The sequence below is a fragment of the Natator depressus genome, chromosome 1, assembly GCF_965152275.1.
Source record: "Natator depressus isolate rNatDep1 chromosome 1, rNatDep2.hap1, whole genome shotgun sequence".
NCBI classification, from domain to species: domain Eukaryota; kingdom Metazoa; phylum Chordata; order Testudines; family Cheloniidae; genus Natator; species Natator depressus.
This window is the reverse complement of record NC_134234.1, coordinates 341,783,955-341,928,133: the sequence shown is the minus strand read 5'-3', so window position 1 is coordinate 341,928,133 and position 144,179 is coordinate 341,783,955. Positions and strand designations below refer to the sequence as shown.

The following is a 144,179-nucleotide window of genomic DNA, read 5'->3' as shown; positions in this document are numbered from 1 at the left end:
TCAGAGAACATGTCATCGCGCGTGCGTTTTTTTTCGCCGCCTTATCTGAGATAGCCTCTGGGATGGAGGAGGGAGGCTTGAAACATTTGCAGCTGCTGGAGGAAAAAAAGGGAGTGAAGTATTTTAAAAGATACATTTTACAGAACAATGGCTATACTATTTCTCCGTGAACAACACTATTCACATTACGTAGCACATGTGATTTTGGTACAAGGTCACATTTTGCATCTTATATTGAGTGCCTGCGGCTTTGGTGTTAGAGATCACTCACGCAGGGCCGGGCAACAGAATTCGGCTTGCAGGCAGCCGTGGTAAGCCATAGTCTTTCGGCTTCTGCAAGCTTCATAACAGCAGCCCCCTCCTTTCCCATACCAAGCAAAGCCCGTTGAGTTGGCCATTTACTGCTGCAGTTTTCCTGTTAACATGCAGCAGCAGAAATCAAACTAACCGCCTCCCCCCATCCAATTCTCTGGGATGATTGCTTTTCCCCTCCTCCCACCACCTGGCTGGTATCAGGGAAGAACCCTGCTAGCCAAACGCGAACAGCTCAGCGCCAATGGCCCCCCCTCCCACCGCGTGGCTAACTGCGGGGAGGATTTATTTTCAGCCACAGGCAAACAGCCCAGTAGGAACGGCCACCTCTGAATGTCCTCTTAATCAAATTCCCCTATTTCAGCCAGGTTACCGTGAATGATATCACTCTCCTGAGGATATCACAGAGAGATAAAGAACGGATGTTGCTTGAATGCCAGCAAACACCAGGACCATACGCTGCCAGGCTTTGTCATGCAATGATACCAGATTACTTGCTACTAACATGGCGTGGTAAAGTTATGGAGGACGGAATAAGGCTGCTCTCCCCAGAAACCTTCTGCAAAGGCTTTTAGAGTACCTTCAGGAGAGCTTCATGGAGATGTCCCTGGAGGATTTCCGCTCCATCCCCAGACACTTTAACAGACTTTTCTAGTAGCAGTACTGGCCACGAATTCATCCCAAGTCCTCAGGGCTACTTAATCATTAAAAAATGCTTGCTTTTATAACAGAATTGCATGCAGCTCAGCATAGAAGCGGCATGTCTGGGGCTCTGTCCCGGAGCGTCCGTTTGATTCTTTGGTTTTCTGGTATGCTTGTCTGAGCTCCTTAAGTTTCACGTGGCACTGTGTTGCGTCCCTGATGTAGCCTCTGTCCCTCATGGCCTCTGAGATTTTTTGAAATGTTTTGGCATTTCGTCTTTTGGAACGTAGTTCTGATAGCACGGATTCCTCTCCCCATGCAGCGATCAGATCCCGTGCCTCCCGTTCGGTCCATGCTGGAGCTCTTTTTCAATTCTGGGACTGCATGGTCACCTGTGCTGATGAGCTTTGCATGGTCACCTGTGCTGATGAGCTTTGCATGGTCACCTGTGCTGATGAGCTCGCCTGGCCAAACAGGAAATGAGATTCAAAAGTTCCCGGGGCTTTTCCTGTACACCTGGCCAGTGCATCCGAGTTCAGAGCGCTGTCCAGAGCGGTCACAATGGTGCACTGTGGGATAGCTCCCAGAGGCCAATACCTTCGAATTGCAACCCACACTAACTAACTAATTCGAAACGGTGATGTCGATTTCAGCGCTAATCCCCTCGTTGGGGAGAAGTACAGAAATCGGTTTTAAGAGCCCTTTATGTCGAAAAAAATGTCTTCGTTGCAGGGTTAATTCGGATTTAATGCTGCTAAATCCGACATCAACGCATAGTGTAGACCAGGCCTTAGAGAGTTAAGCAGCTTTGCACTAAGTGCTCCTGTAGCACAGGCATCATCCATAGATGTTTTCTAGGGGAACAAATGCAGTGTATATTCTCGACCTCCTGAGCACGACTGGCCTGTTTTCGGCAGCAGAGACAGGCTGCCGTGAGCATTCCATACGTGTCAGCATGAGAGTGCTTAGCTCCGTGGCCTTAAAACTCATGCATTTCTGCAGTGCAACATTCTACCCAACGCATCTGTAGCGAATCCTGCTCCTGTCGAATGGATCGTTACAGCCCACAGGGATCGTACAGACAGCCACAAAGAGTTACTTTATTCTGTTAAAACGCAGTGATGTCTAAGCGGTTCAAATTACAGGCCTGTAACACTCAGTGATATCAAATGTCCCTGAGGCTTTCATGGCAAAGGCCAGGTGGGGGTTGATAAATGGGAGACAGGCAGCAGACAGCAGTAGGGACTGTGGCCTGGCCAGATGCGACAATCAATGGATGTCAGCAAGGCTTGACAGGAGCAAATGGAGGTTTTGTATTTGAAGCATTAAGGAAATTCAATCTGGAAGCGAATTTCTTCAAACAGAGTGGAATCCTCCCTGCCAGCAGGGCGGTGAGTCACAGCTGCTCTCAGCAGCACCCAGTGATACCATATGACTTCTATGGGCTATTTTAGACCCAATCTGACTCTCATTAAAGACACTGGGAATCTTTCCATTGACTTTAATACGGATTGGATCAGGTGCTCACTCAGGAAAACACTTAAGCCCATACATACAGCTAAGCACCTACTTAAATCCCAAGGACAGAAATAAGATTTCAGCACATGCTTAAAATTAAGCACGTACTTAAGAGCATTATTGAACTGGGACCTTAGGTAAAATAAAAATGAAGCCAGGATACTTGGGATTATATCCGTGCTCTTGAAAAACCTGTCTTGTGATTTATCATCATTACAGTAGCCCCCAGAGCCCCTGATCAAATTGGGTCCCACTTTGCCAGTTACCTTAATTATGCATCTGATCAGAGAGATGGCACCTCCATTAGCACCTCACTGGATTTTGGTTTGGGACACACTCGGAGAGAACAGTGGATCACCACCACAGGATCCAGAACACTGCATCTTCTTGTGACGTCTCTTATCCCACGGGGCCCATCTCGTATAGCTTGATAGCTATCAACCAGTACTCCTCTTGAGGGTATAATGCTTGCAGATAGATGTAAGCACGTGAAGGGACAAGACAAGGGTTCTCCCCTTGTTGCTGCTACATTTCTTTATTTTCTTGGCTCAAATAAAAGTCAAGATATAGAGAATCTTGGGGCTGTTCAGTCTGGAAATGCTCATCCCCATAAATACTGATCGTCGCTTTGCAGACAATGTAGTGTGGGCAGTTATCAAACTGATAATCTCATTGCAGGGTATTCAGGGACGGAACGCTGGAGTCTGCCAAAAGACCTTCCCTGTGAGATCTTCCAGAGAATTTGTTACCTTTTCTGATGGCTGCGCGCATACATATGATGGCTGCGCGCATACAGCTTGGAACATATGTCAGAGCAGTGGTTGGGAGACTTGTGGGGAATCTGACACAGGCAAGAAAACAAAGGTTGGAGAATTATACAGTTTGGCTCACATTCATAGGCTATGAAACTAGAACAATGGACACCTTCTTTTATTTGCTCTGGGTCCAAATCTGTCACTCTTACTCTGATTAGTAACGTACTACACAAATGGTCCCACTGAAGACAATACCTAGCCCTCGTCTAGGGCTTTTCATGTCAGTCTCAAAGCACTTTCCAAGGGAAGGCAGTATCATTATCCCCATTTTACAGATGGAGAAATGGAGGCAGTGAGGGGACATGATACGCCCAGGGTCACTGTGACAGGATTTGCCATTTTAGAGCGCCCCCTCACAGAAAGACCCAGCCCTGCAACACTTCCACCTCAGCTTCCTTACAACCATAGGTGCTGAGTTTTTCTTTTCCCCGGGAGGTGCTTCACCCTGCTCTGCCCTGAGGCCCTGCCCCCACTCCACCCCCTACCCTGGGGCCCCTGCCTGCTTGCTGCTCTCTGCCCTCCCCCACCCCCCTCCTTCAGTCACCAAACAGCTATTTGGCGGCGCCACCAATCAGCTAATCGGGGGTGCTGCCAAACAGTTGTGACTGGGGGGTGCTGAGCACCCACTATTATTTTTCCATGGGTGCTCCAGGGCTGGAGCATCCACGGAGTTGGCACCTCTGCTCACAATGATCTTCAGCCTCTTCCTGCAATAGATGGACTTGGCCCTCTGGCCAAGCCACTTTACAGCATTCAGCCCCTTCTAGAGCACAGGGGTCCTGTAGTCCAAGCCCAAAAATAGTCTCACCAGGAAGATCTCCAACCTCACTGGGCTCAACCTTCAGTCCCCTTCTCGCAGCCCGGCTCGCTCACACTCTAACCAGCAGCGCCTGGCCTCCAGTCAGCCCAACGATCCGTGTCAGATCTACCCTCCTACCAAGGGTGTCTGGCCAGCCATAGCAGTCAGCCAGCTCCTCACTCAAGCCCAGCTTCTTGCCTCACATCGGAGCTCCTGTCTGCTCTCACCCCACTAACACTTAATTGCCAGGCTTTCTTCCTCAGTCCCCCAGTGCTAGTCCAGTCCACAAGCCTCTGGCTCCTCTTGGGCTCAGTCTTTACATACCACCCCAGCTTCCTCCTGACCCAAGCATCCCCAGCTCTCATGTCCCAACCTCCCAACTCAAACCCAACATCCTGTCCACTCTGCTCCCCAGCCAGTACTTGACTGTGGGGTTCTTCCCTCCTTGTAACTTCCACACTTTGCACAGGGGTAGCCAGGCTAGGCAAACTGAACAGGGCTATGCTGCCCCAGGCATCCTGGCTTCAAAGTTAGTCACCCAGCAAACCAGTAGCAGAACGCAGGTCTGTCGAATCCCAGTCTGCTGCTCTATTCGCTAGGCCACACTGCCTGGAGACAGTTAGGTGCTTCTCGACACAAGTAACAGGATCAGAAACTGGCTGAGAGCAAAGTACTGCTCAGTGCAAATGTGGGTGGCAGAAGTGAGGACTAAATGAACACAGCGCAAACATTAACTCTTAAAACACCGTTGAAACTGAAATGATTGGCACCATGGGAAGATATATTTGTAGTCGTGTGCACACAGATCACTGACCCCAAGTGTTCAAAAAATCCCCAGTCAGGCCCCCCAAAATGATGAGATTGGTTTTACCATCATGAGCTTTCCAACCATAATAATAAATTTGGGGTACTTTTTATCTGCCTTCCGTTTTTTGAGCCTTTAAGGTTCATGTTTTCAAACTTTTCTCAGTAGCCATGAGCACTAGAAAGTTCCTTTAATAAATGCTGAGAGTCTCCCATAATCACATGACTCCAAGAATTCAGTCTTTAGGAGACTGTCATATGTTGAGACTTGTGATAAAATCGTGAGAGTGATCACCAGGGCAAATGAAAGGTGGGCTGGATAGCTCAGGGCCTTGGTCCTGGGTTAACTAGCCCTTTTGGGTCTGCATTGCCTGTTTGAATCTAACCCACATTAGTGGTATCAGGAACAGTTACCTTCTCCAGCAGGGCCAGGACCGAAGCAGCTGGAGTGAAGGTTTACCAGGTGATCACCAGACCATAACTTTTTTTCTCATTCTATATTTAAAATATAGATTGTGCCTCATTGAAAGGAAGGGACGGAGCTTCCGGCATGAACAGGAACAGAAATGCCATCCTTACATTTTGATTCACGTTCGTTGCAGACTTGTATGCTTATTTTTGTATGTAAGCATTCCTCTCCATGGCTGCAAAGCCAAATCCGGTGGGCCTACTCCTTAGCTCCTTACTCAGTGAAACTCTGCCAGTTTCCACCAGCTGGGGATCTGGTCCCTGGTGTAGTGCATAAGAAAGTGAAATTGACTAAAACAGAAAGTGAAAGTGGTGCCACTATTCAAACTGAGTGAAATACTGGAAGTAAAGAAACAGATGAATGTTGAAAAAGTACATTTATTATTTATATTAAAGAAGCACCCAGTGGCCCCAACTGAAATTAGAGCACCATTGTACTAGCCACTGAACAGACACATAGGAAGAGACAGTCCCTGCCTCAAAAGCTTACAGTACAAATAGACAAAGGATGGGAGGGGAAACTGAGGCACAGAGGGGTGGTGTGATTTGCCCAGGGTCACCCAGCAGGCTCGTGGCAATGCTGGGAATAGAACCCAGGTGTCCTCAGTCCCAGTCCAGTGCTCTCTCCAAGAGATCACACAATGTTGCTGAATTTTAAAATATCTTTTCACTTTCAATCACCCTGTGGCTTCTTTGTAACACACGCCCACCACTTAAACACACACACACACACACACACACACACACACACACACACAGGCCATGACTTTCAAAGAGGAGTGCCTGAAATTAAGCACCTGTCTCCATAGTTAGATATCTAAATCGTCATCTACAGTACTTAATTCTCCCCCCTTACTGTTGTACCTGAGCGCTTCACAGTGTTTAATATATTCACCCTCATAACCCCAATGGGAGGGAGGGCATTGCTGTCAGCCCCATTGTACCATTCGGGAACTGAGACACAAAGGGGATGTCTTCACTGTACACTGAGCCTGGGCTCTGACTCGGGTTTGAGCCTGAGCCACGCCCTGCCTTCTGTGAGACATAAATCAGTCTGACTCAGGTAAGCAAGGCCTAGGTAGTGGCGTGAGTCAGAGCCCAAGTCCTGTCATTTTGCAATGTGAACAAGCCACAGGCCTGAGTCAGAAGGCCCGTGTAGTGCAGTATAGAGACATTAGCCCAGCTGCGAGACCCAGGTCCAGCAACTGCAAGCCCAGTTTATCATGTAGTGTGGACACTCAAGGGTGAGCTTGGAAACACTAGGTATGTCTGCACTGCAATTAGACACCTGCAGCTGGCCTGTGCCAGCTGCCTCAAGCTCGCAGGGTTTGGGCTTAGGGGCTGTTTCATTGCTGTGTAGACTTCCGGGCTCAGACCGGAGCCCGGGCTCTAGGACCCTGCAATTAAACAGCCCCTTAGCCCGAGCCCCGCGATCCCGAGTTAGCTGGCACAGGCCAGCTGCAGGTGTCTAACTGCAGTGTAGATCTATCCACTGAGTCCACGCACCCAGGTCCCACAGACCCAGGTCCACAATACAGTGTAGACATACCCAGAGAGACTAGCCCCAGGTCACAGAGAGCAAGACACTGAACCCAGGTCTCCCAAGTCCAAGGCTCGTACCCTAACCACTGGGCCACCCTCCCTCTCCACTCATTTTAAAAAAAGCGGTCGGCACCTTTCAATCAGACCAAATATTTAGCTATCTCAGTATGGACGTAGGCACCTCATTTTAGGCCTCTGTTTTTGAAAATCATGGCTTGCTCCTTCATGCTGATGTTGCCTTTCTAACCACATCCTGGCTGTCACGCACAGAGCTGAACGGAAGAGCACAGTTTGCTGCTTTTATGTGGGGTTTATTGGATCAGAGGTTCCCTGGAGTAAAACAAATTGAAAAGCAGCTCAAAGGCTATATCAGCACATGCATTTAGGCCCACGCGGAAACAATCCTCAGCATTACGAGAAAGGGACCGAGGGGAGGCTCAAGTTTGGGTGGCTTTAACCGTGTCTGAAAGCATGGGTGGGTTTCTTGGCGTTGAGAATTTTTCTGTGTGACCCGTAATCCTTTCTTCAGCTTTCAGACGGCTGTGGCCAAGGGGAGGGAAACACTGCACTGACCTTTTCTCTTTGCATTCGTCCTCGGCTCAGCCTCTCCGTGCCTGCTGGGCAAACGCCCCCACAGTCCTTTCTCCCCAGCTCAGGCACACAGCTGCACGCATTTCTGACCACACTTGCCAGTCAGATGTGCCCGATCCCCGAATTTGTTGAAACCAATAACACATAATCAAATAAGCTGAGCCACATTTTCCGTTGCTTTGTCTTTTGTCTTAGCACTGACAGGCCATGGGAGCCTGCTCTTGATGGTTCTTCAGACGCGTGTACATCAGAATCCTGACAGTTACAATGGCATGGTGATGGGGTGTCACGTTTTATTCAGATCAATTTATCTTCATTGTTTCTCTGCTGTCGGCAGAGAAAGCTGCTCCTGGGACTGGAAAGTGCAATTCATTCAGCTGTGACTGCTACAGCCTTCCTGGCTCTCCTGGCCCTTGCATTTATGATCGAACGTACAGCTGAGGATCTCAAAGCACTTCACCAATACGCAAGCCTCGATTACCCCCTCCTCTGAGGGTGGAACCTCCCAGGATGGGGTTTAGGGGTGAGGAATCTCCATCCCCTCAGGATCCCTGCAGGTACTAGGGGATCCACTTGTAGCAAAGACCTTCCATGTGGAGGTCCTGTGCCTCCATACAAGCTCTGGGCTCCCCTGAACCTCCCTCAGCTCCCTGACAGTGTGGCTGCTTGGCATCGTCAAAGCAGTGCACCCAACTCCCCCAAGAGGCAGAACAGGGCTACGGAAAAGTGACTGTAGCCTCAAGTCTCCTGCATCAGCTGCAGGCATTCGCTGGGCTTTGCTCTTGGTCCAACCAGCAGTAACCTCCAGGTGAATGTCCCCTGGGGACTCCTTTTGGACATGTGGTAGCATGCCTCACTGCACAGCATGCTCCTTACTCCTCCCACTCTAATCTTGCACCCCAGGGCCACTGAGCCCCAACTCCATGGAGCGCCTGCAGAGAGGCCTCCACAAGGTCCAAGGAAGTGAGGAGAAAAATACTGGGGAGCCAGTCCACCCCTCTTATTTGGCACCACCAGCCTCTGCCCAAGCTGGGCCCCCTCCATATTCCCAGAAGCAGAGAGGGTCACAGTTCAGAGCACCTGCACCTGTATTCCCCCTCCATGGTCCAGCCAGGGCACGCACTCTTAGGTTTCGGCTCCCCAGCTGTCACCCCTTTTGGGGAGAGCCCCACCTCTCTCCCCTTTCTGACTGGGGACTTTCCAGGCTGCACAGTTCCCTGCCTACACGGTATTATTCTCAGCAAGCCAGACTGGCTAGGCTGGCCTGCACTGGTGCAAATGCTTACTCTTCGAAAGCTACGAACAGCGTAATGCCCACAGCTGCAAGCTGCCATATAGACTTTTCTAAGCAAGCACATTTATTCTTAAAGTGAAAGCATTACAGAGAAAACATATTAAAAACAATAAGAAAACCTACCTGGATGATAAGACGCTTACCAGAAATCTCCCCCAACTCCAACAAGGGCTTTGAGAAGATCCAGTCCTTCAAACCCCACAAAGGGTTTTCATGTGGTTACAAGTTCATAACAGCTTTTAGCTCAGAACATGCACCCCAGTGCATAGGTTAGCCTTCTCTTTCTACAGCTTAGGTCGTCGATCTCCTGAGACCGTGAACAGGTAATCAGCAGAAAATGGTTCTCTCCTCAGGGCATAGCTTCAAAAGGTTGGGTCTGGAGATGGGAATTTGCATTTACTTCCCCCCAGGTATTTACTAGGAAACCGTCTTAACTTTGTTTCTCCCAGAAGTTCCTTCTTGTCTGGCATATCGTCCTCTGAAGCTTGTAACACTTCCCAATGTTTACATAGACCATGTCTCTCCCCTCGAGAAGTTACACACAATCCCACAATAAAGCATAACCTTTGCATTTATAATACAACGGACTCCAAAGCTATTTAAACTTAATTCAATAAGATCTCCGAGAGATATTCCCGAAAACTAATGTTTCGAGAAAGAACAATCAGGCTCTTGGCACAGAATTAATGTAATTCTGGAGCTGAGTAATGAGAGACCCACCACTTCTCTGAGACTACTTAGATTATGACCTTTCTGGGCCAGGGACTGTCTTCTCTGTGACTTGTTGGTCGCACCATGAGGCCCTGATAATTGACTGGAGTGCCTTGGGCAGCAGTCCCCATACTTTTGAGGGTCACCCCCCCCTTACCCCGTCCACGCCCCTCCACCCCCCCAGAGCCGGAGCTGGGAGTCGAGACGCAGCCCCGGGGAGAACGTGGACAAGGGTAAGGGGGCCGAGGCTGGGGCTGCAACTGGGGGTGAATCTGGGGCCAGGAGCGGGGCAGCGGCCAGGGGTTGAGGCTGGGGGAGGGGACGGGAGCGGAGCCACAACCCGGCAGCCATGGGGGCCAGCAGCCAGGCCTGTGGCCAGGTGTGGCTCTGCTCCTGGCCTCGCCCTCAGCCTCGGTCCTCAGCCAGGAGCAGAGCCGTGGCCAACAGCTGAGGCTGGGGGCTGGTGTGCAGCTGGGAGCGGAGCCACACCGAGGCTTGAGACAGGGCCAGGCATGGGGCTGAGAGCTGGGGGCATGGCTGGGGGCGGGACCAGAGCAGAGCTGGGGGTGGGGCAGGGCTGGGTGGCACTCCCTCCCTGCCCCCCATGGGGGCTTTCCTGTGCCCTGCCACGCCCCCCCCCATGGATGTTCCTCTAGGCCCCCCTAGAGGGGCATGCCCCACAGTTTGGGGACCTCTGGCCTAGGCACTAACCTAGTAGAAATCAATAATAATTGTGATACACTTTTTCTGTTAGTCACCATCTTAGTGCATTCTCTGTTTATCCCCAATGGACTGGAAATGCCATCCTCATCCTAGGAATTGGTGGTGGAAACTCCTCCACACAAAAATATGTTGCCTGACCCAAAAAACTCCCCCTCTTCTATCTCAAGGGCCAAATCTTGGTTTTATTGGCATCAGGGGGATTTTTGCCATCAGCTACAATGGGATCTGCATTTGGCTCCAAACTATTAGACATGGTTTGTACAAAAAAACCCCAACGCTGAAAAATATTTTCTAGACGCGTTTGACAAGGTTCAGTGTAAACGGGAGACAAGTGGAGGTGACAACCGAGAAAGTAGACGTGAGTGGGAAGTGAAAGCGGCACTTGAAAAGGGAAGTACAAATAATCTATTATTATAATAGCCGCATTGCTCTGATTAAGACTGAGCTGCTGTGCTGTTTCCATTATAAATCTCTTTTTTCAAGGCTTGGAAACCCAGCTCGTCAGAGTTTGAGCTGAGCTGAAATGTGGCAGGAAAAAAAAAAATCTCACTACAGGAATAAATCTGTCATTTGGTGTGCTGATCTTTCTAGGCGTTATTTAAGGGCAAACAAAGGAAATTAACATTTTTATGATCTTTTATATGGTAGGAAGGGCAACTTAGTGAATAAGGTTCTGGATTCAGACACAGTTTTACAGTGTGACCTTGCGCAAGTCATTTACTCTACCTGTGCCTGCGTTTCCCATCTGTAAAATGGGGATAATACTTCTCTATCTCTCAAGGCTGTTGTAAGGATAAAATCCATGGATGACTGAGAGGCGCTCAGGTACTCCAGGGATGAGGGCCACATGTGCAAACAGAGCCAACCTGCTAGTCCACGTCTTAACACTCAAGAGATGTGTTTGGCATATGTGTTCTACTGCCGATCTATCATAAAAGAGAGTGTTGTCCTGTGGTTTGAGCAGGGGTCTTGGTGTCTGGATTCCTTCATTCGAGTGCTAGCTCTGCCATTGGCTCACATCTAGCTAAGGTACTTACATGACTCCACCACCATAGGATATGATCGCTGTCTTTAATGTATTTATCCTCACAATTCCTCTGGGAAATAAGGAAGTGCTATTATCTGCATTTTACAGATGGGGATCAGAGGCATAAGGAGACAAAGGCCCAGATCCGCAGAGCTGCATAATAACTTCTATTGAGTTCCATGGGAGTTAGGTGCCTAACAACTTTTGAGGATCTGGGCCTAAGTGAGTTAGCCAAGATTATATAGGAAAGCTGTGGCAGAGGAGGGATTTGAATCCAGATCTCCTAAGTCTTAGGCTACTGTTCTAAACCAGTGAACCATCTACCTCAGTTTTCCCATTTCGAAAATGGGTATAAATGTTATCTACTTCACAGGAGGTTTGTGAAGGGTAATTTAGCAATATGGGAAGGGCTGGGTGGTTATGACTTCCAGGCTGAGACACTTGTTCGAAAGTTTTCTCTGTTCTCATTTTATATGGTATCCATCTGTGGCCACCTAGAAACTTCAAAGTTGTCACTATTCTGCACACATTATGGTCATCGTGAACTTCATGATAGCAGTGGAGAGCTAATGGAGATGCTCCTACTCCGTACACAGGATCCCCTCTTGGGATAAATGCCAGCACTATAGGGCAGATGACACAATGGAGCAGTTAGGTTCCACTCCATAGTGGGCATACACACACTTTCAGTACACTGCACTCTGGGATGCAAACAGACCTTTAGTATTGGAGAAAAACTGATTAATCTTTTATGCATGTCACAGGATCCAAAGAGTTAATTTTTTCTTCTTCAGATTAATTCCTCAGACAATAAAAATCTCACAGCAGCGTCACGTGACAATACCTCACTCAACACCTGGCTGGATTTAAACATGGCCAGTGAAATGCAAGGATTAACAGACAAAGAGACAGACTGCATGGCAGGGTGATGTTTACCGCCTTTGAATACAAGTGACTTTTAAATCATGTGTGTTTTTCCATCCAGTTCTTGCTAGACAAGGTTTATTTGTGGATCGTTGTTATAGGAAACAGGTCTGGATACTGCTGTTTTTAAGAAGTATTTCAATATTGTTTGAAGGTTTAAATGTCTCCCCCAATATAAAAGACACTATTCAATTGCTGATCTCCCAGTATAACTGACACTGTTATATAATTGATCCTCCAGTGTAACCAACATCATCATACAGTTGATGTCTTGTCCCACTATCCTAAGAATCCCCTCTCATTGGCTGTTGGGTAAATCATAACAAGGCTGCTGCTGTCCTGTGCTGTCACTTCCCCCGGAAATAAAACTGCTTCATACCCCAGCAATTTAACTTCCCCAGGGACTCAGCTTCTTTTTCTGTTCTCCGTCTGCCATGGCTGAAGCCCAGATAGAGAAGTCAGCTGCATTTGTAAGCAGAAAGGAAAAAGGGAACCTAACGTTGCTTCCGCAGAGACAGGAGGGGAAGCTGTTTGATATTCTGAAGTCACCATGGGACATAAGGTTAAACACAATTCAGACACTTATGGAATGTTGAAGTGTCCTGACATTCTGTGGGAATCAAGATCTCCTCTCTGGTCTCAGGAACCTTTAAGCATGTGAATGGTCTCACAGACTGCAAGGGAATTGTGCCTGTGCCAAAAATGTGGTATTAGCACTGGGAAAACATGCCAATTACTTTTCTTTTTTATTCAAAATTTCCTTCCAAAATGCTTCAGGCAGCTTTTTGGAAGAAGGGGGCAGGGGGAAAAACAACAACCACCACCACCACCAACTCCTCGCCACCCCCGCGCCCCAAACACACACACACTTTCAGCTTCTGAAAGCCATTTTTGGTAAAAGAAAAGTTGGCTTTTGGTTAAAAAACAAAGTTTACGAAGCCAGAAACTGAATATTTTTGCCCCCCCCCCCCAATTCCGTTTCTTTTTTCATTGAAAAGCCAGAAAAATCCAACCACAATGAAAATTGTCTTTCCAGAAAAGCCATTTTTCATAGCAAAATCGATTGAACAAAAAATATATTCAACTGGCTCGATCCAGTAAAAGTCTGCTCCTGCTCCCATGCAATTCAATGGGGGAACCTCCACTGACTTCGAAGGGGCAGGACTGACTTCTGTTTTCTTAAGTGCTGGTTAAGGGACTTAAAACAGAAGGCAGACAGGGCTCCTTGGTTCTGTTCGCAGCTCTGCACAGAACTGCTGTGTGACCTCGACTATAAGTAAGGCCATGATTTAGTCACGGGTATTTTTAGTAAAAGTCACAGACAGGTCACAGGCAATAACCAAAAAATCAGGGCCAGTGACCTGTCCATGACTTTTACTAAAAATACCCGTAACTAAATCTTACCTGCTGGGGTGGCGGTGGGGGGGCGGTGCTCCAGGGGACGCTGTGTGTGGGGGGTGGCCTGGGGCCCTGCTGCCACTGCTGCTTCGGGGGGGGAGCAGCCTGGGGATCCCACCACTGCTGCTCCAGGAGTGGAAGGGTGGCCTGGGGCTCCACCGCCGCTGCTCTTCCGGGCAGGGGGTGGCCCCACTGCCACCACTCCAAGCTGGGGGGCAGCCCAGGACCCCGCTGCCGCCACTACTCTGGGCGGAGGGCAGCCCGGGGCCCCACTACAACTGCTGCTCCTCCGGACGGGGGCGGCCTGTGGTGCTGCTTCTTCTCCCAGACTGCTGCTGTGGGGCGGCGCCTGGGACCAGTTGCCTGGGGCTGCTGGAGCAGCGGCCGGCCCCAAGGCCGCCCCAGCTGCTCAGGTGGGCAGCCCTGGGGTCAGCTGCACCAGCCGCTGCAGTTGCGGAAGTCACGGAGGCCTGGAAAGTCATGGAGTCCGTGACTTACATGATGTCCGTGAAAGATTTGCAGCCTTAACTATAAGCATGCAAGTACTCCCATTGACTTAACTGGTATTCACACGTGTAAAGTTAAGCACGTTTAGGTGCTTTTCTGGATGTTGGCCACCATGAGATCACATACTACTAAGAGTTCCCTTTTTTTTTTTAAACTTTGTTGCAATGCATTTGTTGGGTGAGTGTAGAAATACATATAAGTAAACTAAAGATGTTGTTTCAGAGTAACAGCCGTGTTAGTCTGTATTCGCAAAAAGAAAAGAAGGACTTGTGGCACCTTAGAGACTAACCAATTTATTTGAGCATGAGCTTTCGTGAGCTACAGCTCACTTCATCGGATGAAGTGAGCTGTAGCTCACGAAAGCTCATGCTCAAATAAATTGGTTAGTCTCTAAGGTGCCACAAGTCCTTCTTTTCTTTTTAAAGATGTTGTGATGCCATATCCTTGACACTAATTTGCAAATCACTGTAACCTGCAATGAGTTCCCCCAGCGGTCAGTGTGAACTGATGAGGTTCTGTTCCATTATTTTATAGGTGTGTAAATTCCCATAGCAGAACAGAATATGGAAAACAAACGAAGTTGTTGTTTTTTACATATTGGCTTGCTTCGTTTTGCACTTCGGCCCATACCCAGAAATGCAGATCTTGGAAAACTTGGCTTGGAGAGTGTGCGTTGAACCTTGCGTGTCCTTCTCTGGGACCAGTGTTATTGACTGCATAGAAATAACCTTGTGAACTGGGTGAGCAGGATTAGCCCCATGTTTGATGTTAATGAAGAATAAAGAGGAATGAGTCTTTCTCTGACTCACACTTCCAGCTGCTATACGTTTCCTCATGTTTCCTCCTTAATCTCTTGATTCAGTGTCTCTCACCTGTTACTGAATTTTAACTATTTTTACTCGTTTATCCAAACAATAACAAGAGGCAGTGCAGCAACATCCGATCATAACAGGCTGATACCTGAGCATGCAGGAAAAAAGCCAACAAGGCAATGAGACTGGGCTGGGAGCCTGGGTCCAGTTCCCACCTCTGTCACGGTCTTCCCATGTGATGCTGGGTGCATCACTTCATGTCTTTGTGCCTTAATTCCCCATCTGCCACATGTGGTTAGAAATAACAATGCTTCCTTTCTTCCAGCCCTTTATCTGGGTTGGCTATTTAGATTGTAAATTCTTAGAGGCAGAGACTGTCTTTTGTTAAGGCCTGCTCTACACTAGAAAATTAGGTCGGTTTACCTACATAGGTCAGGGGTGTGAAAAATCCACACCCTGGAACAGCATAGTTAAGCCGACCTAAGGGCTTGTCTATGCTACAAAATTAAGTCGACTTTATCTCATTCGACTTCAAGCCTCCAAATTAATTAATTCAATTGTGCGTGGCCACTCCATGCTCATTGTCTGGATGGTGTGTGTCCTCACTAGCAGTGCCTGCATTGATGCACAAAGCAGTGCATCATGGGTAGCTATCCCAAAGTGAAGCTTCCCGCCGTGTGTTTTGGGAAGTTTGTGCAATGCCTCATGGGACCAAAACATTGTTGCAGGGGAGAATGGGAGCATTGCGTCAGCATCCCATGATGCACTGTGTTCAACGGCAAACAACCCGTTTTTGTGGTTTTTGTGGGTTTTGTGCTTAAAACTGCTGCGTGTACGCCATAACCCCAGAAGCATGGAGCCTGCTCAGTTGTGCACTCTTGCTGTGAGCATCTCAAACACCTCGCGCCTTCTCCTGCAGTATTTCCAGAGCCGAAGTAGGGCCCGCCGCGAGGAACACAGTGATGTCCTGCAAGCAGCCTGGCTGCAAGCCATTGAAAAAAACAATTCACAGTTGCTGCTGGCAGTCACAGAGCAGCTCCACTCTGTTGAGTGCTGTTTCTGGTCCCGGGAAACAAGCACTGACTGGTGGGACTGCATCGTTTTGCAGGTGTGAGATGACGAGCAGTGGCTGCAGAACCTTTGAATGTGGAAGCCACCTTCCAGGAACGTTGTGCAGCGCTTTCCCCTGCGCTGCAGTTCAGCAACACAAAAAGAAGAGCTGCTCTGACAGCGGAGAAGCGAGTGGCGATCGCTATTTGGAAGCTTGCAATGCCAGATAGTTACCGGTCAGTGGGAAATCAATTTGGAGTAGGTAAATCAACCGTTGGAGCTGCTGTGCTCTGAGTGTGCAGGGCCATTAATCAACTTCTGCTATGAAGGGTAGTGAGTCTGGGAAATGTGCAGGACATAGTGGATGGTTTTGCCGCAATAGGGGTTCCTAATTGCAGTAAGGCAATAGATGGCATGCATATCCCCATCTTGGCACCAGACCACCTTGCCAAAGAGTACATAACCAAAAGGGATACTTTTCAATGGTGTTGCAAGCGCTGGTGGATCACAGGGGGCATTTCACCGACATCAATGTAGGATGGCTGGGAAAGGTTCATGACACGCGCATCTTTAGGAACTCAGGTCTGTTCAAAAAGCTGCAATACGGGACTTTCTTTCCAAACCACAGAATGAACATTGATGACATTAAGAGGCCTATCGTTATCCTGGGGGACTCAGCCTACCCCTTGCTCCCATGGCTCATGAAGCCATATACCGACCATCTGGACAGCAGTAAGGAACAGTTCAGCTATAGGCTCAGCAAATGCAGAATGGTGGTTGAATGTGCGTTTGGCTGTTTGAAGGGGCGCTGGAGAAGTTTACTAACAAGGTTGGACCTAAGTGAAGAGAACATCCCCATGGTTATAGCTGCCTGCTGTGTGCTCCATAATATCTGTGAAAAAAGGGGGAAAATTTTCCGCAGGTCTGGGCAGTTGAGACAGATCACATGGCAGCCATTTTTGAGCAGCCAGAACCAGGCCAATAAGAAGAGCACAGCCAGGGGCGCTGCGTATCTGCGAGGCTTTGAAAAGCTGTTTCAATATTGAATCACAGTAATGTGAGCTGCTTGTCTACTTTGTGTTTTCCAAAACCTTCACCTGCCCTGCATCACTGTCCCTGTAAAGCCAAGCCCACTGCTTCTACTCAATAAAGAACATTTATTTCTCAAATCCATTTACTTTATTTAACAAACATAAGTAAAGAGGGAGAACAGAAAAAAAAGGTAACCTTAGGGAAAAGGGGCTGTAAAGTTGGAACAGGAGAAACATTTTCAGCTCTGTAACATAATACCGCACTCCAGACCATCAAAGGTCCATGAATAGCTCCTTCTGTTCCTTATACCCGCCCCCCAAGTTAAGTGAAAGGGATAATGGACTTCTTACCCATGCCTCAGGGAATGCTTGGCGGAGGGTGATGCTGGCTGGCTGTCCTCCAGGGTCTGCATAGGGATTCTACCCTCCTGCTTCTGTTCCTGCAGTTCAACCAGACGCCTCAACATGTCCGTTTGGTCCCTCATAATCTGAAGCATCTCATCCTGCACTGCATGCTCTTGCTCATTGGAAGCTTTCCTGCTCTCCATGTCCATGTCTAACTTCTCGGACAGTGAAATCCTCCACACTCTCAGCTCTGTGTCAGCTGTCCTGGAGTCGTTCATTCTCTCGGTGAACATGTCCTCCCACGTTCTCTTTCTCTTTCTTCTAATCAGCGAAAGTCTGCTTTCAGGTGTTGATGACCCAACGAAGGACACATTTCCCGCTGTCAGCCATGGGAAAAAATAAAGGAGCCATTTTACATGAATAAAATGTTTCCATAGCAAGGCCATTTTCATTAAAAAAAAAAACCCTTATTACACTAGGTGCAGCCATAACATCATCAGAATCCATAACTGTTCACTGTGCCATTTTGCTGCTCCAGCCATAGTGAGTAGGCTCCCCCCGGGTCATGGGTGACCCCACTTCTAATGAAGTTTATGGCAGGCCCATGTCGGGAGCAGAGGTAGCTAGTTGAACAATGGCCCTTCCCCATAGCACCATGGGAAGTTGAATTACACAACACTGCACCTGCACTTCCTCACAGCCAACCCATGAAAATCGAATTAAGTGCTATGCCTCTCGCAGAGGTGGATTACAGAAGTCGACATTAGTGGCGACTTAGGTTGGCATAAAGGACCCGGTAGTGTAGACACGTACATTAACAGGTTGACTTAAGGCGGCTTCCTTCAACCTAACTTTTTAGTGTAGACCAGGCCTAAGTCCCTGTGTAAACTGTGCTAGGTCAATGGAAGAATTCTTCCATCACCCTAGCTACTGTCTCTTGGGGAGGTGGATTACCTATGCCAATGGGAGAATCCCTCCCGTTGATGTCGGTAGTGTCTATGCTGAAGCACTACAGTAGCACAGTGGTGCCGCTGCAGCATGTTAAGTGCAGAAAAGCCCTAAGAGCTTGGAGGGAGAGAGAGTATAGCCTAGTGGTTAAAGTACGTTGGTGAAAATCAAGCGGTCTGGATTCTATTTCCAGCTTGCCTCAGCCTCCCTACGTGACTTTAGGCAAATCACTTAGCACCAGTTTTTCTAGAGTTTAGGGTCTAATTGCCAGTTTTGCTGAGCAGCCGCATCTCCCGTTGATTTCTACAGGAGTTGGTGGTATGTGGCAGTTGTGAAAAATCAAGCCCTCAGTGTCTCGTATTGGACACCCAAAAGGAGTGGGCACTTTGGAAAATGTGGCCTTTAACCTCTCTGTGTCTGAGTTCCCCATTGGCCAAACGGGGATAACAACACTTATTAAATACCAGGGACGTTGTGCAGATAAGGGTCACCATTCAACAAAGCCCTGGTACACATGCTGAACTTTAACTTTTAATTCAGTGGGTCTTCCGCACATGCTTAAAATTAAGCACATGCCACAGTGCTCAAGGAATCCTAGCAAGTGGCTCACAGAAATAGTCTTTTGGGAACAAAGCTTCTTGTAGATCTGTTGGTTTCCAGGCATGTGTATTTTCCATAAATAGCCTTAGCAGATACTTCAGGTTGTTTCATTAGCATAATAACACTAATAGCGGGGTTTTAAAAAACACTCAGCTTTGGCCTCACTCTGTTCCCGTTGAAGTCAGAAAGGCCCATTGACTTCGGGGGGGGGAGGAAAGTCAGGCCGAAAGCTGAGCACTTTTGAAAAATCCCACCCGTGGCTCTTGTTTATTGCTTTGCATCCAAGGATTCCAAAGTGCTTTGCAAAAGCGGGTAAGTGTCATTATCTCCCATTGAGCAGAACGAGAAATTGAGGCACTTGGGAGGAATTAAACTAATAACACAAAGCCAGCCTGTTGCAGAGCCAGAAGTAGAAGTCAGGTCTCCTGCCATATGCTCCTATACTCTATGCATGGGACTTTGCCATTGCATCTAAAGCTGAAAAGTTCTGGTGCTTTTATATAAAGCTAAAACTGTCCGCAAGCCTCTTTAATGGCAGGGAAAGGCTGGGCTTGTCATGGAGGCTACATGCCTAACCCCTAGAGATGTCGGGGGAGACCACGCATTCCCTTGGATGACTGTGGGTATCAGGTTTCAGAGTAACAGCCGTGTTAGTCTGTATTCGCAAAAAGAAAAGGAGGACTTGTGGCACCTTAGAGACTAACCAATTTATTTGAGCATGAGCTTTCGTGAGCTACAGCTCAGGGACTCTGATCTAATCTCTCAGCTGGAAGAATAGCATCTATGACTTGGGGGACCAGTCAGGCTAGGGGAAGGGGTCTGACAGGGATGCGAAAGACTCTTGCTGGGGAAAAGAATTTGAGGCAGTTGCTAAAACTGGGAATAAAATGTGTACTGGGATGTGCATAGGGACCATTTCCTGATCAGGGCTACCATGCACATATATATGCACTACGTACCCTTTATCCATGGGCCATACCATGTTATACCCCGTCCGTGACTCATGTGGCTTGGAGGTGCAGGCTCCCCACAACTTGTCTAGGAAGCCTGGAGAGGGGCATCTTGCTTCCATCATGCAACTGAATAGTTATCCCGTGGGTTTCCTGGTCCTCTCATCCAAAACGGCTCCAGGAAAATACAAATCTTACACGGTGTGCAGTTTATCCTCCTCCTCCTCCTTTTTCTTCTATTGTGGTAACACCTAAAGGCCAATTAGGTTAGGCCCCATTATGCTCAGCGTTGTATAAAATATCAAAAACGACAGTCCCTGCCCCAAAGAGCTGACAATCTCAAAGACAAGGTGGATGAGACAAACAAGGGCGTGAGAAGGAGAGCAGGGACAAAAATAATCGAAGGTGCTCAAGTCTTAGCCAGTCAGGAGCTGTAATGGCCACAGAGAGAGAGGTTTAAACTCATTCGACAAAGCAAGGGGGGAGGGAAATTTACATTGCACTATAGTATTATTAGGTAACAATACACCTAGAGGCTCTAACCAAGATCGGACTCCATCATGCTAGGCACTGTACACACATAGTAAGAGACAGCCCCTGCCCTGAAAAGCTTACCAGCTAAATAGACAAAGGAAGACTGAATAACTTACTGAGAGTCACACTGGCTGATCGACCCTATATCTTCTGAGGGCCAGTCAAGTGCCTTTCACCACAAGACCTTACTGTTGCATGTCTTATAGCAGAAACCTTCTTTTTATTTTAGTGCCAACCACAACCAATCATCGGAACATTCTCAGAATGATTCCCTAAGAACATATATCACTTTGAAGTGAAACTCCTCTTTGGCTTATTCTGTGGAGAGATCAGTTAATACATCAAACAAAATCCAGGCCCAATATTCCCATTCATTTTTTTTGGTCCAGAATTTGCTTCTCCACTATCCCCGCCTCAGTGAGACATAAAGCAGTGATGAGCCTTGCCACCATTTTCCATTCTTCTAGGATATTGATTGTTGAATTTATATGGGCTGCCTTTCTGTCGTATTTTCTAGTGTCCGGGTTTGCCGCTGTTTATACTGTAAAGTTAAAAAAAGGGGGAGTCTTAAATTACAAAAAACGTAAGACTTTCCTGGATCTGCATGGGATGACTCATGATAGTAGAAACTATTTCTCTAATTTAAGGTCCGTCTTTAGAGGAAACTGTTGCAACAGCTTCTCACAACTGGCTAACTTTTGCAGAACAAAAAGAAAAGAAGGACCCGTGGCACCTTAGAGACTAACAAATTTATTTGAGCATAAGCTTTTGTGAGCTACAGCTCACTTCATCGGATGCATTCAGTGGAAAATACAGTGGGGAGATTTATATATATAGAGAACATGAAACAATGGGTGTTATCATACACACTGTAACAAGAGTGATCACTTAAGGTGAGATATTACCAGCAGGAGAGCGGGGGGGCCGGGGGGAGGAAAACCTTTTGTAGTGATAATTAAGGTCGGCCATTTCCAGCAGTTGACAAGAACATCTGAGGAACAGTGGGGGGTGGGGAGGGAAAATAAACATGGGGAAATAGTTTTACTTTGTGTAATGACACATCCACTCCCAGTCTCTATTCAAGCCTAAGTTAATTGTATCCAGTTTGCAAATTAATTCCAATTCAGCGGTCTCTCCTTGGAGTCTGTTTTTGAAGTTTTTTTGTTGAAGAATTGCAACTTTTAGGTCTGTAATCGAGTGACCAAAGAGATTGAAGTGTTCTCCGACTGGTTTTTGAATGTTATAATTCTTGACGTCTGATTTGGGTCGATTTATTATTTTACGTAGAGACTGTCCAGTTTGACCAATGTACATGGCAGAGGGGCATTGCTGGCACATGATGGCATATATCACATTGGTGGATGTGCAGGTGAACGAGCCTCTGATAGTGTGGCTGATGTGATTAGGCCCTATGATGGTGTCCCCTGAATAGATATGTGGACACAGTTGGCAACGGGCTTTGTTGCAAGGATAGGTTCCTGGGTTAGCGGTTCTGTTGTGTGGTGTGTGGTTGCTGGTGAGTATTTGCTTCAGGTTGGGGGGCTGTCTGTAAGCAAGGACTGGCCTGTCTCCCAAGATCTGTGCGAGTGATGGGTCGTCCTTCAGGATAGGTTGTAGATCCTTGATGATGCATTGGAGAGGTTTTAGTTGGGGGCTGAAGGTGATGGCTAGTGGTGTTCTGTTATTTTCTTTGTTGGGCCTGTCCTGTAGTAGGTGACTTCTGGGTACTCTTCTGGCTCTGTCAATCTGTTTCTTCACTTCAGCAGGTGGGTACTGTAGTTGTAAGAATGCTTGATAGAGATCTTGTAGGTGTTTATCTCTGTCTGAGGGGTTGGAGCAAATGTGGTTGTATCGTAGAGCTTGGCCGTAGACAATGGATCGTGTGGTGTGGTCTGGATGAAAGCTGGAGGCATGTAGGTAAGCATAGCGGTCAGTAGGTTTCCGGTATAGGGTGGCGTTTATGTGACCATCGCTTATTAGCACCATAGTGTCCAGGAAGTGGATCTCTTGTGTGGACTGGTCCAGGCTGAGGTTGATGGTGGGATGGAAACTGTTGAAATCATGGTGGAATTCCTCAAGGGCTTCTTTTCCATGGGTCCAGATGATGAAGATGTCATCAGTGTAGCGCAAGTAGAGTAGGGGCATTAGGGGACGAGAGCTGAAGAAGCGTTGTTCTAAGTCAGCCATAAAAATGTTGGCATACTGTGGGGCCATGTGGGTACCCATAGCAGTGCCGCAGATTTGAAGCTATACATTGTCTCCAAATGTGAAATAGTTATGGGTGAGGACAAAATCACAAAGTTCAGCCACCAGGTTTGCCGTGACATTATCATGGATACTGTTCCTGACGGCTTGTAGTCCATCTTTGTGTGGAATGTTGGTGTAGAGTGCTTCTACATCCATAGTGGCCAGGATGGTGTTATCAGGAAGATCACCGATGGATTGTAGTTTCCTCAGGAAGTCAGTGGTGTCTCGAAGATAGCTGGGAGTGCTGGGAGCATAGGGCCTGAGGAGGGAGTCTACATAGCCAGACAATCCTGCTGTCAGGGTGCCAATGCCTGAGATGATGGGGCATCCAGGATTTCCAGGTTCATGGATCTTGGGTAGCAGATAGAATACCCCAGGTCAGGGTTCCAGGGGTGTGTCTGTGCAGATTTGTTCTTGTGCTTTTTCAGGGAGTTTCTTGAGCAAATGGTGTAGTTTCTTTTGGTAACCCTCAGTGGGATCAGAGGGTAATGGCTTGTAGAAAGTGGTACTGGAGAGCTGCCTAGCAGCCTCTTGTTCATATTCCGACCTATTCATGATGATGACAGCACCTCCTTTGTCAGCCTTTTTGATTATGAAGTCAGAGTTGTTTCTGAGGCTGTGGATGGCGTTGTGTTCCGCACGGCTGAGGTTATGGGGCAAGTGATGCTGCTTTTCCACAATTTCAGCCCGTGCACATCGGCAGAACTATAAGCACAATAAGCTAACTTTTGCATCATCAATTTTGCAACAGCTAAACCTCTGCTACCTCTGTTTATGCTGCACAGCACGGCCACTCATAACTGCATTGTGACTGTGGGATTGAACCCAGATCCTCTTGCACCAAAAGTCTGAGCCGCTAAAGGAATACCTTTAGCAGGTATTAGTAGTACAGGGTCTGTAACACACACTTAAGTAGATGACTCCATCCAGCAGTGACTAGTGGTGTACACGTACACGACATACTTTCTTTGGAGGACTCCAACATGCTTTACGAACACTAATTAACAAGTTAAGCCCCACAGTACTCCTGTGCGGGAGGTAAGTGTCACTGTTCTCAACCAGGACTTTGTCTACTCTTTTTGATCTGAGTATTTTGTATTTCAGAGCTCCCTGTATCTCTGCCATGCCTGATAAATAGTGACCATTATACAGATTAGTATACTGAGGCACCATTGGTAAGACTAACATTTTCTGAAATTGTTAACTGGAGACACCCTGTTTTTTAGCAGTAATGAAAACCCAAAGCTTGTGCTATTGTCATTTGGAGTTGTGAGTGGTCAGCACCCATGACTGTCTGGCCCAAGGTGCCTCACTGGACACAGAAACAGAGGCACCAACATTTTGAAAAATTGGGGCTAAGTAACTCCCCCAGAGTCACCCAGAAAGCAGGTAATAGAAACAGGGGTCTGGATTCCCAGTCTTGTGCTCTAAACAGTTCTACTCAGTATTAATCACACAGGAAATAAATGTTTGTGCTGTTGACCATGCCAGGAGCTGGAAGCAAGATTTATGATAAGGGAAGTTCTCGGCCAGAGATTTTCATGCCATGATACAGGCTAGACTTTCTGAGGTGCTGATCTCTTCAACAGGGAAGTATAACTAAGCACAAGGGGTTTTTTGCCTTCTCATACTATAACTTAACACAAGGATAGGCAAATTTGCAAAACTAACTCTCTGATTATTCACCATATGGTTATACTTTTGCCATGTCCTCAGCAGAAATAACCTGAGATTGGCTCACCTGCAGCTGCTTCCTGTAGAAAAAAAACCCACTCCACGCAGCACATCTATGTATGCAGAAAACAGACAAAAAAACAAAACCCTGAACAGATGGGTTCAGACCCAGCAAAACCATGCAGGCTGATAGGAACACAGTCAGATATCAGTCAAGTCTTGCAGTTACCAGTGATGTAAAAATGTGTGAATGGCTAGATAGACTGGTTTGATCTAGATCTGGGCCCTGAATCAGCAAAGGACTTAAGCATGCATTTAATTTTAAGTGCATGCGAAAGCCATATCCAGTTCAATGGGACTTAAGCACATGCTTAAAGTTAAGTACGTGCGAGTGTTTTGTTGATTTGGACCGTAGTTCTGTCTGTCTATCCAACTGTAGAACAAGTGCGAGTAAAACAAAGGTGTCAATCACATTGTAGTCACTTAACAAATCATAAATAATATCTAGCTAAATACATCTGTCCGTGTAGCTGTCCATTTGTGAAATAGAAAATGTCTCTGTCTTTTTAGATCTGTGTGCCTGTCCATCTCAACAAGAGGGATTGTCCCATCTTTTTCTCTTAGAATAGCTGATGGTTGGGGGTATCTCTGAAGCTACAGACAATATTTTGCAGTATGCACTTAATCTATAATCTGCAGAACTGGTTGACATTTTTTTCTGGTCCAAAATTTCTGAAAATTTCAACCACTGGTCAAAAACAAATATGTTTTTGCAAAAAAATTTCTTTGCAATTTTGAAAAATGTTGACCAACTCTAAGTATCAGCCTTTAAGCTACAGCCAACGCCGACCATATGCACAAAGAAGTGCCTGCGTGGGGAGCTGCAGTCAGGAATTGTCTTATTATTCCACTTTAATTTCACCAGGTGATGGGTGTTCCTATACTGTACACTCAAAATATACACGTTTTGAGTCCTGATTTCATATTGATTTTAAAAGTCTCAGGATTTAGCTTCCATCATCTCCTTTCGACTTTCAAATACCCAACTTGTGTTCTTTCAAATACCCAACCCCAGAGGTTGCCCAGTAAAAATTATATAAAGAAAAAATTAAAATGAAATTCTCTGAATTGACTCTTGCAGTTTCATTTGCCATTTTTTAAATTTAATTGTATGTGTTTGAGACTTTTTTAAAATGGCTCTTTTCAGCATCTTTAGTCTTGATAAAAGAAGCCTGAGGGAAGACCGGATAACAGTCTTCAAATATGTTAAGGGCTGTTATAAAGAGGACTGTGATCGATTGTTCTCCATGTCCACTGAAGGTAGGACCAGAGGTAATGGGCTTAATCTGCAACAAGGGAGATTTAGATTAAATATTAAATAAAACTTTTGAACTATAAGGATAGGTAAGAGCTGGAATAGGCTACCAAGGGAGACTGTGGAATCTCCATCATTTGAGGTTTTTAAGAACTGGTTGGACAAACACGTCAGGGAAGGTCTAAGTTTACTTGGTTAGGCTTTGTCTACACTATCGCTTTTGTCGGTCAAACTTTTGTCAGTCAGGGGTGTGAAAAAGCCCACCCCTGTGACCAAGGTAAGTTTCCCCAGCAGAAGTGCTGGTGTGGACAGCTATGTCGGCAGGAGAGGCTTTCCTGCCGGCAAAGAGCGGCCACATGGGAGACCTTCCAGGGGCACAGCTGTAGCGGTGCAGCTGCAAGGTCCCTAGAGATAGCCCCAGCGCAGGGGGCCGGACCTGATGGCTTCTTGCGGGTTGCGGTCCCTCCCAGCCCGCCGCCCGAGGCTCTGGCAATGCCAGCCCCTGCGTGCGCAGAGGAGTCTGCGACATCGCCACGAAGGGCATTGATGAGGGGCTCGAGGGGCTGCGCGGGGCTGCGCGGCAAAGCCAACTGCAATGCACTATCCGCCGCCACACTGGCGCGGGTGAATGGCTCGGCCGTCAGCTCCGCGCCCCAGCCGCTATTTCACCCCCACGGAGGGCGTTTGCAACGAAGGAGATTTCTGCGGGGCCTTGGGAGCGCGACACGCAGTGCAATACGTATGCATTGCCAGGCCTCGCTGAAAATGCATTGTGCCCCCCCCCCCGACATGCCCCCGGTGAGCGCGGCTCTGCCAGGCGGCGGCTCAGGCAGCGCAATTGTCTCTTTGCACCAGCGGCGCCCGGGGCGGCTCGCGCTGCAGCACTCGCGGCGCCTCGAGCTCAGCGCAGCACCCGCCTCCCTCCGCGCAGGCGCGCCCCCCGCCCCAGCACCACGGTGGCATTCCCGTTGGCAAGGCCGGCGTCCCGCCCCTTAGCGACGGGCGGGGGCGGAGCCTCCCGACTGACAGCCGAGCGGCCCAACAGGAGGGAGCCGATCGGGCGCGATTGACAGGGGCTGGTGCCCGGCCCCACCCCCTCGGTTCGTTGCGGCGGCCCCGCCCACCCCCCTGGCGCGGTCTCTTCACGGCGGCGGCGGCGGCGGCGTCTCCATTTTGCCTTGCTTCTGTCGCCGCGGCCTGCAGCGCCCGACCCGCCCGCGCCCCGGACCGGACCCGCCCGCGACCCCGCCGCCATGAACGAGGAGTACGACGTGATCGTGCTGGGCACCGGCCTCACGGTGAGGAGGGGGCGCCCGGCCGGGCCTCGTCCCCGCTCCCCTCCCCCGGGGCGGGCAGGGCCGGGCTCCCGCCCCGTCTCCTCTCACCTCCGCAGCCCCGCCCCGCCCCTCACCCCGTTTCCCCCTGCCCCCCCCCCAGCCGCCACCCGCCCTCCCACTTCTCCCCCTCAGCGCTGTCCCCGCCCCTTGCTTCTCCCGTCTCTGCCCCTCCCCCCGCCTCTTGCCCCCCCCCACAGCCCTGCCCCCACTCCTGCGCCCGTTCTCCCACCCCACGCGTCTCCTCCTGCCCCCGGCTCCCGACCCTGCCCCCCCCGCGCTCCCCCACTTTGCCCCCTTCCTGTCGCCTCTCTCATCTCCCCCCAGTCTCCGAGGCCGGCTGGGTCCCAGCAGGGCCTGAGCCGCTCGCTGTTCTCCCGGCTCCGCTTGCGGAAGAGGAGCCCGGCCCGGCCTGTTGGTGGGGTGGGGGTGGCGGGGGGGGGGGGGTCTCCCGTGTGACTGCGGGGCTAGGGATCGGTAGTGGTGTCTCCCTTCCTTGAGGCGGCTTGAATATTTAGCTGTAAAATCCTGTTTCCTGAAGCTGCCTCTAGGAGGCCTCAGGAAATGCAGTTCTTAGAAAAACAATAAAAACCCCCATAGGGCTTTTATTGCCTGGTTTGCTGGTGGCTTCTCCTCTCTTCCCCCCCCACCCCCGAAAAAATGCACGCGCTGGGGTTTAAGGAGTTTCAACTGGGACTCTGATCTCCGTGGGTGGGAGCTGGAAAGGCACAAACCCAGCTTTAGGGTGGAGGCAGGCCGTCTTTCTCCCCCTCCCTTCCTCAATGCAGCGTTCATGCTCTGTCAATCCCTGACTGCAGTAGGAGGGGGTGGGGAAAAGAACAAGCAATTGCGTGACTGAGTTGTAAACAGGCAACCAGTCCCTTCAAGGGATTTTCTTCTGCTCACAAATTGTCCCTCTTTTCTCCACTGCTGAAATTTGACTATTAGTAATACTTCTGGTGGTCCAGATGCAACATCCTTTAGTGTTCATCTTATGAACACAAATCTTAAAAAGATCACATTGATCGTAACCTGTTTAAGAGCTACAGGTGCTCAACAGTTTTATTTGAATGGGTATACTTGAGTAAATGGCTGTATTCTTATAAAGTGCTTGGAGTGAAACTTAAAGATATCTTGTGGTAAAAGGTAGGATTTAACTTGTTTCTTTGTACTGTAGTGCCTAGGAGCTCCAGTCACAATAGGCATTGGATTTAATTGTGGAAGTTCTTCTAAAAGACTTTCCTCTTCAAAAGAATACTATGAGGAGATAAAATTGAGGGTTTTTTGTAAGGATAGACTCAAATGTGGGGAAGTGAATGCATGGGAACAAGGGGAGGAATGGGATAGCTAAGGGATTGGAGTCAATAAACATAAACTGCAACTCTGAGAGGGAAATAGATTACCAGCCAAAAGTAGGGGATAAACGTCAAACCTGGAATCTCATTCAAACTTGACTACAGGATTTCTGTCCCCGCAAATAAATGAGGTAATGCACAAGAAGCTTTCAGAGTAACAGCCGTGTTAGTCTATATTCGCAAAAAGAAAAGGAGGACTTGTGGCACATTAGAGACTAACCAATTTATTTGAGCATAAGCTTTGGTGAGCTACAGCTCACTTCATCGGATGCATACTGTGGAAAGTGTAGAAGATCTTTTTATACATACAAAGCATGAAAAATATCTTTTTATACACACAAGAAGCTTGAAATTGTTGTGCTATGGTCAGTGTGGCAGCATTATCTCTGATAACAGGTGCTTTGAGTCCAGTGACGACTATGGGTAGAGGATTAGGGCCTGTCTACACTGGCAATTTACAGCACTGCAACTTTCTTGCTCAGGGGTGTGAAAAAATACTCCCCTGAGTGCAGCAAGTTTCAGTGCTGTAAAGCGCTAGTGTAGACAGTGCACAAGCACTGGGAGCCACACCCCTTGTGGAGGTGGGTTTTTTTTTAGAGCTCTGCCACTACCACACAAGCCAGGTTAAAGCACTGCTATGGCAGGCTAGCCCTTAGAGAGTAAAGCTACAGCAGAATGACATGAATAACCTCTTTGCCCTGTTTCAGAGTAACAGCTGCGTTAGTCTGTATTCGCAAAAAGAAAAGGAGTACTTGTGGCACCTTAGAGACTAACCAAATTGGTTAGTCTCTAAGGTGCCACAAGTACTCCTTTTCTCTTTGCCCTGTTGATCCCCAAACCCCTGCTGAAACTTCACATGTCGGCTGGCCACACCCCCTTAGCCTCAAGGACTCTTCATCTGAGAGAAGCTGGATAGGGTTCCCTTCAGAGGTCCAGGTAGGAAGATGAGTAAGGCATGTTTTCTAAACTTTCTTGAGGGGGGTGCTTTATGGGATGGTTGTGAAGCTCTGTAAGAGTCTCTAGGGGTTCACATTTGGTGTGTGTTTTGAGGGGGAATGGAGAGATGTCAAGCTCCTAGAGATGAGGAACCTTAATATATTATACTTGGAAATACCCTTAACCTGCTTGTCAGAAGTAAACTGTAGAATAACTTGTATCCCTAGGCACTAGTGAAGTGTGTCAGCATTCAAATGTCTGACTGTACAGTACAGTGTTGCTATGCTGCACCTGTACTTCGAATTACCATCAGATCAGCACAACTTTTGGTGGACATGCCAAATGTTGCTGAACTCTCAACACAGTGATGTCAAGAACTTTGGAATTCCAGTCTATATAAAACACAATATATGAAATCTTCTTCCTTGCGTTAATCCCATCAAATGGGATCTTTGTAATGAGTCCTCCCTCCAAAGTACTCTGTTCAATGTCATATCCTCCATCACACTACATGCTAGCATGTCTTCCTTTATTACATCCCACCACCTCTTTTTTTCTTTTTACTAATTTAAAATAAAAAATTGTTCTAAAAGCACCTGTTGCTTCCCCGTTTTTGTCACTCCCATCAAATGTGAAATAAAATCAATAAGTTGTCAGTGTTAAAATCTCCCAAGCCTTTGTACTGGGGCATAAAAACATGCATTGTCTATTGATCATTCTAGATCCATAGGTTCACTGCTATATAAATGTTGTGGAGAATTAGTAACCTACTGTATTGTCAAATAGTTAGTTTTGATACTTACTCAATTGAGATCTCATGTCAAATTGGGGAAAACTTGCAGTACAAATTTAAATAAGCCCCTCTCATGAATATCCAAAGGCATCACATCACTAACAATTGAAACATTTAGAAACAGATTAGATCTGCTAGTCAATTAAAACAAGCTAATTCTAGAGTTTGCTTTCCCAAGGAGCCTGGTGGATTTGGTAGCCTACAAAAAGTAAACAAACCCTTATACATTTTTGTAAGTCAAATTGGTAGTTCTTTTATTGTTACTTTGTACCTTTAGTGGGAGATGGATCAATTGCAATGCTAATTAGTCATGGTATCAATTGATAAAGAGGTGTTGGGATATTTGTGCAACTTTAAATTACTAGGAAGCTTGGTTTTCCTAGAGTTAAAAGTACAGCTGAACACGTGAACTCCTTATTCATGACAGGTTTCACAATCTTTTGTCTGTAGGAATTCAAACTTTGATGCTACTTGTGACCTATCAAATTAAACCTGTATGAGGATGGTGGGGGAGCAATTCTGATCCATCTTAAGTGGTGATGCCTGTCTGCCTACATGTCTACCAAAAGGACAGTTCGTATTTTCAGAGCTGACTGCTGCAAACTATGATTGCAGTACAACACCAAAGCTAACACAGGCCCTGCAGTTTTCTTACTATGTCCTAGAAATCCTGGTGGTGAATGGCATTTCAAAGTTGCATTTCAGTAGACTCCTAATGAAGTCTTAACCTTCATTGTTGTAGTTAGAAGTTATGTGCTTAAGGTGCATGTTCAATTGAACCTATGTCTTGGTTCCAGCCTGGTGTTGGCTGGCATCAAAGGGTCAGATAGCAGTGTCATTCATTCCATGAAATGCATAGGTGATAAATCTTCAGTGTGTAAGAGCATGGGTTGAAGTAGAAGAGAGACTAAAGAATGAGTTTTTGCTGGCCAGGGATCACTGTCGAAAATATTTCCATAGCATGCTTGGTTGAAAAGGCCTAGATAGGCTTACTCTAAACACTGCAAAAAAAAGTGTCAGTAATGCCTTTCAAGTATCTGAAAAATATTATTTTAAACAAAATCTCTTGTTACTAATGTTTTTTTCTCATTTTCTTACTTTAATCAGTTTCATTTCTGATTAAAGTAATGGCTTGAGCTCACTTCAGAAAGTGACATGTACTTGCGGCTGGAGGAGTCTGGTTTGACTGCCTGTCAAATCAGCATACATTCAAACAAAGCAATAGTCATAACAGTATCTCTGTAGGAGTCTTCACTTTGTCAAATAGTAATACACTGAATTAGATTTTGTCACCTTGGCAAAAATTATAGAACTAAATTGTATCCACAGATTAAATTGCTATACAAACACATCAGTGGATACTGGTCCTATACAAAACAATTGAGGTAACTCAACTTTTCAGCCTGTCAGCTGATATGCAACTTGAGGTTGATTTGCACTCCATAGGTAACAACTTTGGTTTAAATTCCTTGACCAACCTAAATCTACCTCTGGGGGAATGTAATTTCCAAAATGGATGGCACGCTGTTTTGTGCACATCATCTCTTCTGGTAGCTGATTATGGAGATGGGATATCCCATTAATCGGAGCTTTAAAATTAGCTGACTAAACTCTCTTCTACCTTGATACCCATTGGTTGGGATATATTAATGATGGTGCTGTGAGTCTCCTAGAGATTTTTTTGGAGGGGGGGGGGAGAGTGGGAGAGCTTTGAAAAACATACTGTATGTAAACTTAAAGATGAGTAATATTTTTCTCTAGTAAGTGAGGATCTTCACCTACTGACATACTACCTGTCAGGTTCTTCTTCGAGTGATTGCTCATGTGCATGCTAATAGCCGTGTGCATGTGCGGGCCACATGCACGATCGCTGGAAGCTTTTCCCTGTGGTACCCATCGGGTCAGCAGTGGAGACCCCTAGAGTGGCGCCCTCATGGTGACGTGTATATGACCTGCTGCCCGTTCAGTCCCTTCTTAGCGCCCTTTTTGGAACAGCTTAGTGCTTGCTTGCAAGTTACTTAGCCTAGTGGTTTCCTTTGTCTTCAGTGTAGATAGTTATTCAAGTTGTTAATAGTTGTAGTTATTGTTCTCCCAAGGGGTTCCCCCCCTTAGTTCTACTCTTCCCCAGTGTTGGGGAAAGCCTTGGCCACAGGGGTTTAAACCGTGCGAGAGGTGTGGGAAGCCTATGCCCACAAGTGATCCGCATGCCGATTGTCTCAAGTGTCTCTGCAAGGGCCATCAAACAGATAAGAGCCCTATTTGCAGGGGCTTTGAACCCAGAACAAAGAAAGAGCAGGACTACCTAGGCCTGAAACTCCTTTTGATGGAGTCTGCCCTTCAGCCGCAGATGGAACCAGTGCTGGTCTCCTCGGTACACCATGCGCCGGCCTTGGTACGGGATGTCCCGGCACCGAGGAAGGACCCGGCAAGGAGCCACCGGCACCATTCCCCAGCACGCAAGGCCAGTGCCTCGCGTCCGCACCGATACCAGTCTCCGGTGCCACATAAGAAAAATAAGCTGGACAGAGGTCGTTCCCCGTCAGGAAGCCAAAGGGCAATCACAGTGGGGCGCATCCTCCAGTTGGACACCCTTGGCAAGGCCCTCAAGAGCCAATACCATCTTCCTTGGCCCTGGCTGCAGAGCCCTTGAGTCCGGCGGGAATGGAGTCTCCTACCTGTAGGGAATTGGAGGAAGAGCTCAACCTCCCCTCCACTCCAGACACCTCATTGATATGATGTTGCAGTACCCGGCTCCGCACGTGCGAGATCCGGGCCTGCAGACTCAGCTACCAGCGTAGGTACCGACTGTAGCAGCTTGCCCGGCACCGAGGGGCGCCGCTATACCACCACCAACTTCAGCACCAATGATGGGGGTTCTGATGGCTACAGCACCATTGGGGACAGCGATGTCAGCACCGATGACAGCATCACCACTAATCCAGCACTGTGCTAAACCCATGATGCTACGGCGCTGGTCTCCGTCCACGCGCTACCGTTCTCCGGCACCGTTGGGCTCCGCTCTACCGTGGTCAGCGTCGGAGGCCGAGTGTTCATGGTCCCAATGCAGTCATTACCGATCTTGGTCCCGACATCGTTCCCGGCACCAGTGGCCGGCGGACCAAGTGGCACCCGTAGCCACTTGGCCACCCCAGTGGCAGGACCCAGTACAATGGCCCTTTTGGACCCCCGGGCCTACCATCAGGCACAAGGCCAAGGGTCTAGACCTGTGTTGGTGGTATCGGGACCCTGTGCCACTCCATCAGCGTCATCGATGGCAGTCCGCTCCCCTAGGGCACCGGAGGACCCTACACAGGATGTGACTGTTGATCAGCCGCAGTCGGCCACAGCTCCTGCTCCACCGACGGTAGCGGCCACTCAGCTGGTTGTTGTCAGGCCTCCTGAGTTACCATGTCCAGCCTCTAGACAACTGGAGGGGCAGGTTCTGGGAATGTCTTCCTCCTCTTTGCCTGATGAGGCTTTGGTGGGCACATCCACCGCTTTACGACCAATGGATGTCAAGGGCCACCGGGACCAACTTAGGAGGGTGGCAATTAACCTTAACCTCCAGGCGGAGGAAGTTGCCGAGGATTTAGACCCCACAGTAGATATCCTCGCTCTGGAGGGTTCCTCCAGGGTTGCATTGCCCCTCATAAAGTCTCTACAGACCACCACCAACGTGCTTTGGCAGACTCCAGCCTCTATACCACCGACGGCTAAGGGCGTGGAGAGACGCTACTTTGTGCCACAAAAGGGCTGTGAGCACCTTTTCGCACACCCCCAACCGGGTATGTTGGTTGTTGACCATAAGGAAATCATGAGCGGCAGGGTCAACTGGGTTCCGCTCCTAAGTCATGTGACACAAAGAAGCTGGACCTCTTCGGCCATAAAGTCTGTTCGACTGGGGGGTCTCCAGCTTCAAATAGCTAATCAACAGGCAGTGCTAGGCTGATATGCCTTTAATTCCTGGTCGGCGTTGGCCAAGTTTCAGGAGTTTATCCCAACTGATTCACGTAGGGAGTTCAGAGTCCTCCTAGAGGAAGGCTGGGTGGTCTCTAGAACTGCTCTTCAAGCAGCCCTCGATGTGACGGATTCAGCAGCTAGAACTATGGCCACTGCCATCACTGAGACGTAGTGCATGGCTCCAAGTCTCTGGTATCTCTCCCGAAGTCCAAAATACAATACAGGACCTTCCCTTTGACCGTGAGGGCCTGTTTGCCCAAAATACGGACTAACGTTTACACAGCCTCAAGGACTGATGGGCCACGCTGAGATCTCTTGGGCTGCACACCCCTGCACCTCAGAGAAGACCTTTCAGGCCTCAGCCCCCATCTCGCTTCTACCAAGGACCCCCTAGCTGGGACCCACCTAGAAGGAGGGGCAGAAACAATAGGAGGCACCCACGTCCTCTTTGGGCCAAGGCCAGGGTTGGACTAAACAGCCCCCTGGCCCTAAGCCTAAGTTTTGAAGTTACGCACGAGGACGGTGCACCAGTCGCTTTATCGGACCCTTCCCGTCCCTTTATGAACCAACTCCAGCTTCTGCTGAGCTTGGGCTTAGATCATGTCAGGGTTCTCAGTACAGTAGGGGCGGGATATTCTATCCAATTCTGCTCCCTACCACCCTCTTTCCCTCCCCGCCCCTCTTCAGGGACCCTTCTCATGAGCAACTTCTTTTACAGGAGGTTCAGTCGCTCCTAGCGCTAGGGGCGATAGAGGAAGTCCCTCAGGAATTCAGGGGCAAGGGGTTCTACTCCCGTTCTTTCCTTATCGCCGGGGGGCCTTCGGCCTATCCTGGACCTGCGAGACCTCAATTTGTACGTAAAAAGTGACGTTTTGCATGGTCTCTCTGGCCACCATCATTCCCTCAATGGAGCTGGGAGACTGGTATACCGCCCTCGACTTGAAGGACGTGTATTGCCATATTTCAATTATCGCTTCCCACAGGCTTTTTCTCAGGTTCGTAGTCGGTGGCCATCACTACCAGTTCAGGGTGCTTCCGTTCAGCCTTTCTGCCGCCCCTCGGGTATTCACCAAGTGTATGGCGGTAGTGACAGCGTTCCTCTGCAGGTGCCAGGTCCAGGTTTTCCCACACCTGGACAACTGGCTTCTCAAGGCAGAATCTCAAACAAGGGTAGCGCAGCACGTATCCCTGGTCAGGGACGCGTTCCTCAAGCTGGGCCTTATATTGAATGAATCCAAGTCTATCCTGACCCCCCACTCAAAGGATAGAGTTCACTGGAGCCCTCCTGGACTCTACGGTCGCGAGGGTGTTCCTCCCAGACCTACGTTCAAAACAATCTCGGACATTATTCATACCCTCCTTTGTTTTCCAACCGCCACAGCCAGAAATTGTATGGGGCTTCTGGGACATATGGCGGCCTGCACATACGTGGTGCAACACGCCAGGCTCCGCCTTCCACCTCTGCAAGCGTGGCTAGTACAGGTGCACAGGCAGGGCAGGGATCCACTGGACTCAATAGTGACCCTCCCTCCACGAATACTCAGCTCCTCCACTGGTGGCTCTAACCTCAGATGGTCTGTGTGGGAGTACCTTTCGCAAAGCCCCAACTGACTGTTGTCCTGGTTACAGACGCTTCGGCACTCGGTTGGGGAGCTCATCTGGGCAGTGTCAGAATCCAAGGACTCTGGTCCCAGGCAGAGCTGTCGCTGCACATCAGTTTCCGAGAGTTGAGAGCAGTTCTCCTGGCATGCCAGACCTTCCAGAGTGGTCTCTGAGATAGGTGCATATCAGTACTCACAGACATTGCAGCAGTGTGTTATATAAACAGGGTGGTGCTCGCTCCTCTTCCTCTGTCGGGAAGCCCTTGCCCTGTGGGATTTTTGCATCATGCACTCCATACACCTGCAGGCGTCCTACCTTCCTGGGGTGCAGAACGAGCTGGCAGACTGCCTCAGCCGCTTGTTCCAGGGACACGAGTGGTCCCTCAGATTGGATACCGCCCACTCAATTTTCCAGAAGTGGGGCTTTCCCCACACAGATCTGTTCGCCACGCGGGGCAACAGGAAGTGCCAGAGGTTCTGCTCCTTCCTGAACTACAGCCCGGGCGCTGTTGCGGACGCCTTTCACTTACCTTGGGCGGGGCACCTGATGTATGCATTCCCACCGTTTCCCCCTTATACACAGAGTGCTCCTCAAGGTTCGCCAGGACAGGGCCTCGTTGATCCTGATAGCACCAGTGTGGCCCCGCCAGTACTGGTTCACCGTATTGCTGAACCTTTCAGTGATCACACCAATAGCACTCCCCATCTGCCCGTCCCTAATTTCGTAGGACCACGGCCAGCTGCAGCACCCCAACCTGGAGTCCCTCCACCTCACAGCGTGGAAACTCCATGGTTGAACCCTTTGGAACTTCAGTGCTCAAAGTCGGTCAGGGAAGTCCTGTTGGGATGCAGAGATTCCACGTACCTGGCCAAGTGGAAGCGTTTCTCCGTTTGGTCTCGACAAAGAGGATCTGAACCACGATCGGCCCCAGTTCCCCTTGTCCTCTTGGACCTCAAGTGCCAAGGGTTGGTGATATCCTCCCTAAGGGTACACCTAGCGGCCATTTCGGCCTTCCACCCGGAAACGCTGCAGGGATCAGTATTCAGTAACCCTGTGGTGGGCAGGTTACTTAAGGGCCTTGACAGACTTTACCCACCTGTACGTTGGCCTGTTTCCCCCCGGGACATAAACCTGGTCCTAGCCCCTCTCCCCCGATTTGAGCCTATGGCTACCTGCCCTCTCTCCTATCTGTCCTGGAAGGTGGCCTTTCTTGTAGCTATAACCTCTGCGAAGAGGGTGTCCGAGCTCAGAGCCCTGACCTTTGAATCCCTGTATGCAGTGTTTTATAAAGACAAGGTGCAGCTACGCCCCCCACCCTGCATTTTTTCCCGAAGTGGTCTCCCAGTTTCATGTGAACCAGGATATATTCTTGCCTGTGTTCTTCCCTAAACCCCATGTCACCAGCAGGGAGTGCATGTTTCACACCTTAGATGTTAGATGGGCCTTAGCCTTTTACATACAAAGCCATTCCGTAAATTACCACAGCTTTTTATTGCAATTGCAGAAAGGATGCGGGGGGGGGGGGGTTCCTATCATCACAGAGAATGTCATCATGGATCACGTCCTGCATCAGGATGTGCTATGACCCGGCTAAAATTCTAGCTCCACCTATTACAGTGCATTCCACCAGAGTGCAAGCGACGTCTGCAGCTTTCCTGGCGCGGGTCCCTATCCTGGACATCTGCAAGGCAGCAACGTGGTCTTCAGTCCACACCTTCACTTCCCATTACGCCATTACCCAGCAGACGAGGGATGCTGCTGCTTTTGGTTTGGCAGTCCTCCAGTCGACAGTCAGGTGAACTCCAACCCCTCCTCCGGGGTAGCCGCTTGAAAGTCACCTATTGGAATGCACATGAGCAATTGCTTGAAGAAGAAAAAACAGTTACACATCTCTTGTAACTGTTGTTCTTTGAGATGTGTTGCTCACGTCCATTCCAAATCCCGCCCACCTCCCCACTGTCGGAGTCTTCCGGCAAGAAGGAACTGAACGGGAGGCGGGTCGGCCGGGTCATATATACGTTGCCATGGGGGCCCCACTCTAGGGGTCTCCACTGCCGACCCGATGGGTACCGCTAGGGAAAAGCTTCCAGCAATCGTGCATGCAGCGTGCGCACACCTCTGTTGGAATGGACATGAGCAACACATCTGGAAGAACAAGAGTTACGAGAGGTGAGTAACCGTTTTATCACCTGGGCTTCCAACTTGTTAGGTTAGAACACTTATGCCTCAACGTGTGTTTAGAGAGGGCCTTAAAATCAATACTTAATCTTCTAAACTAGAGGCTGTGTCACAAGATCACTTAAATACAGAATCTTTTCAGCCAATTGTGTCATTGTGGGGGAGTTTCTATGATTCTGGCAGTTTGCGGCTGTTTCTGAACTTGTCATACTTGGCATCAAGCTCTAGGAGAAAATCCATACAAACTCAGACTTTTTTTTTTCTCGAAGGTTTTCTGTTTGAGAGTGAGACTTCTGCCATGTTGGCACCAGCAGAGAGAAGCAAATCCTGTTCATGTAAACAGGGCAGGTCACTTGGTGTCCTTGCTTGTGAAAAGCTGTTACTAGGAAGCTTAACTTAAGCCCCAGTGCCTCTGAGCTATCTTTTTCTGTCCCTGTGTTGATATGGGTTCATATCTTTCCTTACCTGTTACTGTATCAGACTATGCTGAATCACAAACTGGCCTCTTGCCTTAAACTTAAGTATGCATCCAAAAGGGAATCTGCTTTCAGCTACCTGACAGCTAGTGAAAGGCCCTTAACCTGATTTGAAGCCGTGCCCTGGACAAACAGTCTATGCCCCCAAGGAGCTTGTAGTCTAAAAGGACCTATCACTGACTGACTGCATATGCTACAATGGCACATTGCTGCATGAGTATGGTTAACACTAACTTTCACTTTTCTGATAGTTTGAACAATCTCTTGGGTGTTCATCATGATTTATATGCAAAATGAGCGTGCTAAGCCTCTTATTACTACTTCATTCTTTTCTTACACTTTAAGATTCCCTGGGTTATCTGGGTCGCTTTCCCTTGCAGAAGCCTTGATGCATTTTCAGCAATATTTTGTGTTCCAACAGCCACTCTAACTTATTTTAAAAACTACTTGTGGCAGGCTGAAGGGCCTGATTTGGTTCTACCAATAAAATGGGTGGAGGGCCACAAACTGCTATTGAAAGGGAAGTTTGGCAGTTAAACTATCACTTTCTCCACCTCTTCCTCCCTCCCCAGAGGCTGTTCTTATTCTGTTCTCTGACTAACTTCCCCATCCCAATTTAACATATGGGCATAAAGTTTCAGCAGTGGGGTCCCAGGTGTGAACTGCTGCACCTGGGGCCTGGATGTGACCTCAAAAGCCTGATCAGCCAACAAGTTTGGCTTTGGACAGTCTATATCTGCAACTAATCAGGTTTCAGAGTAGCAGTCGTGTTAGTCTGTATTCGCAAAAAGAAAAGGAGGACTTTTGGCACCTTAGAGACTAACAAATTTATTTGAGCATAAGCTTTCGTGAGCTACAGCTCACTTCATCGGATGCAACAGACTCCATCAGAGAAAAAGATGACATATCAGCCTGATACAGGACATGACATAAGGCTTGATACAGTTTGTTGCTGCCTCTTTCACATTCTCTATCTGACATAGGCTTGTGGTATTTGGGTACAAACTGCTTAAGTTGAACTCCAGTGCTGTGTGCTAGAACCTGCTTTTGGAGTTCAGTAGCAGGCCATTAGTTGCATGGATTTTAATCTATTACAAATGGATCTTAAATAAATTTGTACTAGTTCTTAAAGCCTGAACTATAAGAACTGAAGGGATGAGGCAACTAGAACACTTTCTATGACTTTTACCAAGCTCCAAATTCATCTTTTGCTGCTTCCTCTTAAGATTGTCCTGATGGAAGTAGCATACACCTGTGAACTGAGAGAGAGATGAGGCAAAAGATACCCAAAATGTCTGTGTCACTACTGGGGAGAGGAAGTCCGCTGACATCCGGCTTCAGGAATTTAGTTATTGAAGGCATTAGAGTAACTCACATATGTTAAGTTGACTTTTTCCTTTTGTTTTGCAATCCTAGTCAGCTTTCTCATGGCTGAACTCAGGCATGGAAGTTATCAGTGCTGTACCACCATCTGCCAGACCTGACAAGCCAGTGTTTTGGCAGATTTTAATTTTTCAAATAAGTCACTGTAGGCACATGGCTGTTGAAGAGCAGCTGTAAAGACAAGCCATTCAGTTAATGAGGACCTGTCAAGCCAAATCCACAAAACCTACAAATGGAGACTTTGCAGGTTAATTTAGTGAACTGAGTCCAGGGTTTCAAATTAGCCAGAGAATTAATTGCACTTGGTAAAAATCCTGTTCGCTGTCAGAATACAGCTTAGTGGCACCCTCTCTCAGGTAGGGATCGCTCTAATCTTTGCCAGCTCTGCTTCTCGATCAGTGTGACTTTTTTCTTTCTGGATTGAGCAGTAGCTAGGCTAACCCTCATTCAGGACAAAGGCAATCTAGACATGTAGTTATGCACTCCATTTGGGTGGTATGTAACCAACCAGCAATAACTTCACTTTACTCAGAAGAGATTCACGCCTTCCTGAATTCTGGCAATGGTAAGAGATGCTGCTGCTGTGTTACTGTTCTTGGAGCTCTGATGTTAGCCACACTTGCGGATAGCGCGGCATGTGAATTCAGCAGACCTTGATCTTACTATAAAGAGAGACCACAGCCTTGGTTCGGTAGCGAAGGCACTCAGCTGGGTTTACTGTTGACAAAGCACAATACTAGTGCCCTGGCTCCATGGTTACAGATGCAGAAACATGTATGGCCACGACAATGGGACCAGCTCAGTGAGCATACCCAGATGCTGCCCCCTTGGCTGGCCAGAGATGCCCCTTCTATGACTTCTCCTTTTTATACACTGATACAAACAAGTTACTTTTACTCCAGATATTGCTAGTTACCACCTTCTCCTTGTACCTGCTAGTTTGAACAGAACATCCTTGTCCCGTATCCTGTCATCCCATCCCTATCTTATAAGGGATTGGTGTGTTCCTGTACCATCTCTTAAGAATGTTTATGTAGGTACTTGAGAACTCTGGGTGTTCTTGTACCGTCCTCTCCTGTCCGGAATATGCTTATTTGGTTAACCAAAAATTAGTGCGTTTTGCCAAGGCTGGGGGAGGGGGGGGAACCCAACCCTGCCCCAAACCAACCAACACAAGCCAGCTCTTTTAAGATTAAAGCACCACTTAACTTGATCTTGAGACTCTGTATGGGTGGGAGTCAGGTTAGAGGCAACATTCCAGTTACAGCTTGAGCTAAAAATGCAGTGAAGACAAGCCCTTAATGTATTCTAGTTCAACATATCCGTGTTCTGTCTAAAAGGTTTGTTTAAGAGCAAACAAGGGTTGACTGTAGCAGAATATTCTAGTTCTGTAACTTATTTTTTTGAGAACCATACACTAAAATGTAGACCCACAAGGGCAGATGTTTGGACTGTTAACCAATATGGGTTAATAGGTTCACTTAGCATTGTGGTAGACCAGATTCTGGGGAAAAAAGAAAGCAGTGGACAATGCTGAGAATAGCAAACTAATCACAACATGTGGTGAACGTTGGTGAAAGAGCATGGCTAGATATGATGGCTTTTGGCTGACAGCTGCATGCTGCAGATTTTCAGGAAGTTGGTAGAAGAAGCATTAGTTTCACTAAAGAAGTAAACTAAACCCTTGGCCATTCTAGAGGGCAACTTTTGACATCTGAATGTCTTAAGGATGGATGTTAGCATATCCAGCTCCAGGTCAGATAGGGTGGCAGAGGAACGCTAACAGCTGGTAGCTATTAGGCATGGCCAAAAGACTTACCATCACTATTGATGCCTCTGACAGTGGATGTAGAAGTCAAGGACTGAATGTAGAGAACTACCACTTCACTCTGCAAGCTGTCCTGGGATAAGAGGGAAGGTCCTCTCATGGATTGGTAACTGGTTAAAAGATAGGAAACAAAGGGTAGGAATAAATGGTCCGTCTTCAGAACGGAGAGAGGTAAATAGTGGTGTCCCCCAGGGATCTGTACTGGGCCCAGTCCTATTTAACATATTCATAAATTAACTGGAAAAGGGGGTAAACGGTGAGGTGGCAAAATTTGCAGATGATACAAAACTACTCAAGATAGTTAAGACCCAGCAAGACTGCAAAGAGCTACAAAAGGATCTCTTAAAACTGGGTGACTGGGAAACAGATGAAATTCAATGTTGATAAATGCAAAGTACTGCATTTTGGAAAACATAATCCCAACTATACATATAAAATAATGGGGTCTAAATTAGCTCTTACCACTCAAGAATGAGATCTTGGAGTCATTGTGGATAGTTTTTTGAAAACATCCACTCAATGTGCAGTGGCAGTCAAAAAAGCAAAACAATGTTGGGCCTCATTAAGAAAGGGATAGATAATAAGACCAAAGTATCCTATTGCCTCTGCATAAATCCATGGTACGCCCACATCTTGAATACTGCATGCAAATGTGATCGTCCATCTCAAAGATATATTGGAATTGGAAAAGGTACAGAAAAGGGCAACAAAAATGATTAGGGGTATGGAACAGCTTCCATATGAGGAGAGTTTAAGAAGACTGGGACTTTTCAGCTTGGAAAAGAATCCAGTTTCATTTATGTGCTCGGGCTATCACTTCAGCTGTTTCTCAATGTAAATGTGTTCTAACTTCAGACATGTGAATGGGAAAAAGGGCCACAACTGGGTCAGTGTTAAATGACTAGTGGATTCCTTGGTCTAATGTTCAGTAACATCTCTATTCTTAAAGGGCGCCAGCAGCAGCAGTATAAAAATTGTGTTAAGTCAAATTCATAAGAACCGTGGTGTGTGTTCATATGCTTTTCTGCGCATCACTCCGCTTGAACAGAAACAAATGGCAAAATAAACCTTCAGTTTTAACTGAAGTTTTAACTTTTCCACAGTATGCATCCAATGAAGTGAGCTGTAGCTCACGAAAGCTTATGCTCAAATAAATTGGTTAGTCTCTAAGGTGCCACAAGTACTCCTTTTCTTTTTGCGAATACAGACTAACATGGCTGTTACTCTGAAACCAGTTTTAACTGAAGCTCACTAAGGAAATATCAAGGCCTTGAGTCCTTCAAGTCTTGGCTAGCACTTCTAGTGCTGATATAGCAGCAGCTGCATCTCCCCATAAGATGGGCATCTTTAAACTGGTTGTAACCTGTAGCTCCACAACAGGCAGCTTTCCTGTCTTGACACACATGCACTATAAAACTTCCCAAAGCTTAATGTGAGAGCCACCATAGCTTCCGTTTTGAACAAAGCTCAGCAAAACGGTAACACAGCTTGGGTCTTCTACAGTCCATGCCAACACTGATGCCAGGCACTGCTTTCCTTCTAACTTGATGGGGAGAGTGGAGACGACTACTTCTTGTTCTACCTTCAGTGGACATGCTAATCTGCAGCAGGGAAAATTTGTGTTAGATATTAGGAAAAGATTTCTAACTATAAGGATAGCTAAACTCTGGAATAGACTTCACTGCAGATTTTTAGGAGCCAGTTAAACATCTGTCAGGGATGGTCTAGTAACATTACTTAATCCTGCCTTAGTGCAGGGAACTGGACGAGATCTATTGAGTGCCCTTCCAGCCCTACATTTCTGTGTATGCTCCTAGTCTGCCGAAAGTTACTTGTGTATAACAGGCTGACGAGCTTCACTCTGAAAAAGAAATGTTCACAATATGGGGTGATACCTCAGACAGAATATCTAGAACCACTGTTTTGAAACACTTGACATCAATGGCTTATCACAAACAAAACTGCTAAAGACTAGCAGGCTTGTATTGACTTGTTAAATCAACATTGGATTTTGAGTTGCTTGCATCTATTCAATTTTTGCTGCTTATAAGTTGTCTTGCAATTAAAAAATAGTAAAATAACTACTTCAGCATATACTCTTTGTAACAGCATCTTAAAAAGATGCCTATTCCTCATGTCTGCCTGGTGGTCACATTGTCAAAAACTACAACTTCCTGGCATGTAGTGGCTATATACTCCAAGGACTCTTTCCCTGCATTTAAAACCTCTTATTTGTACAGGAATGCATCCTCTCTGGCATCATGTCAGTGAATGGAAAGAAGGTCCTTCACATGGATCGCAACTCATACTATGGAGGTGAAAGTGCATCCATAACTCCGCTGGAGGATGTAAGTACCTAGAATAATACACTGTATTGTACTCACTCTTGTACCTACATGATCTTGCTTCTAACTCTTTAAGTATCCTCATCCTAAGTGAAGACTGAATCTTGCCCCTGTTCCTAAAGGGAGGATTAACTGCACATCTTACCAGGAGTGCAGCTAGTACAAGCGTGGAAGAGACCAAAAATGTAGCTAACACCTAAAACAAAGAAATGTTGTCTTAGAGCCTTTGGTCCTTATTCCTACACCACTTGGGGAGCTTAACACTAAGGACAGTTCATTCCATGTCATGTGTAATCTTTCAGTGTTCATGCTAATAGCTAGTATTTTTAAACATGTCTTTAGAAACAAGTTGATCCAAAATAGCTTCGTTTTGACTGTCGTGGATATGACTTGGCTGTCTTCTGTATTGCTGTCCTGCTCGCTGAGTGACATGACTGTTGTATTTTTATGCCAATGTGTCAACGCGTCTAGCACTCAAATAGGATCAAAAGTAAAAGCACTAATGCATTTTAATCCAAAAGTCACTGATTGGAATAGACTTAATTGCTTAGCTCACTTACGCATGGTGATTGCAAAGCTCTCTGAACATCCTAGCCTCAAAGCTGCAGTTGCTGCAAATCACTGATTAATATCCTAGTAGGAATTGATCTCAGTAATCTCAACGCATAAATCCTACAATACAAAATGGACAAAACACTAATTCACATGGAAACTTTTGTTTTAAAAATCAGTCTCACAAATATGGATATTTGCCCTTCTGCTCAGTGAGGCAACAGACTTGATCAGTGGAGTGAAATTACTCTTGCAGTATTATACAACTGCATCTTCAGTTCGGCAGGTCACAAACCTGACAAGCTTGTCTCCAGTTTAAGAGCTCTGTATTAGAGGAAAATCGGACACTGAGGAAAGCAGGGCTACCTGATGCTATACCTAAAGTAGCAATGGCTTGACGTGATTTGCACATGTCATCAATTAGTCCAGTTTCCACCAAACTAAATTCTGGCTGGCCACAGGCTTGCAGCGGGAGGGCGGGCTATAGACTAATGCACAAGAAGTTTTGGCATGTTGTGGGGAGCATAAGCATGTATTGTGATGAGATTATTTGTAACCGTGCAGATTCATTAATGTAATGAATAGTGCATATTTTCTCCACTGTATAAGAGCATTTATCCTTTTCTAAAGCTTTACAAAAGGTTTAACATACCAGGATCTCCACCAGAATCAATGGGCCGAGGAAGAGACTGGAATGTGGACCTAATTCCAAAATTCCTTATGGCTAATGGTAAGTAACTTAACTTAAATCAAACCAAAGATCCCAAGCTAGTAAACTTTCTATGAATCAGTCACTCTAACAGCTACTATTAAGGACTGGTTTATTGCAGTATCTACTCCAAGGCTTGAAATACTGCTCATCCAAACCAGCCAGATACAAGAGCATGCTCATATTACTTGTAATACACATCTACCCTCCGATGGCAAGTTACACAGGTGCCACAGTTCTAGCTGTCTTTCCAACTGAGATGTTGCACATGAAGATCTGTCTCATAGTAGATGCACTGTAGCATGCTATGCTACTCTAAAGGAATCCTAAAAACACAACTGGAAAATTCTTGTCCTACTGTGTAAGAGAGAGGAAAGTCTGTAGATGACAAATTAACACCTGTTTTGCACACTAATTAATCGGGGAAAGTTGAGCCATGACTTGTGAAGACTTTATGGAAAAACACACTCTAAAACCTCTGTGCTTACTAAAGCAAGGTTTCTGAATTTTTAGCTAGAGTGGATGCCATTAGGCTGCAGTACTCCTCAAAAAATGTAGGAAGAAACAGTGACTGCAGTTGTCGGGTGGGAAAATTGAGTTCACTGACACAAGCTGTTAGTCTATGGCTTGCATACTTCTTGACTCCAGTGATTCCTTCCTAACTTTTCCAAAAACTGTCTTTATAACCACTGACAACTTCAGTAGTACTGAGTTTCCTGCTCCTCAGTGCTTATTGGTGCTGATAAGTGTTCTGGGATGGCTTCCTCTCTTTCATTGGCAGCTGCAGAATTTTTAGGGTGCGGTTGCCTTGTTGACTAGTCAACAACTTGTCCTGTGGTGTGTCCCTGAACTTATACTTTCAATCTGACAGTGTATTACTTCTGGTGACTTTGTCACTGAAATGTATGTAAGGGATAAGACACTACCAAGCATAAAACTTGTCTTTGCATAGTGACAATAACTACATAAAACTAGCTGAAGCTTGAATGTAATAGCTCTGGAACAGCTCATTATGTTGAGACTACTTCGTGTGCAGAACTCTAAACTCAACTAACCCACATGAGAACAACTAGGGATGTGACTTTTTCTGTCAGTAGGCTAGGTCAGGGGTCGGCAACCTTTCAGAAATGGTGTGCTGAGTCTTCATTTATTCACTCTAATTTAAGGTTTCACGTGCCAGTAATACATTTTAACATTTTTGGAAGATATCTTTCTAGAAGTCTATAATATTTACTTTAAATACAACAATAGTTTAGTTTTATATAAGGTTTTTAAAATGTTTAAGACGCTTCATTTAAAATTTAAATTAAAATGCAGATCATATCAGTTTAGTGTGATCCTTGCCCTTGCTTTTCCTTGTTGAGTTTTCCAATGTCTGGCACATATTTGGATACTTTAAGCTGCACACAGGCTTCTGAGTGATCAGTTGTTAACCGGCTCCGAGAGGGACAGATTTCATGTGTGAAAATACCTGTTCACACAGGCACGTGGATCCAAATGCTGAAAGCATTGCAAACACAATTTTCTTCAAACTGTTAAATTTCACTGGCAGGGACGTCCAGCAGGTCAGAATAGAGGCCCCGTGATCTCTCTTGGTAGCTTCAAGTGCACTCCACAGATCTACAAACTTTGATGCCCACAATTCTGACCTTTTTAACTGAATGAGCTACATTTTGGAATCTTCAACACCCATCCACTGAAATACAGACAAATCCAAGTCACTTTAATTGAACTTTTCAGGTTTAATTAGGAAAAAAGCATTGGGCCAAATTGCTGGAAATCTTGAAATCGGTCAGAAAATTCTGATTCCAGTTCTTGCATGTACATTCTAATCTCAATGTCAAACACAGTGCGCTGTTCCACGTGGCACGATAGTGATGTCAAAGCAACAAACCAGGACTTAAAAATATCCCAGTACAGTGGTGCTAGAACAATTTTTAAGGGTGGGGGTGCTGAGCTGTGCCCCCTCGTGCCCTTGTCTGCCCCCCTCACTGCCCCAGGCTGGGGCCAGTGTGCTGGGGGCTGGTATGCCGGCCGGCCGGGGTCCAGGATGTGCCACTGAAAATCAGCTTGTGTCCTGCATTCTGCACACGTGCCATAGGCTGCCTACCCCTGAGCTAGGTAGTAGTATGTTCTTTCCTGCCAGGGATGTATTCATGGGGTCTGAAGCAGAAGGGACAGGGGCAGGGGACCACCCTACAACTGCATACAACAGCTTCTTTGTCTAACTTGTTTGTATACTTGACTAATACTCTGCTCTTATGGAGAAGAGCTCCTGTCCCTGCTACTACAGTCTATTCTATGTAACATTATTTGCAAAGTTGAAACTGAAGTCTAAACCTTGCTACGTGTAGCAGGCTCCATGATAAATGACAGGGATACTAATAGAGTGGGGACAGTGGTTGTAATATTCTTGTATACTTACCAATGCTCTAGTGTGTGTAATTTGTATCCAAGGAAGTTGTTAAACAGCTGTAAGCTGGCTAAAATTAATAGAATGTCAACATTTTCATAAATCTCTACAATTTGTGCAACCTCTACCTTGTGTGTGCTAATCTGTGGGAATGCTATGGCAGAGCAGTGCTCCTAGCATTGCAGGAGCTCATCCTAAACTGCAAAAAGCACACTTCTGTCATAATGAGGGCCCTGCAAAAAGACTAACAGTCATCTGTCCTTCATACACAAAGTAAATGATCACCTGGCTGCAGACTGCTGGCTGACTTTTCTGTTGAAACTTCTTAATTGCAGGTCAGTTGGTAAAGATGCTGCTTTACACAGAAGTCACTCGCTACCTAGACTTCAAAGTGACTGAAGGAAGCTTTGTCTACAGGGGAGGAAAAATCTACAAAGTTCCTTCCACTGAGTCAGAAGCCCTGGCATCCAGTAAGCTGTTATACTTTGCTGTACTATTGCTTGTGTCCTTCTGAGAGGTCATAGCTGTAAGCTTAATTATTTGACATTTCCTGTGACTTGAGTTGTACCAAGGTCATCGTGGGTCTCGGATGAACTGGGACTCGTTCCTGGATGTGTTCATCTGCAACCACACTATAGAAAAGGGTAACAAGATTTGATTAATGTGTCAAGGTAATGATGTGCATTAGTAATGGTGTTTATAATGTGATCTGTTCCAGTAGCGCATTCTATGGCTGAGTACAGTAATCATCCTCAGCTGCTCACTTTCCAAATGAGAAATCTGTTTCTTACTGCAAACACCAGATGTGGTCAATGTAGCTGACAAATTCTCAACCTTCTTTGAATTGCACCCCACCTTAGTACTCTTTTTTTTCTTCTTTTTTTCTTTTTTTGCTTGCAGCTCCTCCCCCATATAGTAGCAGTAAGGATGCTGTCTGGTATGTGGGGTTGCAGTGCCATTCAGATTTGATCCACAGCCCCTCCATGATAGGCAAATGCAGGTGTGTGTAGAAGTGCCTTCCAGGCAGAGGTGGCTGCAGGCAGGTGCAGGACCTAAATTTCAGTTTTGTAACTCATTAACTGTTGAGTTGGCAGTAGGGCCTGTTACCCTCCATCAGGGGCTGCATACCCCCCATTCTGCCATAACTGGGGTGGGGGAGGTAAAGGCCCTCTGTGGGGCTGGCACTGCCAGGATCACCTGTCCTAGCCCTGCTCCCTGCAGAAGGCACAAGACCTGGCCCCACTCACTAGGCCTCACTGAGCCTATATCTTGGCACAGCTGGGCAGCTATAGAAGGGGCAGCCCTCAGGGTGCACAAGAGCTGCTGCTGCTCAGCAGGCCTGGCTCACATCCTCTGACAGAGGCAGAAGTACATCTGGGGTGAAGTGTGAGGCCAGTGTCAGCAGGGCTGAATGCGGGGGGTGATGCTTTGCACAGAACCCGAGCAAGGTGAGCCTCCTGGGGAACTAGGCCCCATGCTCATCCTGTTCTGATCCCTTCTCCCCACCTGATCATGATTGAAGAATGTCTGGAACAAATTTGAGTGGTGGTGTAACCTCATGCACCAAGTCATAATGCCACATATTCAGTCTGGGTGTGACATGCTCTGCCCCCTATTGGGTCTCTGAGGGATGGTCTCTCTAGAAGGTCTCCTGTAGTACAGGACTAGCAGACCAAACTCAGCCATAGACTTATTACCTTGTAGCTGTAATCTTTCCAGCTCCAAGTTTCTTCACTGTGAACAAAGATGCTTGCTTATCTTGTATTGTAGGCAAACTGTTAAAATTCTCCTCCTCATATGAATGTGTTAAATAACTTTTCACCTGGCAAACCTGAACTTTCTCATTCCTTTACTACAAACTAGGAATCCGCTAGCAACAGTTAAGGTTAATGACTGAACAGTTTTGTCTCCAAGTAGTATGCTAGTGATTATTCACGGTGCAGTGCAGCTTTTTAGGATGGCCTAAGACAAAGTCAGGCACTACCAACACCACTCCAAATATTAAAATTGGGGTACTAGATAATACCTAGAGCCTGGAAAATCCAAAGATATCCACAGACCATTTTTGCCGATCACAGCTCCAATGCAGATACAAATTTTGTATCCGCGCAGGGCTCTGCAGCACACTCACCAGAACAGAGTGACTGTCACCCAGCCCTGAGGCTGCAGCTCCACTCTCTGAATCACACTGCAGCAATTGCCTGCTGGGCATTCTGGGAGTTGTAGTCTCCAGTTTGTTCAGACAGAGGTGATAAAATACTACTCCCAGAAGGGAGCGTCACCATGCACTCCTGTGCAGTGAGTCAAGCACAGTATGTGTTAGAGCTGCTGCTGCACGGCGGTGTCCAAACCCCTCATTGGGAGGGTGGTGCTGCACGTGAGGGCCCAGGATGTAGGCTCCCCCCCACCCCCACCCCATAGTGGGGAAGGAAGCATGAGTGTGCTGTGGGAGGTCTCTGGGGAGAAGTGGGCGGTGGTTGGGGGTTTGGCAAAGCCCTGTGTCACTGTTGCGTGGTGACCTGTGGAGCTGTCAGTAGAGCCCTGCAAATCTGCAATATCTGTAGACAATTTATGTGTATCGGATGTGGATACAAATTTTTGTATCCATGCAGGGCTCTAGTAATTTCCTCTCCAGAGGAACAAGACAGCCCAGAATCTTTCACAGGTGCAGAAATACCCTTCCTGATGACAAGCTGGGGGAGGCTCTGAATGTGCCAGGGAGGACGCTGCATGTGTGCTCCAGATGCACATATCATGCATGATACAGGGGAGACCTCTTTGTCAGTAGCAGACCTGGCTGTTAGCAAACCAGAGAGAACAGGTCCAGAGGCAAAACTGTATCCCTTGGTGACCCTGTCAAATCAGCCCTTTGTGGCTAGTCTCTTGTTCTGATTAATTGGCCTTCTATAAGTTTTCTGTGGCATTCCCCTGCTTCAAGTTCCTATTTAACTTTTTTCAGGTTCGCTGACATGTAAAATCCTGAGACTCCGGGAAATTAGTGTATTTGGCTTCTTGCTCAGTAGCAATGCCATCTCTCGGCACTTTAGAGTCTTTGGGTATGTGTACACTAGAAATGGCACAGCTGGAGCACTTTAGTGTAGACACTACAGCACTGGGAGTGGTCTTGCACTGCTGTAGTACATGCATCTCTCCAAGAGGCAGTAGCTAGGTCCAGGGAAGAACTCTTCTGTTGACCTGGCAGTGTGAACACTGGGGCTTAGATGGCTTAACTTCATCTCTGAGGAGTTTTTTCTCACCCCCAAGCGAGGTAGCTGAGTTGACCTAACTTTGTAATGTAGACCAGCGCTCAGACTCTTAAATGACATTAAGCAGGCAAGATGTATAAACTGAGGAAGAGTTATTTAGGTAGCCCTTTTAGTTCCTTTTGTACCCATTGCAAAAAAAGTGACCGTCTAGTAACTTGTAATCATATACAGGGTCCTTGTGCATTTCTGTTGTGGAACACACCTGAATAATATATCATGGGGCAAGATTCTCCCACTTGCTGTCCTATCCATGTAGTTGCTACAGTTGTTTACACGGACCAGCATTACATAGCCATCTCTGGCAAGTATGGGGAACTAAGCCATTAAGTTCCTTAAAGTTGTTGTAAAGAATTCTCAAACGTGAACTGAAAGCAACCAATGAAATGTCTGCCTAAATCTGCAGCTGCTCAGTCTAGTTCAGCATTGCTATCTGTTGACAGTGACTACCTTTTGCTTAGAGCAGCAGTGGAATGATCATGTCTGCTTCATGTCTTCAATTTGGGGAAAGCTGGCAGCCACATAGGCAGTTGCTAGCCTTTTGGGGAGGAGCCAAATGCTATGGAAGAGGGTGTCTGGTTCCCAATGAATTGGATAGGGGAGAGAGCTCCTTCTCCCTTAGCTAGAGGGTAATAGAGCTTAACACAGACTTCTGCTAGTCTGAGGCTGATCCAAAAAAGCTCACTGACCATAGTCAGGGTCAGTTCCCTCCCCTCTTCCAATGACTGGAAGTAGTGGAAGCCAGGCCACATATAGGTTGTCTCTGAACTCTCTGGGTGTGGTTGTCATTCTTCCTGCCTCTGAGTAGTGTCTGGCACATCTTCCAAGCTCTTAATAGTCAGTTACTATGGCAGCTGCCAGTATTAAGCAAACTGGTTTTCCATGCTTAGCTGGATTTTTGGCCTCTGTAGCCTGAATGGTTACTTCATACTCGGGCACAGTTAATTTAGGGGTACCTTAGGGAAAGATTAAAGTGTAAACTTTTGCTGTCTAGGGTTAAACAAAGCCCTTCATCTCTGTTGTAATACTCCATGGTCTTTGCCATGGAACTGGAGGAAAGCTTACTTTGAAAGGACCTTCAAAGTAACTCATTCCTCACTTCTAACCTCTGATCTGACCCATTCTTTTGGTGTTGTAGGTTTAATGGGCTTGTTTGAGAAACGCCGATTCAGGAAATTCTTAGTGTGTGTTGCCAACTTTGATGAAAATGACCCCCGGACTTTTGAAGGTGTTGATCCCAAGAAGACCACTATGAGAGAGGTGTATAAAAAGTTTGACCTGGGCCAAGATGTCATAGACTTCACAGGCCATGCCCTTGCACTCTACAGAACTGATGAGTAAGTGTTTGCTATTCACTGGCTTTTCCCAAAGTAAGCTAGTGGCCAGTGAGTTGGGAGATAATCCTTCAGAGTAATGGACCATGTCCATTAGCCACAAATGTACCTTTCTTGAAGTAAATCTCATGCAGCATCCTTGAGTGCTGCTTGTTGGAATGGAGCCTTTAAACGCTGGGTCTTCAGTACTGATTGGGTTTCTTTCACAAGCAGAAATATCCTCCAGAGGTACTTAGAGCCTAAATGAGTTCTCCAATTGTACACTGAATAAAGTGTTCTCTTCCCTTTCAGCCTGACTGAGAGCTCTTCTGCAGGATAAGCCTTTAAGGGGCAGCAGTGGAGTCGGGGGAACCATGGGGAGCATATCTTCATGGGGCGGGGGGGGGGGGTGAATGTGAATTCTTAAAGCACAACCTAATCCAAGGCCATCTTGGGTCTGAGTAAATCGCAACTCATTTCACCAAATGCATTTTACAGTCTTGATTCTCTTTTTGCAGCTACCTAGATCAGCCATGCCAAGAAACAATCAACAGGATTAAACTTTACAGTGAGTCTCTGGCTAGATATGGTAAAAGCCCATACCTTTATCCCCTCTATGGCCTTGGAGAGCTGCCCCAGGGATTTGCAAGGTGAGGACTGGGTTGTGGTGGTGTGAATAACTTGTCTCAAATGCGTCAAGTGTATTCGAGGATTCTGTTAGAATCTAATGCACAGACTCTGCTGAGAACCTTTTAAGTAATAAACAGCATTTTCTTTAGCTTCCCTCTTGTCTCTAGGTAAATCCCACTGTGTGGGATGGGCAGCATCAGCCAGGAGCTGGGAGGGGCAGTGCTTCTGCAGGAGGGCAGGATGGTACTTGAATAAGCAGTGTGGATGGGGGCCAGGTGTTTCTCAGAGGGTGAAGTGTCTAGTGGGTCACATATTAGTTCTCTGGCCCCAGGTTAACTAAACTGACTTGAAAGGGGAAAGCCTTTCAAACTAAACTTTTCTGCAGAGTTGAGCTGTGGTCTGTGCTAATTGTTTAGTGTCAGAGGTGAGCTAAAGCAGAGGTTGTTAATATTGGCTTAACTTAGCAGTTAGCAGGGCATCTGAAATACTACAGGAACTGACTAAGCTGCCTTTGGAGGTGTGGGTCTTGTTTTTTTTTTTTTTAAAAAAACAAACTGGAAACTACAGTAAAATGCAGTGACTAGCATTTCTACTTTAAATGTGCCAGTGTTTTATGTGGAATCACACTCCAGCTTCTTCATAACTGAGGCCTGCTGGCTGGTGTTCAGAATTACTAAACCTTTCTCTGACACAGGGAGATCTGTATAAGCCGAGTAGAATTTGTTCAAAGTCCAAATGTTAAAGCTGAAACAGTATCCAGCTTTTTTTAATAGACTTGGCTTTTCCACCACAGAACAGTTGCCTGAATGCTGCAGGTCTTGGCGTTATTAGTGGCTTGAAGCCTATTTGAGTTACTTGGCCATCAAGTAGCTGATTTACACCAGTCAGCAGATGTAAATAACGGTTTTGACTAGTCCCAAGTATTGGCTGGTGTCTTGATAGTTCACTCCAGCCTCCTCCTTTGGCCTTAAGCTGACAGTCCTTGACTCTTAATCAAAGAAGTAAGTAGTGACTGGACATGTTGGGTCTCTGCTTTCAGTAATTCCCATGCAATTTCAAAACTTGTTGCTTAAGTTACCACATATTGGCCTCTCCTCTTAATATTTGAAATAAGCAATTGCTACAATAAGATGCATGTCTTGGCTAGAACTGCAACTGCTCTTAAAAGTTAATTGTAAAGTGGATATTTGGGAGCAAGTATCTAAGTTACTGAACTATATTCTTAGTGGTATCCTAGGCAGTAAAACTATGACCCCAGATTCTTGAGTTACAGGAATAAGACACTTCTGACTCCAAACTAAAGGTTCACGGACTGTTTAAATGGCCTACTGAGGAATAGTCCAAGTTACCTAGGCTTGGGCAGGGCATGTGTTCCCTGGGTGAGGTGGGGTGGGGGTGAAGGGGATTTTTCTTCAAACCCTCCTGGCTCTGACTCTTTCCAGAGACCAGGAAACTGTTACCAGAAGCTCAGTCGCCTCCAGTGTATGCAGCTGCCTGCTAAGGCAGAGTAAATGAACAATCTGCTATAAGAAGGCTGTAGCAAACATGAGGCTTCGTTATGCTAAAGCGTCCTTACTCTTGTAGGCTAAGTGCTATTTACGGAGGCACCTACATGCTGAACAAGCCAATTGAAGAGATTGTGATAGAAAATGGCAAAGTCATTGGTGTGAAATCTGAAGGAGAGGTACAGTAATGCTTTGGATTATTTTCTCAGATATTTGCTGTTCGAGACCTCCTCCTCAATCGGCATTAACACAAAAGCAAGTGTAGTGTCTGAGTAACTCAGGCTTGGTTTGGTACATGCACAAACTAGGTTGAGCCATCAGATTGTAAACTCGTTGGGATTTTTGATTCAATCTTAAGGTTGCTTTTAAGCTCGCAAAGCTGTGCCACTGGAGTGATGTGGTAAAAAGACAGTAAGAAAATCTAAACGGGTGAATGTCCTACGTTACTTGAAGTAGACTTAGAAAATAACTTCAGAGAGATTTTATCCTAAATCTTAACTCTGGATGTATGTCAGGATTGTTGTATTCCTTGAAAGCTGAGGAGACCGTTCAATGAAAACGAGACACCTTTCCTTGCAGCTGTCAGTGCATCTAACCTAAACATACAATTGACTCTGCCCTTGTCCTTAAGATGCATTAGTTGCTTGTATATTTCTGGCACTGAATTTTCTTACTGTTTCCTCAGATACACAATTAAATCAGCCTTGCACAACTATCAGAATTTGCCAGCCCAAGCAGAAAATCTACTTGCCCATATCTGATGGAAGCTCTAAATACACTTTACTCATCTGCCGGTTTGCTTGCAGTTTTACAGGGAGAGTTGAATTTCTCACTTGCTAACCATCTCTGTAATACAGATGCCTCTTAATCTTCAAATCATGAAAAAAATGGCAGTTGTTCATACCAGGATGAATCCAAATAAAACTCTACAAATGATGGATGCTGTATATAGCAAATATCTAACTTGTGCTCACATTCTGTTTCCAAATCTCCAGATGGCCTCACTGACTGGACACATGCATTTATAACCTTAATCCCTCTGATGCTGATGGGGCAATTCTTGTTCAGTGTCCCTACATTCTTACTATTGATACATCCATAAGATTGCACAATATAAATGCAAAGTTACACTAAATAAACATCTGGATTAAGGAAACCAAACTTTGTAGCATGTATTAACTTCTAACCTTTCAATAGTTCATGCGTATAGCTCAAAAGTGTAGAAAAATGTAAGTGTCTGCTTGTAAAGTTGCAGATAATGACTTGTATTGATGACGACATGTACAAAACTATGGTCTAGAGCTGATGGTGGAAAATCCAGATCCTGCTGGAGGTGGAATACGAACCTGTGACACAAGGAGAATAGCTCCTAAATGGAATGCTTCATAATACTGGCGGCTTCATTGCTCTACGCATTTTACTTCTCTGCTGCGAAAATCCGATACTGCACTAAACTGTTAGGCTAATCTACTAGAAACCACCACCTAAATCCAAACTAGTTTTGTTTCTGTTGCTGGTCAGCAGCAGTGCATCTCATCAATTCTGACTAGAGATGCTAAGAGGCTACTCTGTGCTTGAGGACATCTGGGAAAACTCTTCTTCCAGTTGAGGAATTTAAGTTTGTACTTTGTCCATCCTTGGCAGGTTGCTCGCTGCAAACAACTCATCTGTGATCCCAGTTACGTCCCAGATCGTGTAACAAAAGTTGGCCTAGTGATTCGAGTAATCTGTATGTTAAACCACCCAATCAAGAACACAAATGATGCCAATTCCTGCCAGATCATCATTCCACAGAATCAGGTCAACCGGAAATCAGGTGTGTGGGGAATAGTGGCTGTTAAATGCTTAGCATGTCAGTGCATAAGTGGGTGTTGCTATAGACTGTCTGCACTTAAGTTGGCATGCTCATTAAATCCATGCTAAGTGGACTTGCCTCCACTGGGCCAAATGAAAGTCTTAGGCTTCTGTGAAGTAAAGAACTTTATCAACCATCAAGGAAAACATTTAAACAATTCATAATAAAAACCACTTCAGGAAGCCACCCTCCCAAAGAACATGATCACCTTCCTTTTTAATGGTTTGCACACGTGCTACTTCTTGGGGTCCTCAGTGTCTTGGTATAGCTCCCTTCCTGATCCCACACTTGTCAAATACGGTATTTCTTATTGGGGGGAAAAGAATACTAACATGGCTGCACATGTGCAGCCATAATGAAGTGGTTACATTATGCAGTTGAGATCCCTGACTCGTGTTCAGTTCAGCTTCCTCTCTAATTTTGCACTGCTTTGCTGTCTGAGGCAATGTGCACTCTCCACGCTTGTTCTGTGTTGTCTCAGCATCATGTGGCAGTAATTCCTGGACTCCTTCTCCCACACACTAGTTCCTAGTCCTTTCCATTGTGGAAGCAGGATTGGTTCTTGAAGAAAACAGCTGTTGGCTGTTTCTGCAGGTGATGATGGTATCATTTAGGCATGCAAAGCCCATCACTCTCCCCAGCATGCATAAGATGTTGAAGTGCTTTATGGACCCAAGTTTGAGCTGCTTGCTGCCCTCCCATAATCTAGGCAGGGACCTCTGTATCTGAAGCACCAAGTGCCAGTAGAGCTACATGAGAAACTAAAAAGTTTAGGTGAAGTTTGTATTTCAGACTGATTTAGGCCCCAAACCTAGGGGGCCTTTCGTACTCGAATCCCTTGTCTGAATCCAAAGCATCCAAGTGGTTGCAGTCCAATACTGGGCACGGGCATGAGCCAGAATGTGGAACTTGCCGCTTCTAATTCAGCTTGGATCTGGAAACACTCTTTTATGCCTGACACTTTCTTGAAGGGTTGTGATGTACTGGCTTATAAATAGCTGCCCGGTACTGGATGTGGTTGGATCTGCCCAGTTTGCAATTCAGTTGATTGGCCTGATGAGAAGGGCCACCTCTTCTCTTACTGCTGTAAGTTATTGTCTGTCTTTACTCAAGCAGTGGAGGCAGAGGGCTGAATTCTGTTCCTAGTGCAATCAGCTGATGGGGGTTTGTATGGCCAGAGAGCTCAATACTGGGTGTGTAAACTCCTTGAAATTAGGGGTTTTCATATAAAATCCCACTGTATGCTGAGGCCAAGGGCTTGATGTACATAGAGGTCTGAATTACATGTAAATCCTTGTCCCAACAAACTAAAACTAGATCTCAGACAAGGTTCAAATGCAACAAGTTCTAGGAGGAAAAAGAGGGAAACAGAAATGTGAATGCACATCCCCATGGCCCAGCTATGTGTGCAGCTGGATGGGTGAGTCAGCTCACATCCAAAGTCACTGCCAGCATCTCCCTAGCTCTTCTCAATTGGCATGTGGTGTAGATGAAATCTCATTACTGTAATGTTTTTCTAGATATCTACGTTTGCATGATCTCTTCTGCACATAACGTGGCAGCGCAAGGGAAGTACATAGCCATTGTTAGCACTACTGTGGAAACAGGAGATCCAGAGAGAGAAATCAAACCTGCCTTAGATCTCTTGGAGCCCATTGAACAGAAGTAAGCTTTCCACCTTGCATCAGCAATCTAGCGGCTCATATGCATTCGTGATTACTAAACTAGCCCGGGGACTAATTAACGATTACTTGCCAAACACAGACAGATCTGGGTGTCTTTTGGTTGTATTCTGATCTTGAGAGGTCATGGGGCAGATGAGGGAGGCTGGAAGGCCAGTAGATATATCCACTCCCATGGGAGTGGATGTATCAGTCATTGGAATACCTACTCGGCCTACTCCTTCACCCCCAAGACAACTACTCCAATGCTCTGTCCTAGCACCAAAACCTCCTCATGTGTGCTTCTTGCCCTATGGCTTTGGCATTTGATCATATTACAAGTTACCTGGCTCCTGTATTCGTTCACCTTTCATTGAGGCGCTGGGAAACATTTAAGCATTCTGAAAAATGTCTTCTCTCATAGGTTTGTTAGCATCAGTGATCTGTTTGCACCAACTGACTTGGGAACCGAAAGCCAGGTTAGTATGAAATGGCAAACAATCAAACTGGTGTGCCCATGTAAGGGGAGAATCTCCAGACACTAAGCCTGAAAACTTATTTTCCAGATCTTTATTTCTCGTACCTACGATGCTACCACTCACTTTGAGACGACGTGTGATGACATCAAAGATATTTATAAGAGGATGATGGGATCAGAGTTCGATTTTGAAGAGATGAAACGCAAGAAAAATGATATCTATGGGGAGCAGGAGCAGCAGTAATGAAGTAATGTCTAATTAGGAGAAATTAAATCGGCTAATATGAATATAAGGAACTTTAATGAACACTGTATGAAACTCAATATTGTAAGGCCTGCTTTTGTAATCACATCTCTGAGAGACTGAAGAGTACTGCACTGGTAAATGCTCCCCTTTTGGGTATCATGTGTTAATTTCATTCTAGCAGGGCTGCTGTCCAGAATCTGGCTAATTACTGACACTGATTTAACTGTTCACTAACCTTATAAGCAAACAGCAGACTACTGAACTTTTTTTTGCAGACCTAGACTTTGGTGCAAACTGAAATAACTCATTGACCGGTTACCTTTGTGTTTTTAATCATTTGTAAATCCATTTCCCAATTATGTGCTTCTGGTGCATCCGTGAATTTGACAGATGCCATTCAGACCCGATACCAAGAAAACGCTAAACTGAGCACTCCATTATTGTGGACAGCATCCCTAAAGTCTTTCCCATCAATCTTAACTTTGTGGCAAGTTGTATTATGGACAAAGCCCACATCTATTGTAGCAGCAAATGTTGGCATAGTTTTAGGCACAGAACCTAACCCACCCTTAAGCTTCTAAAACTGTTTACATCAGTTGGGACAACTGTGCCTAAGGTTCCTTTGTGTGTCAATCTAATAAAATTGAGAGAACAAATTACAAAGCAGGCATGATGTGAAAGTATTTTCTGTACCCCATGTGGCTTTTTGGATGGACCAAACTGCACTGCAGTATTGATATGACAGAGCCTCTGCTTCTGATGTCTCTTGAAAAGGCTCAAATGATTTCTGTACTGCAAAGTAAAGCCAAATTCTGGAAACCAGTCCTTTGCTCTGGTCTGATTCACTCCACTTAGTACAAGTAGCGTCTGCTTAAGATCTTAAAAGATGCGTGCCTGCCAGAGTGAAGCTTCTGTGCCTTGGAATTCAACCATCCAAATACAAGGAAAAACCATGGATTTAAACATCCTTGGCTTGACTTTCAAAGCAGCTGTGCACTTACTTTCAGAGCAGTTGATGACCATGTAAGCTGTAAGCCCATCTCATGGACACTCAGTCTGTCCTCGCTAACCAGCAGTAAGGGCATAGACCAGATGAATCACTATACAAGGAGTGCACTGCAGCACCTGGGCTAAACACTCAGCCCTTACTTCTAGCATTACTTGGCCCTATCCTCACTCTCTCAGCAGGAAGTTTGACAGCTTGGTGTGCAGCCAAATTCCTAGACTCTATTCAATCTCACCGGAGCTACTTTCATTTGCCCCTCAAGTGCCACTGTTGCGGTTGAAAACAGCACAGCATCACCTTGGTTCTGGACTGCAAACTCCTGTCTAACTTGATGCCCATTAACAAGTCTAACTTTGGCTGTTTTAAAGATTCATGGGTGTCTCCTTTTTGATGGGGGTACTTCAGACTTTAACCAGATCTGTTAGTACTTCTCATTTCAGCGTTCACACGAAGTAATCCTGCATTTACCAGAACAAGCTTTGCAGGGTACAGCTCAACGTGTTGGACTAAAGCTATGCTGCTACTCGACCTCTATGGGAGGGAGTAAAGCAATTGCTGACCTAGGTTTGGTAAATTGCCTCTGAACCATAACACTCAGTGGATGTGTAAGTTAGGAAGTGATAGCTAGCACCACTGTCTCAGTGAAAAGCCTCCTATCAGCCCTAAATGTGAGCCAAAATGCTTGTGGGGGTGACACGTGGCATTAGTGACTGGCCAACTGAACAATAGAACCAGAAGTACAAGGATGTTACCTTGCTACCCTACTGTTGCATGCTAAATTTGAATAAAATACTCAGTTTTATCAGTACCTCTCAAACGCCTCAGCAGTGCTTTTGGGAAAAAGCAGAAATGATGATGGTTCCTGACACACCACCACAATAAAACTGTGTTCAGTTGTAAACCAAGGGACCAGGCTGTCCGTTCCATTCCCAATCTGTTTCCAGGTATTCCAGTAATGTGCTAAAAGTGGGTGTTACTCCATTGATGTGGTGGAGGTGAACGAGGAATAGAATGACTTGCCTTGTTCTTTGAAGACAGGGCTTCTCTGAAGATCTATGTATGGTTGGAAGCCTCTGGTACCTAATAGGTAGGTAGTAAGAGTTGTGCTTGGTAGAGCAAGAGCCATTTCCAGATGTACACTCACAGGAAGTGCCTCTAACTTGAACTAATGCACCTTGAGAACTTGCATGAGTGGTTAGTTCTTACTATCCCTTTCATAACTCTCCCCTCAGTTAGTGGTTGCTATCTCCAATAGTCTGGTTTTATTCTCAGTAGACTGATTTCTTTTTGGATGCATCTGCTAATTGTCAGTACTGGCCACGCTCTTCACCTTTCAGCAGCCAGTGTCTTATCTCTTGTCTGATTCAACTACTTTTGGAGCTAGGTCTTACTCTTAGGTGACAATCAAGCTATGGGAGGAATAAATCTTGCCTTTCCCTAAATTTGGCCACCTATGCAATAGCAGAGGAGTGTGTAAAGGAAAGCTAACAGAACTAACTTGTCTTCCACTCAAAGTTCATGGTGTAGGTGGTGGAAAAGGAATGTTACTATAGTAAAAAACTTTCCTGTGCTGTTGCTATCCATCCATTGAGTTTGCAGCTTCAAACAGTGAACTGTAGTCTGTTTTCAGAGTTGTTAGAACCCTGAACTCCCTGCTTGTGCCCAAGAAGCTTGTTTCCTTCATGCTGTCAGCTAGTGGTTTTGGCATGAAACCTTTTTCATAAGTGCTGTCTGGCTGCAGGCTCCTCCTTGGAGGCTTTAAGTGAAGAGGCTTATTTCTTAAACTATGTCTGGTTAGTGCTCTCCTCTCCCTCCCCCTCCCCCCCCCCCCAATGGGGAAGGAGTAGGGGATGTCCCTGGAAGCCTACGTCAGTAGTATCAGAGTGTAGCATTTGCTTCATGTAGGTGTCCTCTTCTCCCTACCCTGCAATACCATGAATATCTTCCTCATGAAATCCTTCATCTTTTAAGGTATGAAGTGGGGTGCCTACCTGGCCAACTACTAGAAAGATGTAGGCTTTGGATTCCATCTCAACTTAGTCTCCCTTGCTTCTAGCACCCTTTTTAATCATGAAATGTGAGAGGTTCATGGACTTCTGCAAACTTTTTGACCTGTCCAAAACCATAGCCATGTAGGCAGTCACACCCTGACATGACAAAGGACTAGAGGAGTGAACTTTCATTGAAGATGCTAAATACCCCAGGAAGGGTAGGATCACTCCATTGCCCAGTGTAGGGGAAAAGTCAAGTCTTTCCTAAACTATTGCCAAACTCTAAGCACTGCTATTTCCATACAAGCCCACTGAGGGGTGGGGTGGTGGAGGAATCTTTAACCAACCACCAGCCATGGCTTTTAGCTTGTGGCAACCAGTAATGCCCTATTACTGTTATCCCTTCAGCAGCCCCTTGAAACACAGGCCCTGACTACATGCCAGAGAGGTTACTGCTGGTGTACAGTAACTGAGCTTGAAGATGTGGTTTCCCCATGCTTGTGCCACTATATGTGTGGTAATGCTCCCTGCAGCTGGGAGCAAAGATCTTTAGCCAGTGCCTGTTGGACTGCACATGTGCTCTCCCTCACTTGTGCTGTGAGTGGCAACTCTAGGTAGAGGGCCGGGGGTCCTGTTTTTGTAGACTTAAACTCCCTCTCAAGGAAGTGAAAGCAACAGCACAAGCTGCTTCGTATCCTGCATACCTCTACGATAGCAGAACCTTCCCTGTCACTAAGGCCCTTCTAGACCCAGCCAAGGTTCTTTAGCCCACCCCAGCGTTGATCCTGCCAACCTACAAGCCAGCAGATAAACATTACAGCCCTGCTAAGGATGTGGAATTTCTCTTTTCCTGCCCAGCTCCCTGTTTGTCAATGCAGTTCACCAGAAGGATTTGTATTCGGGGGTAAGCTACACTAGTTTACAGGGGAGGAAGGTTGAGTGCTTTGGTAAAGTCCTAAACCAACAGCAATGCACGAGACTTTGAATTGTCTTGTTTTATTTGTCAAACATTATACAAAGTCCTCCTGTACACAACAGCTTTATTTTAGTCTGCTTTATTTTAAAAAAATGATTAGTTACAAAACACTTCCCAGTAGATACCGTAAGTATCTTACAAATGTCGCTTGACTGCTGCAGTTTCCTTTCAAAGTCTATTATTTTTTTTTAGAAGACCATAAATATGATTTTTGTTCCAGAAGCCTGACATTCTGCTATTTACAAGAGTTCCATCTAGTGGAAAACAGAAGTCCCACAAGTCAAATGGAAATGGTACCATCAGAAAACCAGTGAGAACTTAATGTAGTGTTGATTGACCAATTGCAGACTTAGTGAGCTGGAGTAATCTTGAACATGCTGAAAATGTACAGAACTCCTGCTGCTCATATACCACACGCATGTTGTGTACCTTATGTACATAAACACGCATTTATAAAAAGCACTTGCTAAAATGGACTAACATCTCTCCTAAGCTTCAAGTAAACTGCACTTCCCCTAGTTTCCATATGTAGCTGTACTAACTTCAGAAAACAAATAATTTAAAATACTGTATACATTAAAATAGTTCTCTTCCTATGCAGCTGGAGTAGGGTGCATCTGTTCCTCTACTAAGACTCATTGGCTAGCCTTAAATAATTAACATTCTACTAAAAAAGGGAAATCTACTACCTCTGCCTTCTGCGCCTAGAGCTTTAGGCTGTAACAGCAGAACCCAAACAAGTTACCTTTTATCTAAACTATTTTAACAAAAGCTTCATTCTTTGTCACTGGAACCACCGCTGCTGTCCTTGAATTTCATCACCTGTAACACATGAAGTTTCCCAGATTGTTTTTAGTAGCTGTTTAAATGGCACTGGCTACCCGCGCTATGCTGTGTGACAGGCAGGATGTTCTATACATTCACAGGGGATTGCCATGCTGTCAAAATAGGGGCCAAGTCACTGGAAGAACATCCAGGCATCTGGTCGAATGACCGACTGCCAGCTGGTGTTACCTCCAGCAGAGTCTCACTAGGGGAAACATTTTCAGGAAGTCTGCTCAAGGCTCCCTCCTTTCCAACAATGGGCTCTGAGCCCATCCCTTCTTCCCCTTGTGAGCACAGGAGAAAGGAGAGTGCAGCTTGTGTGTCTGCTTGGCCACCGTAGAGCTGGCTTCATCAACCCCCGCTCCATCCCTCTCCTTCCACTGCTCAGGGGAGGGGGGCGAGGGTGAGCTGGATTGCAGGTCTCCATTCAGTGCAGCACAGCCCCCTCTCACTCAATTCCTGCCAACCTGAACATCACAGCCAGCAAAACAAGACCTGGGCTCAGCCGAGGCTGCTGCCTGCTGTCAAGAGAGAGGCTGTTCCTATTCCACACATGCTGTCCCAGCTGAGCTAGAGGGGAGTAGACTGCTGACCCCCCCCCTGCATAATTACCATGACAACCCTTCATCCCTGGAAAGTCTGTGCCAGCAGTTCTCAACCCACAGACCACATGTGGCCCAAATAGGGCCCAGCTGTGTGCTAAAAAAAATTCAAAAATTTGCTGCTCTGGTCTGATAGGGGGAGGGCTCCTGCCAGCAGGGGGCTGGTGACTGGTCTCTGGGCAGGGGCTTTGGGCTGTGAGGGGGTGGAGGGTGCTGGGAACCAGAGGTTTGCAGGGTGCCAGCTTTCAGGTGGGGCTCTGTGCCTAGGGACTTGGCTGCTGGCCCTCCTCTGGCACTCCTGGCTTGGCACAGGAGTCCCAGCTGCCTGGCCCCATGTGGTGGGATCCTGGGGTCTAGCTGCCTGGCCCCACGCCACAGGGTCCTGGGGTCTGGGTTTGGCTGCCAGCTGCCCAGTCCTGCATGGCATGGTCTCGGTCCCGGTGCCTGGTCCCCGCAGCGGGGTCTGGCTGCCAGCTGCCTGGCCTCGCACTGCGGGGTCCCAGTCCAGGTGCCTGGCTCCCCACGGCAGGGTTCCAGCTGTCCAGTCCCCCCTCTCAGGGCTCCCCTTCGGGTCCCCTCTGTGGAGGGTTCTCTGGGGGGTGGGCGCTGGGCATAGGGGACTGTAGCTATGGTTCTTACTGATAAACAGGTTGAGAATCACTGCTCTGTGCACGAGCAACCTGCATGTTAACACAAGGTGCGCTGTAAGGGCTTATCTGTGCTGCAGTGTTAGCTTGAGTTGTTGCCCCTAATCTGCCTCCTGTCCACACCAATCTCTAGCTCATGGTAAACGGTGCTTTATGCGGGAGCTAGCTGGTCTGTCCAAGGGGAGTGGGCCTTGGTTTAAAGCTCGACTGCTGCTCCTGCCGGAGCAAGTGAGGCAGCAGGGAGGCAGCTGCTCTGCAGCAGGAGCATGCTCAGCAGAGCTGCGCGAACTCCAGGAGTTCATTTGTTTGCACAGCAGGGACGCTAAGCCCTGGGAGCTACACGCACACCGAAATCGTCAGGAGCTGCAGGGTTAGAGCTAACACGTGCCTGCCTTTTGGCTGCATGGTCTTTCAGACTTCTTTCATCATTAACCCCTTCTGACAGCTTTTCTTAAACTGGGGGAGGAGTCGGGGGCAATCAGGTGGACAGTGGCCGCAAGACAATTAGGCAGGGAATGCCCTGGTGGTGGCGGGGGTGGGAGGAGGAACAGATGCAGGAGCAGGAGAGCAGCGGGGTGCAGAAGAGGTGGGAGGCCAGGTGGCTGGTGTGGCAAAGTGTTGCAGAACAAGGGGCGCAGGCTGGGATTCTCAGGAAGAAGACAAGAGCCTAGCGGAAGTGTGTGCGGACACAGCTCCGCTGTACCCATTTTACTTGTGCGCCGTCCAAGAGACAGCATGGCCCTTTGACACGCTCAACTGTCTGACCGAGGGAAGTAGTTTGAGAGAAGGAAGGCACAGATACCCGGGCGCTGCTGACCACTGGAAACATGGAGGCTGGGTAGGAGGGGCGCTGCCTTTCTGCCTTGACCTCAACGCTTTAAAAAACTGCAGTGGATTCAATAGGGAGCACATGCCAAGGCAGGTACGTGAGCATGTTCCATTTCCTAAAGAATTCCATTCCGGAGCGCTAGGATTCCTTTATTCGCGTTCTGGACCCTGCTGTTCCCTTTTTCAGCTGCTAGAAGGCAGCTACCACTCTAGGAATACCTGGCGGGTATCAATTTAATGTATTGGTGGCTGTGGGTCCCTAGCCCTTAATGCAAAGCACTAGTGCAAAAGACAGCAGCACTCAGGAATCCCAGCTCCTGGGTCTTAGACACAACACACACAGGATTTAGCTACAAAGGTAACTCCCTCTCCCAAAGCACCAGAGGGAGCCATTGAGTAGTCAAGCTCCTGAAGTGACTGGGAGGAAAAGAACAGTGATAAGCTATAATGTTATATAGCCCCCCTGTGGAACAGGCTAGATCAGCCTCATCTGAGTAATTCTAAACTCCAGGACTCCACTCTCTCACCACAGAGACTGATAAATTCCCTCTATTATTGAGAAGTCTGTTACTAGATTTGCTGCTTCTGCAATTCTACAATTCCCAGCATGGGTATTAGTGCACTTTCTGATAGAGGGATTCGCATCGTAAGCCCTCGTTTGCTCTTACCAATAGCTGCTTTGAAATGGGACAACCACGTTTTGCACAGTTCCAGTGAAGTTATTTACATCAGTGACTAGGATCCCTTTGCTTTCAAAGACCTCTCTGTTGACACTGGGCTTATCTGCAAATGGAAAAGCAGCAAGAAGAAGAATACCCTTGATGAAATGAAACAGTCCTTTTTGCTTATGGAAACCCTAAAGTAACAGTCAAACTGACACATCTAACCAGCATGTATTCTCTTCCTCGTGTCAGAATGGAGTGGGTTCATCTCCCTGGGTGAAATGACTGATTCCAATTATTATTTGCTGTTTTGCAAATTTCAGCAGATTAATGGAAAGTGCCTTGTAAATATCTATTGAGCAGCCAATAATAAAATGATCAAATATAAGAAAACACATGAGTGCATTAAATAGCCTTGAAAAATTGACACAAAAAATTTACTAACGCAGGCAGAAAATTCTCTTGCCCTTTACCGTGGCGAATGATAACGAAACAATCTTTTATTTGCCTGATAAAAAAAATATTACTTGCACTGAGCAACTGGAAGTTTGCAATCCAGTACAACAGTACCGAGGAGAGCACTGGAATGGGAGACCCGGATCATATTTCTGCTCTCCTTGTGTGACACTCGTCTGTGCATCAGCTCCCCCAGCTCTAAAGAGCAATTAACACGGTCACTTCACAAGGCTATCCTACGCTTTAATTCCTTAACTGCTTATAAAGCACTGTGAGATTATCTGAGGGAAGGAACTCTAGAGCATGAAACACCGAGTTATTAGCTATGCCTGTTCCATGGACCCATCTGTTTTCTACCCTCCTAGACTGATGGGTCCATGGAACCACAATGCTCTGTGCTGACAAGCAAACTCTCATCTATGCAAAGCTCACAGAGCACACAGTGAGCCTGCGGGCATGTCGGCAAGGCAGGTAAGCATCTTCACATCATCACGCTCCTTTTGAAGAAGGGTGAAGGGAAGCCCAGAGGTCAGGTGCATCCTTCCAGTGAAAAAGCCAGATAGTAACAAAGCTGGGAAGACAACAAGATGCCTGTGCTTCTAATCCCCTATGCTATAGACACCGCCCCTTTATCAGGATAAGAGGACACGACAGGTGCTTGCCTCACAGCTTTGAGTTAATTAGCATTCAACTCCCAAAGGAATCTTTTCTTTATTTTCACCAATTATAATTCATGTCAAAATCTGTTTGTCATCAAAAGGGAATGTTTAATAGAATCCATAAGAACGGCCATACTGGGTCAGACCAAAGGTCCGTCTAGCCCAGTGTCCTGTCTTCCAACAGTGGCCAGTGCCAGGTGCCCCCGAGGGAATGAACAGAACAGGGAATCAAGTGACCCATCCCCTGTCGCCCATTCCCAGCTTCTGGCAAACAGGCTAGGGACACCAGAACGATATGCAACCGGATGTCCCTGTTTTGTTACCCTTGCCTCATGCTGTGTTTCACACCCACCTACCGTGTCTGTTTATGTTCTAACAAAGGACAATTTGGGGGCAGACACTGTCTATTTTACGATTGTAAAGCACCCAGCACAATGAAGCCCCAATGCCGACTAGGGCTAAAGGGTGCTACTGTATGACAAATCATTAGTGGTGTCCTGAGCTCAGTTCTCACCTGTGAGATACACAGCAAACCTAGCACTGATGTGCTGAACCTGCAGGTTTAATAAGCACTTCAGATGCTCAGATTTTGTGCACGATTTGGAGTCGCACTGATGGTAATGAAGAACTTCAACAGTATTAGCTTCTTGGCACGATTTCAGTATCCAGTTCTTTTTGTGAGCAGTAGAATCCACCCTGTTGGAACAGAAACAAATTTTACCCCATGAATCATGGCGTTGGTTTACGTTCAGACAGAATAATCACGGATAATATTTAAAGCCTTTGTTCTACACACTTGTTTCTTTCCCCTTGACTTTCCCCCCTACATGTGTTTGCTTTTTAACCTGTGCCAATGCAATTACATTAGTAATTATCACTACGGCTCACCCCCACCCCGCCACCTTGCAAGAAAGTTTGCCAAGGGAGCTCCCAACGCTGACCACTGCTTAGGTGGTCTCAGGGTGGCCTGTTATCGTCAGCTCAGGTGTCTTGTTACCAGCACCAGAACAGGGCTTGAGCAGGGCTGCTTGAGTCTAACTGAAGTAATGGTTCCATCTATGTCGCTAACACCTCCAGATGTTACGCACTGCAGGAGCCTCGTCTGGTAGATTCTGAAGAGTGAGCCGTTGAGGGTACGTCCATAGTGCAAATAAAACGCTGCAGCAGTGAGTTTCCTGCTCCGGCACTCAAAATAGTAGCACAGATGCTCCCACTAGGGCAAGAGCCCAGGCTTTGAAAGCCACCTGGGCCCGAGTGGGAAAGTCTACGTGGCTACGGTTAGCACTGGAGCGCAAGCTTGAGTCCGTAAACCCAGACTCGCTGCCCCGGCTTTTGGTTTGGTTTGGTTTTTTGCAGTGCAGATGTCAGAGGCCCAAAGTTTCTGAGACACCAGAGGCCATTCAAAGGGACGTACTGTCCGATGACAAATCGCATTTCCTGACCTGTATTCACGCATTAGGTTGCTGAAGGTGAAGGAATTTTAAAACTATGTTTACTTTTCACCAATTTTCCTTTCAGTACTTCTCTCTGCTCGGGCAGTGAAAACAGACTGCTCAGTTTTCACCTTTGATTCTAGTAAGTTTCACTTTCTGTCTCACTCGCTAGCTGGGGAATGTTCAAACAAATGGTTTTCATTAAAAAAAACCATGGAAGCAATACTATTAAATGGACATTGTTAGCTTTAAAAAAAAAAATCACTTTTTTTTTTTTTTTTAAACTTAGGGGTCTTACACGTAGCACCTAAAATGACTGACTGACAGAGATGTTTTTTCCAGCATATATAACTTTGTCCATTTGACAGTACTTCCTAATAGTTGGTTTCATGGTTTTCCTGGCACAGTCATTGTTCGTGTGAGTCTTTCACACGGCAACAGCGGGAAAATGTTTTAAAAAACACAAAGCCACAAACATTATTCTGGAAACTTAGTGGCTGATGTAGGACCACAAAATACTTGGAACTATTTTTCTTTGAAAATTGACTAGAGTTCAGGTTGACAATGTCCCTTTAGCTTTCGCAAAGCTCTGCCTTTACAAAGCTTACACTGAGCCTAATCTGATCTGACAGTTTAATAATAGTACAGCCAAACCCACTTTACCTGAAACTGCTTAATGGAAATTTGTAAAATTAATCATTTCCTTTTTAATATCAATTGGAAAACCCACAGCCTACTCCAAACAGCCCTCAATAAACCAAATGTTAAAGTCCTTACGCAGGTACCACTCCCAATGATTTCAGTGGGAGCTTTGCACAGTAAGGACTTCAGGATCTGGCCCAATGCCAGCAAGTCCAGTACAGCATGAGTAGCTTTTTAATTGCCTCTACAATACACCTTTGTTTTCAGTGTAGCTGCACAGTTCGTATATGCACTGAATGAGGCAGGTGTCTGGTGGAAAGATAGTATGTGATCATTTAATTAAAGACTATCATGAATATGCACAAGCAACCTTAATTCTGGCATTTTCTAACTCCAGAGGGCTTGACTTGGCAAGCATAATCTCTTTTACCACCGTTGTGTGTGTGGTTTCACTGATTGAGGCCTTTTTTTCACACTCCCCAAGGTTAACAGATTAAAGAAGCGTTTTGCTGACCTGGATCAGATGATTTTTTGTAACTTTTACTTGATTTATAGATCATCTGGATTTCAGATTTTAATTATAACCTTGCTGGAACTGGTCCTTGTCTAACAAAAAATTGCTCAGGTAAACAAAAAGTAACATGAGCAGAACTTAAAACCCTCTAATCAGTCCAATAAGGGACCAAGACAAAGTTTCAGATGCTTAACTAGCCCGATCAGTCCATACTGGACTTTCTGAAGATTGTGATGTCAGGATGTATTACTCATGCAACTGACGAAGGGCTGGAAGCTAAAAGAATCTGATGGGGCCTGGTCTACAAGGGGGTGTGATTTCTGGAGCACTCTAACATATTGTGCTCAGACTTCTCCATAGACCCTGCTGGCGTGGTCTTAAAGGTACTTAATGTGCATTAATGTAGTCCTGTTTGAAACACAAACGAGAGATCTTGTAGTTCGTGCCAGCAGAGGCTACATAGGGCTGAGTGCTCTAGAAATCACACCTCTGTAGCCCACACTGCAGCACTGTGTAGACAAGCCCTGGGAAACCAGCCAGCCAATGCTGTCATTACTTTAGAATCACAGAATCGCAGGACTGAAAGGGACCTCGAGAGCTCCAGTCCCCTGCACTCAAGGCAGGACTAAGTATTATCTAGACCATCCCTGGCAGGTGTTTGTCTAACCTGCTCTTAAAAATCTCCAATGATGGAGATTCCACAACCTCCCTGGGCAATTTGTTCCAGTGCTTAACCACCCTGACAGTTAGAAAACCGAGGAGTACCAATTCATTAAGGGGAGCTATTCTTTATTCTTTTGTGCAGAGATTGTCCAATTTGGCCAATGTACATGGAAGAGGAGCATTGTTGGCAACCTTGGTACATTGGCCAAACTGGACAATCTCTATGCAAAAGAATAAATGGACACAAATCAGACGTCAAGAATTATAACATTCAAAAACCAGTTGGAGAACACTTCAACCTCCCCAGTCACTCAATTTCAGACCTAAAAATTGCAATTCTCCAGCAAAAAAACGTCAAAAACAGACTCCAACAAGAGACTGCAGAATTGGAATTAATTTGCAAACTGGACACCATTCAATTAGGCTTGAAGAAAGACTGGGTCAGTACGCAAAGTAAAACTATTTCTCCGTGCTAATTTTTCCCCCCTACTGTTCCTCACACCTTCTTGTCAACAGTTGGAAATGGGCCATCCTGATTATCACTACAAAAGGCTTTTTTTCTCCTGCTGATAATAGTCCACCTTAATTAATTGTTCTCCTTACAGTTGGTATGGCAACACCCATTTTTTCACGTTCTCTGTGTATATATATATTTTCCTACTGTATTTTCCACTGCATGCATCCAATGAAGTGGGTTTGGGCCCACAAAAGCTTATGCTCAAATAAATGTTAGTATCTAAGGTGCCACAAGTACTCCTCGGTTTTTTTGCTGATACAGACTAACATGGCTACTACTCTGAAATCTGACAGGAAGTTTTTCCTAATGTCCAACCTAAACCTCCCTTGCTGCAATTTAAGCCCATTGCTTCTTGTTCTATTCGCAGAGGTTAACAAGAACAATTTACCTCCCTCCTTCTTGTAACAGTCTTCTCTTCTCCAGACTAAACAAACCCAGTTTTTTCAATCTTCCCTCATATGTCATGTTTTCTAGACCTTTAATCATTTGTGTCGCTCTTCTCTGGACTCTCTCCAATTTCTCCACATCTTTCCTGAAATGTGGCGCCCAGAACTGGACACAATACTCCAGCTGAGGCCTAAGCAGTGCAGTGTAGAGCAGAAGAATTACTTCTCGTGTCTTGCTTACAACACTCCTGCTAATACAGCCCAGAATGATGTTTGCTTTTTTTGCAACAGTGTTACACTGTTGACGCATATTTAGCTTGTGATCCACTGTGACCCCCAGATCCCTTTCTACAGTCCTCCTTCCTAGGCAGTCATTGCCCATTTTGTATGTGTGCAACTGATTGTTCCTTCCTTAATGGAGTACTTTTCATTTGTCCTTATTGCATTTCATCTTATTTACTTCAGACCATTTCTCCAGATCATTCTGAATTTTAATCCTATCCTCCAAAGCACTTGCAACCCCTCCCAGCTTGGTATCGTCTGCCAACTTTATAAGTGTACTCTCTGTGCCATTATCTAAATCACTGATGAAAAATATTGAACAGAATTGGACCCAGAACTGATCCCTTGCTGTGGGACCCCACTCATTATGCCCTTCCAGTTTGACTGTGAACCACACTCTGGGAACGGTTTTCCAACCAGTTTTGCACCCATCTTATAGTAGCTCCATCTAGGTTGTATTTCCCTAGTTTGTTTATGAGAAGGTCATGTAAGACAGTATCAAAACGCTTACTAAAATCAAGATATACCACATCTACCGCTTCCCCCCATCTACAATGTTTGTTACCCTGTGAAAGAAAGCTGGTGGTTTGGCACAATTTGTTCTTGACAGATCCGTGCTGACAGTTACCTTATGTCTTCTTTTAGTTTTTTACTTTCTTTGTAGTGAAGCAGCCATTTCCACTTTCCATGACTGTTCAGCTTTTCCAGTGTTTTAACTATTTCCTTCAGCTGACCTGTGGGAATAAAATATTTCAGTATCGAGTCTGAGAATCAGGTGGTGTCGGAAAACCGGATGTCCAAGCATTACTACATATAGAAAGCACATCGTCATGTTCTTAAAGAGCAATCTGAAGGCCAAAAAGTCAAAGAGTTTTGTATTGTTTTCAGTGAGAGTTCAAGGGGTTATTAGAACAGAGGCATCTTTCATCTCCAACTCGCCAGTGGATCCAGAGAAGTTTGGTATTGGCCAAAAGATGTTACCCACTAACTACTGTCCTTTGGCCTACGTAAAATCAATTAGTGGGAATCTCTGCCTAGTTTCTAGTGTACAGATGTTCACACCACAAAACACTCCCATTCTCACTGGAATGAACTGACACCACAACTGTCATAAGAACGGCCATACTGGGTCAGACCAAAGGTCCACCTAGCCCAGTATCCTGTCTTCCGACAGTGGCCAGTGCCGGGTGCCCCAGAGGAAATGAACAGAACAGGTAATCATCAAATTATCCATCTCTGTCGCCCATTCCCAGCTTCTGGCAAACAGAGGCTAGGGACACCATCCCTGTCCATCCTGGCAAACAGCCATTGATGGACTTATCCTCCATGAATTTATCTATTTCTTTTTTGAACCCTGTTCTAGTCTTGGTCTTCACAACATCCTCTGGCAAAGAGTTCCACAGGTCGACTGCGCATTGTGTGAAGAAACACTTCCTTTTGTTTTAAACCCGCTGCCCATTAATTTCATTGGGTGACCCCTAGTTCTTGTATTATGAGAAGGAGTAAATAACACTTCCTTATTTACTTTCTCCACAGCAGTCATGATTTTATAGACCTCTATCATATCCCCCCTTAGTCGTCTCTTTTCCAAGCTGAAAAGTCCCAGTCTTATTAATCTCCCCTCATATGGAAGCTGTTCCATACCCCTAATCATTTTTGTTGCCCTTTTCTGAACCTTTTCCAAGTCCAGTATATCTTTTTCGAGATGGGGCGACCACATCTCCACGCAGTATTCAAGAGGTGGGCGTACCATGGATTTATATAGAGGCAACATGATATTTTCTGTTTTATTATCTATCCCTTTCTTAATGTCCATGAAGGGCCATGGACACTGAACTATGCTCTCAGCCCTAGAGATGATCTCGCATTGTTAGGGTTCAGGAAAGCTGGCGATGGTGCCCATTTTGTGGACAGAGGGAAGCCAATCCAATGCCTTTCACAAGCATCATATTCAATACACAGAAAGAAAAAAGTTCTCTCTTCTGGGGAGAAATGCTCCATCCTGACTGGCTTTGGGAATACTGGCATCTGCTACCAACCAACATCTCTCGAGAGGCTCCTGACAATGCCACAGCTTCTAGAGCCATGTGTTTCCCTAGATCCATCCTAAGCCTGCGCTGTATTTAAGTCACAGTTATTACAGTACTGCAATATCATCCTCTTGCAACAAAGACCAATGATTTTCATGGGTATAAAGGGGGAGGAGGTAATTAGACTCACCTAAAGTTACAGTTTCTAACACTTCATCATCAGAGACCACAAACCCCCCCATGTGAAACAGCTCCTGATAAGTGTGATCAGTTACGTCCTCTGGGCTGTCCACTCCAGCAAAGGTTACATTTGGACAATGCTTTAATCTCAGCAAGGAAGGGATCTGTTAAAGGCAAAAACATTCTTCATGTACAATATGTACCTTTTAATGGGTCAGACTTCACACACCTAACCAGGAACTTCTCTCATTCTTTCTTCTTCCAGGAGACAGGGTGTCCCTGCTGGAGTCCTGAGGATGTTGCCCATTTCCTCCTGTTTTACGCACTCCATCCTCAAGTCTCCACAGCACAGCCCCGCCAAGCTGTGGATGACTCAATGGGACTCTGCAGGAGCCTCTTAGCCCTTCTCTTTATGAATCCAGTGGTGATCGCTGTGAGGCTATGAGGTACTTCTCTCTCACGCTGAGCCACGGGGCTGAACACATCACACTGCTTCCAGCACACTGGCAGCAATTCAAGGACTACGGGTACGTCTACACTGCATGCTCAGCCCAGGGTCTGACTTGAGCCCAAGACCTCCTTCTGTCCACAGACAAGACACAAAGCCATCTGACTCAGGTCAGCAAGCACTCAGAACCGAGGTCCAAGGAGCCTGCTTAGGGGATGTGTCAGAGCCCAAGTCTTGCTGCGACTCAGGTCCAAGTTGTATCATCTTGCAGAGTGGACGCAGTCCAAGCCAAAGATCGGAGTCAGAAAGTCTGCATAGTGCAGTACGAACACGTTAGCTCGGCCATGAGACCCGGGTCCAGCCATTTTAAACCCAGGTTTACAGTGCAGTGTGGTGGCGTAAGCATGGGCTTGAGAACAGTGAGTCCAAAGACCTGGGCTTAGTGTGTAGTGTAGACATGAGACCAGGTAGAGAAATCAAAACTGGGTCACAGGGTACAGTGAACTCTAGTACGTCTTAAAACATGCAAGTTAAAAAAAGACAGAGAAAAGCTGGAGCTGGGGACAGAAAGGGGTACTTTGATAAATAGTCTCTGGTCACATCTTAGAATAAGCAACTACTGGGATAGGCTCACAGGTAAAACTGAAGAAATGCAGGATTTACAATTACCACACAGGCTCCAGAGAATTATTCTAAATGACACTCTGCCATAGTATAATTATAGCATAATTTCAGAAAGTGGCAATTCCTATGTCTATTCAGTGCCAAGTGAGTTCAATGAAAGCCTCGCCTGGGTTTTATACCCTGTGGACAGCACTTAGACACTGCAGTGATTGGTGCTGCTGGAATGCTGATGGGGATCTCAACAGGGGCCTACGAGCCAGAAATTCCTGCGTTCTAACCCTGGCTCAAACTAGTTTAGTGTGCAGACTTGGAAAAGCTAAACCAGACAACCCAGACTGGTGCCTTGCCTGGTTTGTACAGACTTCTGAGGTCGCTAGCTATTTTGTGATCTGAACTGGAGCAACAGCAGTGAAAGAAATGGGCCCTCTGTTCTTGTGGTTTTTACAACTCCTAAGCCATGGACCCTGCGTATGTATTAGGTTAGCTTTAAACTGCGACATCTTTAGGACATCACCAATAGGTATGCAGATGTGAACAATTAAAGATAAAACTCTGGATAGGTGCAAAATTAGAAACCTGTTTAAAAATGGACTGTCGTATTTAGAAAGGGCGTTTCCAATTTTGACACAAGAAAGATACTTCTGAACCTACTTTATGAATATGCAAAGATATGTCCTCATTTCTAATAATGACAATCAGTCTGTCTGTCTCCAGGTGTTGTGTTTTACAGAAATTCAGAGGTTCAATTTCAGCGTGGCCACCTTTCTTCAATAAGCTCTGAAACACAAATAAATCATCGCAACAAAGTAAGAATGTTTGTATGGCGAACATTTTTACACCTTACCAAAAACAGGCCATTTAATATGATTTCCAGTTGAGTATGAAAGCTATGATTTATCTGCAAATAACCTGGATATTCAGACTCTGGTTATGCTAAAGCCCAACATGAAAAATAAATCTTGTCTTGTTAAGATGGGTTTTTTCCCCAATTCTGCAAACTAATTTATATAAAGTTTGACCTTATATAGTTCAGGCTTGTTTGATGAGAGTATCAGTCAGGACTGGAAAGAGTAAGCTATTTTTTCAATATGCCTAAGGCAAGGGTTCTGAAACTGGGGGTTGGGACCCCTTCAGGGGGTCGCAAGGTTATTATATGGGTGTTGCGAGCTGTCTGCCTCCACCCCGAACCCCGCTTTGCACTCAGCATTTATAATGGTGTTAAATATCTAAAAAAGTGTTTTTAATTTATAAGGGGGGGGGGGTCGCACTCAGAGGCTTGCTATGTGAAAGGGGTCACCAGTACAAAAGTCTGAGAACCACTGGCCAAAGGTATATTTCTGTTATTGATTATTTGGTTTCTAAAATAATCTAATTATCTGAAAATTCAACTTACTCTAAATATCAAACACAAAACTTTAAAAATAAATTGACCACTTACTCAACCACCACACGGGAAAAGAAAGAAGAAAAAAAATGGCACACATTTTGAAATGGACTCTCCCGTGCCAACCAGTTTGCAGTGAGGAGAGGTTCAGAATGGCCAGCACCTCTCTCATCTTAACTCATCAGCACAGCAAAATCTATTTTCATACACTAATATGCTCTTGGTTAGATAAACATCTCGATCTATGTATTACATGTGCTCTCGGGAAAGTCCGCTGCAGCCAAAATGCAGAGAGTAGATGACCCAGTACTGAGACAGCGTGCTAGCTCATTTAATTTTACATTTTTTAAAGTTCCATTTACAGACAAACTCCACCGCAGAATTAAGTTGCTGAGGTTAAAAAAAAAAAAAAAAATGCACCCAGTCAATCAACTACATAGAAAAGCATGAGTAAGCAGATGGGCTTTCCACCACGCTCTGGAAGTCAGGCTGGAGTTCGGTCAGACTAAGGCTGTGTCTACTAGAGTTGGCCGGAAAACAGATATACCTTCCTGCATAAAATGTTGCGTGTTTGAAATTTTTCTTTTGTCCCACACTGGGACAAAAGGCCAAAAATGCAAAAATTTTCACGGGAAGGGTTTTCAGGAAATTTTTTGTTTCGGGAGCACTGAAACACAATGTTTGGCTTCCTGTCTGCCTGCTTGTAAGACACTTGTCAACTACACTTTTGAAATTCACAGGAGCCTTCCAGCCTGCCTGCAAGGCTGGAGAGAGTCTCAAAGTGACACAGCCTGGCAGCCCTCCAGGAAAGCTTTTGTCAATTTCACAGGTAGAAAGTGCACTTGACCAGAGCCTTGCTGTCAGGCAGCTGGGGAGCCCTTATTTTGATCTTCCCAATGCGAAAAAAAGTCTCCTTTTTTCCCCTGAAATTTTCTTGTGGAAAATTGTGTTTTTGTGAAAAAGCCGCCTCCCCCCCTTTTTTGTGTGTGTCAGAAAAGGCACAACTGGGAGCACAGAGAAGGCACTGACACACACCATTGTTTTTACCACCCTGTTTTCTAGACCAGTTCAGAGCTGGGGTAGGCAACAACAGTGGTAAAGATGCCAGTGACTGTCTATACTATCTCTCCAACGTTGCTACTTCCAATGCAGCTGAAACTGAGAGATTTCCCCAAAAAACTCTAGTATAGATATAGCCTAATTGGGGAAACAAATTCCAGTGTCAAAGACCCCCACTGAAAACCACCTTTCAGTAGCATGCAGATGTTCAAAACACTCGGGACTCTCGGCTAAACTCGGCTGTCGCAATCAGGCACAGTGAGAGAGGCCGGTTTCTCAGGTTAAACAGGAATCAAACCATGTACTGTAAGGTTTTTTTAAAAAGCACCATCAACAATGTCTTGAACTGTGATCAAAAGCAAACGGAAGACACCAGTACAGTCTATGGAACACTGGTACAAGGTGCTCTCGATGGCTAACTGCCCAAAATAGTTGGCAACCATAATTTACACCACCTGAAATGTGTGTGGGGTCTCCAAGAGTGGCCCCATTTGGATGAACTACGTCACCGGAAAAGCAGGCAAAACCTAAATCAGAAACAGTCATAGTTGTGCCAAATGCAAATGAAAAAAGGCATTTCAAGCCAGAGAAGCCACCTGGGACTCCGGGACAATCCAGGAGCCAGGACTATTCCTAAACTGTGCAAAACCATGACAAAGGCAGAGCAAAGGCTGCCTCACATTCTTCCCAGTATAAACATTTTTAAAACATTATGAAGCATACACAAACTACGGCCATGATACAGGCCTGGCAAATGCAAACCGTAGTCATCTGGCACATGATTTTGTGTGGTTTGCCAATTTTCTTTGCTATTATGAACAGAAAAAAATCTGAGGTGCTGGATTAGCCTTTAATGCCTGAAGTCCACCTCTTTTCTTTGCTCACCAGTGAAAATTAATCAGTGATCGCTGATCCTAGTTCCCTCTGTTTATGCATCACTAAACTACCACACACTTTGGCATAATTTGGTTTGAAATATGGCTCCAGAGAGCCAAGATGAAGTAGCAGAGGGTGTTACTGATCAGGACCGAAATCCCCTAGGACCAACACAGCAGGAAGATACTGCAGGTCAGCATTAAGAAGCATTGGCCAAATCGTGTGAGGAAGCCTGCATAGAGACCCCCCCAGTGCCATACCTGACTCAAGCCACTGGTACCAGTTCAACATTATAAGCAGCACTAAGTTCACTCACAATTTTAAACAAACTAGGAAGATTTAGAAATTGCCACATTACCTTCATTCTCACAAAGAAAGGGTCATCTTCTGTTTCAACTAGGTAGAACATACACGCATTTTTGCAAGCCTCTTTAACAACACTTTTCAGTCTGTAGTGCAGAGTGTTGCATAAGTCACTAATCATGTTCTCATAGGAGGCTGTTCTTTTGGGGAAATGTGTGCATTTTTTCCTTTTGCCTGCACACTCTTCTGAGGTAGTGCTCTGACCTCTTCCTTTGTTACCCGCATGTATATTGTTCAAGATCACCCTGTTGAACTCAGCATATTCATTTAGAATGACCGAAATATCCCCCCGGGATTCTTTTAGTTTATCATCGTATTTTAACTTGCTGAGATGTAAAGGAATACCATAGTCACGGCCCTGGCTTTTGACTTTTGCCGCATTTCTTTCACTGATAAATTTATCCTGCCATGGGACAAAGAGAGGTGGTTCAGCAAAATCTGTGTATATATCGTTTCTCGGGTGCCAACTTGAACTACGCTGCCTTGAATCTGAACGCACAACTGTTACCAGAAGGGGGCTCCTACTCCTGCATGGTGAATTTAGACTAGGGGCTTCAGGAGCCTCTCTCAGGGGCAAAGTCTCAGCCATTACCTGGGCAGAAATCTCTTTTGGAAAGATACAACTGGAGGTAGAAAGTCGTGATTTCTGGCTCTTTATTACTTGTTTTAGCTTATAACTGAAACGCAGACATTCCATATCTAAAGTGTTCTGGGTAAGATCATCAATAACCTTCCAGGTCCTAGTCAATGAGCTTATTAAGTCAGATCGTTCCACAAAATGGTCGTGTCTCTTTGAAGATTGTAAAGGTCTAGTTTTGTCTTTGTGTTTTTTGGTAACAATAAAGTTTGTATAATCCCTCACGGTGCCCTGATCATCTTTAATATTGACAAAAGGGGGCACATACCTAGCCTCTTCCCTAAACCCAACGGGCCAGCCTGACTCAGCCACTGAAAATCTTTTGCCTGCTTCCAAGGTGTCCCACTCATCACTCTTCCAATTTTCATTCGCTGAACTCGTACATGAACAATCATAATTAGTCCTTGTAACGGCTGTTGCGCGGATAGTACCAATGGGTCTTGTGCCACAAGAACCCCTAAATTTAGCTGTGGGATGTACAGTACCTCCAAAGTACTCCTGGTCAGAGTCTCCAGAAAAAGACTCGTACGATAAACTTTCAAAGGTCAAATGCACACCTCTACCTTTGTTAGGGAATTTTGTACCTTGGTTGGCCAAATGTTTCTCCAAAATATCCTCAGTATCACTAACTTCTAGAGTCTCTCTACAGTCTGTGTGTGCATATAATGTTGAAGGCATCTGAACAGAGGAAACAGGGATTTCTTCCCTAGTGTCATCTAAGTTGGTTTGATGTAAATCAGCAAACACATTAGATTCTTCCATCATACAATCACTCTGCAGTTCTGTTATTTCACAAACAGAGCTCTGGTCACATGCTTCTGCGAACTGTTCCTCCTCCTCTTCTAAAACAGATGGAGTGCTCGCAGCAGGGCTAGTCCTTCCTAGATCAAATTCCTCACGTGATGTGGGTTCTTCTTTGTCATCATTCTCTCGTAAGTCTGCTACTTTGCTGACAGGGATTTTATGCTCTAAAAGCATGTCTTTTTTTGCCCATTCTGTGTAACAGGAACTTGAGAAAGCTTCTTCTGCTGTAGAAGACATCTCCATCACATCTATTTGATCAGTGTGGTCAGAATTCATACTTTTGGAAAATATTGGATTCTTCTCACTTTGCTTTAATAAATTAGTGTGCACATCTGTCTCTCGGCTGATGGGGATACTATGCTGCTGAAAAGCAACACCAGTCAACAATTCTGGGTTAGTACAAGTGGGCTTGTCAGCTGGAGAAATCTCTTCCTCACTCCCCAGTAAGTCTGCTATTTTAACTACAGGTGTTTCGTGTTCTAGAAATTTGTCTTTCTTTGGTCGTTCAGTATAACAAGAACTTGAGGAGTCATCCCCAGCAGACAAGGGTGTTAGACTCTCAGAGATGGAGCATATTTTCGTAACATCTATTTGATCAGTGTGGTCAGAATTCATATTTTTGCAAAGCACTGGATCATGCTCACTTGGCTCTAATATACTTTTGTGCAGTTCAGTCTCTCTGCTAATAGGGCTGCTATGCTGCTGAAAAGGAGTGCCAATCATCAATTCTGGGTCAGTACGAGTGGACTTGTCAGTTGGACTTGTCAGTTGGACTTCTTCACTCAAAATAAGACTGTGCGTATACTGATGGTTTACAAAATTAATTTGTTTCAAGTCCAAATGTTCTTTAGCAAAAGATTTTTCGTTATCCACTGATAAGATACAAGCCGATTCTACCAATTTGCAAAGAGAGGTCTCATGTTCTCCATGTGTAATAACCATAGTTACCTGGTTTAATTCATCATTACATGGTGACTTTTTAGTAACAGAACAGACTTCAGTGTTCTTAAATTTGTCACAGCTTTTCTTGGCTTCAGAGTCAGCTTCCAAGTGTGTATTTTCAAAGACTAAGCATGGGCTTTCACTTGCTTCTGCAGATTTGTTCAGCAGCTCTGTTGTGTCAGTAGAAGGGCTCTTTTGCTCTCCTTGAGTTGCTGTATTGCTTTGTACTTGATTTGATTCTTTAATACTCAGAGAAGTGTAATCGGCAGAACCAGTTCCGCTGTCTTCCTGAGAAATGCAGCTGTCCTCTACTGAATCACTTTGTGCTGATGACTTAATTTCTTCAGCTGGTTGGACAGTGATTTCTTGGTTCTCAGGAAGTGCATCTGCAGACTGTGTTATTTCATCAGAAGGTACGTCCTGGACAGGACTTGCACCAGGTGATAATGTTAGAGTTAATAAACTATCAAAGGGCTCTTCCAAGTCAACTGGACTGATTGCTTTGCTCTCTTCAGGTATGCAAATTTCCTTAGGAAGTACTACATTGATTGGATCCTGGTCCATATCTTCATGTTCCATATCTGCATCATTAATTTCTTCAGCTGGTTTGACAGTGACCTCTTGGTTCTCTGGAAGTGCATCTTCAGATTGTGTTATTTCATCAGAAGGTAAGTCCTGGACAGGACTTGCACCAGGTGATAATGTTAGCGTTAATACACTATCAAAGGGCTCTTCCAAGTCAACTGGACTGATTGCTTTGCTCTCTTCAGGTACGCAAATTTCCTTAGGAAGTACTACATTGATTGGATCCTGGTCCATATCTTCATGTTCCATATCTGCATCATTAATTTCTTCAGCTGGTTTGACAGTGACCTCTTGGTTCTCTGGAAGTGCATCTTCAGATTGTGTTATTTCATCAGAAGGTACGTCCTGGACAGGACTTGCACCAGGTGATAATGTTAGCGTTAATACACTATCAAAGGGCTCTTCCAAGTCAACTGGACTGATTGCTTTGCTCTCTTCAGGTATGCAAATTTCCTTAGGAAGTACTACATTGATTGGATCCTGGTCCATACCTTCATGTTCCATATCTGCATCATTAATTTCTTCAGCTGGTTTGACAGTGACCTCTTGGTTCTCTGGAAGTGCATCTTCAGATTGTGTTATTTCATCAGAAGGTACGTCCTGGACAGGACTTGCACCAGGTGATAATGTTAGCGTTAATACACTATCAAAGGGTTCTTCCAAGTCAACTGGACTGATTGCTTTGCTCTCTTCAGGTATGCAAATTTCCTTAGGAAGTACTACATTGATTGGATCCTGGTCCATATCTTCATGTTCCAGATCAGCATCATTACTTTCAGAAAGTGCTAAATCAATTGGTTCTATGTTTATACTTTCATAGTCAAAATCTTCCTCCTCCTCCTCCTCTCCCTGGTTTTCTAACGGATCATACGATTCTCTCCCTTTTCCACATGGGCTATCATGTTTTGTGCTCTTCATATTCACTTCTAACTCTATTGCTTCACAGAGACGTAGTGATCCATCACCACCAGCCTGGCAATTGTCATTGTCCTCTTCAGGGAGAGTGATGTTGTCCAGTGTCTTTCTTTCCTCAGAAATGACAGTATCATCACTAATAATCGCTGGCTGTTTATTTTCCTGCTTCTCTGGAAATTCAGTCTGCGAAAATGCAGAGTCACTCTGTGAAACTTTACTTAAATCAAGGGCTTGATGTGCTTCATCTGAGTCAGTGGAAAATTCTTCAGGTCTTATCCTTATATTGCTGGGTTTACCAGAAGGGCTGCAGGTAGAGTTACTGATAGAAATTACAGGGTCCAGCAATTCCTCTCTTTCACTCTTCTCTTCATCAACCTGAAATTTCAAAGTTTGAAATTTAACTACCGAGAAAGACAAATGTAGGAAGAGAAAGATCTCTGCAACTGGAGAATGTATCTTTTTAACTCCTCAAGCTTTCATAAGACAATCTTTTTTTAAAAACCCTAGAGAAATGAATTTCAATTCACATCCCGAATATTTTACTGCCAAATTCTGTCCTCAAAATAGACAAGTGAGCCCATTCATGTCCCCTATCCTTCCAATTCCTCCTCAAGATCTGCTTCTTCTGTGATACTTATAGGGTATTGGCAGCTAACAACAGCTAGGGAGATGGCAAGTAGGAATTCCTGATTTGCTATTTTGTTTATTTGTATCTTAATATTTATTTTTTTTAAACTGCCTTGAAATCATCTCATGGTGCACATAGCTAATCAAACCTCACGCTTTCCAACTTTACTCTCGCTTATTGCGTCTTGTCTTGAATTAGATTGTAAGTTCTTTGGAGCCTGGAACTGCCTCTTACATTTGTACAACACCTAACGTAACGGGTTCCCAATGATCCCAATTATGGCCGCTGGGTACTACTGTAGTACAAGAAATAGTGAAATCAACAGACACTGTTCACACTGATCTGAGGGCTGAATTTGGCTGTAAAAGCTGACTTTTGTCCACATGGGGCTTGTTCACCTGGTGGGGTAATGGGCTCTCCAGGGGAGTGATTTCTAAAGCACACTAATGTGTGTACATTAATTGGTCTGGGTAGAGCCTGCTGGTGCGCTTTAATGCAGTACTGTTTCAAACAGCACTATGTTAAAGCATACCAGCAGGGTCTACATGGACCAGTTAATATGCAACATGTTAGTGCTTTAGAAATCACTCCCCTGGAGAGCCTATTACCTTACCATGTAAACAAGCCCAAGTGGACAAAAGTAGTATCATGTAGACTCAGCAGGGTCTACACATTGTATGGACCAATTACCGTGCAAGACGTTCGTGAGCTGTAGAAATCACACCCCCATAGAACACATTATCCCACCATGTAGACAAGCCCTTGGGTTCCTCCCAAAGTACTTCTAAATTTACAGTACAATACTAAACGTATATTAAAAACCTTTGGTACATCCTTTAAAATGCAAAAGGGGATCCCACTCTATAGTCTCGCAATCTGTTCAAGATGCTCCAGGAGACCCAGTCTAGGGGCTGAGTGCTCTATCCCAAAGCCGAAAAGACTATCAAAAGGTAGCCCAGAAACGGGTTGGGAACAGGGCCCAGAGGGTGGGCTGAAGAGAAGCCCTGGAAGGCATAAGAATCCTTTGGTTTGTTTGGACCTTTGTAGTTTGGACTTTTGCTACCATGGAACAGGTTATGTTTATTAGTGACTTGCCCAGAGGGCTAAGCCACATCTCCAGCACAGACTGGTGTCTGGAACGCAGAGGATACCAACCCTGGGGAAGGAAACTGAGGCTGGGAGTGCCATGCTCGGCCAGTAGGGGACATTATAGGGCAGCCATACCCCATGACACACACCCTATAGAGAAAAAAAACCCCAAACATAACAAGCTATCCCAACCTCAACAGTTAAACCACCCTCCCCATCCCCAGCCCAAAATACCCCTGCAAACAGACAGCCTTTGCAGTGGGCCATAAAGGCCAACAAATTCTGGCTATTTTGGACTGAGGGTGAGTGAATTCCAAACACAAAGGACCTTCATGAATGGAGACTGTCTGGCCAGAGTACTTATAAACAGAAGGGGACTCCATTTCAAACCCCTTGGCTGAGCAGAATGTGGCCGTATCCCATGGGGAGATAGGGTGTCTCTCAAGTAGGAAAGTCTCAAGCCACTCACCGTTTTGTTTCAGCAACGAATGAATGAATGACTGAAACGCTGGTCAGCTTAAAAGAGGCACTGTAAAGCTTTTTATTTATTTATTTTTTTTAAAAGGATGGTTTATGATCCTGAAATCAGCATCTATAGACTTAAAAGGGTACAAAAACATCACCAACACCCCTTCTGCCAATCAGTTCCTTCCTCATTTGTCAGCCAGGGCATGAGTTCATCAGGGTCCACAGTGCTTCGTGTGCAATAACAACTTTATTAGGGTCTAAGCAATGAAAATAGGGGCGAACACGCTCCCAGCCTCTGCCTAGGTGTCTGTGATGTCAGGAGACGCTCTAAGAGAAACTGAAGCCTGAACGTGGGACTCAACTGTCTGTCAGGTGCTCTCTAAGTCCAGCGGATTCCACTTAATCGAATCCTGGTATTAGCAACTTCTGCTTAATGGCAACATATTGCTGGGAACCATGCCCATCCCATGAACATCAATGATAAGGGAGTTTGGATATTGGCACCTGCATGCTGCTTATTTAAAAAAAAAAAAAAAAAAAAGCTTAAGAATGGCCCCACTGCAGGCAGGCTTGTGCAGCTGCAGCCAGGGAAGGAAGTGCTGGGACGTGCCTGCCCTGGTCGCGCCCCCCCCGCCCCAAGCAAACCTGCCTGCAGCTGCTGCTCAGCCTGTCACAGCACTTCCTTGTGGGCTGCAACCCAGCAAACCTGCTGGCACGCAGGGACCACACCGGAGGTAAGGGGCCCTGGGCAGGGCTGCAGGCTGGGAGGGGAAACAGTGGGCAGGGCAGTAGTACGGGGAAGGGTGGAGGGTGCAGCCTGGATACCAGAATACCTCTCCTTGCACTCTCCAGGCTGCACCCTGCTGGGGGGACTGCACGAAGCGCTGGGAAGGGCTGGGCCCTGAATGCTGGAGAATACAGGAGAGGTAGGGTACAGGCTCCTATCACCCCTGCTCTCCGAGGAAAGCCCCAGCATCCAGCCTGCAGCTCCCCTCCTTGCTGCTGCCCTGCCTGAAGCAGGTTTGCAGGGCTGCAGCCAGGGAAGGCACATCCCTATGCTTCCTTCCCTGCCTGCTGCTGTACAAACCTGCCTGCCACTTATTAGCAACTGCTGGACAATGGCAACTTTTTGCTGGCAACTGAGGGGTTGCTAATCAGTGGCATCTACCCTATGATTAGCTCCCACCTGCAGGGCATGGTCAGAGCCTTCAGGACTCCTCACATTCCTCCCCATTCTGTTACCCTCTTCTCCATCAAAAGAGTCACTGTTGTGGCAACATTCCCCTAACAGGGATGGATACAGCTCCTTCCAGCTCCCACGCACACTGGTAGTTATGAACCCAGCAGAAGGAGCAAGCGTCACTCGAGTGGGAAACAAGGCCCTCTTGTGCCCCCTTTTTGCATTACTTAGTATGGGTCTTCGAGGCAGGTGTTTGTTACAAACACTCCCTATGTCTTCCCTGTGTTGTATTTCTTACATAACTATAGCGACTGAAATCCATGATCTTACCTTATTGAATGCATGGACAATATCTACGCATCCATCAATAATCACCTCTTGTGGTCCATCTTTCAAAGGTGGGCTGCTGGGATCACTGCAGTCATTGTTTGAAAAGGTCTTTATACAACTCGTGGATGATGGTTCATCACAAGAAAGCAATTGCTCAGAGGAATAGGATACTGTGCTATGGACAGTGCTGGAAACTTGATTGACCTCAGACTGAGAATCTGCAGGACATTTTTCCAAGCCGAAAGCTCCTTCACAGTCATCACTTAATTCCAGAGTAGTGCTGGAAGTCTGATTGGCCTCAGATTGAGAGTCTGCAGGGCACTTTTCTAGATCAAAAGCGCCTTCACAGTCATCACTTAATTCAAAAGCATCCAGACTACTGTTTATGGATACATATTTTTCAGGGTTACTGTGTTCTACCACCTTCCTTGTACTGCTTAGGAATTTGTTTGGTTTGCTATAAAACAGAGCTACCCACATATGAAGTATAAGCTTCATTTCTTCCACATCATCGGGCATACCAGGGTCCCAGGGCCTGGAGGGAAAAACAAATAAACTTAATTTCTCTAGCTGGTTGTGCAAAACTAATTCACATCAGCTCAATGGATTCAGAAGTCTCGAATGCAGGGAGCTCTTAGCAGAGGTATAAATTGTAAACTAGGCGGTTGTTTGTTTTTGTTTTTCCTTGTCTGAAAAAGGGTGAAATTTGTAGCCATAAATCAGTGGCTACAGTTTTGGATTTTCAATTCACTGGATGGGGACACCAGCCAGGAGCAGGGGGGAATCTGCCCAGAGTCTGGTTGGCTGCCGTGCTCCCTGTGGGGAGCCCGGGTGGCAGCCCAAGCCAGGAGCCTGGGTAGCAGCCTGGCTTGGAGCGGAGACCTACCAGCAGCCCCCCCTCGGGGAACTGGCTTTCTTGTCAATTTCACAGCCCCATCAGAGCCATGAAATTTACAAGATAGCCAGCAGCCAATGTAAGGAATGCAGTGTCTACAGGACACTGCCTCGCCCTAAGTACACTGACATAAGCCCAACGCCTCTCGTAGAGGTGGAGTTATTATTCGGGCTGTCAAGCAATTAAAAAACTTAATCATGATTAATCGCCCTGTTCAACAATAATAGAATACTATTTATTTAAATATTTTGGATGTTTTCTACATTTTCAAATATATTGTTTTCAATTATAACACAGAATACAAAGTGTACAGTGCTCACTTTATTTTTTATTACCAATATTTGTGCTGTAAAAAACAAAAGAAATAGTATTTTTCAATTCACCTCATACAAGTACTGTAGTGCAATCTCTTTATCATGAAAGTTGAACTTACAAATGTAGAATTATGTACACAAAAAACTGCATTCAAAAATAAAACAAAATGTAAAACTTTAGAGCCTACAAGTCCACTCAGTCCTACTACTTGTTCAGCCAGTCATTCACACAAACAAGTTTGTTTACCTTTGCAGGAGATAATACTGCCCACTTCTTGTTTACACTGTCACCTGAAAGTGAGAACAGGTGTTCTCATGGCACTGTTGTAGCCGGCGTTGCAAGATATTTACATGCCAGATGCACTAAAGATGTCCCTTCATCTTCAACCACCTTTCCAGAGGACACGCTTCCAGGCTGATGAGGGGTTCTGCTCAATAACAGTCCAAAGCAGTGCAGACCAATGCATGTTCATTTTCATCATCTGAGTCAGATGCCACCAGCAGAAGGTTGATTTTCTTTTTTGATGGTTCAGGTTCTGTAGTTTCTGCATCCGAGTGTTGCTCTTTTAAGACTTCTGAAAGCATGCTCCACACCTTGTCCCTCTCAGATTTTGGAAGGCACGTCATATTCTTAAACCTTGGGTTCAGTGCTGTAGCTCTCTTTAGAAATCTCACATTGGTACCTTCTTTGCGTTTTGTGAAATCTGCAGTGAAAGTGTTCTTAAAATGAACAACATGTGCTGGGTCATCATCCAAGACAGAAATACATGTCAGAAAGCGGGTAGGAGCAGGAGACATACTATTCTCCCACAAGGAGTTCTGTCAAAATTTAATTAACACATTATTTTTTTAACGAGCGTCATCAGCATGGAAGCATGTCCCCTGGAATGGTAGCCGAAGCATGAAGGAGCATACGAATGTTTAGCATATCTGGCACCTAAATACCTTGCAATGCCAGCTACAAAAGTGCCATGCGAACACCTGTTCTCGCTTTCAGGTAACATCGTAAATAAGAAGCGGGCAGCATTATATCCCAAAAATGTAAACAAACTTGTTTGTCTTAGCGATTGGCTGAACAAGAAGTAGGACTGAGTGGACTTGTAGGCTCTAAAGTTTTACATTGTTTTGTTTTTGAGTGCAGTTATGTAGCAAAAAAAAAAAATCTACATTTGTCAGTTGCACTTTCACGATAAAGAGATTGCATTATGGTACGTGTATGAGGTGAACTGAAAATACTATTTCTTTTGTTTATCATTTTTACAGTGCAAATATTCATAATAAAAATAATAATATAAAGTGAGCACTGTACAATTTGTATTCTGTGTTGTACTTTAAATCAATATATTTGAAAATATAGAAAAACACCCAAAAACAGTTAATACATTTCAATTGATATTCTATTGTTTAACACTGCAATTAAAACTGCGATTAATTGCAATTAATTTTTTAAATTGCGATTAATATTATTGAGTTAATCGTGTGAGTTAACTGCAATTAATCGACAGCCCTAGTTATTATGTTGGTGTAGCAGGGCCCTTACATTGGCAGGAGCAAGGCTGTAGCGTAGACACTGACATAGTTAGGTCGACATAAGCTGCCTTTTGTCAACCTACCTCTGTAGCGTAGACCAGGCCAAAGAAACCCCTTTTCAACAGTGCTCCAGAAGTACTGTAGAGAAGATAGGGCAAGAAATATCTATAATTTACCCACCACTGAGCCACTTACCCATGCAGAGCACGAATTACAGTTTTCTCTAAAGAATTGTTGGTGTATTTGCTATCTAAATTGAAGAGGTATTCAGCTTCCCATTGACATGTCACCTTAACAGATCCATCACAGCTCTTCACTGTGTGAGACTTGGAGAAGTCTTCCTTCAACCTGGAAGAAAGGGCACCTCTTCTGCGTTTTACCACCAAGTCGTCAAATGGCTTCTGCGCATGAGTATTGTTCTGCTGATGCCGGAAAGGCAGAACTTTCCCAACTAGAGGACCCGATTTAGCACTTTTAGCTCCATTTCTGAAGGCAGCAGGGCCCTGTGCTCCTTTTGGAAGGGCGTTTTTTTTAGAATGTTCTGGTATCTGTGAGGCATAAGAGTGCTCAGAGGCAATAGAAGAATGCTTGTTCACATCTGAAGTATCTAGCACTTCCTTGGAAAGCAATGGCCGGGCTTTGGCAGAGTTAGGGCTTGTGCAGTTCTTCTTGCTGGAAATTACAGGGCTTTTATCTCTTGGGATAGCAGCTAAGTCTTTTCTTAAATCAGATTTTGCAGGAGAAGAAAGTTTCTGATTCTCTGTTTGGCTAGAAGAGGATCCTTCCTTTAGATGTTTATCCACCCTGTGGTATTCATGATCTGAAGCAATTCGCGAAGGCTTCCTTTTCCGAAGAGAGCGTCGCTCTTTTGACAGGTCATAAGGAGAGGCAACTCTACTATCTTTATGATCAAGTGGACGAATGCAAGATCTCAGAGCTAGATCAGCCAACAAATTCAACCCATGCGATTCACAGTTACTTCCTTTCAGAGTCAGGTTGACATCTTGAGCAGTAACACTGTGTGTGTAAGTCTCATTAACACCACTGACTGTCCCTTGACTTTCTGATGGAACTTCATTTGATGACAGTGACAAAGTCTCTTTCTTTACTGCATAAGAAAAACAAAATCAGATAATAAATACTGAACCACTTATTTCTATCATGAGAAATACTTAAAGTAGAGTTCTGCTCTTAAAAGTGACTGTCCAAATGGCATCATGGCATTTATTACTTCTCAATTATTTCCACCTCAAATATACCCAGTTTGCAAGTATAAAGATGGTAAATTTGCACATTTAAAATAAAGTTCAAGAAATACAAAAGTTAATTTTGCTATTGTTGTTACAGTAGCATTTTAGGATTTGCTTTGTTGTGCAAGGAGCTGTACAGAGAGAGGCTGTGAGTTTACGGTGTAATAGAATCTTAACTTGAACACACTGCACATACGGAATATATTCAAGTATACATTTAAACAATACAGCCAGTAAGGAAAAATACTACATATGTACAATCTAACTGCTCTTTAACCTTACTTTTACATTTCCTCTCTTTTTTCATTTTAATTTGCAATCTTCATGTTGCATGAACAGTGGTTTGCTTTTAGTTCTCCACATAGTTTCTGAAGTCTTTAAAAAGAGGAAACAAACCCCACTGATGCATGCTTCCAAGTAGTGCATAATCAGTTCTTCCTAGTGCATAACACAGATACATGCATCTCAAAGACTGTGCACTTTATACAGATCCAGGCACAATTATGGTGCCTCCTGGAAGTCAGCTAGTGACACAAAACTCCAGAGCGTCAGGAATATTCATTCATTCATTCAACCAATGTTTAAAATGCACCCACCACCATGTCTCTGGGCATGTGCATATAAAAACAATACAAAAATTATATAACATTACATAAAGTAGACTCATAATAAAAAACAGTACAAAAATATCCCTTCCCACTCTTCATGCAAAGCCATGAAAAGATACGCTCTGTATAGTGTCCTGAAGGCTAAACTCTGGCTCTGTAGCAAGGCATTTAAGTTGTGTTTTTCTTCTTCCTAAAAATTTTCCCTTTTTTTGGCACATGCTGGGACTCTGCTCCCAGTTTCTTTCCCTAAAATATTACACATCTACGTACATGAGTAACCAAACCAAAACAGGACGTGCCCTCTGAGGGCATAAACAAGACACTGGAGGGGCCTGGTGCTCAACTTTGAGACTCCACCTCACCTCGGCCACAGCCAGTGCACAGGTGGGAGACGAGTGCTAATCTAACAAACGCTGAATGAAGTATATTGCTTACACCACAGACAGCACTGCTTATTTTTTATGGTCTGTAGTAAAAGAATAACGATTCATAATTTGAGTCCAGGGAGTGAGATTACTCTCCAAAACCTTCTCTCCACTTGGCAAAGGGGCCAGAGAGAAAGAAAGACTGGAGACAGAGAGATCTAGAGAAGGATGTTGTAAAACATGCTGAGTTTAAAAAAATGTAAGGGCTTTCCTGTTCCATCGTTTATTCTGGCACTTTAATACTAGTTCTCCGTTGTAGACAGTCTTTGCAAGCCAACATTTGCACATACTGTATAAATAGGCTTTCCACGCTGCTTTTGAAACTCTCACTAGTTTATTCTTTTGAGTTGTGGCAATTTCACTATTTTTAAAAGCACTGGATTTACAGTGTAATAAGCTAAAAACCTGGTCAGATGCCAAATATAAATTGGGCTTATAAGACACGTTACACAATTTGCCTTAAAGCAGTTTAAAAGCATGAGCCATTCTCAGATGTGAAAAGAGCAGTTTGAATGATCAGAGAACTGCACATTTTCCAAGCTTACTATCTGAGTGATTAGGAAGTGTCTCAAAGAGGCTGGAACGATTTACAAATCAAATTGGATATTCATGATATCCCTAATATTTTAGATGAAAAGTTACACAAAGAACATCATTCTTACCAGGTTCCAATTGCTGTATGGCTTTAGGCTTACAGCTCCCTTTAGGTATGGTTTTTATGGTCTGTCTTTTTGTTTGCTTTGCGACTTGCTCAGAAATCTGATCATTTTTTGCATCTGGTTGCTTAAGTTTCCTTGGTTTCTTGGTAGCCAAGCTAGTATCTTCAGGCGAAGACGTTCCTTTAGTTGGAGGCTCAGATTGTGTTCTGTGTACAAATTCTGCAGACAGTACCTCAGCACCTTGGATGAAAAAAGGTCTTTTTAAAGGGGGGTTAGTTAAAAAAAATTTTTTTAAAAGAAACACTAGTTTCAATAGACATAGGAATGTACGAGTTACTGCTGACAAGTAAGCACTGGTGACAACACGGTCCAGATGACAATTGGTTTAAAATATTTGATTTTAGAAAGAGGGGTATATGACTGAAAGTAACCAGCAAGTGCTTATTAAAATTTAAGCTTCAACACACAAGCTTATATTAGTGCACTATTTCTCAACACTTTCACTGTCCAAGAATCAACACTTGATCAGTGTGAACTCGTTTGGCAAGTTACTGTACTCCTCCTGCTTGGCACATCTAGATGTAAAGCCTAGATGTATTTATTTAGCATCCCAAGTGGCTTCTGAGCCCTTGTCTCATACTGCTCAGAACTGTAGCCAGGAGCAGAAGCTTTTGGGTAATTTCCAAATGGAAGGCAGCGCAGTGCAGGATGGAGTTTGGCATGTCGGTTGAACAGGTGCAGCCATACTCATAGTTTCCAATCCACATGGAGGAGAAACCATTGTAGACTCCACAAATTCAGCCTAACCTGAACTAAAGACCAGCTCCTGATGTTCCAGCTATGGATACAAACACACACTTCTAAAATGTCTGGAACGACTGCTGTGTGTGGACATATACGACAACAGCTTTGCATGCCCAAGGCATTTTAGCTGCAAGCTTATCACCATGTTTTTTCACCTAGTGTCATCAGGGTCATAGTGAGAAGGAGAGTCCCCTGTAAGGAAGCCAGAAGGAAAACTATGAAAGGAAGTCTTTCAATCAACTAGCAACAAGTGATGACTCAGCAACTGATCTACCTGCCCGAGATATTGGAAACCTGTTTATTATTATTGTTAACATTCTCACCCAAGGCAGGAATCGAGTGGTGTTCCTTAAGTATATCAGCACACAAACAAGGTAAGACAATTGTGATCGAGTTTTAAACTTCAGACATGGATTATATATAGGATGAGTTTTTTTGAGCGAGTTGGTTTATATGGTGCTTACCTCTTTTCCTTTTATGTGGAAACTGCAAATTTGCTAATTTAAGTGTGGGTTCATTAGAATTTGTTGTGAGTCCTTGTTTTTTGGGAAAAGGAAAAGAAACATTCATCCTTTTCTTTTTGGTCCCTTTTCTGTTGCTGTCCACCACAGAAAGAATTTTCAAAGGGGCCCATTTCTTCTTTGTGCTGCTCACAATGGCTCTGTTGGATTTCCTCTTATTCTGCTGCATCTTCAGATTACCTGCTGGGTTCATTTCCACCTTGGTATCTTCCTGGAACTGGTTCAATTCTGGAATATTCTTAGGTTTTTCAGTTTCAACTCTGATCTCTGCTGCTATGTCAGGAAGCACAGAGTCCGGTGGCAAAACGAAAGCCAAGTCAGCTTCACAGGTTCTGTCAGAAATGCTGCACAGGGACTGAGGATTGCCCGCCAAACAGTCTAAGGCCACGGACATTTCCAAAGAATAGCTGCTGGGGTCAGAAAGGTAAGACTGCAGTTGGGAAAATGACTGTTTCGGGCATTTTTCAGAAGGAGAAACACTTTCAGACTTATTTGGTGATGGATCACAAGAAAGGGGCAAATTGTCATTTGTGCCAGAAGCAGCAAGTGAATTTTTAGCAAGTTTTGCAAATTTCTGGAAGTACCGCTTCACCAAAATGCTGGAATGGAGTCCCGCCTCAGGTGGACATGCTGTCGCTTCCTGTATGGCATAGCGAAGGCCAGGCAAAACAGAGGTTACTTTTAAAGAGATCTCGTTGAGTTTGTTTTCACAGTTCAATTCCTGTTTTTTTACTGGGGGGGAAAAAAAAAGTACTTCAATAATATAACAATATGATCACGCAGACACACAAACATATCAATGCTAAAGTAATGTTAAAGATCTGAAAAACCCACAAAAAGTTATCCCAAAAACAGTCTCCTCACTTTGATGGATGCTTTTAACTCCTGCTAAAGATAAGGAGAGTTCCACATGGATAACAAACATAGACTAGACCCCTCGGAGTCAAGAAAGAAATTCTAAGCTAATTCTCTTTCATTAGCTTGCCCCGTTGTGCAAGTTATTACAGAGCCCTTAGAGAAAAGTGTAACATTACATATCATACACAGATCAAGTTCAGTTATCTGAATGTTTCCAAGGAAATCTGAAATGCTGGGATAAACAGAGTTTTGAATAAATGAATTTTTGGTTCCATACCAATTTAAAATTTGAGATACCTCAAAATTCAGGTAACTGGGGTTGGCCTGTGCTGTTTATCTCCCTGTTTAGATGCTACCTTCAATACTATTTGCATCTTTACTATACCGACCGCTGGAGAAAGTAATTGGCTTGGAAACTACAGTTCTACTAAACAAACGACATATAGTACGTTGTGCAGAATAGGGAAAAGAGGGTATAAACAGGAGGCGCTAAGGTAATACAAATAAATAATGCCAGAATGCTACTCTCAGCTGGACACATTGCCTTTAATGGGGCCAGGATTTCACCCACTGGGAGTTTTACCACTGACTTCAATGCGGCCAGAATTTTACCACCCATTGTCTTCAACATTAGGGAAACAGCCGACTTGCTGAAGGTACGGATCTCCATTTGTTAAATGTCCCTGCTGTTTGGGGGAATTCATCTGAAGGTAGAGTCAGATGCTTTTCAACCACACCCATTTCATGAATAACCAACGTGAGACACGGCTTGCTGGGTTTCGCCAGATGCCCAATTTGTGCAGCCTGCTTCATTATTTAGCCTACTGCAATCTCACAATGGCAACACAAGCCCTGGTGAGCCCAAGACTTGATTGACGTATGTCACTCTTAGCAAGGCTCCCAGCCGTGCTGCTCCCCTGCCCGTTGCTTGTTCAAGCACGCAGCAGCTCATCTGTTCACTGGGTTGAGCAACCCCCGTCATATTACACGTATCCTGCACTCTTCACATCGGGTGGGCTTCAGAGCCCAGGCTCCAACTTGAGCTGAAACTTCAAAGTGCTGTTTACACAGCTATTTTTAGAGCACCAGCCCTGCGAGCCCAAGTCTGTTGACCAGGGGTGGGAGGCTTGCTGCCAAACGTTGTGCAGATATACCACGGGCCGGCAAACTTTTTGGCCTGAGGGCTGCATCGGGTTTCCAAAATTGTACAGAGGGCTGCTTAGGGGAGGCTGTGCTTCCCCAAACAGCCAGGCGTGGCCCGGCCCCCGCCCCTGCTTCTCGCCCCCCCCCCAGCACTCCTGCCCCATCCAACCCACCCTGTTCCCTGACAGCCCCCCCAGGACTCCTGCCCCATCCACCCCCCCTGCTCCCTGTCCCCTGACTGCCCCCCGCCACCCCATCCACCCCCTCCTCTCATTCCTGACTGCCGCCCTGGGACCCCTACCCCATCCAAGCACCCCTTCTCCCTGTCCCCTGCTGCCCCTGGAACCCCTGCCCCCGACTGCCCCCCGCCGCCCCATCCAACCCCCGCTCCTTCCTGACTGCCCCCTGGGGACCCCTGTTCCCCGCCCTCTGACCGCCCCGACCCCTATCCACACCCCCGCCCCGACCACCCTCCCCAAACTCCCCTGCCCCTTTACTGCGCTGCCCAGAGCACCAGGACAGACAGAGCATTGTGCCGGCGGCACAGTGAGCTGAGGCTGCGGGGGAGGGGCCGGGGGCTAGTCTCCCGGACCAGGAGCTCAGGGGCCGGGCAGGAGGGTCCCGCGGGCCAGATGTGGCCCATGGGCCATAGTTTGCCCACCTCTGAGATATACCCTTAGGTAGGCTCACAACAGACACTGTTAATTTTCAAAGCCTCAAATCTCCAACGGCATAAGAATGGCCATACTGGGTCAGACCAAAGGTCCATCTAGCCCAGTATCCCGTCTACCGACAGTGGTGAATGCCAGGTTCCCCAGAAGGAATGAACAGAGCAGGGAATCATCAAGTGATCCATCCTCGGTCACCCATTCCCAGCTTCTGGGAGACTAGAAACACCATCCCTGCCAATCCTGGCTAATAGCCATTGATGGACCTATCCTCCATGAACTTATCTAGTTCTTTTTTGAACTCAGTTATAGTCTTGGCCTTCATGACATCCTCTGGCAAAGAATTCCACAGGTTGACTGTGCATTGTGTGAAGAAATACTTCCTTTTGTTTGTTTTAAACCAGCTGCCTATTAATTTCATTGGGTGACCCCTAGTTCTTGTGTTATGAGAAGGAGTAAGTAACACTTCCTTATTTACTTTCTCCACACCAGTCATGATTTTATAGACCTCAATCATATCCCCCCTTAGTCATCTCTTTTCCAAGCTGAAAATGTCCCAGTCTTATTAATCTCTCCTGATACGGAAACCATTCGATACCCCTAACCATTTTTGTTGCCCTTCTCTGCACCTTTTCCAGTTCCAATATATCTTTTTTGACATGGGGCGACCACATCTGCACGCAGTATTCAAGAGGTGGGTGTACCGTGGATTTATAGAGAGGCAACATGATATTTTCTATCTTATTATCTCTCCCTTTCTTAATGATTCCCAACATTCTGTTCGCTGTTTTGACCGTGGCTGCCCATTGAGTGGCTGTTTTCAGAGAATTATCCACAATGACTCCAAGATCTCTTTCTTGAGGGGTAACAGCTAATTTAGCCCCCGTCGCTGTATGTGCAGAGTTGGCATGACTATTAATTCTTAGAATTCTAAAGTGAGAAACAGCAACTGAGTAAATTCAGCGCCACCTCTCTTCTCCTCTCCCTTTGCCCTCCCTTTTCCATCTTGCCATCTTCATAGCCTCACAAAACCCCAGTACAGAGCCAACCAAAAGGCTCTCCACTCCTCCCCTCAGAGCTAGGAGAGGGTCTATAACAGGGGTGGCCAACCTGTGGCTCTTCAGAAGTTAACATACGGCTCCTTGTATAGGCACTGACTCCAGGGCTGGAGCTATAGATGCCAACTTTCCAGTGTGCTGGGGGGTGCTCACTGCTCAACCCCCTGCTCTGCCCCAAGCCCTGCCCCCACTCCACCCCCTCCCCCAAAGTCTCTGCCCCTTTCCCCAAGTCTGCCATGCCCTCGCTCCTCCCCCACAGAGCCTCCTGCGCATGCGAAACAGCTGATTGCGGCAGATGCTGACTGGCGGGGCCACCGGCAGGTGGGAGGCGTTGCAGGCTGGAGCTGATGGGGGGCTGCTGACGTATTACTGTGGCTCTTTGGCAATGTACACTGGTAAATTCTGGCTCCTTCTCAGGCTCAGGTTGGCCACCCCTGGTCTATAACAACTTTATTTTTAACACTGGGAAGGAGAAAGTTCAGTTCTGGCAGGAAAGCAAGATTTGAACTGGGTTACCACAGGTCTACAATAGCTCATTCAGATAACTGAAATTAAACAGCATCCTAAAAAGGAGTCCTGTTGAAACCAACAACTGAAAGCTACTAAACATTAAATCCTACAGTGCAATCTAATTGAAATTACACTAGCAATATAATTTAAGAACTGTAATATAATTAGTACTCTAATTACTATACATTATCCTCTCTTCTTCCCTCTTTTCCTGGCTTGGAACCAGGAAGTAATGGCAAACTCCTTCCCACATCCACACAGTGCTCAAACCTGCCACTTCATTCTCCACAACACATCAAAGCTCTGTCCTTTCTGTCCCATTCACCTGGGCAGCGCTGGGCTCCAATAATTTCCTGCCTTGACTACAGCAAAATCCTCCCCTCTGGCCTCAGTGACACCCACATCATCCCCACTCCAGTCTGTCCAAAATGTGGCCATCAAAATTATCTTCCTTCACAGACTGACCATCTCACCCCACATTCTGAATCCCCTCCAGTAGCTTCCCTTTGGAGACACATCAAGTTTAAAATTCTCACATTCATCTTCAAAGCTATCCATAACTCTATCCCAGCCTACATCTTGGATCTTGTCTGCTATCACATTTTCCCCCTCTTGCTCTGCCATTTTCTGTGATTTCCTTCTCTCACATTAGTCTCTGTATGTCTCCTCCCACCCCAAGCATGGAATGCCATTCCCAAAGCAGTGTGCCAAGCTACAGTCATCTTTTCATCCAAATTACGTTTAAAAGCCTATTTCTGCCACAGCTGCCCGAAGGAAGAGAGTTTATAGCTTAGTTCAAATTATGAATACAAGCTAAACTCCCCCCACCTCTGGATTTCCAATTGGGTCCTGTCTACTTTCTAAATCGTGAGCTCTTTAAGGCCTGGTTTGTTTTTATTTGTGTGCTGTACGGCACCGAAGTACATTGTCAGCACAGTAATCACTAAAACAAGAACAGAATAAAATACATGATAGTGTGTGTTGATGTAATGTTTTACTGGCTTGAGTTTAGGATGAATCACCAAAAACAAAGCCAAAAGTTACACAGGTCATTTAAAAGGAGAAGCAAATACAACTTTTCTACCAGCATCACGTATTATATTTCATATGTTTAAAATGAAAAGTTGTTTCAGAAACTATTTTAGAATTGTAACATTTTGAGTGCTACAATTTTTTGTATCCTTCCACCTGTACAGTCTAGTTAGTTGCGTTACAGTACATCCTCACAGCAAGAAAAAAGCCTAGGGCAGCGAGTCTGAGAGCCTGGGTCACCTGACTTGGGCTCACGCTGCAATGCTAAAAATAGCAGCTTAAATGCTTGGCCCTGGGCTGGAGTCCGGGCTCTGGAACCCGGGGACAGGGGAGGGTCTTGCAGCCTGGGATCTAGCCCAAGCATCTACCTGGCTATTTTTAGCCCCGCAGGAGGAGTCCTGAGAGCCAGAGTCTTTTTTTGCTCTGTAGACGTACCCTTCGTTACTATGCGATGAATTCTACAGGTCTCAGGAGGAAGAGAAAAGTTATAATACGTGTTTAAACACATGACTTTAAATAGCTTTACTGTTCACTGGGATTACACAGATCTATAGTCCAGTATCTTATGATCCACCAGAGATGATACGGGGTGTGTGTGTGTGTGTGTGCGCGTGTGTCTGTGAGCGATGTGGGGTAATGTGCCCCCCCACTTGCTGCTTGCCTTGTACTGTTCAGAGGTTTGCAATATTAGAAGTATTCCCTGCTGAGGTGAATTAGTGAAAAGACTGCAGGCGGGGCAGTAAAAAGTGAATAACCATTTTTTCACATGATTAAATAAATAAACTTTACACATTAATACCATCACCCTCTATAAGGCATGGTATAAAATTAATATACAGATATAAAATGTTATGTGAATATAACACTGAAGTTGAAATTGTATTATATTTCGAGATTTGTGTGTGTTTAAATTTGCAACCTTCATTTTCCATTCATTCGATTTTTTTTTTTTTTTTTACATAAAACAGAGGCAAATCTTAGAGACCACAAACAGCAGTGAACGTAAGTAGTGCTTTAGTCAACAAAGCTCCTACACTTAACTTCTAGTTCTTCCTGAAAATATCATTCAAAGATTTATAATAGGTAAACCACTGTTTATAATTCCATCAGTATTAGAGTTTTAGAATCTGCTGACCAAGAGGCCTAAAGGGAATCATGTAATCAAAATACAAATGCTGTGTTTTATACCAGTTCAATATTTTCACACATATAATAGATGCAAACAGAACACCCTACCTGTCAAACATACTGATCTAGAGGAAGTGAATAAAAACAACGCTTGGAGACTGATGGGCTCATCTAGGTCAAAACCTGTATTAAAAAAAAGAAAATGCAGTTTATTTATAAAAAAAGAGAGAGTGTTCTACAATTTAAAAAAAGGCATACAATGTGAAATATTTATTTAGACCTTAGTAAATTCTTACCTTTGTCACCTGTTAACGCAGAGGATGTAAGTAAAATAAGAAACCCTTGATCTTGTAAATATTTGATGATTGCCTAGAATAAGTGCATATGAAACTATAGTGAGTTTTTTCTTTTCCTTTAAAGCAAATTCATTACTCACTAAAGACACACAGCATAGTCACCAGCACTGCAGGTTTTCCCACCAATGTGTCTCAACAAAATCTTAGCAGCGAAACCTCTAGAGATAAGGCAGCAGTTCAGCCTCTAGACCTCTCGGCCTGTGCTGAGATCATCAACAAGAGTGCTAGCTGGGATGATTTTCTAATGTAACTGTTCTCTAAGAAATAGACCAGCATGATCAACTCACTCATTTCTTATATATGAGGTCAATGAACCACAGTCAGATGGTAAAAACGTTTCAGTCAGTACCAGCCTGTACCAATTTGAGCTAGTGACCCATAGATGAAATGTTCCATATAGTCTATTATCAATCCCCCAAATTATCCACTCCCCCCTTATTTCTTAATAATTATATACAGATACACACGCAAAACTAAGAAAATTTGTCCAAATAAATCCAAGAGTAGGCGCGAAATAAAACTCCAGTATCCTACCAGCATACAATAAACAGTTACACCCACATCACCAAACTATAGTGAAAATAAAATGTTACATGTGTTTGACTTATGAATATCAGCAATATAAAATGGGAAAAGTAAAAAAAAAAAAACAAAACCCACAAACACATTCACAGTGAAAATACAGTAATTTAGAAACATTAAATATTTTCACTATTTAATGTTTAAACAAATGAATGTTAAAACATTTTATAGTTGTTTTGAACCAGTACGTGAAAAGAATAAAAGCCAAGTTCTTCACAAAGTTATTACAATGCGCATCCAAATAAATAAAACAATGACATTTCTTATCAGTATGAAGGCTACAAGCAGGAAGGATGAGGAAAGCCAAACGCTAATTAAACATCAGAGTTTAAAATACAGTTCAAAAATTTATCCTGAACAAAATAGGTGCAGTTTGATTTCAAGCAGCACAACTTACCCCAATATCACTTTCATTTTTAGACTGCAAGAAGAGTATGTATGTAGGCACACACAATTGAAAGTGAAACTATGATGCTAGCAATTTTAGTTTCACTTTCAGTTAGGTGCGCCAATGAAGTAAAATTACCAGCTATTAACTAACATAAATAAATGGTAAATAATAATAATATAATAAAAAGCCACAAAACAGAACGGGGCAATGCTTGCTGCCGCCTCCTTGAAACACAGAAGAGGCTTTTCAGCCCAATTTGACTATTTTTTGATACTTTAAATACAACTATGAAATGTTCCTATTTGCACTCAATTCCCAATTCCCATTCACCACCACTGTGAAACCTTGACTTCATAGGCTCCTCTGAGATTCCATTCTACCAGTGCTTAATTTATAATGAAAGAGGTGCCGGGGCTCAAGCAATTTTTTTACATTCAAAACTGATGCAGCAAGCCCAGAGGTGCCAGGGCTATGAACTGCCAAGCCCAGAGGTGCCAGGGCTCAGCCCTGAGGCAAGCCCTGGCACAAATTAAGCACTGATTCTACCCATGTCACACAAGATCGAAATCCAGCCATCAACCTCTTCAGCCTTTCTGAACAATGAGAAGCTGTAGAAGGCTGCAGACCTTGGGCCAGTCCTCAGCTGGTATACATCAGCATAGCATACCTGAAGTCAACAGAACCTTGCCAGTTTACATCAGGTGAGGATTTGGCCCCCTAGCTCTGAGTCAGGAGGAGAAATTCTTTTTCAGATCACAGCATAGCCTCCACAATTTCAGAACTCAGGAAGCCTATGAAGCTTCTAGGGGACAGCTGCCAAATATCTGGTTGGATTGGGGCTCCCTATCAGCCATAAAGGAGAACTCTGAGAGTGGGGCACGTGGTATCCTTTGCTCAGTAATTCGTCATTCTGCTTGCACTGCAGCAATCAGTCTCCACCAGCTTAATACATATAATACACTAAGAGCCTTTTAACTATATGATTTAGTGTGCAATAGTAAAAAAAAAAAAAACCAACCCATCTCAGCAAGACATAAAGGAAGACTCAAAGGCCTTGAAAAATGCATTGTATTCAGTGCTGTGTTTAATTCATGCTAGAAATCAAGTCACAACTTGTATCCTGTAATCTTCTGTCAACACTCCATAAATTACAGTCCCCCACCTAAAAATATACAACATGCCACTTTTCAAAGTTAAGTAACTCAGATGCCAATTTGCATTATTTAGGAAGAGGCCTGTAAACCCCTTTTAAAGACTAAGAATCTTCACATAAAAATTAAATATGACCATTTTTCCCTGGACTACAATCACTTAAAATAATTCTTACCAACTCCTTTTCCTTTAGGTTTTCTAATAATGGATCCATTTTATGTTGGTCTTTATTGGAAATTTCCACTTCATACAAACTGAAGTAAATATCTTGATAACAGACTGGGAAGAAAACAAAGAGCACTTTATATTTAAATAACTGACTTAAATGAACCTCTGACATACAAAACAGAAAAAAACGTACTGGCCGCCACTTCCAGCAGCTCCCATGGGCCTGCAGCAGCGAACCGCGGCCACTGGGAGCCGCGATCGGCCGAACCTGCGGACGCGGCAGGTAAACAAACTGGCCCGCCCCGCCCGGGGCTTTCCCTGCACAAGGGGCGGAACAAGTTTGGGAACCACTGATCTACTGCTATCACCAGTTTAAGAGGAAGTTCACAGCTGAAACACTGCAGCAGACAAAAGCAACTTAATGTATTTTCACTGATTTTGCAGAGCTTTGCGGCGTTGTCCAGAGGTATGTACCATGCAATATAAAATACAACATGAAATGTTGTGTCATAAAATGCTCATGAATGCTATCAAAACCATCTATTTTATATCCTGGATTCTATAGGCGGTGTAGTGGACCACAGACACTGGGCCCTATCTAGCAGCTACTGAGGTCAATAGCAGAATTCTCCGTTACAAATTAATATTTAGATCTATCATTCGGCATGGTAAAAATTGGTTGTAAGAGTCCATAAACCATATCCTAATGGTCAAAATCCCATGCCAAAAGAAATATAAACTAACAGACCCAAACTTGAAAACAGAAACACATTTCTTCTTCACATTTGTTCTCCCTCCACCTACCCCATTGACTAGGGCAGAGGGAGAGAGAAAAGAAGAAATCCCTATGTGAATACTTTATACCACAGTGACAAGGGCAGTATAAAATTACTAGCTTAGTAAATCTCTTTTCTCTCCCCTCCCTAATTTTGCTCTGATATGAGAATTCCTCACACTTGACTTCAAATGGTATCTTCCGAGCTTCTCCCAGAGCCCTGTGGATCTTCCCCTTTAATTTCTCCCACTCAGACACCCAAAGTCACGGTAGCGCTCCCTCTAGTAGACAGCTGGATGCTGCTTCCTGCAGACTCTGTTCTTTGGGCTTATCAAAGGTTGCTAGATAGCGCCATGAGGCCTACACATTGGCTGCTGAATGCCTCCTGCTGGCTTAGGAGTGAGTGACTATGGGTTTGATCAGGCAGGATGTAAAGTACCCCGAGATCAACGATAGATGAGGATACCCAACACCGTGCAAATTCAGGCTCCGAGTGTGGATAGGCAACGGCAGAAGTATCTTGTGCTACCCTCTGTCACCCTATAAAAAAGGCTGCTTTAAAAGCAAACAAGCCACATATGAAAAATTATGAAAGAAATATTCATTCATACTGTGAGTGATTTCACACATACCTTCATTTTCAGTGTAATTACTTTTTCCAAATGCAGCTTCCGGTAGCTTTTTTTTCAAATCAGACACGCCTATGATGTATTTCATTTCCAGTTTGGCTGGCCTATCAAAAGAAGAGCGAAAGTGGTCAAGGTATAGTTCTAACTCAAATGATGAATCTAAGGTTATTATACCATTGTAAAACGGAAAAGCGGACAACTTCACATTCCACTGAGCAGAGCTCTGATATGTGGCTTATTGTTTGCAGTGTTGCAGCTGTACTGGTCCCAGGATCTGAAAGAGACAAGATGGACGAGGTAGTATCGTTTACTGGACCAACTTCTCTCTCTTTCACCAACAGAAGCTGGTCCAATAAAACGATATTACATCACCCACTTTGTCTCTCTCATATTGATTACTGGCTTCCAGAGAAAGGATACTGAAGTGGACCTAACAGAATTAATTAGTTTCAGTTGACAAAATAGAATAGTCATCCCAAAAATTACTTCTTAAAAATAATACCAGTTTATGGCTTCTTTGACTAGCTTGACAAGGACGCCAAATGAGTAATAGTCGCCACAGACCAAAGCAGACATCAGAAAGAATTAACAATCATAGATACAGGTGATGCCTGTAATAGTGAAGTGTCCAATCAGATGTCTCAAAACTAAAAGCGTGTCCCACATGAGGTAGAAATGGTTAGGATACAAAGCCACGTGGATGCCTACTGCAGCAACAGAAAGGTGGCATTGTGTATTCTGTACCAGACTTTGGCCTGGACCAGCATCACGTGGTCTCTACTGACCCAAAGAAACCTTAAACAGAGGCATGTTACTGCAAGTCAGGGGGCATAGGTTGGAGAAAACAGCTTTTGACCTGAAGAGTTATAGCCAGTATCCTGCCTGTCTGACACTGCTTGCTAAGAACCTACGTAAAGCAGAAGACAATATATTCTACTCTCTCCCAATTTAAAACTTTTTATAAATATGTTTTTAGCTTCGAGGCCAACACACACTCCGTGCGAAATTTATAAAAACCACAGCAAACCTGGGAGGAAAGTATGATCAGAAGAAAATGAGCGACTAACAAATCCCTAGCACCAAACAGACTACAAACCCTTTAACTTGTTAAATTCTTCACTGTTATCTAATTCTGACTAAATATTTTAAACACTTACTTTAATATCTTATCCACCATTTCCCCAAGCTACAGTTCAGCAGTTTGACTTTATTAGTATAACAACAAAGTCTATTTGCCATAGAAAAAAGAAAAGGAAAAACTGGGAATAATGTATTAGACTCAAAAAGAAAAGGAGGACTTGTGGCACCTTAGAGACTAACCAATTTATTTGAGTATGAGCTTTCGTGAGCTACAGCTCACTTCATCGGATGCATACTGTGGAAATTGCAGAAGACATTATATACACAGACACCATGAAACAATACCTCCTCCCACCCCACTCTCCTGCTGGTAATAGCTTATCTAAAGTGATCATCAAGTTGGGCCATTTCCAGCACAAATCCAGGTTTTCTCACCCTCCGCCCCCCCCCCCCCCCACAGACAAACTCACTCTCTTGCTGGTAATAGCCCATCAAAAGTGACCACTGTCTTCACAATGTGTATGATAATCAAGGTGGGCCATTTCCTGCAGAAATCCAGGTTCTCTCACCCCCTCACCCCCCTCCAAAAACCACACACACAAACTCACTTTCATGGTGTCTGTGTATATAATGTCTTCTGCAATTTCCACAGTATGCATCCGATGAAGTGAGCTGTAGCTCACGAAAGCTTATGCTCAAATAAATTGGTTAGTCTCTAAGATGCCACAAGTCCTCCTTTTCTTTTTGCGAATACAGACTAACACGGCTGTTACTCTGAAACCTGTATTAGACTCAATACTCAACACTAGACACCTCATGTAGCACAAGGAAAATATGCCCTTTCTTGGTGCAGCTCACTTTCCTCTCGGTGCCAGCTCATCTGGCAGCATGAGGGTGGGGGAGGGGGCAGCAGAGCCTGGGGAAGGGAGGGGCAAGAGCAGCCACTGCTACCTCTGTGCATGGGAAGGAAGTAGGAGGAGCGGGAGCTCAGAAATGCTAGTGGCTGGCCTCCCCTAACACACCCCCGTGAAAGTTCAAGTGATAAGGGTAGCCCATGTAGGGTGACCAGATAGCAAGTGTGAAAAATCAGGACACTTTTTTGGGTGGGGGTTTATAGTTGCCAAAATAAAACAAAGCCCCTAATATTGGGACGGTTCCGATAACATCAGGACGTCTGGTCACCCTAAGCCGATGTAAGGGAGTAAGGTGGCTCTTTACCCCACTAAGCAGGGGTGCAGCTGAGCTTATGACTGAGCCTTTAGCTTTTACATCTGCTTGAAGCTGGAAACTGCCTTTCTAGCTAAGGTGCCAAAGGATACATCTGTGATTCCCAGCATCAGTGTCAATAAAGCCTCAAATTGTGGTTTTTTTCCATTTCACTCTGCGGCTACCCAAGCATACAGAAAAAGGGAAAATATACTTATACTTACAGTTGTGCTGGAATCACAGCACTATATGGGGACCTAAGGGCTATATCACACAATAGGTGCCCCTGGATAGAAAGCTGCCCTCTCCACGGACAATAATATACTAAAAATAAAATCAGAAAAAGAATTATGTGTAAATGAAAACAATGCCAATAAAGCTACATTTAAATACCACATATCAAACCAACAAGAGGTTCTCTTACCTTTATTTTCAAGTTCAATTCTAGAGAAAAAAGGGCGGGGGAGGGAGGGAGAAAAGAAGAATGCTTAAAAATGGTCAAGGAAAAGCGGCACATGACTGAATGTTGTACAATAATGTAAAATTGCTTACATTCTTTTATGATTTAATGTTGACATTATTTTAGGTTCAGTGTACTGAAAGGCTATTATTACATAGGGACAGATCTGTCTAGGGCGTTCAACAACAGTGTCACTGGAAAATTCATACACGTAATACTGGAAAGAAAAAAAAAAAAGGAAAAACAGATGAAAGAGAATGACTTCATTCAGCAGTGCCTTAATGCAGTCCTTTATCCCACACCCATCTCACATTCAGTTCAGAAATATTTCTTCAAGCCGTCTGTTTGTTGCCAGCCACTGTACCTGACTCAATTCGAAGGCCCGAAAATGACTAGTCTCCAAGGAAATATTGTTTATATTCACAGAGATGTGGCAGTCATAGCCAGGAGTCGGATTGGTGTAATTTGCCGTGTAATTCTCTGGCACGAACTTGACCTTTCCCTGTGACAAACACATTTGCAAAAAAACAACGCTGGTAAAAATGCTTTAAACAGTAGCAAACCACCCATGAATTTGAAGATAACTTTGCCATCCCTCCCAGAATCTCAAAGCTCTCTATAAAAGGGGCTGCTTGCACATCCTCCACAACTCCCTAAAAGATGGAGGGAGACAGATCGATCTCTCCATCGGGGTCCCGCTGAGCAAGGGAAGCCGGTGGCGGGGAGACAGGGAGCCTATGTCCCCCACCGCACACTCCTTGTGGGGAGAAGACCCAGAACCAGAGCCCTGATTGGAGTCTGGGGCTCTGAGGGGTGGAGAGGGGCTGGGGGGTGGGGGGGGGAGGGAGCCAGGCACAAAGCTTGGGTGGGTTGCTGGGAGCCTGGGGAGTGGCAAGGAACGTGGAGCTGCCTTTCCCACTCTGCTCTCCCATTTCCGCCCCTGCTTCACCGCTCTGCCACCAACGCCCCACCTCTGCCCCCACCACCCGCCTCCCTGCTGCCAGGAGGGCTCAGAGAACGCTGGCCAAGCAGCACCTGGAGACCCACAGAGACGGGAGGCAAGAGAGGATGCCTGAAATCCAGCACCACAGCAGCGCCCAGGGGCCAGGAGGACAAACATGCAGATGGATATGGGACACCGTAACAGGGCTGCGGGATGGATCGGCGTCACGCCAGATACGTAACACTTGGAAGTGCTGCAATTCTGCCTTTGGATAGGAGTATGTGCGCCGCTCCAAGCAGCTTCCATGGGAGCCCCATCTTTGCACGCAAAAGCTGAGTTTCTCATTTAAGTCTAGCAGGGTAGTAAATAGGGTGACCAGGTGTCCGGTTTTCAACCAGAACACCCGGTTGAAAAGGGACCCTGGCGGCTCCAGTCAGCACTGCTGACCAGGGCCATTAAAAGTCCGGTCGGCGGTGATGCAGAGCTAAGGCAGGCTAGTCCCTTCGTGTCCTGGGGCACCGCGCTGTGCCCCGGAAGTGGCCAGCAGGTCTGGCTCCTAGGCGGAGGGGGGGGGGGGCACGGGGCTCTGCATGCTGCCCCCGCCCTGAGCACTGGCTCCACACTCCCATGCGCTGGGAACCAGCCAATGGGAATTGGCGGGGGCGGTGCTTACAGGCGAGAGCAGCACGCCCCACGGAGCGTCCTGCCCCCCACTCCCCGCCTAGGAGCCGGACCTGCTGGCCGCTTCCGGGGTGCAGCACAGTGCCCCAGGACAGGCAGGCAGCCTGGCTTAGTTCCGCTGCACCGCTGACCTGGAGCTGCCCGAGGTAAGCCCGCACCCCAACCCCGAACTCCCTGCCCCAGCCCTGAGCCTCCACAAACCCCCCATCCCTGGCCCCATCCCAAAGCTTGCACCCCCACCCTGAGCTCCTCCCCAAACCCGGAGCCTCCTCTTGCACCCCAAACCCCTCATTCCTGGGCCCACCCCAGAGACCGCATCCCCAGCCCAGAGCCCTCACCCCCCTTCACCTCAACCCCCTGCCCCAGCCCAGAGCCCCCTCCCACACCCTGAACCCCTCATCCCTGGCCCCGCCTCAGAGCCCTCACCCGCTCCTGTATCCCAGCCCCCTGCCTTAACCTGCAGCCTCCTCCCACACCCCGAATCCCTCAGCCCCAGCCTGGAGCCCCCTCCTGCACCCAAACCCCTAATCCCCGGCCCCACCCCAGAGCCCACACCCCCAGCTGGAGCCCTCACCCCCTCCTGCACCCCAACCCCCTGCTTCAACCTGCAGCCCCCTCCCACATTCCAAATCCCTCGGCCCCAAACCCCAGCCTGGCGCCCCCTCCTACACCCCAAATCCCTCATCCCCAGCGCAAGCCCTCACCACCCCCACACCCCAGCTACCTGCCCCAGCCTGGAGCCCGCTCCCACTCCCTGAACCCCTCATTTCTGGCCCCACCCCGAAGCCCACACCTGCATTTAGAGCCCTCATCCCCTCCCGCACCTCAACCCCTGCCCCAGCCCAGTGAAAGTGAGTGAGGGTGCGGGAAAGCGAGCCACCAAGGGAGGGGGAAATGTAGCGAGTGGGGGCGGGACCTCGGGGAACAGGCAGGGCTAGGGTGTTCAATTTTGTGCCAACAGAAAGTTGACAACCCTAGTAGTAAATAATGCATCGTGGAACAAATACTGAAAGACTTTCTCAGATGAAACTCTCAGTGATATCCACGCTTCTGGAGTAATACCAAGGCACCCTTTGATCTCATACTTCACGGTGCACCATGCCCCTAATCAATATGTACTAAATACCCCAGATTCCAAAAAAGGCATCAATATAGTATTGATTTTATAGCATATCAATATTAGGACAACACACCAACATTAACATTTTTGTCTTGCCTGCTGCTCTATGGGAACTTTCATTAACCAGTCTGTGGGGGGACAAAAAGATGGAGTTTTACCTTAATTAGTTTAAAAATTACAATACAGCCAGATTTTCCATGATACCAGGGCCTTGGATGAAGGTAGTCTGAGTACTTGGAAACATAAGCCCCTTTAAAAAAAAAAAAAAATAAATATATTTAATACTCTTTTGGGAATTCTGGATTATAAATAATGACTAAATAAGAAAATCCCAATGAAAAATATTTTAGCTGTTATACTGTATGATTTGTTCTTTGAGTAAAACCTTAATTTTGAGCCTAAGCTACCTGAAAGTGTCCCTTGGTACCCTGAAAAGGGTTCTTAAAGGACTGAAACTGTGACAGCTCAGTGTTGTTTGCTATTGTAGATTGTGGGCCCCGCATTATATTGTTGTATGATACCCAAGCATATCATGTAAGACCGCACGATTACTTCGCACCCCTCCCGAGACCCTCAAGTCTCACAGGAGATGTGTATGTTATAAGATTTTCCCAGTCAGAAGTGTTTAAATACATTTCAAAGTTAAAACTAGGGCTATCGATTTATTTTAGATATGACTGGCTACAATACACCTCATTCACTGCCAAACTTAGGGCCTACTCCTGTGAGTAGTCCTACTGATTTAGTAGGGGTACTTACAGTACGCGTTTGCAGGATCAGGGCCCTCTATGGTGAAACCTGATGAAAGGTCATAAAGAGCTGTGTATGTTGGCCTAGCATTGAGGGGGTTAATACATGCTGAGGTTATCAATTTGGAATTTATATAAGTAGGAGAGCTCAGACCAGATGTAATACTGTGGTGTTTGCTGAAGGCTTGTTTTTATTCAGCTTTCACCTGGGTTAATTAAAGAGGGACAGTCTGTGGTTCAGGCCAGATGACAACCACGCCTTCCGACTCCTTCTCTGTAACCTCTACATGCCCCTCAACTTCCAGATAAAATAACTCTAAACTATTTCATGACACAAGGGAGCTTTATGTGAAAGTCAGCATCTCCTATCCCCTTTCTCTGTGGGGAAAATCCAACAGTGCTTACAACCAAAAATACAGATAGCTACCAGCAACAGTCAAAAACAATAACTTCCAGTTCATTGGCTGCATTTATCCCTTGATTTCCATATACAAAAGGGTGGCAAGGGAAGGGAGTGAGATTATGTGTTTGAATTCATAGAGGCAACAATTTCTTGGCAGCTGCTAGTGTACAAAACATCAGGAAAAAATGAAACCACAACAGATCTTGAATTACTTTCAAAAGAAGGAGCTATGTACAAAAATATTAGGTCAAGCAGGAGAAAAAACCCTAAGAAATTAAAATATTTCAGACACTTTCTGTTTTAGCATTGCTTTCATGTAGCCCCCTTCCCCAAAAAAACACAAACGCATGTCTAAATTCTCAGAAATGTAGTGTGTGATTCACTGCCACACTACTTCAGTTTTACTCCCGTTTGATTCCACTGATTCCAGAATGTATGATTCCTGAGCAAGGAGGTGTAGTTACAATATTACTTTCAGTGGAACCAAAAACCTATTTCAGCTTCCTGATACCAATAATAAAATAGTTTAAAACAAAAGATATAATGCTGACAAACACGTCGCCTTAGTTTCAAATATTAAGTCAACTTCACAGGATGGTTTTTTTGTTTGTTTGTTTTAACTTGTAAAATGTAAAATTGATGTAAACCTCTGAATTATGCATTGATCAGCTATACGTTGGGTGTGTAAATCAAGTTACGAATATCAGTGGCCCTAATCATCTAGATTTGCTTGCCCTATTTTAATTTATATTGAACAAAATGTGCCAAAGTGTCAGGTTATAACATTTGGGGCATTCAATTACATATCTAAAATAAAAACGACAAACAAACGTCTGTTTGGTTTTTTAATACGAAAATTCACCCTCAAGAACATTAAATTAAAAGAGTAAAAATCCACAGGGCCTTTTCATCAGCTTCCTGAAATGAATGCGACTTTATGTAATTTATTTAAAAGTTCTTATTGTCATAGTACTCTTCATAATCCAGTGGGATTAAGATGCAGACATAGATGAAGCAATTCTAACCTTCCCCCTGTCTGTTATTGTCTAAACTGTTTCTAAATTTGGGGCTCAATCCTGCAAACATTTCTCTGAGCCTAGCATTTACTATCATGAGTGGTCCTACTGACTGTCAATGGGATTACTCATGATGGTTAACCCTATACCAAGTATCTTTTGCAGGATCAGGTCCTTAGACTTTTGGGTCAGGGAACGGGTCTTTTCTATGTTTTGTAAAGTGTGCAGCACTGTATTATTTTGGCACGATATTATTATTAAAAGTAGTAATAACAAGAACTGGCAAAATGCAATGGATCAGCAAGAGGCTCTGGACAAGTATGATGGTCAATGTAGAGGAAGATGTTTTAAATTTTGGCATTTTTGCTAAATTGTTATTCTGACTGAAAAAACTAAGATGGAGAAGAAAGGTGGTAAAACCATCATCATTTCAATAGCTAACTACATTACAGGAGGAAAACAACACTGATTGCTTGATCCATAGAACAACTGAATCTAATTTTAAAAAATAAGAAACAACAGATTGTTAATTTTATTTATCTGAAAGATTAAAAAAGTAAGTCATAAAAGTTCATTTGTATGTTTCTTTTCAAGAAACTGCTTGCAGTTTATTATAACAAGTCAGATTTTTTCCCCTCTGTACTTAAACCTTACCTTTCGCTGGATCACCTAGCGTGGTAAGGGATCGGGTGTTTATACGAAGTCCACTCTGACACACCGCTTTTGCCTTCAAAATAAGTTATAGCCTCATTTATTTATTTTAAAGATAAGATGTTTAGCTATCCTGTCACTATTACAACACTTAGCAAACATACTTTCAGTTAATAAATGTATTTAAGTATTGCCAAAAAGTTAATTATTTTCACATCCACAAGACACTTATGATCTGAATATAATTACGGACAGATCCAACGTTCATTGAAGTCAGTGGAAAGATGGCCCTAAATGCTGAGAGCCATTTATCAGGTCTGGCTATGACATTTAATGAACATTTTATATTCATGCAACACACAGTGCTTTGGAAGTTTTTGGAAAATTCCACCCCCTCAGAAAAGTCTTGGCAGACAGAAGGCTGATGTCTTGCACTTTCTTAATATTCTAGCATTTTACTTCCACAACCTACAGAGTTTCTTCAAAAGGATGCTTGTAAACTGCTGTCTTCTGGCACTGAGGTTCTTTTTCATTATAAATATATCTGAGCTGTTTTGCTCATGTCTGCACTGGACTATAAATTCACCAGGGGAGGGAAAATGCCTTTCCCTCTGTTTGCACAGTCTGTCAGCACTCAGACAACAACAACAGACTTTTTTAAAAAAGATCAGAGTCACTGTCAGATCCTTTTTATCAGAGAAATTCTCCTCTGGCTTATTTATACAGCAATGATCACCATGAAGAGGCAGTGCAGATTACAAAGAGAAACTAAACCATTTAAGAATAATTCTGATGGACTTCCTTGGGGAGGAGCCTCATTGAAAATGAAAGTATTCAAAGATGCAGCATCTCAATATCTTATGCTGAATAACTTTTCCACTTTACCTCGCTTTCACTATCAAACAGAAGAAATGCATAGGTCTCATCAAGTTCCTCCTTGGTATAGCCACTCGCTTCCTTTTCCTGGGTAAAAGTTTTGTACTGCAGAAGACACAAAAAGGCTGCTTCTTTTATATATTCCAAGTACTAGACCCACATTAATATTGTGATACAGGGATTATTATGCAGTTATATAGCACACTTCATTTAAAGATCTTAAAGTGCTCTACAAACATTAACTAAAGGTAACTAAAATGCTTTTTTCTTTCATTTCAAAAAGCATTTAAGGTCTTACGGTCTTGAAAGCATACATACTTAATATGTATTAATAATTATATTTTATAAATCAAAATATGGTAGTTAATAATTAGTTCCTCCTTTATTTATGTGGCAAGACCCAAGTTCAGGGTCTGTGATTTCCCTACAAATATCAGTGACCTCACTAACTCCCAAAGCAACGTAAAGAAACATCTACCTGCACTGTTTAGATGCTAGTAAGATAAACAACTGCTGGTGCAGGAGAAACACGGATCATGGAATGCCTAAAAAGCCTTTCAACACAAGTATTTATAGACTCATAGACTTTAAAGCCGGAAGGGCCCATCATGATCATCTAGTCTGACCTCCTGTTCTTGCACACTGAAGGCCACAGAACTTTTCCCACCCATCCCTTTAATAGACCCATAACCTCTGGCTGAGTTACTGAAGTCATCAAATCATGATTTAAAGACTTAAAGTTAAAGAGAATCCACCATTTACACTAGTTTAAACCTGCAAGTGACCCGATCCCCATGCTGCAGAGGAAGGCAAAAAGCCCCCTCGGTTTCTGCCAATCTGACTGAGGGGAAAATTCCTTCCCAGCCCCAAATATGATGATCAGTTAGACGCTGAGCATGTGAGCAAGACCCAGCAGCAGTGTATTTGTATTATTTGTTCATCTCTTCACCATAGTCTGTTAATTGCTTGAGGTCATTTTTATTATTATTAAAAGAATTGCAGCAGTACACTTTTTACCCTTGCAACTTCCATGTGATGTCGGCATATGTTATATCCATTTCACAGAAGGGGAAACTGATGCACAGGGAAGTTGGAATACTGTATAGCCTAGGAGTCTTGGTTCCAGTCCTCTGCTCTAAACACACTCCCTTTCTAGGGCATAAAATATATTTAAAATGGTGACAGAATTCAAACTGACCTGCTTAAACTAAAACATTTACCGGGTCTAAACAAACCACACACAAAAAGAATTCTTCATTCTTGCCCCTCTTTACAGAAATGATGTGAAGGTTTTGTATCCAGTATTAAAATTTCTTTCATGACTTGCTCCCTGGACATGCAATCATTGACGAATCATGCAGCAGGCCAGCTGATCTACCCCACTTGTTAGTGCTCAAAGTGTGCACAGGGTTTGAAGGGAAATCCAGGGGATTGTTGAAGTGCCCCTGATGTTCCAGACTGACAGCGCTTTGAAAGGGTGAAACTATGAGACAGTGGCTTTGACAGACAAGCATGACTATGCCTACTCCAGCAATTTTCTCAAAATCTCCTGCGGGCTGCACTACTATTGGTGGTATCAGTAGGAGGAGGAAAGGAACAGTTGTTTTTTACCACTGTCTCATCTGTTTACATTTGGAAGGATTTCTTCACTGGCGTATGAGCTAAAACTTCATTTGAAAGCGTAGTTTGACTCCCCCACTAGAAAGCAGGGGAGTGTGTTTGTCAAGGCTTGTGAGAACCTCGGTCCAGATGCACAAAGGGACTTGCTCAGCATTCCATTCTGCCCTTTCTGCTGGCCAAATGCAATTATGGGGGTTTATAGTTTGATTCTTTTAAAACTTTTTTCCAGGGATTTAGTACTTGTATAACTCCAGCACAGGATGCTTTTAACTGAGCTCCACGCTACAGAAAATGTCACAAGAGCCTAAGTGAGCAGGCAGGGAGCTAATTTTTTCAAATCGCTTTTCTTATCTCATGGAATTGATTTATGAAATCTCCCTAAAAATTGTGGGAGGAGAGAAAAGATTTAAGATGAGACTGCAAGTTAGAAAAGCAGTAGGCTGAATATCACACTTTCATTTTTTGTACTTACGCCCAAGTGTGACTGCAGCATTGAAGACGGTCTGATCGGATTTTAAAACAAACGTAAATGTTTGCTAAATTATTGTTAAATAGCAAATGAATTGATTTCTAGTTTAGGAGTCCATGACTAGGATTCCCGGGCTACAATAATATAAATAATAATATTATCTAAAAAAATAAACTGTTATTAGGTTGACAAAAGAATTCTGCCGGCGACCTACCTGTGCCTACAGTGGGGGTTAGGTCGATCTAACTATCTCACAGAGGGCATAAGAACATAAGAATGGCCCTACTGGGTCAGTCCAAAGGTCCATCTAGCCCAGTATCCTGTCTTCCGTCAGTGGCCAATGCCAGGTGCCCCAGAATAGAACAGGTGATCATCAAGTGATCCATCCCCTGTCGCTCATTCCCAGCTTCTGGCAAACAGAAATTTTTCACAACCCTGAGCCATGTGGCCAGGTTGACTTAAGATTTAGGTGTAGAGCAGGCCTCTCAGAGCCTTGGATTACCTACATCAATGGAAAACCCCTTCCACAGATATAGGAAATCTCTACACTCTACAGTGTAACTGTGCCACTGTAATGCAGTGTGAAAGAGTCAGAGTGGCCTAAGGCTGATTTGGCAATCGTCCCCATGCAAGTCCAATTGAGGAGATAATTGGTTAAGGACTGGATGTTTAACCAGTTAACAAGGCGAGTCAGCTGCTCAGCTGAGGACAGTTAAAAGAGAGACAGGAAGAGGAAAGGTTCAGATCTTCTACACTTTCCACAGCATGCACCCGATGAAGTGAGCTGTAGCTCATGAAAGCTTATGCTCAAATAAATTGGTTAGTCTCTAAGGTGCCACAAGTACTCCTTTTCTTTTAGGAAGAGGAAAGAGCAGGGAGGGATACACAGGAAGGAAGGGCCAGTGAAGCCCAGGATCTCAGGGAGGTGAGATCTCTTCCCTCCCTCTTCCCCTCCACCTCCCACCCCCCTGCCTAGAGGAAATGTAAAAGTTTTATGTTGTGGAGGGACAAGGACTTGTCTACTGTAAATAAAGCACTGGGTGTTGAACTTGCCACTGGCATACATGAGGACTGCTTGCAGAGAGGAATCCAGGGTGAGGTGAACCCTGCCCTGTGACACGTTGACTACGATTTCAGCTCTATTTTTAGTTAATGACAACAGAAGCACTGGTTCCTGGGGGCTCGAAGAGTCATTTGCAGTCTTCAAAGAATACAGCCTCAAGCACAATACAAATGAAGATGGTACTGGAAAGCCCTCTTTAAATAAATATTTTTAAAATGGTTTCACCCCTGCTGTAGAAAGGGCATGATGTGGTTCAGTCTTGTGCATGTGTAACCCACACACCTCCTGGGTGCGGTGTTCTGTCCCATCTAGTGGTACCGAGACCACTTAGAGAGAGAGTTAAATGAGTCTGCTCTACAGCCTTAGCTAAGAAGTCAGTTGGCTTTTAGCTCATGCGGTAGAAGCTCATGCACTAAGCTCCAGAGGTCCCCTGGTTTGATCCCGCCCGCCGACAACTGGGGTCTGTCGGCGTTACACATGAATGTTTGCAAGAGGAGTTAAGGGAAGAGCATAGGGAGCTATCCTGGTCACAGGTAGATGGAGGACCTGACATGTCCCAGCCAGGGCCACGATAAAAGGAGAGATATCCTGATTTAACTTGGGGCTCAAGTCAGCATGAAGCAGCTCATGCTCCATGTGAAAAGCCCTCGAGCATAAGCATCGCATTAGCATTTCAACCGGGCGTGAGGGCCCCCCATGACTTGTAGAGGAGGCCCTGCAGCTGCAGGTTTTGCAGCCTTTATTCCACAGTCAAAGGAAGGAGTGGGGTAGGGAGCAGAAGGGTCAAGAAGAGAAAAGAAAGAAAATGCTCGACTCATTCACGAATTGTAAATTGGGCAAAGGTCACAATGGGACGTATAAATTAACTGAACTCTGGAAACGAAAGAATCAAAACATCTGCCACAAATGGCAGGCAAAAAAAACAATGGAACATAACAGAAACCTGGAAGACATGGAAGAAATTCCCTCCTTTGCAAAACCTTTAACTAAACCCCTCGCCCACGAAACATACCTCCTTTAAAAATACATCATTATTCACCAAAGTCACTCGACTGTACTGAAAGCCATTCCGAGATGTGGAATCCAAATATGAGTTATGCAGCACCGAAACTGCTGACTGGTAAAGGGAACTTGAATCCACTGGCATTTGGTGAAAAGCTGTAAGTAAAACAATAAAGAAGTGAAAATATTCAAGAAGACAGTGTGTGTACACAGATAACCATGAGAGTCTCTTCTGATTTTGGTAGCAGCTGAGCAAAAACAACAACAAAAATTGCTAAACTTATTGATAATTCAACAAACCCTGACATTAAATTACAATTAAAAATGTAAAATAAAATTGAGGACATAGGGAAGAAAGGTCTCACCTCATTTCCCTGGTGCCTGTAACTCAGTTCTACGTAGGACTTGTATATCAATCTCTCTATTTGAATTGGGAAGGCTCTTGGTAGCAACTACCCTCAAATTCATGTAACCTACAATACTTTATAGCTGCAGTTTAAACTACTATCAAACAGGAAGAATAAGAGTTCACTGTTCTCCTCTAGCTTCATTAATAACCTCTAATAACTACTGAGTTCAGTTCCCACACTTTTCTCACAGGACCCCTTCTCTCAACCCCCTCTAAAGAGACAGGACGCTGAGGAAGCCTTATTTTATTCAGAGCAGGCACACCTTCAAATTCCTTTTCACAGCCCTGTTTTGTTTTGTTTGTAAATGATATAAATGCAAAACCAAAGAGAATAACATTTAAATAATAGGGACAAATGAGACCTTACAGCAAATTATGTTTGTGATTCCTAATAATGCCAGATTTGATCATAATATTACAAATATCATCTTAGATCTGTTGTCCCTCTGCTGAGCAGTAGCAGAGGTTGGGACTTTGGGAGTTGGCTTTGTCTTGGAGGAGAAATCAATGATGTGGAGTCAAGGATTTTCTCTGTGTAATTTGTTTATTTACACTATATACACCAGTCATTGAACAAAGGTCACTAACCACATGCAGGCAATCCCAATCCCTCGTTAAGAAATGTCAGGCCAAACACCAATGCCCATTTCCAGGAAGCCACTCTTCAGCAGTAAGAATAGTTAGAGAGAATGATTAAAGCAGAAAAACTCATGGTTTACCACAGCTCCCTCAAAAGAGCTGTGGTAAACAGCCAGTCAGCCACAAAACTAACACAAATACAGACTAACACGGCTGCTACTCTGAAACCTGACATCAATACAGTGTTCAGACCGCATACTGCTCACATTCTAAGAAAAGGCATTTGTAAACCCACGTGTAACAGTAGCAACTGGTGATTCATGCCATAACAGATCCCAAACTATATGTAAATATATTTGACTAGGGAAAAACAAACAGTGTGTTACTATAGAGCTATAGTTGCTAAAATCTATTCAGAGAAAACACAAACACTTAAAATACAGGAAATCCTGAATTAAGGTTCTTAGACTTCACAAATCTTTACTACAGGTGAGGGTGCACAAGCCGGAAGCTTCAGTTCACAGGTTTAGTTTTCAGTAAAGACAAATTACAAAAGATGTTTTTGTAACTTGTGAACTTAAAATAGAACATGAGCCTGAAGTCACTGAACGACAATAAATATGGAAGCTCACAATGCCATTTAGAGAGTAATTTTTCAGTGGATAGTGGTGCTTTAAGAAAGATACCAGGAGACCTGTAAAGGCAAGGGGTTAGATCTCACGTCAAAAGTAATATCTTCATCATAGTTATGACTAAGTAAGAGATCATTAATCTCTCTCACACCACATTTTTCACTTTTATGATCTCAGGTTTTTTCAAGTGAGTTTGAAGGTTTTTCTTTTTTGCTTCTTTACAATAAAAAACGTCCCTAGTCCTCAAATCCCATTATCCCTGTCAATTACTCAGAACCAAAAAGATCTAACATAAGGAAAATAATAGGCCAACACTCCCAAACTGGCAAGCTTTTAATTTATTTAACATAGGCAATGTTGCCTATAGCCTCAGAGTTATCTGATTTTGCATTTCTGCAGCATATGATTTGCAACAATAAAGGGAGATAAATTCTAGTTTTATGTGGGTTAAATGAAACATATGAAGAAAGGCAATTACATCAGTGGAAAACCAGATTTAAATAATTGTTGTAATAAATGCATTTAGAGGACAGACAAGAATGGATATCAGGTTATAATTATGGAAATTAATTATTCGAAAGTGCCTTTTCTCTTTTAACCTTCCTGTGGAAAAGTTACCTCTTTTTTCCCTGTTCACATTTGCCCTTTATCTATCCTGTATTGTACTAATCACTCTGTTGGGATTAGAAAAGGAGTACTTGTGGCACCTTAGAGACTAACAAATTTATTTGAGCACAAGCTTTTGTGAGCTACAGCTCACTTCATCGGATGCATACGATGAAGTGAGCTGTAGCTCACGAAAGCTTATGCTCAAATAAATTGGTTAGTCTCTAAGGTGCCACAAGTACTCCTTTTCTTTTTGTGAATACAGACTAACACGGCTGTTACTCTGAAATCTGTTGGGATTATTATTTAAAAAGTAGAAGTAAAAAAGTAAGAAGCAGAACTATTTTTCCTAAACACACAAAGATGAAAAATATAAACAGCTTAAAGAAAAACATCTGAAAGATATTAATCTATTTTCTCTTATTGAACCTAATGATGATTAAACGGAATATATTAGTTTGCTTTTTCCTGACCCCTCTTATTTTTCTTTGTCTGTAACTTTCCCGCTCACATCTTGAAGATATTAAGAAGATAACATGGGAGGTCAGACTTATTCCTGTAAATCAGATGAGGAATTTTATATAGGTAGAATAAAATTACCTCAACGGTTTCAATGGAAATACACTAGCTTTCTTCCCTTCCTGTCACAAATTTTATGAGAGTGCTGCTGTACGCTTTTACATTCCACCTCAGTGATGGCTGAATTTCATTGGTGAAGGAAGTAATAAAGGCCCGGTTCTTCAAATACGTAAGCTCATAAATCACTTTACTCACACAGGTAGTCCCTGTGATTTGAATGGGGCCAAGGCACAAAACAAGATTAAACCAGCTAGAGACACAAAGAGTAACAAGAAAACATTCTACAAATACATTACAAGCAAGAGGAGGACCAAGGACAGGGTATGCCCATTACTCAATGAGAGAAGGAAAACAATAACAGAAAATGTAGAAATGGCAGAAGTGCTAAATTACTTTTTTGTTTCAATTTTCACCAACAAATTTAGTAGCAATTGAACATCTAGCTTAATGAATGCCAGTTAACAGAAGATAGGATCAGAGGCTAAAATATGGAAAGAACAAGTTAAAAATTACTTAGACAAGTTAGATGTTTTCAAATCACCAGGGCCTGATGAAATACATCCTAGAATACTCAAGGAGGTGACTGAGGAGACATCTGAGCCATTAGCGATTATCTTCGAAAAGTCATGGAAGATGGGTGAGATTCCAGAGGACGGGAAAAGGGCAAATATAGTGCCCATCTATAAAAATGGGAATAAAGACAACCTGGGGAATTACAGATCAGTCATCTTAACTTCAGTGCCTGAAAGATAATGGAGCAAATAATTAAGCAATCAATGTGAAGAAACCTAGAAGATAATAATGTGATAAGTAACAGTCAGCACAGATTTGTCAAGAACAAATCATGTCAAACCAACCTAATAGCTTTCTTTGACAGGGTAACAAGCCTGGGGCGAGGGGAAGTGGTAGATGTGGTATATCTTGAGTTTAGTAAGGCTTTTGATACTGTCTGACAGTTTATGACTGTCTCATAAACTAGGGAAATACAGCCTAGATGGAGCTACTGTAAGATGGATATGTAACTGGTTGGAAAACCATTCCCAGAGAATAGTTATCAGTGATTCACAGTCAAGCTGGAAAGGCATATCGAGTGGGGTCCTGTAGGAATCAGTTCTGGGCCCGGTTCTGTTCAATATCTTCATCAATGATTTAGATCAGAGGTCAGCAACCTTTGACACCCGGTCAGTCAAGATAAAGCCACTGACTAAAGCAGTGGCTAGCACTTCCTTCGGCCCGCGCCACTTCCCGCAGCTCCCATTGGCCAGGAATGGCAAACTGCAGCCAGTGGGAGCTGCGGGGCTCCATGCCTCTGGACCCTCCAGATAAACAAACTGGCCCGGCCTGCCAGTGGCTTTACCCTGACAGGCTGCGTGCCAAAGGTTGCCAACCGCTGATTTAGATAATGGCATAGAAAGTACACTTATAAAGTATGCAGATGATACCACACTGGGAGGGGTTGCAAGCGCTTTGAAGGACAGAATTAAAATTCAAAATGATCTGGACAAACTGAAGAAATGGTCTGAAGTAAACAGGAAGAAATTCAATTAGGACAAATGCAAAGAACTCCACTTAGGAAAGAACAATCAATTCTACCCACGCAAAATGGGAAATGACTGCCTAAGAAGGAGAATTGAGGAAAGGGATCGAGGGGTCATAGTAGATCACAAGCTAAATATGTGTCAACAGTGTAACACTGTTACAAAAAAAGCAAACATCTTTCTGGGATGTATGAGCAGGAGTATTGTAAGCAAGACATGAGAAGTAATTCTTCTGCTCTACTCCGTGCTGATTAAGCCTCAACCGGAGTATTGTGTCCAGTTCTGGGCACCACATTTGAGGAAAGATATGGACAAACTGGAGAAAGTCCAGAGGAGAGCAACGCAAATGATTCAAGTTCTAGAGAACATGGCCTATGAGGGACGATTAAACAAACCCAGTTTTTTCAGTCTGGAGAAGAGAAGACTGAGGGGGGACATGAGAACAGTTTTCAAGTCCATAAAAAGTTGTTACAAGGAGGAGGGAGACAAATTGTTCTCCTTAACCTCTGAGGATAGGACAAGAAGCAGTGGGCTTAACTTGCAGCAAGGGCAGTTCAGGTTGGACATTAGGGAAAGCTTCCTAACTGTCAGGGTGGTTAAGCACTGGAATAAATTGACCAGGGAGGTTGTGGAATCTCTGTCACTGGAGATTTTTAAGAGCAGGTTAGACAAACACCTGTCAGGGATAGTCCAGTTAATATTTAGTCCAGCCACAAGTGCAGGGACTGGCCTAGATGACCTCTCGAGGTTCCTTCCAGTCCTACGATTCTACTCACAAGAGTTACTCACCTATGTGTTTGTAAGATTGGGGTGTTGGAGCGCTTCAGTGAAACTCCACACGCGTCTAAGAGTCTGCTTGCATGGATCCAATTACAGTACTGGGACCTGTGTTTGTCTAATGCCTTGGGATCCTTTGGAATAGAAAGCACTATTAAAGTGTCAGATACTCATGTATTATTGGCTGAGGGAAGGTAGGCCTTACACTCAACTCGATGACATTTCTCTGTCTGCCTGTAAAACAATCACTTTTGAATGCCACATTTGTAGTTATATTTCTCGCTTTTTCACTAATTCTCATTTAAACACTTCTGATTTACACCTGATTTCAGGACCAGCGGTAGCCACTTACAGGAAGCTCCTATAATTCTCAGAACCTAATCAACAGAGGTGGTGGGCATGAAAGAGGGGGTTGTTGGCATAAGCCTACGGGACTCAATACTGAAATTCACAGGGGGAAATGCAGCCATTTGTATTTCACCACAAGTCTAGTGAAGATAAGCCCATTAGGGGTGAGAAGCCTTGTACAGTGCTTTGGAAGAGCTGGGGGCTCAACTGGGCCCAGAGACCCCATAAAGAGCTTGGGGGGCGGTGGAAGAGAATCTGAGGGGCAACAATCAACTGAGGGGTTAATCTTCAGGAATGTAGCTTTCTAAATGGTCTCCCACAATGCTCAACCCCAGACTCCCATGGGACTCTGTGCTTCCCCGTGTTGGATCTGTGGGGTAGGAGTGTGTGTGCACTCTCTGCTACTCCCGACTGGACTTTCTCTCTCGTGTGTGTGTGTGTGAATCCTGAAAGAGCGGTGGGCAAATGGCAAGAGGAGAAGGGGGCAAGTGGGGGAGGTTTAGCTCTATTCTCTGAGCACCTGCATAGGTCCAGCTCTCTCAAACTAAACAAGGCACAGAAATGCCACAAAGCCATAAAAGTTCTAGCCGCAGAGAACATTTGTGCTCTTCCTTCCGATAGGAAGGTCCCCAGCTCTGCCACAACCTTCCGGAGTGACATTGGCCAAGCAAAAGTCAACCTGGGCCTCAGTTTCCCATCTGTAAAACGGGGCAGAGGCGGGATTGGGACTGTGTGTGAGAGAAGACTGGGAAGATGGCTTCCAATGCCAATGAATTGGGATCTGTTTGGGGCTGGGGACTGGACGTAGGGGTTCATTGGACGAGATGGGGACGGGGGAAAGAAATTGAGGGAACGAGGTCTGAAAGAGGGTTGGGAAGATAGGTATGTGGGGCTGGGTGGGCATAAGAAGAAGGGTGTTAGAGGTAGTTGGGGTGTGTGTGTGGGGGGGAGATGGGGTCCTAGGGTGGGGGAGGCTATGGTTGAGGAGGGCCTGGAGACTGGGAGTAGGGCACATGGGGGGCTAAGTGGTTTGGGTGTGGAGGCATGGGGACTAGGGGGTTTGGGGTAGAGTTGAAAGGTGTGGGTGAGGGAAGATAGGATGGATAAGGTAGGGTTGGGGGCACAAGGGGGCTGAGTTTGGGGGAGATGGGAGCCAGGGGGGTTGGGAGTAGGGCCGAGGGGCTCAGGACTGAGAGTGTGGGTGGAGCCTGGGATTTGGGGGTAGGGCTGAGGGGGCAGGGGACATTGAGGGAGGCTGGTTATGAGAGCACTGAAGGAAGGAGAAGGGTGAGACTGGAGGAGATGAGGCAGCATTGGGGGGCTTCCCCTTCCCCTCAACTGCAGGCCTGGCTCACTCCCCGGAGGCCGCTCCCCCTCCCACTCAGGTCCACCCGAGGGTGGTTACCTCTCTCCAAGTAGCCTGGCCTGTCTGTGGGCAGCAATCCTGGGTGAGCAGGTGACACCGGCAAAGCTAAGCACTGGGAGAGGGGGCAGCGGTGCATGCCCCTAGCGACGGAGACTGGCAGGAGTGTTTCGGGAGGAAGGGGGAAATTTTTACAGGGGGGCAGGATTTGGGGGCAGTTTTCAGGAGGTGGGGGCAGTTTTCAAAGGGAAGGGATCTGGGGGGCTGGGAGCCATGCCAGCATCACCCCACAACCTACACTGATGGAAGAGGTTTTCCGTTGCTATAGGAACGCCCTCTCCCTGAGTGACGGTACCGTTCTTCTGTTGACCTAGCTGCATCTACTGGGGGGCGGGTTAGGTCGGCTCAGTTACAGCCCTCACACCCCTGACCGACGTACCTATGTCAATCTAAATATTAAGCGAAGACCAGAGCTAATAACGTAAAACCCACTTATATATAACTGCAGCCACACTGAGCGGTTGTACTGCTTTAACTGTACCAGCAAACAAGATTCACCCTGCTAACCGACAGTTATACTGACACAAAAAGCAGTCCTCAGACTCCTAGCAATGACAGCAGGAGACTATTGGGCGTGCCCAGCAAGTCCTTCAGTGCCCTAAGGTCTGCGCCAACTCCCACTGAAATCAGTGGCCGTCTTTCTACTTCCGTCAAAGGGGGCTGGATTGGGCCCTGCAAGTGGCTACAGCCTGATGTTTTGGCTTTTCTTTGCGTAACAGATCGTCTCCGAAGGTTCACCAGAGAACAACTGGGCCTTGTGTACGGTCGTGTCTTTGGTTGGAGAAGGGGCTGATGGTAAGAGGATGAACTGCAGGCTTTACCCATGTCTGGTCTCACCGCATTACACGACTGATGACAGCATCTGCCATGAATGACTTTTCCCGGCTAACTTCAGAAATGTAATTGGGTTAATCTGCTAAAAAACATCATGGGCCCCTTCATGGCTTGAAGATTCAATCCCCTCTTTCTTGCCCTACTTCCAAATAAAACCCCTCACAATTATTGGGACCCTCCCACCATTCCTCTGCAACATGATCTGTCTTTTAAGTAAAATAAGAGCCAGAGGAATGCTGAACCTCAGCCCGGGGTGGGCAAAGTTTTTGGCCCGAGCGCCACATCTGGGTATGGAAATTATATGGTGGCCCATGAACGTTCACGAAATTGGGGGTTGGGGTGTGGGAGGGGGTGAGGGCTCTGGGGCGGGGCCAGAAATGAGGAGTTCAGGGTGCAGGAGGGGGCTCCGGACTGAGGCAAGGAGTTGGGGTACAGAGGGGGTGAGGGCTCTGGCTGGGGCTGAGGGCTCTGGGGTGGGGCTGGGGATGAAGGGTTGGAGGAGCAGGAGGGGGCTCCAGGCTGGGACTGAGGGGTTCGGAGGACGGGAGGGGGATCAGGGCTGGGGCATGGTGTTGGAGTGTGGGAGGGGGATCAGGGGTGCAGGCTCAGAGCAGCGCTTACCTCAAGCAGCTCCCCGAAGCACTGGCATGTCACCCCTCCAGCTCCTACACGGAGGTGCAGCCAGGTAGCTCTGCACACAGCTCTGTCCATAGGCACTGCCCCGCAGCTCCCACTGGCCACAGTTCCTGGCCAATGGGAGCTGCAGGGGCAGTGCTTGGGGCGGGGGCAAGGGGGACATGCTGCTGCTTCCGGGAGCTGCGCAGAGTGGGGCAAGCCCCTGGCTGGAGCACCAGAACAGGGCAAGCACCGGACCCTGCTCTCCGGTGGGAGCTCAAGGGCCGGATTAAAACATCTGGATGGCCGGATGTGGCCCCCGGGCTGTAGTTTGCCCACCCCTGCCTCATCCTGTGTCTCTCATCACCCAGGTTTGCAGAATTATTAACATATTCCATCAGTAGTACGTTTTCCCTGGTGTCCAAAACTAGCTCCACAGTCTGCCTGGGGGAAAGGCAGCAGCATGCAGCTACTTCTAGCCTTTTAGTTACTTTTTCTTTTTGTGGCCAAATGCCACATCCAGTGTGGACTATTTGTGGCTTGGAACACACAATTTGGCAGACAGCAGAACTCAAGTGAACAGTGAAGACTCTGATTTCAGACTCCTCTGGCTTGTTGAGCTGCAGAGTTATCTCAGGGGATCAGCACCCAGGTTAGCTCAGCCCTGGTGCGAGCAGCCGCCCTGCAATGCCCTACCCGAGTGACTGTGTCCGCACTGGTGCTGCGCTCCCCCAGCCTTCTGGGGGCACATCCCACAGTTCTTTGTGCAACAGTACGCTGAGCTGCTGTTTCCCAGTGAATTGTGGGAGAACGCGTCCGTCCCTCTGGGCACACGGGGGGAGTTATGGGATGGCACTGGAGGACTGAGAACTCAAGTGGTTTAACTTGTGTCCATACTGCAAAGTGGGCGGGTTACCTGCCTAAGTGAAAGCAGAATTCAGGCTCTAATCCACCCCCTCTCTGAACCAGCTAGCCCTGGCTGAAAGCACCACTAAACTCAGGTGAGAGGCTTTTATGGGTTGAGAGGGAGGTGGCAACGCCCAGGCAAATGCCTCATGTGGCCTAATGAACCACAAAAATCAGAGTGAAACGGATGGCAGATCTTGTCCTTAAACACAAGAATGTTTAAATGATATGCTGCAATCACTACAAGCCTGTTGGTGGATTTACTCTTGAGTCACTATTGCTTTGATGATCGTTTAAGGAATTTTGAATGATAATTTTCATTATTAAAAACCCTAAGCTACAAGTTTGCCACTGGGCCTTGTGCGTCCTTCTTATAAGTCTCAGCCCTGCAAATATTACCAGGCATGGTGCTTACTACTGAGCGTAGCACCACTGAATTGGACCAGACTGGCTGCATTAGTAAAGTTACTTGTATGTGTTAGTACTTGCAGCATTGAGAACCTTAGACCACATCTAGCTGGTTGTCCTTATATTTTAGCTAAGCTGCAGGTGAACACCACACTGAGCCTAAAGAAAGAGAATATAGGGTCATAAACCTGTACAAGCAGGAGAATGCATTTTAAGGGCCCGATGGACTGAAATCAATGAGAATTTTAAGTGCTTGGCATCTTTCAGGATCAGGTTCAACAAGGCAACCTCACAAGAGCCTGGGAAGCTTTCTGAAATGTGACAGAAACAGAACATTTATAGTTAACTAGAAACAAGGAGTTGTGCTACCTAAGGCATACGTTATTCAGTAAAAACTGGAGAAAATTTTAAAAGTTAGTATGTAGATATGTATCAGAGGAAACAATTACAGAAAATGCAACAAATCTGGAAATTCAGTAAAATTCTCAGGTTCTCTTTAAGGCTAAAGGGGCCCTTTCAACTATATTTAGGCCCAAATTTAGATTCTGCATTGAAAAAAAGTTGCAAAACTTAAAAAATTGAAAGCTTTTTTAATTTTAATGGAAACAGCCGTTTCCATTTTAAACATTCTCCTGTTGTGTCTGCACTGTACCAAGAAGCTGAAAGTGAAACATAGAAGAACAGAAACAAAAGTGAAACTGCCTATTTCCCCCACTATCTTAGCTGAGTATCATAAGAGAAAGAAAAGTAATAGCATAAATGGTGAAAAGCAAATTAGATTTGTAACGCTGATTTAATAATCCCAGGCATTCAGTTATTATACAAGTTGTACTGAGAGTCCCTTGAATTCTGCAGCGTAAAATGAGTAGTCTTACATACTTGATTAAATCTTTTTAACTTTGAGTCTTTAACTATATTCTGTATGGTACATATTCTGTAATCATACTTTGCTATTTAAGGGCCAATCCTGGAAACACCTATGCAGGTGAGTGACTTTACTCACCCATCTACTCCTCTGGATATCAGTGGGGTTATTCACATGTGTAAAGTTACTCTTAGGCATCAAAGTTTGCAGGACCAGCGCCTCCATTTATAAATATATTAAGTCTGTAAGGCATTGAGACATGTTAATATGAAATATACTTATTTATCATCTGACTACGACAAACTATTCCTCATGAGTAAGATAATGTAAAATTCATTTAGGTCATTGCTCCAAGAGTAACAATACACATAGAATTAACAGACTGTTACATGATTAATTGTTATTATGGGTGCTTGGAAACTGGCCACGAGAGGCCAACCCAGGACGTAGTCTACCAATCATTTCATGGATCAGGTGACATGTTATTACTTTTATAAAGCATATAGTGCAGTGTTTTGGAACAAACACATACTGCATTGCAATGAACAGATGCTTAGAAGTTAATTCCTTTGCTGTATGTCAGAATCTCTACCTGTAGAAAAAAACACTATAATTACAGGGAAGGCAAATGATTTCAGCCTAGATTCATATCAATATTGACTGTCCACTTCTAAGTACAGTTCTGCACGGTTAGATTCTTGCCAGGGAATCAGCAAATCATAGTAGAATTTTCTTTGACAAATCTCTATATGCAGCTAGGTGGCACCAGAATGTTTCAGAGAGCAAGATGGATAAAGCTGCAAGCATCTCCGATAGTTAGGGGACTTGCCATGCCATATTCAGTCCCCCCCCTTTTTTTTTTTACTTAATGTTTTCTTTTACTTAAAAGATGACCACAAAATACCATATTCATAAATTTACTTTCTGGAATGAAGCAGAATGTGTTAAGTGTTCAGAAATCCTTTTTTACATTTAAAAGTCAATTTTATTGAGTAGAAGTGAGTTTATATGGGAGTTTTTTGTTCTTAAAATCTTTTCCACATTGAAGATGCAAATAAGTCGTGGGCTATTATTGGTTTGGAATACACCCACAAAAATGCATGTCTGTGTCTTAAATTAAGTATTAGTGTTAGACAATTGGTTCTTATCTTAGAAGCAGATTAGGCAGGCAGGATTCATTTCAAGAAATTTGCTTGAGTAGTACAGAGTGAGACCCTTACAAGAGTGAGACAGATTTTTGAGAGCAAAGCTATTACAACCTTGTTCCTTCCTACAAATTGGACAATCCCACTGTCTCTTCTTTTCTCTACTGTTCCCCTTCATAGAATCATAGAAAATCAGGGTTGGAAGGGACCCCAGAAGGTCATCTAGTCCAACCCCCTGCTCGAAGCAGGACCAATTCCCAGTTAAATCATCCCAGCCAGGGCTTTGTCAAGCCTGACCTTAAAAACCTCTAAGGAAGGAGATTCTACCACCTCCCTAGGTAACGCATTCCAGTGTTTCACCACCCTCTTAGTGAAAAAGTTTTTCCTAATATCCAATCTAAACCTCCCCCATTGCAACTTGAGACCATTACTCCTCGTTCTGTCATCTGCTACCATTGAGAACAGTCTAGAGCCATCCTCTTTGGAACCCCCTTTCAGGTAGTTGAAAGCAGCTATCAAATCCCCCCTCATTCTTCTCTTCTGCAGACTAAACAATCCCAGCTCCCTCAGCCTCTCTTCATAAGTCATGTGCTCTAGACCCCTAATCATTTTTGTTGCCCTTCGCTGGACTCTCTCCAATTTATCCACATCCTTCTTGTAGTGTGGGGCCCAAAACTGGACACAGTACTCCAGATGAGGCCTCACCAGTGTCGAATAGAGGGGAACGATCACATCCCTCGATCTGCTCGCTATGCCCCTACTTATATACATCCCAAAATGCCATTGGCCTTCTTGGCAACAAGGGCACACTGTTGACTCATATCCAACTTCTCGTCCACTGTCACCCCTAGGTCCTTTTCCGCAGAACTGCTGCCTAGCCATTCGGTCCCTAGTCTGTAGCGGTGCATTGGATTCTTCCATCCTAAGTGCAGGACCCTGCACTTATCCTTATTGAACCTCATCAGATTTCTTTTGGCCCAATCCTCCAATTTGTCTAGGTCCTTCTGTATCCTATCCCTCCCCTCCAGCGTATCTACCACTCCTCCCAGTTTAGTATCATCTGCAAATTTGCTGAGAGTGCAATCCACACCATCCTCCAGATCATTTATGAAGATATTGAACAAAACCGGCCCCAGGACCGACCCCTGGGGCACTCCACTTGACACCGGCTGCCAACTAGACATGGAGCCATTGATCACTACCCGTTGAGCCCGACAATCTAGCCAGCTTTCTACCCACCTTATAGTGCATTCATCCAGCCCATACTTCCTTAACTTGCTGACAAGAATACTGTGGGAGACCGTGTCAAAAGCTTTGCTAAAGTCAAGAAACAATACATCCACTGCTTTCCCTTCATCCACAGAACCAGTAATCTCATCATAAAAGGCGATTAGATTAGTCAGGCATGACCTTCCCTTGGTGAATCCATGCTGACTGTTCCTGATCACTTTCCTCTCATGTAAGTGCTTCAGGATTGATTCTTTGAGGACCTGCTCCATGATTTTTCCAGGGACTGAGGTGAGGCTGACTGGCCTGTAGTTCCCAGGATCCTCCTTCTTCCCTTTTTTAAAGATTGGCACTACATTAGCCTTTTTCCAGTCATCCGGGACTTCCCCCGTTCGCCACGAGTTTTCAAAGATAATGGCCAAGGGCTCTGCAATCACAGCCGCCAATTCCTTCAGCACTCTTCGTCATCTCCTCCATTGTTCCCTGACCTATTCTCTCTCCCTATTACTCCTTCCCCCGCTTCTCTCCATGAGCTCGCCACTATGAGACACTGGCAACAGTTATAGTATTGTATCACAGGCACAGGCAGCATTGAGTAGGGTTTAAAGTACCACATGCTTCTAGTGATCCGAGTTGTAGGGCCAGGGGGATAAACATGACATAATAGATCACGGGTATGCCTAGGAGACAGTCATACAGCTTGAGGTGAACCCTGGGGATGGGAGTACTTGCAAGGCTGTATGTTCACCTTTGCCCGTGAGATCAGCATTAATAATTTCTGGAAAAAGCCAGGCTAGTTGCAGCCACCTGGATGTTCTGAAGGAAAGGAAGAGGATTCCAATGTCTTTTTGTATTTCACATTTTCCTAGGCCTATGTGGCCTGATCCAACCTCCATTAAAGCAACAGGAGTCTTTCCATTTACCTCAGTGTACCCTGAGTCAGGCCCCTGGGAGGCGAATTTTAAAAGAATATGTAATTATCACATTGGAGTGATTGTGGCATGAAGGTATCTCCTATGCTACAATGGAAAAAAGCCTTAACGAGTCAGACCACTGGTCCAGTATCCCATCTGACAACAGCTGATAGCATTAGCGATTTCCTATAACAGACAATTACAGACTAACCTGTCCATAGGGGAAGTTTCTTTATAACCCCAGGAAGCTATTTTTACCGAGATGTATGAGCGCTCATAGTGCCCAAATCGAGGGGAGCTGCAGGTCTTTACCACTTCGGAAGATCAGACAGAAAGGTGTCTCAAGTTAGGCACCCAAAATCAGTAAACATTCCTGGAAAATTTTAGTTTCTTATTCTCAAATACCTCCCTGGGTGGCTTCACTTATTCTTTTGTAGTTGGAATAGGGAGATCATCTCCTTTGATGGTCCAGTAATTGGTTGCCATCCTGTTGTGGATTCACTTAACTGCAAATACTTATCCGATTGAGTATTCCCAAACCTACCACACTTTCACTATGACTTAAAGACCTTTTAGCACTTAGGAAATTAGTGATACTTTTCCTTGCAGCCTACACACCTAGAAGAGTATGCTCACAATCTTCTGATCCTCAAATAACATGCCACATTTCTTATTTCTATCTTTTTTCAGGCCTCGGTTTTCTCTTTTGCTCTGGTTCACCTGATTCACTTTAAATGTTTCCTGTTCCTTGCTCTCTGTATTGGATGTCTTTGGGCATGATTTAGCTTTCTCCCTTCTGGTTCCTCTATGATCTTCCTCCTACAAAACTGATTCATATCGCTCTCCTGATTTTACTGAATCACACCAATGTAGATTTAGGTTAGATATTAGGAAAAACTTTCTAAATATAAGGATAGTTAAGCACTGGAACAAGTTGGAGGTTTTTAAGAACAGGTTAGATAAACATCTGTCAGGGATGGTCTAGGTATACTTGGTCCTGTCTCAGGGAAGGCGGATGTACTAGCTCTACATTTCTAAGATTATGGCTCACCAAAATCCACTCACCACTTTTAACAACCGTCAGTTTTCTGTCCCCCAAATCATGCGTGTACAGTGTTAAACAAGTTAGAGTGCAGTAGAACCTCAGAGTTACGAACACCTAGGAAATGGAGGTTGTGCGTAACTCTGAAACATTTGTAACACTGAACAAAAACATGATGGTGGTTCTTTCAAAAGTTTACAACTGAACATTGACTTAACACAGCTTTGAAACTTTACTATGCAGAAGACAAATGCTGCTTTTAACCATTTTAATTTAAATGAAACAAGCACAGAAACAGGTTCCTTACCTTGTCAAGTATTTTTTGTAACTGCCCCTTTATTTTTTTTAGTAGTTTTATATTTAAACACAGCACTGTCCTGTATTTGCTTTTTTTTTTTTTTTTTTTGGTCTGTGCTGCGGCCTGATTGCGTACTTCCGGTTCCAAATGAGATGTGCGGTTAACCGGTCAGTTCATAACTCCAGTGTTCGTAACTCTGAGGTTCTATTGTATTCCCTTTCATTTTTGTGTCTAATCAGTTTCACTTTCTGATTCACTGGTAGAAGCACAATGATGACGAATTTGGGTATCCAGGGAAGCCAGGGGAAGTTTAAGTCCTCTAGAAGGATATTTTAAAGAAATATTTTGAATAGGTTTTGCATTAAAAAAAAAAAAAAACACACAACAAAACCCAAACTTGGATTTTGGGCCTATACTTCCTATTAATTTAAGAGGGGCATCGATACTATGGAAAAAATGCAATATTTATACCTGAATTAAACATAAAACAGCATTTTCTTGTGGTAAGAGCAGAGGATAGGGAGTCAAAAGTCCTGGATTCTAGTACGGGCTCAGAAACTGACATCTTTTGTGACCTTAGGCAAGTCTTTACACCAGATTTTTCAAACCTGGATGCCTAAAGTTAGGCATTGGCATACGGGCAGATACTCAGGCATTCCAAGTACCCAGGTTGCCCTATCAATTTAAATAGGAGCTAGGGTGCTTAGCACCCCCAAAGATCAGTCCACTGATTTAGGCACCCACATTTGAACATGTTGAGTGAGGCTCACAAAGGACCTTAGGTGTCTCAGTCTGCGGTTTAGGCACCTAAGCCCAGTTTTAGGTCTCACTGCGATGCATAAAATTCCTGCCGAACCCCATAGGCGCCTAAATGCACTCGCTCCCTAAATTTTCAGAATAGCAATTGCCTCAGTGTCTAGTTTCTGCTTCTGGGCATGTGCACTCCTGCCTCCTTCTAGGCATCTGGGCACCTATTTCCCTCCTAAGCCCTAGTGATTCACGAACCAGGGGATGAGAGGTCTAGCTCACCTGTGAGGCCCAATCCAGCCTAGGGGCCATCTATTAGAATGGGTCCCATTTATAATCTGGCAGAGGGAGGTTGCAGTGGAGGTGCCCACCTTATAGCTTTTATCTCAGTGGTTAGAGCACTCACCGGGGATGTGAGAGACCGAGATTCAGTTCCCCTGAGGGGCAGGTGGAGGAAAGGATTCGCACAGAAATCCCCCACTTCTCAGGACAGTGCTCTAATCACCGAGTTGTGGGATATTCTGGTGTGTGGGCTCCCCCACTCTCTCCTCTTGAAGCTGTTCCACTGTGAGCACCATGGATTAGGCTGACCTAACTATGGAGCTCAGGGTGTGAAATTTTTCACAGGGCTGAGCGATGACGCAGCTGGCTTGATCTAATTTTTAAGCATAGACCAGGCCCAAGTGTTTCTCCCACACAGCCCAGCGTCTCCTCCTACTTGACTCAACCGTGAAGATATAATCATGTGCTTAAGTCCTCAGAGGAAATTACTTTGCTATCATTGAGTCATGCTTACAGCTTCAAGTAGGCAGAAAAACAAAGCTGTAAAGTAGCAGAAAACCCTTCCTAAGTGCAGTGTCCTGACCAAATTGCAGTGGAGGTAATTTATTCCACCGATCACATACAATGTATATTGGATAAAATATTCTTCACCTTCCCGCCAAACCTGCTGTTAGCTGACCAATCAATTGCTGTGTTTCAACCCAGATGTGGTACTCCGGTGGTAGCGGAAGTAATCCTTATGTGTTGTGCCTACCTGCAGAAAACCACGCCATTTGGATATGTGAGGAACTCTGTTTCCTCTCTAATTTTTTTTCCAGTTGAATATATTAGATGTGCCTGAGTATTGAGAGAAGTCCTAAGGGTAATGGGAATCTCATGCCTAACTGAAGAGGAAAACACACCAAACATTATATAACACTGCAGGATCAGGATCAGAGAATGTGGACTCTAAAAATCTACGTCTACCCAGGAGCTGGGCAGTGCATTTCCCAAATTGGGTAGGTGTACAAGGTGTTAGTGTTGCTTGAGCTAGCACACTAAAATAGGGAGTGTGGCCACGGTGGCAAGGACTAGCCACCCGAGTACAAACTCACTTAACCCCTGTATAACAAATTACACACTCTTTAGGGCTGCAACACTCGCCTTTGACTGTCCTGTACCTTTATAGCACTGAACAAATAATCTATCCCTAAGCAGAACACGGAAGCGACAAATGATAAACAGAGAATGGATTTTTCAGTCTTCAGTTGTGTGTAAATTGGACCCTTCACCATTTTTTCTGTCAATTTATAAGCACCTCTTATGTAATGCTGGCTGATTTTTACTGCCTCTGCTGATTTTTACTGCACTGGCAATAATAAAAGAATCTGAAGCATTGTGCAAAATTAATAAATAACTCAGGCCTTTGTCCTGCAACATGATCCACAGAAGCAGGCCTCTCCACAGGCGGAGAATCAGCGCAGGAGCAGGAGGGTGGGACCTAATAATAAGGGTCCAATATATAAATAAGCTGACCTCCTAGCTCTCTCCCCAAAACCCACTCACTTATCACAACCAGGTAATTTTCTTCACACAAAAACCTTCCGGAGGCAGCAGGGCGATACAGAGATTTTGCTGTTCGTCTCCAGATGCAGACACGTTTGTTTGGAAATACTATACATTACAATATTTCACGTACAGTCGCAATTCATCCATGGAAAAGCGAAGAGACACTGTTTCTTTCTCGCCTGTGTATTTTTCAAGAGGTCGCACCGACATGCAGGGTTTGCACAGATTTTTCTGTGTTGTTTATTATTTGCCCTTTTCTTGCATTGCATTATCAACAGGTAAGCTCTTTCTTTCTTCAGTGACCACGTTGCTTGCCTGTTTAAATGATAACCCCCTGGGAGCAGGCTCCATGTCTCCCTTGGCATGGTTACTACAGCATCAACGACCACAGCCCTGGCTTTATATATATACACATATAAAAATCATCTCTTTCCTCGCCAACCACTGGACAAGCAATAGTTCTGCAATGGGGCAGGCTCCTCAATACCCCCATGCACAATGAAGGCTGAAACCAGCACCGCAAGGAGAATGGCGCGTCCCCAGGGCTGAGGCCGCCCGCGATCTGCACAAACTCTCCCCGCAACAGGAGAATCGCCTCTGGAGGGAAACACACATCGACATGCCCACCTGACTGCCCCTCCTGGGCGCCCCATAAGGGTCAAACCTTCAAGCCCAGCTGGGTGGACGGTGTCGTCGGATATTTAAAAAAAAAAAAAAAAAAAACCAAACACAAAATCACACCCCCCCCCCGCAATGACCCCCGCCCCGTCTGACCCCCTTGTGCAGAGACGTGTCCTGCCCTGTGGGCGAGCTCGGCCTCGAGCGAAGACCAAACGCCGCCCGCCCGCCCGCAGCCATCAGCCCCCGCTCACCTGCGGTTGCGGTGTCGGCGTCCTGCGGCTCCCCCATGGCAGCGGGCGTCTTCTCTCTGCCCCGCCGCCCCCCACCCGCTCCCTCAGCGGGGCAGCGCCGGACCCCGCCGCCCGTCCCCGCCGCTCCGCATGGCCGCAGGGCAGTGGCTGGCCGCCGCGTCCTTTCTGGGGGGGCTTTAACGGCGCCTCCCCCGCCAGGCACAGACCCAGAGGGGCCTTTGCTGCCCCTGGGGCTCCGATCCAGGGGGGCAGAGAGGATGATGCTGGGGGGGCGCTGGGAAACCACTCATTCAACTGCGGGGCAACGGGGCGTTTGGGATCGTCCCTTCTCTCAAGCTTGCGCTCGGATGGCAGCCCGCGGCCGGAGCAAGGGGGGAGAAATGGCCAGGGATGACTGGGAGGGTTTTTTTTTCCCCCCTCCTCTCTGGCAAGGCGGCCCGGTCTTCTCTCCCATCTGCTCCCCTGGCCAGGGAAGCGACATGGCTAAGCAAAGGGAAACATGTCCGACGCGGGCTCCGCTTTCGCAGGGGAGGCTGCACCAACCATCCGCCAGCCCCAGGAAGTAAAAAGGGAGCTGGGGAGGAAAAGGAGGGAGGGAAAAAGGAGAGAAAGAAAGTGAAAACTGAACCGGAAAGCTAACGCGTTGTACTTCCCGCAAGGTCACCGTGCAATCAACCCAGCAGCTGCGTTTGCAAACCAGCCACTGCCCTGCCAGCGGGGGAGTTGATTCTCCTGAGTGCCACGAAGCTTTTAGTTTATTCCGGTGGCCATCACCTATGCTGAGGGATTGTTGCCCCCAACCCCCCGCAGGGCTGAGCTGAAAAACAATTGCGCTACAAAAGTTGATCCTCAGAAAGGGGTGTTACCGTGTGAACGGGGATTTCAGTGGCGCACGCTCCGAATACACACTCGAATCCTCACTTCTCCTTCCCACCACGGCTTGGCAGCCTGGAGGGGATTTGGAAGGAAGAGCGAGATCTTGCATGTGTCAGTGAGACCTTTCCGTAAAAGCCTTCCTCGTTAGAGGGGGAGGCTTTAAAAATGAGGCATCCAGCTCTGTAAACCCATACAGCCCGTGGCATGGGTGAGCACAGGGAATCTAATCCAGTAAAATTAATCCGAAATCTAGGAGTCCCCTCTCTAAAAGAAAGTCACAGCCTTTCGGCCTGCGCGCCAGGATTAACATTTAAAGAGAACAGGAGAGTTTAAAGGCGAAAGGCAGGAAACATGCCTGTTAAAAAGGTGTATTTTGAAAATCAGTGCTGTAGATTTGGTCAAGGTATAGTAGGGAATCACTTAACTTTACATGTCCCTGTTGAAAACATGCATATATTTAGGTATGGACAGATTAGATTTGTATAAATGTCAGTAAACATGGATTTCAGTGCACACCCACCAACCAACCAAAATATATTTCCACTGATAATCATTGAAATTACAAATAGGCAAAGTAAGAAAGCCGCTGTTGGAGAACTTACTAGACTTTTGAATTAGGCTTGTTACAAATGGTCTAGTGAATGGATACCAAAACCAGGTCTGATTTGTTAATTTAAGCATATTTACTTTGTATATTTTGCCCTGTGGTATTGATACGTTGTGCTTGAACGGTTTATAAAGCATTATCTTGTTTGAATCTCAGCATCTCCTGTAGTTAAATAATTGTCCGACCCCCCACAACTTCCAGCAAGTGTGAACATTTAAATAGATAAAAATTTTAAAAAAAATACGTACAAATAAACATTGATATTATCAGTCTAAATCATAAAAAAATAAAAATCAAATTCTGCCAACCCTACATATACTGCTATTAAATGTTAGGATCAAAGGCCCGGATCCTCAAAGGTATATAGATGCCTAACTCCCTTGAAATCAATGGAAGTTATGACCTTTGAAGATCTGGGCCGAACTGAAGACTAGTAGTAGGCTGAAATAACAATGGCTCACAATTATTTTTTCCCCTGGTTCAAAAGAAAATTATCATCAACCCCTCACCCTGGCTTTCAGCTCCCCTTCTTCCAGGAAAGTATATTTAAGTGAAGAACTATAGATAAATAACGTCATTCACCTCTTTCAAACCAAATTCTATCCCAGTAAAACTGCTGAGTGAAAATGAAAAAAACAGTAAATAAATAATACGTGTATTTCCCTCAACCACCAAGAGCTGGCTTGTATCAGTCCATGTTGTAGCTCAATGGTTACTTTTGTAGCTTGCTTATCTTGTAAAAAGTGAGTGGAGTGAAGTAGGACCTGTTACCGATTCTTTTGGGCCTGAGCCCTGTTTTCTCCACCCCTTTAAATTTAATTAGCTGATTTTGTTGCTCTTCTGTGCCTGGAATGGGCCTGGCAAAATACACTGGGCCGGGAGGTCTTGCTTTACTGAGCCGTTCATGGTACATGTGGATGCCTACCTTGTGTTTGCTCCAGTGAATGACTGCAGGGTTCGTTATTACTTACTGAAATGCTATCTATCTATCTGGGGAGTACATTTGAAGACTGAGGTAACACAGTCCCTTTACGGTGTTGCAATAGATAGCCTAATCTAGACGGTACTGATATAGGGCTTGCTGTACCTGTAATGGACTTCATTATCATTCACCACATTATTATTGCCTGGAATCTTCAAATTCATGGCCTCTTTGTGCTGGGCACCATACAAACATGTAGTAAACACAATCTCATTGATTTGAATTACAGCAGTGTGTAGAGACCTCAGCTGAGAGCAAGGCCCTAATGTGCTTGGCGCTATATACAGTCATAGTAAGAGAGTCCCTACCCCCAAAGTGCTAACAAGAATAGACAAGACATACAAAGGGTGGGAGAGGAAACACGGGCAGGGACAGATGAAATGACTTGCCTGAGATCACACACAGGTCAATGGCAGGGTCAAAGACGCAAGAGAGTACAAATAATTCTTTCATCTAAGGATCTCAAAACAGCTTACAATTAATTAAACCGCATGGCCTCTGAGAGGTAGATAAGTGTTATATTATCCCCATATCATTACAGAAAGCAAAACGAAGGCACACAGGAGCTAAGTGACTTGCCTAGGGTCACTTGGTGAGTCAGTTGCAGAGTTGGGAGTATGACGGAGGAGTTCTGACTTCTAGTATGTTGCTGTCTCCACTGAACAACACAGCTCAGGCTTGTCAGCCTTTCTAGATCCCATTGCTTTACCAGAAATCTACCCATTGGCATTCATGGCCCTAAATCCACCAAGTAAGATTAATTTTAGAAATCTTTTACATCCTAGATTGCTTGGGGGTAAAAATAGTTTTCCAGGTTCCGTTGTTCTCATTCTAGGGTCAGATGATTTAAAAAAAACCTTCTCCAGGCCAGAGTGCCAACCTGCCCCTTCAAGGGGCCTTCATAGTCCATGTCTGTGGACCCTGCCACTGGGACACATCAAAAGGGCCATGAACTTCACTGCTTTTATTATAAAATGTAGAATCATAGACTATCAGGGTTGTAAGGGACCTCAGGAGGTCATCTAGTCCAACCCCCTGCTCAAAGCAGGACCAATCCCCAGCTAAATCATCCGAGCCAAGGCTTTGTCAAGCCTGACCTTAAACACCTCTAAGGATGGAGATTCCACCACCTTTAGGTTTAGGTTGGATATTAGGAAAAACTTTTTCACTAGGAGGGTGGTGAAACACTGGAATGCGTTACCTAGGGCGGTGGTGGAATCTCCTTCCTTAGAAGTTTTTAAGGTCAGGCTTGACAAAGCCCTGGCTGGGATGATTTAGTTGGGGATTGGTTCTGCTTTGAGCAGGGGGTTGAACTAGATGACCTCCTGAGGTCCCTTCCAACCCTGATATTCTATTCTATGACCTCCCTAGGTAACCCATTCCAGTGCTTCACCACCCTTCTAGTGAAAAAGTTTTTCCTAATATCCAACCTAAACCTCCCCTGCAACGTGAGACCATTAGAACTTGAGAACGAAATTGCGAGTCCATGTGTTTCTTTCGCAAGCTGTAAAGTACTCAGGCATTACAGCAGGGAGTGTGCTAAAAACACAGGTCGTATTAGAATCAATTGTGGATTTCTAATGCCAGCTTCCGTTCTCAGTGCTCTGTTACAGTCTCTCTCGGTGGGAAGGGCATTAGCAATTCCTCCAGCTTATTGTTTTCTGTAATTTTGTGTAGAGATGACATCCTGATTAGAGCGACTGTAGCTTTTCTACAGGTTTGTTCATGCCCTCTTGTAGGTGCATTTGTGCGACTTGAAATAACAGAAGTGGCTATCACCTAACTTTGACGAGGTCCTTATTACTGGCAGTACTATATTTTTGGCTTCCCTGAAGCCATGACTCATCTTGGGTTTTGGCGTTAAGTACAGCGAGCAAACCTAAAATAAAGACTTCGTCATTTGTAGACCTAGTTCCTCTTTTGTTTAGCCAGAAAACCTGAATGACAGAATCAGACACTTTCAGTCATTCTGAAAAAAAAAAAAAGGGTTATGTTAAAATGTTCTGAACTGGAGGGGGAAAAGGGGATATCTTGAAATCTGAAACTGACTTTGCTGAAAGGTGACAAGCAAGGATAAAAAAAAATGGGATGGCAATAATATTGTGGTAGTGTACAGTCATGGACTAGCATCCCGTTGCTCTAGGTGCTGTGTAAACACAGAAGAAAAATACAGTCCCTGTCCCAAAGAACTCTCTAATATCAGGCTTGGTCCTTGGACCTAAAAATTAGGTCAAATAGAGCTATGTTAGTTAGTTAGTGTGAAAAATCCACCTCCCTCAATGGCATAGCTACACTGACCTACCCCCTAGTTTGGAAGCAGCTAGGTCAACGGAAGAATGCTTCCATTGATGGAGATACTGTCGTTCAGGGAGCTGTTGTTCCTAGACTGGCCTGGTCTACGCTACAGAGTTAGATCAACCTGTTTGTGCATGTGTCTGTGCTCAAATTTGTCTCTGGCCGATGTAAGCACCCAGTTCCGGTGACTCAGTAAAACCACCTCTCTGAACAACTGGGCCCTGGTTGACCTCCTGAGGTCGACGCAGCGCTAGTGTAGAGACTGTGTGACTTAGCTGTGCCAACCCTAGCAGTCCTCTGGTGGCTGTCCCACAATGCCCCACGCCCTGCGACAGTGACTGCTCTGATCTCAGTTGTGAACTCCACTGCCCAGGGATCACGGAGACTGGAAGCCACGTCCCCCTCCTTAATACCCCCTACGTATTCTTGAAATGCTTTTTCCAGATTCCCACATTGGCAAGCACAGCGGGCAGCTCTCCCTGGTTCCATGCAGCTGCCCAGCTGACCATGCTGGTTTCATGCACTACATGATATTCCTGCCTGGAGAAGACAGGACGTTTTGGATCTCCTGGGCCTATGAGGAGGCTGCACACGCACAGCTAAGGACCAGCCAAAGAAACATGGACGTCCATGAAAAGTTTGCACAGGGGATGCAGGCAATGGGGTAGGACAGGGATCAGCACCAGTGCTGTGTGAAAGGGATGGCACTCTGGAAGGCAGCCACAAGGCCAGACAATCAATCTGGTGTTGAGCTGTAGACCTGCTGCTTTTACAATGAGTTGCATGCCATACTTGGCGGAGACCCCATTAGCACTGCACAAACCACCATGGATATCTTCGAGGTGCCCGAGACACAGAACTTTGTTGTGAACAGTGAGGCGAGGAAGAGAAGGGGTGGGGGGAGATGCGGCAGGGTGGCAGGGTCCAGCTATGTCACAAGCCTGTTCAATAAATGATTTTGGATCTGTTCAATAAATGATTTAGATAATGGCATGGAGAGTACACTTATAAAGTTGGCAGGCGATACCAAGCTGGGAGGGGTTGCAAGTGCTTTGAAGGATAGGATTAAAATTCAGAATGATCTGGACAAGCTGGAGAAATGGTCTGAAGTAAATAAGATGAAATTCAATAAGGACAAATGAAAAGTACTCCATTAAGGAAGGAACAATCAGTTGCATGCATACAAAAGGGGAAATGACTGCCTAGGAAGGAGTACTGCGGAAAGGGATCTGGGGGTTATAGTGCATCACAAGCTAAATATGGGTCAACAGTGTAACATTGTTGCAAAAAAAGCAAACATCATCCTGGAATGTATTAGCAGGATTGTTGTAAGCAAGACACAAGAAGTAATTCTTCCGCTCATACTGCACTGATAAGGCCTCAGCTGGAGAATTGTGTCCAGTTCTGGGTGCCACATTTGAGGAAAAATGTGGACAAACTGGAGAAAGTTTAGAGGAGAGCAACACAAATGATTAAAGGTCTAGAAAACATGACCTATGAGGAACGGTTGAAAAAAAAATAAGTTTGTTCAGTCCAGAGAAGGGAAGACCGAGAGGGGACATGATAACAATTTTCAAGTACATAAAAGGTTGTTACAAGGAGGAGGGAGAAAAATTGTTCTCCTTAATCTCTGAGGATAGGACAAGAAGCCATGGGCTTAAATTGCAGCACTAAAGGTGTAGGTTGGACATTATGAAAAACTTCCTGTCAGAGTAGTTAAGCACTGGAATAAATTGCCTAGAGAGGTTGTGGAATCTCTGTCACTGGAGGTTTTTAAGAACAGGTTGGAGAAACACCTGTTCAGGAATGGTCTAGACAATACCTAGTCCTGCCATGAGTGCAGGGGACTGGACTTGATGACCTCTTGAGATCCCTTCCAGTCCTTCGATTCTGTGATTCTAAGACTCCACCACAGTGTAGCCAGCGAGTACAGATGAGCCTGAAGAAGGGGAAGAGACCTCAGGTAAGAGTATGCATGCAGTTTTCCTTACAATGTTTAAATGTAAAGATGGTTCCCAGCCCAGCCCCAAGTTAGAAAGACACAGGTATCGACTTTCAGTTGTTTTACTCATATGAGAAGTAGTATTGGTACAACAAGCCATGGCAAGAGTTGACATCTGCTGTTCATTTTTCCGAGGGTCAGGCTGGGGGTTGGGGGGCATGCAGGACAGTTTGTTTATGTTACTCCTGAGGGCATTCTGCACCAAAAAAATACAAATGCTGAGCACAATATTTTAAAATTCTGCAAAATTCTGTGAACTTTGTCAAATAAATGTGGAGGCTCCAGCATGGCAGTGGGGAGCACAGGCCCCTGGCTGCACAGAGGTAGGAGATCACTGTGCAGCACCCCCCGGGACATGGACTCAGCAGTGAGGCTGCCCCAACCCTGACACAGCGCAAGGACCGGGCCTGCCCCAGAAACACCCCAGGGCCCTGCCCCTCCTTGCCAGGTGCACCAGGTGTGGGCAGGCAGGCTCAGGCAGGCAGGATCCAAGTGTGGAGGGGCTTAGTGTGTGGGGATCCAGGTGTGGATTGAGAGGGTTCTTTGTGGGGCAATCTGGGTGTGAGTGGCTCAGTGGGGGATCCAGGTGTGGAGGGGATGCACAGGGGCTTGTTGGGGGGTTCTGGGTGCAACGGTAATGGGACTCTGCAGGGAGATCCAAGTGAAGGTGGTTGGAGCTTAGCGGGGGGGGGTCTGGGTGTGTAAGGGATAGAGCTTGGCAGGGGGGCATGGATGTGGGGGCTCAGTGGGGGTCCAGATGCAGCTGGTTGGGGCTCAGTGGGGTGGGGATCCAAGTTCAGGTGGCTCATTGGAGTGGTTCAGGTGTAGGGGGAGTGGGGCTCGTCGGAGGGGGAGGTTCTGAGTGTGTGTGGGGGTGATGCTTGGTGGAAGGGTCTGGGTATGAGGGGGTCTGGGCGGATGGGGGAGAAGCTCCCTGTAAAGGGATCCCTCCCCCTTCAGCTGAGGAGTGATGGGTGCAGGAAGTGTATGGGGGCGGGGGGAGGAGAGTTTGCAGAGCTTCGTTCAGCCAGGGGAGAAAGCTGAGGGTAGATCTGATCTGGCCCCAGATGCCATGCAGGGTAAGAGGAAGTCCTGTCCTCCCCAGCCCAGCTGGGACTAGCAGCTGAGCCTGGCACAGGATAGAAGCCACCAGCTGGGTCTTCCTCAGTCCCACCTCCTGCCCCACAGTGATTTACCTCTCTGCCGGCTGCCCTGGGCCCCTGAAACATACTTCTGGGGAGGATTGCATGGCCGCACTTGTGGATTGCCTTTGCTTCCCCGTCAGAAGGTCATTTTTCTGTGGGGAAGCAAAGAAATCTGCTGGGGACATAAATTCTGCACATGCGCAGTGGTGCAGAATTCCCCCTTGAGTAATATTATGTACATAGGGATGTCTCTTATATCCTGAGAGATCTCAATGAAACTTTCTTGGCGATACTCTGCAATCCTCTCCTGAAGGTTTCTAGGGATGGCTGCCTTATTTCTTCCTCTGCGGAAGGACACTTTCCCATGCCAATCCACAATGACTTCGTGTGGTGCCATTGCAGTCAACAGGCTAGTGGCATAGGGATCTTTGCAGCTTCGGGACGCCAGCAGAAGCTGTGCTGTCTGTGCCTTTGTTACCCTCACAAGTGTGATATCCGCTACAGTCACCCCCACCAGTCAAGAATAGTGCCAGTATTTGGTGCCATAGCCCTATACTTGTGCCCCTGGAAATAGGGGATGAAATCTTATTGTTTCATGCAGCCGAGAATCTTAATGTCTTCCTCCTTTCCCCCTTACTTGCCCCTGGTGGGCCACTCTCACCCTGGCTGGGACACAGTGGTGCTGTGCGGAGGCACTCCAAAGCTGAAGTGTCAATAAGCAAGTCTTACTAAAACATTTTCGGGAATAGGGGAAGGGACTTATCTTTCCCTTTCCATTGTGGCTGCAAATCCAATGATACATCTTCCTGTTTTATCTGTAGCTGCTGCCGTTGTGGCCTTGAGAGCCCCTTCACA

The 144,179-nt window shown here is 45.3% G+C and overlaps 2 protein-coding genes across 2 annotated transcripts; one reads left to right on the top strand and one right to left on the bottom strand.

Moving 5' to 3' along the window:
* Window positions 1-26,734: 26,734 nt before the first annotated feature.
* GDI2 (GDP dissociation inhibitor 2) lies at window positions 26,735-59,060 on the top strand. Its single transcript, XM_074942718.1, has 11 exons — window positions 26,735-26,879; window positions 43,667-43,774; window positions 44,954-45,053; window positions 47,781-47,915; window positions 51,847-52,045; window positions 52,540-52,671; window positions 54,236-54,335; window positions 55,801-55,972; window positions 57,532-57,676; window positions 58,097-58,151; window positions 58,239-59,060. Exons 1-11 carry the CDS (start codon window positions 26,835-26,837, stop codon window positions 58,392-58,394), a joined length of 1,347 nt encoding a protein of 448 aa, XP_074798819.1. The 5' UTR covers window positions 26,735-26,834; the 3' UTR covers window positions 58,395-59,060.
* Window positions 59,061-62,392: 3,332 nt separating this feature from the next.
* Window positions 62,393-135,522, bottom strand: TASOR2 (transcription activation suppressor family member 2). Its single transcript, XM_074942717.1, has 24 exons — window positions 135,418-135,522; window positions 116,834-116,979; window positions 112,679-112,774; window positions 111,797-111,869; window positions 109,133-109,224; window positions 106,595-106,732; window positions 106,323-106,447; window positions 106,195-106,214; window positions 105,995-106,094; window positions 103,488-103,588; window positions 102,088-102,191; window positions 99,728-99,800; window positions 99,540-99,614; window positions 92,978-93,766; window positions 91,713-91,949; window positions 88,963-89,875; window positions 86,029-86,563; window positions 78,446-82,708; window positions 75,420-75,545; window positions 73,707-73,860; window positions 72,115-72,220; window positions 67,564-67,745; window positions 65,941-66,055; window positions 62,393-63,192 (listed from the first exon to the last, which is right to left on the bottom strand). Exons 1-24 carry the CDS (start codon window positions 135,452-135,454, stop codon window positions 63,189-63,191), a joined length of 8,604 nt encoding a protein of 2,867 aa, XP_074798818.1. The 5' UTR covers window positions 135,455-135,522; the 3' UTR covers window positions 62,393-63,188.
* Between the last annotated feature and the right edge of the window lie 8,657 nt (window positions 135,523-144,179).

Bases quoted from the DNA above. Each gene is read 5' to 3' on its own strand.
- GDI2 (XM_074942718.1), top strand. From the start codon at position 26,835: ATGAACGAGGAGTACGACGTGATCGTGCTGGGCACCGGCCTCACG. The intron at 47,916-51,846 runs GTAAGCTGTTAT...TTGGTGTTGTAG, and splicing joins GTCAGAAGCCCTGGCATCCA to GTTTAATGGGCTTGTTTGAG. The intron at 52,046-52,539 runs GTAAGTGTTTGC...CTCTTTTTGCAG, and splicing joins GCACTCTACAGAACTGATGA to CTACCTAGATCAGCCATGCC.
- TASOR2 (XM_074942717.1), bottom strand. From the start codon at position 135,454: ATGGGGGAGCCGCAGGACGCCGACACCGCAACCGCAG. The intron at 106,095-106,194 runs GTAAGAGAACCT...TTTTATTTTTAG, and splicing joins AATTGAACTTGAAAATAAAG to TATATTATTGTCCGTGGAGA. The intron at 75,546-78,445 runs GTAATGTGGCAA...TTTGTGTTTCAG, and splicing joins CTTTCTTTGTGAGAATGAAG to AGCTTATTGAAGAAAGGTGG.